Source organism: Ixodes scapularis, unplaced genomic scaffold, assembly GCF_016920785.2.
Source record: "Ixodes scapularis isolate PalLabHiFi unplaced genomic scaffold, ASM1692078v2 PGA_scaffold5__190_contigs__length_132052651, whole genome shotgun sequence".
Lineage (NCBI taxonomy): Eukaryota > Metazoa > Arthropoda > Arachnida > Ixodida > Ixodidae > Ixodes > Ixodes scapularis.
Genome location: NW_024609880.1, coordinates 75925635 through 76069813, shown reverse-complemented (window position 1 = coordinate 76069813; position 144179 = coordinate 75925635). Strand labels below are relative to the sequence as shown.

Genomic DNA, 144179 nt, shown 5'->3' with positions numbered 1-144179 from the left:
GTTGACAACGTGCGTTACACGACATCAAGACCGCGCTTTGACGTCATATTGCGTTTACAACGATGACGACGACAACGTCACGGGACGTCAAGATGACCGGGCGTCCTTGCCAATGCAACGTCATAAAGACGCTTCGTGTCAGTTCGTTGACATCGTTGTTGACATGACGCAACTCGACGGCTCGAAGACGTCCCGACAGCTTCACGACGTCGACGTCATCGTCGACGACGTTACACGACGTCAAGACTTCGTCGTGACTGCGCGTCGACCTTCATGCTGGCGAAGGCGACGACGTTACATGCCGTCAAGCCTTCGTCGTGACGTTGACCATGACGTCAGGACGACGTTAACGTGACGTCATAGCGATGTTTGACGTTTCTTGGGGCGTCGACGTCAACGTCGGTATTGACGACCCCGTCAACATCGTCCTCGATGTGGCGCGCGACGTCATGACCGCGTTACAAGGGCGACTTGATGTCGCGTAACGGCATCGTCCTCAACGCGACGCGATGTCACGACAGCCTTACGACAGCATCTTGGCGTCGCTTAACGTCGTAGACGATGACGTCGTGGCGTCGTCGTGTCGTGGTGCTTTGACGTTACCTCTGACGTCAAAATAAAAGAAAATACAACATAGCCCCTAAGGGGCTATATTGCCCATATGACCTTGACCTGTGTCGTTGCTTTATAGCAGCGAAGGTGGCGCTGCGATCAAAGTGGCTTGGTTCCACCTGATCGCTTTCCACATTTTGAGATGCAAATGCAAGCATGAGCGGAGCCTATAGCTCGTCCCACTTGTACCTTCTAGTACACTCTAGCACGGAGCTAGATTTCAGACGCCATGTTCTTCCCAGAATGGGGAAAACAGCTCAGAAAACACGGACTACAAAGAGGAACACACACGACAGGACAATGCTGTCCTGTCGTGTGTTCCTCTTCGTAGTCCGTGTTTTTCTGAGCTGTTTTCCCCATCATGTATAACGTCAACCAACTGGCCCAGTTCTTTACCTTATTACAGTTTTCTTCCCAGAAGTGGCGCGCGGCACGTGTCTCGAGCATTTCCGCAACAATGAATGGCGCCACTTTTCCCGGGATAGAGAGGCTTTGCGTGGTCCATGCCACGTTGGTCCATGTCATGATGAAAGGAAAGATTGGCCCATTCTGCTTTCACACACGGATATAAGAGTGGTGTCAGACTGTCGACTTCGACGTCGCTGGTTGAAGGACGCAATAACTCCCAGCTTACACCGCGCTTTTTACTCGCGTCATCAAACTCTCGTTCGCAACTGGCGGTAAGTATGCCAGGATTACAACTCGTGACGTCACGGCAAGGCCAATCCTGGTCATGACGTCACAGATAAGAACCATAAGAGGACGCCACCAAAACGGCTGGGCACTATTACACGCGCCCCCGAGAGAGAAAAATTCATGCCAAGAATTTTCGAGCGACACTTCGACTGACACTTCTAAGACGAAGTCTGTCGAACATCTGACAGGATACCGATTGATTGGTACTGACGAAACGCATTTGTGCTCTTAAAAAAAATAATATTAATTTTTGCACATAATTTTTTTAACAGATTACATACCGGACCAATCGCTATAACTTAAGTAGCGTATTGAGCGAACGACGAAATCCTAAAACACTTCAACTGGAACACGCAATCTTCGCAGGGACAATGAGCGTGGCGTTTCGGTGGCTCATTTTGCTCACTGCCCCTGAGCTAATCTGCGCTGCAAGTATACATCCGTTGTTTTGCGTACACATATTTGTTATTCGCTGTAAGTGTTTCCTAGACAGCGGTGATTGGCCTATCTCGTGTTTCCTGCGAAGGCGGACGCGCGGGCATTTCTGTTTGGAGTTTATACGGGCAGACACTGAGCGAGAGGAGGAAATGAGAGCGCGCGGAATTCGGAATTAGCCGACAAGAACGCTGAGGAACAAACCACAAAGCACGGAGTTCCTTAAAGAGTAACTCCGGCACATATTTTTCTGTTTTAGGGTTAGGACGGTGGCTGGTGAAGGAAGTGTCCCTAAATTACCAGATATCCAGTTGTTTTTTTTTTTTTTCTTTCTTTAGGTGTTTTGTGGTGTAGTTTTGTAGATATCCTGTCAGAAAGTTTTGTTTCCGGGGTCTAATGCGAAACCGAAACTACAGGCTCGCACATGATGGCAATCATCGTGACCAGCAGCATGACCAACGTGTCACGCAAAGTTGGGATTTCGGTACCGCAAAACGTACAGCTGGCCTAGTCGCAAGAGCAGTTCCGATCAGTCGGGTAGATGCTAACGGCTGCTTTACTCATTGCTTTGCAGATATCAAACATCTGGAGCAAAAATTAATACACATTCGTAAAGCTGCCGGCCGAAAAGCGACTTTTCCACGACGAACGAAGGTTCAGAACGAGCCCCCATTTCTGAGAAGAACTACAATCCTGACGGTGAGCAACGCACGTTGCAGAAGCGTTGTGGAAGCTAATCATAAGCTCCCGCTAAGCAAGAACGGACTAAACTACGGCCGCCAGTGACCTTCGGCACTACCACGCGCTTGAGCGAGCAGGCTGTCAATAGGGACCACGGTGGAAGAAATACATCTAGGTGATGACTCTCTGTCTCGCGCGGCGGCCACATTATGTTCGGTGCACCGAGCGCGCCTCGCTCGCACGGGGATAGATGGCGCCCTCGTATAGAGGGGCTTAGGGTGCCTACATGTCTGTCTGTCTCAGGGTGAAGACATCCATTGTTGCCCTGAATCTGACAGCGCGTGACGCTCTCGCGCACTCGGTGCGCAACTTGGGTGGTAAAATGGCGCCTTTGTAATAGCGAAAGCTACGCGCTCGAGCTGAGTGACACCGGATTCCGCGCACTTCAAAATGCATAAAAAAACAAATGGGCGGAAAAATGGCTGAGATGTCACCACTCAAGCAAAAGCGCGCGTGTGTATGAAGGCACTCTAGAGGGGCTTGTGAAGGCTTGTTTATAGGGCTTGTGAAGGAAATTATGCATTCTTTTCTCGGTTTCTGTGTGCTGTGTAGTGAAATGATGGATTTATGTTGGCGCACTGGCACTGATTGCCTTTTTCCCCGTGCGGTTCCTGCTTTTTGTTTTTTTTTTAAACGAGAACATTTCGATGATGACTTAACGTGACAAAAATACTCGTATAAATATAAAACTTCTCCGGCATAATCTACTGGGCCTTCAATATTTTGAGCAGTGGTTCTCAACCACCGATGTTTCGCAGACCCCTTGTAGATTGGCGGAGATGATGGAAGACCCCGTTCGTGGTGAGAGGAGAGGAAAGTTATAGGTTACATATAAGAATAATTTAATAAATGGATATAACTAAGGGCTAGTGTGCAGTAGACATCACTTATTGACATATACACCAGGAAACTAACCGCAAAATTAAAACGTATATTCTCAATCTTTAAAAAAGACAACTTTTATTGCCGGGAGGCAGGTCTTCGCGGACCCTTAGGATGCCTTCGTGGACTTCAAAAGGTTCGCTCACTTCAATTTGAGAACCACTGATTTAGAGTAAACAGCTGGGTCGTGCTCACATGTTTTGTCAAACATCTTGTTTGGTAACAGTTCCGTAAATTGTTTAGACACATTGCGTGGCTTTATATGAGGTAGGGTGATTTTTCCACCCTGCTCCTGCCTTATTGAAAAAAAATTCTAATAATGTTACAAAGTGGGGCCTAGATAATTGTTTACATGCAAATAAAGGTTTTAGTATTACAAATGGTTTATACATACAATGTCAACTTGTACTGTGGAACATACAAACCTTGTGAGCAGAAAAAAATCCTATTTATGATGACATAGTGACTAACACGATCACACTGTATGATGACATACTGACTGACATGATGACACAGTGACTGAAAGTCAAAAAATAGCAGCGGTTATAAGACATAAATCACTTTTCATCTATACTCGCACAATATGGTGTCACCCCGTCTTACAGGTAAAAAAAATACCTGACAAATATTTTTGCTTTAAAATGTACATAAAAGCTGAATTCACTGCATACTACCAAAGAACGCCATCTCCTGCATCCTGTGTTTCTCGCCCAAGCCCTTAAACTAAGACGAGTGCTACTTTGCTGATTTCTTTATCCCTTGAGCTTGTTTGTTCCTACTCATCGTAATATGCTTACAGTGTTGTCGCATTCGCATGCTAAAGTAGTAGTGGAGCAACTGGACGATTGTTTCTTCTTTATGTTCAGCGCATGGAAACGTTCTTGTGCATGTGTCAAAAGCACTGTCGATTGTGTCCAAATAGAGTCTTGTGGCTTTTATTTTGCACGAAGAACTGTTCCGCTTTCTTCAGTAGCTGAAAAAGGTTCTTGTTGGGGTGTATAGAGCCTCCTCTGTTCTTCACGTTTGTCAGTGCTGCTTCAGTAGAAGTGTTCTTTTCGATGCTGAAAGCGGATCGGCATGCAAAGCGGTGTGGAGCTTTTTTTTTTTTTTTTTTCATGCTCAAAATCTAAGTTACATAATATAGCATGCAGTCCACAGCCTTGGTTTCATGAGCCTTTTCTGTCCAGACATCTTCGCATTCCCAGTCTTCGACAGAAATTAGACTGTCAAGCACGGTCTTCACTTGGTCAACGAGATGAGGAGACTAGGGGGGCTATGTTGCGCTTTTTGCACTCCCAGGAGACTAGGGAGAGGGAAGTGACGTCAACGACACAGCAAATGCAGATTGGATGTTGACAGAAGCAAACGAAATCAACACCCAATCTGCGTTTGCTGTGTCGTTGACGTCACTTCCCTCTCCCTAGTCTCCTGGGAGTGCAAAAAGCGCAACATAGCCCCCTAGGTAGTAACTTGCGATAGGCCCTCGGGATTGCACGACGCCACTGCTCCAGGCGAGCGTCACTCGATGGAGCTTTAAACAAGGACACTCGCTCTGCGCAGTTCCAGTACCCCGAATTGCAGTTGGGAACAGTAAAGATTCTTCCTTCCAGGAGTGATGGTGGTTTTCCCGGCACTCCGTCGTCTCCCTCGGGTTTCGATGGAGCCGGGTGACCGTGGAGTGTCGTGCGGCGGTGCGGGAATCTGCCGTTCTCGCCAGTCAGGAGCCGGAGAACTCGATGGAGGTTTCTCGACAAATATATTTACAAAGAAGAACGAATATAGTACAAGGCTGTCACGCTGCTGCTGCCGCTCACGGCAGCCCGACGTCGACAAAAGCGCCTCAGCGCCAAATCCGTTGCCGCGCACGGCAACTTCTCTACCCCGCAGGATAAAGTACGCGGAGCCCTCGGGACCGCGGGAGAATAACGTCTTGCTCCGCGCACGGGCTTGTTCAGACTCAATTTCTTCAAAAAGGCGCGCCGACATCCCGAAGGAAGGCCGGACCTCCCACTCTCCTCGGAGTCGCCGACATGGCCCTGACAAGGTCGCTTCCCCAATTACCACGGCGGCAAGGGCGACCACCCACTCCCGCCTGGAAGGTTTCGTTTACTTCCCACGCGGGGAAATCTGCTTCCACTTTCGGGAGCTGGCCGCCGCTTGCCGCCAAAGGGAAAACGTGAGACATCGGGCGCCTCCGAAGGACGCTTCGGGTGACCGCGCCGCCAATTCCCCGAGCTCTTTCGGCTAAGCCCCTTCGGCCATCCCTACACGTCCCCCCGAAAACTGTGCTAGGACTTCTGGACTAGCCAGCAGTTACAAAAACAGGATGGCCGAAAACCCAACAAGAACACAAAAACGACCCGCTTAAACTGAAGCGAAAAATAAAAACAACAAAACACATGGCTGGAAATAACCAAGCCAGGCACCTTTAGCACCAATTGCTATTTAAAACTGAGGAAAAAAAAAAAAAGGACAACACTTCTTAGTACACTCCGTTTCTCAGCAGGCCTCTCGAGGACCTGGACCGCTCGCAACAACGACACCGTTGGTGCCGCAAGAGCTTCCGCAACCAAAAGACAAAAACATTAATAAATCCCGGCAAACCAACAGCAAACGAAAGACTGAAAACGCTTGGTGAACACTGAACAACGCAGGAACGCTCGATTGCACAGAACCGCGGCAGTGATTGCCTCCCGAGCTGACAGCATTCCCGTATAGAGAGAGCGAAAAATAAAACACAGCCACGCTCCTCTAGCACGACCTGCTAAATGAAAATTAAAAAGAGGAACAACACTTCTTTCTGCTCGTGGAGACAGAAACCGTGATCACTCACTTAGCTATAGACTCTGCGGACCTGTCTTGGTCGCACCAACGACATCGAGGGCGTCGCAAGAGTTGCCGTAAACAAAAACACATCAAGACCAACAAAGCGCGTCAAACGCTACACAACAGGCGCGAGCTCAATGGCACCTCGCAAGGGCCACGGCAGTGATCGCCTCCCCACATGCACACCCGCTGACACCACGTGCATAAGAGAGGCAAAGCGCTCCCCTGCCACCGTACAGTCACCCCTTACTCGGTCACCTGTGTCGAGTGTCGCGAGGACAGTGTCGCTCGCCAGAGCTTCATTAGGCCCCCGAATTCGTGCTCGGCTTGGTCTCCTCCGGGAACCGTGTTCGGTACTCGCTTCGCAGTCGGTTTGGTCAGAGGAAGGACCAACTCTGCGCCCGGGACCAACTCTGCGCCCATGGCGCACCATCGCCGTCCCCGCTCCACCATTGTCGCCACACGGCGATTCGTGCTCCTGCACGTGTACCTCCCCGCGCCGCCCACTTGGTGGCACCCACGGTGTCACACCCTCACCAGAAGGCCCGTCGTGGGGACACCGAAGTCCAATCTGAACAACTGCAGTAGCCCGCCTCGCGACGTCAGCCTCTACCAGCTTCTCCAGTGTCGGGCCCGACCCCTGGTTCTCCGGGAGCTCCTCCCCTCCACCTGCCCGGACGCAGGAAGACCCTGGTTCGCAAGCGGCCCGATCGCCCTCAGACCCCACGGCAGTCTCCAGACCCTGTATGGCGCGATGGGCCTCGGAGCCCACGGCGGTATCCGGTTCCTGGACAGCGCGATTGGCCTCGGACCCCACGGCGGCCCCCGGTTTCTGTATGGCGCGATCGGCCTCGAACCCGACAGTGTCCGCTTCCTGGAGAGCGCGATCGGCGTCAGCCCCCCGGCAGTCTCCGGTCCCAGCACGGCATGACCGGCCTCGGACCCCAAGGTGGTCTGCGGTACCGGTACGGCTGGATCGGCCTCGGACCCGACAGTGTCCGGTTCCTGGACAGCGCGATCGGCGTCAGACCCCCCGGCAGTCTGCGGTCCCAGTACGGCGCGATCGGCCTCGGACCCGACAGTGTCCGGTTCCTGGACAGCGCGATCGGCGTCGGAGCCCCCGGCAGTCTGCGGTCCCAGTACGGCACGATCGGCCTCCTGGTCGCTTCGCGCGTCCGGTTCTGTCTCCCTCACATAGCGAGCCTCGGGCGCCGTGTCTTCCGCTGCCCGAGGCTGCGTCTCTTTACGGCGCTGCCCGAGGAGCCGCGCTCTAGCTCTCCGCTCCTCCGCCCGGAGCTCTGCCTCTCGAACCTGCCGCTCCAAGTCCTTCGTTTTTTCCCTCGCAAGGGCTAACCGAACGCTCATCGGAACCGCTTCCTTATGCGACCCCTCGTCGCCTCCGTCCCTAGGGTTCACCCTCCTGCGCAAGCTACACTTCGTCATGCAGCTAAGCGCGCGGGTGTCAGCCGGCGACGAAAGGGAAAGCGACCACGTACCTGGCGATGCTACGGAGTCTACGATAGCGCTGATGTCGCCGGCCCGCAGGTCCTCGGCGTCGATCACACCCCGGGGAGTCCGTTGTCTTGAGGCTCCCTCTCCGCCGTAGCAGGCGCCGACCTTGTCTCGTTGACAAGTCTCGCTGAGTTGGTCACCCTTGGTCGGCTGAAGTTCGTCTTCCCGAATTGTCGAGTTGCTGCCTCTCAGTGCCGCCGCGCACCGCACCAACACAGGCGTCGTCGTTTCCGCCCTTGAAGTCGTTGAAAGTGGCCGACGACGTCCACCATCCCCGTCGACTGCGCCAGTAAAGATTCTTCCTTCCAGGAGTGATGGTGGTTTTCCCGGCACTCCGTCGTCTCCCTCGGGTTTCGATGGAGCCGGGTGACCGTGGAGTGTCGTGCGGCGGTGCGGGAATCTGCCGTTCTCGCCAGTCAGGAGCCGGAGAACTCGATGGAGGTTTCTCGACAAATATATTTACAAAGAAGAACGAATATAGTACAAGGCACTTTTGATCAAACCAGCTCAGAGATTAATTGTCAAGGTTTATCAATTTTTTTTCCTTTTTTTTTTTTTTTTTACTGAAAACGTTTAACCCTAAAGCCGCTGTCACACCGCTAATGCATCGTACAGAAGACACTCTATACAACTGCCTGAGGCATGTTTCTTCCTAACGGTCTTGCCACTTGCTCGTACAAATACCGTCCGCAGACGCGTTCCAATCGTACACACAAATGTACAAAGCAAACATGCTTCAACATGCACAAGGCGTGCCCGCAACTACACGCTTCTGTCATAGCAACGCAGATGCATCGTCACGAAAGCCTTGGAGCCGGCGGGGTTCGCCGCGCCTGCGCAGTAGGGGAGCATGACGTCACCGCCGCAGCGCCGTGTGCAAAAAGAAGACGTGGCGCGTTGCTTGTAGACACGCGCTTTGAGTAGGAATGCTTTCGCATTCCTACACGCGTAAGCAGTCTAAAGTGTCTCTGCCGAATCTATTTGGGACAGCCTTATCTCGGGGTTTTCGGGTTCCTCCCGCTTTTGATTAAACCAGCCTGGAGGTTAATTGTCGGGGTTTATCGGTATTTACCAAAACCGCTAATACATCGTACAGAAGACACTCTATACAACTGCCTGAGGCATGTTTCTTCCTGACGGTCTCGCCCCATTGGTCGGACAAACACTGTCCGCAGACGTGCTTCAACCTGCACGAGGCGTGTACGCGGATCTCTTCTGTCATCGTGTCTGTTTTGTAGGAAGTGTGGGCAGCGTGACACGCGGCTTAATAATATGCCGCCCTCTGCGGTTCAGTGATTACGATCTTCACAACCATTCGACTCAGTTAACCTCCTACGCACAAATTATTTTCGGGGTTCCCACGTGTGCACGCGCCGCGGGGTGTACGCGCTGCTTTCTGACACACGTGTTCCCTGTGTTATGCGGACCGACTGGAACTAGAGGAGGTCTGTTTGTCGGAGCGCTCGTTCCACGAAACTCCGCGTCACCGGGATTGTCGCTAGAGCAGGAAAAAAGAAAAAAAAAGAAAAAAAAAGAAACATTTTTTTTTTTTTTTGCCTTGTTAACACGTGCTCGCGTCGCTCGATCGCTACCCAAACACAAACAGGAAATGACAGGAACGAAGCACGTCTTTCCCATCCTTATAGCATAACTTCTTCTTCGGATTAATGCTCATCTTCGTGCACGATAGTAACACCGGTGATTGACACAGCACCAAAGCAAAACATGAGGCCAACCATTGACCGTTCACCACCACCACACCGTGAAAAAGGCAAGCAAGCTACGCCCCCGACTCCGTTGCCACCGAGGGGAGACCTCATACCTACGGTGCTTAAAGCCCCTTGATAAAAGCGTTTTTTACAAGTACCGCCAACCATTGTTGTGGAAGCGCGCGAGACACGTGCCATGAGCGGGTGCTCCGCCGCCATTCGCTTCCAAGGCCCGCTCAGTTCAGTGCTGCGCCGCCATTTGCTTCCAAGGGCCGCTCGAGACATAGGCCTCGTGCACTCGCGCATTTGACGCTACTTGCAAGACAAACGCAAACACATCGAGGGGCTTTAACGGTGCTCACACCTCAGCGCCCTCTGCGGCGGCACGGAACAACTACACTTCATTATGTTGTACCGCAGCGAATGCTAATAATAATAATAATAATATTTATTTTGGTTCAGGAAAACCGCGGTGCCGCAGAAAGGCAAGTAGCCCATACCAGGAAGGCCTGCGGCGCCGCATCTAAGGACGATGGGATGAGATTGTGTACAGATGACGGGGAGGTGCTGACGATGTTGAAATGGAGCTTGTCGGCGGGGGTGGCGGGATGATGTTACGGGTGATGTGGGTCGTACCTAGGGTGCCTCAATGTCCTTCTGTTAAGGGTGATGCCACCCTTTGTAGTACCCGATGCCGACAGCACGCGCTCACGGGTAAAATACAAAGAAATTGACGAAAACAAAATGTCGCCATAGCACAGTCAGCGCCACAAACGCGTGCAGGGACACGCTCTTCCACGCGCTTTTGAACAAAAAAGTAAAATAAATGTGTGGGACAAAATGGCGAGATGTCTCCACCCTAAGCAAAGCGCACATGAAGGCACCCTAGTCGTACCCTCTCATCGAATTTCTGCGGCTCTGGTCCTCCTGCCTAGAAGCGCGAGCTCATAGCGTTGGCAGCTGCGCTTAAGTCACGAGAGCTTGTGCCGCCGGGATGTGCCCCAGAGCAAGGAGCTCGCGCTTGTAGCCTTTCCTGCGGTACATCATAAGGTGAAACAGAGTATACTCCTTGTTCAAGGCTAGCTCCGAACACGATCTGGTCGCTCGCTCCACGCGGGAAGAGCGGCCAGAGTCACCACCTAAATGCATTTCTTCCACCGTGATAGGGACCTTTAGCAAACCGTTGCCGTGCTCCGCGTGCCGCACTACCGGAGCCTTTGAAGCATGCTTCTAAGCGCGTGCCCCGCGGTCACGGTACCACCCTGGCGCGCGCTTAAAAGCATGCTTCAAAGGCTCCGGTATAGTGCGGTACGCGGAGCACGGCAACGGTTAGCTAAAGGCCCCTAGTAATAATCGTGCGCGATCGTCGAAGAGCACTCACAAACTACGGCCGCTAAAACATAGCGTCGACAAGCAGAAATCGTCAGCTGAAACGGCAAAGTCACCAGAAGAAACACACGGCGAAAAAAGTGGCAGACGAACAAAAAACCTCCTTGAAGACGAAAATACATCGCGGCTCAAGGCTGCTTGACAAACAATCAACCCGCGAATGCCCGCTGAGAGGCTGGTGATAGCATGCTTAATGCCGCTTTTATACCCAATTCACACGGCAGCGTAAAGGTACCTTTAGCACACTGTAGTAAAGGGAGCTCGAGATCGTACTCACACGGCGCATAAAGGTCCCTTTCGCTAAGGGAGGTCCTGTGTTAAACGGAGCTCGCCAGGCTCCCTTTACAGCTACAGGGAGTATCCTCGGACCCAAGAACTCGAAATAAAAAGCACATATATATAAATATATCTTATTTAATGCATTATAACAAATTGAATATATGTACGAAAAGCAAATTATGGAATGATCGTGAACACAAATGTGATGGAATAATACATAATCGATGAAGGATTTTGTTTCGGGAAGGGGGGGGGGGGGGGGGGAGGGGCACCGTCGACAAAATGCTGTATGAGGGGGAGAGGAGGCCCCAGTAAAATGGAAGATTTCGGGGAAGAGGGGGAGGGGCCCATGCCCCCCCCCCCCCCCCCCCCCCCTCTAGGCTACGTGCCTGCGAGGAACGCATACTCCAGCAAGCAGGTAGCAGCAGCGGCACGTGGAAAACAATGTCTGCTACAAACCCGAACGCGATGGACCACTGCGAGCTCTTTTTCGAGGTTGTAGTCGAGTCGTCCGATTCTCCCGCTCAGGACCTTCTATCCTCGTCGCCGTCCATCCCTTTCGATGGCGTGACTGGCGTAACCGTGAGACTCCGACGTCGTTCGTTTCTGCCGGGCACTATTTAGCTACTTCAGTAAGAACTTTGCGGAAAAATGGAATCCAGAAAAAGGTCGCACACCTCGTAATGCAAACTCGTAAACGCAGATGATTTAGGGCCAGTGTGGCCAGACGGGTCGGACGTTTTAAAGCAAGACTAATTTAGGTGAGCCCTTGGACTTAGAGAAGAAAAAATAAAAAGCAAACACAAGTAATAGTTAGGTTTTAAATGTGATATTTCACACACAATAATCAAAAACTGCGCGTCAAACCGATTTCGAGGAATAATTGTTTATCACGTGCTCCTCTCGCGGTTTAGCAGGAATGAAATCAACAGCAACTTAAAATGTCCCGTTTATTTATCGTGTGATCAAGAACGCCGTTTACTACAGGTACCTTCAGCTAAGGGACCTAAGCTAAAGGTACCTTTACGCTGCCGAGTGAGTTGGGTATTAGAATGTTTGCGCTTGACTACGACCGACAAGACCGTTAACGGTCTTGTCCATGTCGGTCGTAGTCAAGCGCAAGTGTGTGAACGGGCCTTCAGTGTAATGCATTGGCAGTGCTCATATTTAGTCTACGCAAATCGATATCAGTCATTTACTTTGGTTCGACTTTTGAACGGAGTTAACCTGTTCACACATGCAGCGGAGCGCTACAAGCATAGCGCTGACCTCGCACTAAGCGCGTGCTGACGGGAGCCTTCACCGGCTTTGTATCGCACCGTCAAAACTGTTGCTCATGGCAGACGATAAATAGCTGACGACACGTGAGCAGCTCTACATCAGCGCTTCGCTGCGTGTGAGAACCGACCTTTATGCTGTCAGGACTGTGAGCGTTTGACAGCCTTCCTTAACGAAGAGTGAGATTTTGACAGCCTTCCTTAACTGTGGGAGTTTGACAGCCTTCCTTAACGAAGAGTTCGATCTTGACAGCCTTCCTTAACGAAGAGTTCGATCTTGACAGCCTTTTTGTACGCACTAAACTGTGAGCGTTTGACAACGTTCCTTAACGAAGAGATAGATATTGAACTGTGGGCGTTTGACAGCCTTTTGTAATAGGAGGCTATGGTTTGGAACTTGGAACTTTGTAAACCAGAAGGTGACCTGCATTGCGAGCATACTAGTTCGTAATATCTAAAATATTTAAACGTGCGTTTTGTTTTCTTTTTAGTTTGAATTAGTTTTAAAACGTATGTTTGAGGAAACCTTTCAATTCGTCAACACCCCTGGCACATAAATACGTGTTGTTGTTGTTTTTTGTACTTCTGTTTCGTTGTGAGCTGAAGACTGTATTATAGCTGAAGACTCTGTATTCTGAAGCACGGAGTTTGAAGACTCTGTGCTTCAGAAGATAACTCTACGCGTCAGACAAGCCTCCAATAATCCTATAGATTGACCTTCGTTATTTTACAGCGCAGCTCTTGTACCCCTGTCAGACGGGCTAGTTTAGTGTCACTACAAGCGAGTGCACTTCAACCCGTCGAAACACACTCCAAGTGTGTTTCGACGGGAAAACTTAGTGTCACTCCAAAATGATGGCAATGACGATGGGTAAGTAATGGACACGTGAAATATTAAAGTGCATAGGAAGTTTTTTTCATAAATAACTTCGTCGTCTTATTAGAAACACGTTAACACATTGTTGCGCTAAGTCACAAGCTTTAATCCAAATTTAAATCAAACTTGATAATTACGATCAGCCATTACAACCCAGTGATACACGTCCGCACGCCGGTACGATGCTAGACCAAATCGAAACAAACAGGGGTAGGTATTGAACCCAGGATCCCTGGGCTCTGCAGCGCGAGCTTTCGCTCCGCGTGCTCCGAGCTGGTGTGCGCGAGCCCACTCGGCCACTCGCCACAGCGAAACATCATGGAGTGTGTGGAAGACGAGCTGGAGGGCGATATCCGCGATGCTGGACAGTGGAAGCGCGTGGTTGGGTCACTTCTCTCCGCGAGAGCCCAACGCATTTCAGATGAGAAGCAGCTGGACCTGGATACCGACGCACAGGCAAGAATTTCAAGTGACATCGATCAGCAGCTGCAGGCCAATGCCTTCACCGTACCCACTCTCATGACCGACAACCTACCCGTGATCAGTCGAGAACGGTGGACTTTCCAGAGGAACGAACGGTGGTTCGAAGACACCTTGCCCCATTTGGGCGAGTTCCTTTTCAAGCAAGCCTTTCGCGTCTCTCCTGCCACCTTCAGATTCCTGGTGGAGTCTTGCAGGTGCCTCCTGGCCGTCGCTGGCCGTCGCACAGGGGCCAAAGCTGTAAACTAGTTTAGCCGCTTGTTTTCCTACAATGCACTACTTTCCTGCCAACAGCAAACAAGTGCGCATCTAATATTACTCCTATAAAAATAATACTAATTTTACCCAGCGTTAATTTCTTCTATTATTTTTACTCCTTGAACACTGCTATCGAGATTACACACTTGGTCTACCGGAGCAAGCGTAGTGTGCTCCCCGAACTCACTTCATTGGAAGTTTGTTCTTCGGGCAGTGCTGGGGATTGAGCTCAGGATCACTGGGTTCTCCAGCGCGAGCTTTCTCTCCACGTACTCCGATATTGGGGGCGCTGGCCCACTCCGCCACCGATACCCCTTAATAAAGACACGTTAAAAAGAAATTGTCGTTTACAATTCTTTGTAATGCCGAATCGGAGCGCAGCTCTCGAGGAGGAGGGGGAAGGGTACGAAGGGGAGGGTACGCCAGCTGCTCCCCCTCCGTACCCTCTCATCCTCCTCTCCTGTTCCGATCCCACTTAGCGTAAAACTTTCGCGAAGTTTCCCGCTAAATAGACCCTTTCCGAAATTCAGTCTGGCCACTTTGATCACTATCATCATCAGTGGAACGGCATCCGTGCCATACCAATGGCGGCCTTCTAGTGAGTGATAAAAGAAGACGCTGAAGATGCTCCTAAGCGGATCTTGCGAGGCCTGTACATTCGGGGGGTCAGTACGACGCGACGTAGGAATGGAACGCAAGAGCTACGTAAGCGTTTATTTCTAATAACTCAGATTCAGTCAATCTGTGTGCGGCACACAATCGGCTTTAAAGCATTTTGGTGTATAGAATTTTCTCGAGGCATCTGAGTGGGTTGGAGCTTTGTTCTGAATGCAGGTTCTTGGTCACCGTCGAACTGAAAGTGATCGAGAAAGAACTGACTGGAACAATTCCTCGCGTGTTGTTGACTTGCGAAAGTGACGGTGCCGATACAAGTTCATTTCCGCCATTGATATGGCAAAACCGTAATTGCTTTACAAACCACCAGATGGCACTCAATTTCGGAAAGGGTCTATTAAGCCGGGAAATTTTCCCGCTGAATTGACGTGTGACGCCACATGACACGTCACCTGAAATTTTAAGTGGGACTTCACGTGACGTCACATGAATAAAATGTTCCCTCTAAATTTAGCAGAAAACGTTTCCTCCAAACTTAGCAAAAACTTTTACCGCAAATTTTAGCGGGAAAATTTTACCCTCGTGACATCACACGTGATGACACACGTGACGCCGCGTGTGACGTCATTTTGGGAAACAGCCCTTAAAGGGGTACTCCGGCGATTTTTTGAGCTACCTCAACTAACTATATTTTCTGACTCCCCGGCCTTTACCCTTTCCGGTATGCTATTTTGTATCGCGAAATTCATAATAGTTATTGCGAAATCGGCAAATGAAAATTATGCAAAAACCAGCATTCAAATATACCCGCACTTTTCAGCGCCGTGACGTCTGTGGAAGGCAAGCTTGCCAGTCGAGCGAGCAGTCGCAAAAATAGAATATGCCAATCATTTGTTTCGTGCTGAAGCGCGGGGACTGGAGCGAGCTTCCAAGGCATTCATTTGACACCATGAAACTGCTTCGAATCAGTTGGGAACAAATTCTACAGTCCAAAGAGTGAACCCCGGCACTTCCACTGACGTCACTTTTTCGTTGTCGCCAGTAGAGACTTTCTGTTTGAAAAACACGGTGAGGACCAAAACTGTAAATTCAATAACTTCGCGAAAAAAAATTATTTTGACCTAATATTTGGGATACAATTTTGGCGATGTTGTTTGGCGAGTTTAGCAAAATTTCAAGCAAATCGGGGACCATGAAGAAATCGCCGGAGTACCCCTTTAACGCAACGCGCGGTTACGCCGACGCCGCTCAACTCAGAAACGGGTTCCTAGGAGCTATGCTCTAAAACAACGTTACATTAATGAACGATTTTTACGCCAATTGGATGATTCTGATCGATCATCGCAATTCTAGATAAAGAACGAGGCATATCCAACTTTGGCGTTCCGCTTCGTTCCGTGGAAGTCTACGAGGAGGTCCTGAAACTTCCTAATTAGATCATAATTATCCTGTTGTCTCGAATAGTTACATGCTGAAACAAAAGTACGCTCCATCATCCTCTGCTAACCAAGATAGCCGCTGAATGACTGACTTTGTCGTCGTCTTTTATCAATTCGCGCTGCGCTAATCTTGGTTCCAGATCAGCCTAAACTCCAAGTTCACCCTACTATTTTTTTCGCAATTCCTCTCTTCTACATGTCCCCTCTTTCACGAATTTCTTTTTCTTTATAAAATAACACTTACGCCACCCTTTTGGTTTCTGTGTTGTTATGTTTTACTGTTGAAACACTCCTATTGATGCCACGCACTCGATCGAGCGAAGTGAGTTCGTCAAACTCACTTGAAGCCAAGTGTGTTCCTCAGGAAGGAGCCGTGTGGCACACTACAGAAATGACACTAAGGGCGAAGAGCACTCGCTTGTAGTGACACTAAACTTGCCCGTCTGACAGGGGTATTAGGCGCCCGTTCCGTGTTTCGCGGCCAAGGGGGTTATAAGTACTAGGAGGGGCATGTTGCAATATTGGAGAAGCCTAGTCATAAAATGTTTAAACGATATTGTGCCCAGCGTGACCGCAGATCTCTCTGGCGATTGGTCCGCGTGACATGTCGCGTGCGAGATGGATGGTTGATTGAAGGAGGATTCCTTGCAGGCTTGGGCGCGCTCCGTCCGGTAGGTTTTATCAGATTGAAGGCTAGACGAAGGCTAGATACGGTTAGTGCCACTAAATAAGCTACGCTTCAGAGTAACGACACTTGGCCATGTTGTGGCTTAAAATCATGGTTGCGAGTTATCTGAAGCTTTATCTGAAATCACAGGAAATGCTTTTCCGCCCTCCACAAATGTTTAAACCGTTCGCGACAGAGCAAAGCAATATTACATTACCTTCCTAACACCGAATCTAATGCTGAGGAAATCGCACTTTTGAATCATGACGATCGGCTGTTGCGTCTGTTCTGCATACGAGCCAAAATGGCGCCGCCCATAACAATGTCGGGGAACGGAGTGCCGATACTCTAAGAGCAGCTTATTTAGTGGCTCTAGATACCGTCACGTGATGTGGTTATGTTGGACTGATAAGTGAGGAGGATAAGGAGGAAAATGAGAAAGAGGCGAGGCGTCAAGGGAGCATGGCTTGTGGAGGCTACGCGGCTGACGTCATGCCCTCTCCTACCCTTCTATCCTCCGTGTTCGCGGCATCGGCGTCGGCATCGGCGGAGCAGCGCTAGATTTAGCGGGAAATTTATATCACGAGACCTCAACACCAATTCAATTCACCGCTAAATTTAGCGGGGAATGGAATTGGTGTTGAGGTCACGTGACGTAAAATTTCCCGCTAAATCTAGCGCAAAAACTGACTTTGTTCATAGGTGACATGTGACCAAGTCATATGACGTCATTTTCCCCACTAAATTTAGCGGGGAAACTGAATTGGAGGAGAAGGCGAGAGGAGCAGATGATGGAGAAGGATGAGGAGGAGGAGAGACACACCCTCCTTTCCTCCTCCCCAAGAGCTGCGCTCTAATTTCGCATTACAGATTTGTAAACGTCTTTCATTCTTTTATTATTATTTCAAGCTGTCTTAAAGGGGTATTTCATCTAAAAAAGCAAATGACATGTTCGTTCAAATTTTTGACGTAAATCTTTGACGGGGAAGAGTCGTTTTGACATATAGCTGAGATGCAAAACCGCTCGATGCCGTTCCGGCGCAGAGGTGGACAGAAATTGTTGGGGAAAGTATTTACAAACACATATACTGCAATACAAAAGTACGGTGGCTAAAACCCTGATATAGGAGTATCACGGTACTTGTTAGAAATTAATTAAATATATAGAAAATGATCAGTGATAGGTAAAAATACAGGAATGTTTACGAAGTCGCAGAAATACCGACATAAAACCACACAGGTCCCAAAATACTTGAAGCGTAAACTTTATTTTTATCTGTAGCACTTTTGTTTTAACAATTCCAATGCAAATAAGCTTTACTGGTTATCTCATTCTGTCATATAAAAAAAATTGACATTCATACTAAACAAAAAATTTCAACACATAGTGAAAAAAAAAAGGAAAAATGAAAGACGTTTACAACTTCTTGCAATACCGAATTAGAGAGCAGCTCTTGAGGAGGGGGAGGGGAGGGTACGGAGAGGAGGGTATTCCCCTTCTGCTCCTCCTCCTCCAAGGCGCGTGTCACGAGTGACCCGCCCGTTGCATCATGGGACGTTTCCCATAATGCAACGCGCGGGGCCCTCGTGACGTCATGTGTGACGTCATTATGCAATGCGCGGGTCACGAGTGAGACCCGCGCGATCCATTATGGGGCGTTTACCATGATGCAATTACGCCGACAGCAACGGCGACGCCGCTCAAGCTGGAAACGGGCGCCTAAGAGCTGGACTCTAAAAAGAAAAGGTGCGTGTTGGGCATAAAAGCAGCAGATAAAATAAACAGCTGTTTCTGCATTACACTCCCGTCCACTTGCCTTCAAATCTATTTCCGAATTTTGTCCCTAGGTGTCGCCAGCATTCAGCCCCTTCCACGCGGCGCTATACAGGCTGTAAACCGCGAAAGAGATCTGCAGAAAGCTCAATTCTACTTATGTTCCCGTTGCCTCTAATCAGTCAGCCATAAAGCGCAACACCAGAAAAATCGTAAAGACGAATTAAGCCGGCAGGATTAACGATGGACAACACTTAGAAATGAAGTGGTGCCAATAAAATAAAGATAGAAATCCCAATTCAAATACAAATAAAAAAAACAAGAAAAAATAGAACACCGAAGGTCGGGAGGAGACCGGAAACAGGGGCAGAGTTTCCGACAACGCGCGCTGCGTGTTTGCTTTGGATGCGTGCATGGTTGCACGCGAGCACACACGTGTGATGAGACACGGAAGGTAGAAAACGTTCAATTTGCACTTGAATGCGGCACCGCTTATGTGGAACAAAGAAAACACTTTTTTCCCCTCCGGTCGCCCGCTCATCCTGCCCTCTCCCACTTCCTCCTCTCACACTGCAACCTGGAGCGCGCCGTACGCCGCGAGTCAGCTCAACCAGTCCAATACCGCAAACGTATCAGGTGACCTCGCGCCCCGCGCACTGCTGGGCCGACACCACCTGTTCTCGTATTCGAAGAAAAAATTCACTTTTTCGCTGAACGTAACTAATTTACGTTTAATTAAGATACACGTAGGTGCATCATATACTTTATGTTATTTTATCGGTACGTATTCGTTTCAAACGCCAAAAGCATCGCTTCTTCCTTCGACAACCAAACCTTTGAAGAACTACTTCGTCCAACGAGTAATGCGCAGAACTTCCTTTTTTGTTGTTGTTGTTGTTGATGTGCGACATCGAGTATAGAATACTCAAGACGTGGCGAACATCCCCCTCTTCTTACATAGAACGTCGTCACAGAGCTTCCTTCGAAGCGTTGATTGGACGCGAGGTTTCGCCAAACGCTGCTCTCGCGCCCAATCGGCGTCTCTGCTTCATCTCACTCTGGTGACGTCAAAATTCAAGTGCACGAACCTTTACTCTTGTAGGTGCTGTTGTCTGGGCCCCACGGGAGGGGCACGTGACACTCTCTTTCTGCTTCTGGTTGGCTAGGATGGATTGTAGCACCGTCTGCGGTCCATCGCAAGGTGAGGGTATGACGCACACTCTAGTTTTCGAGTCGGCGCCCAAAACGAGCACACTCAGAAGAAAAAAAAAAAAAAGTAGACTGAAATGCGTACCCGTGCGGACTCCCTAAACCGCAAAAACTTGTGGACGACAATACAAAAAAGAAAAAAAGACACACCTTTTGAGTTGTTTTGTTATTGTCAAGTTTCCAAAGACCTGTTTGTTTGTTTTTGTTGTCGAGTATAAAACGTTACACGCGCCGTAAGCGATATTGTGAAGAGACGTGGGCACCGTTATGACAAACACAAAAACAAAACAAAGATAATAAAAAAACGAGCGAATGAAAATTAAAAAAAAAAACGAGTGACACAGAGCAAAAGAAAGAGAAATCTCGCACGCGCGTGTGAGTGTGTCGAGTGGCTCGCGCAGTTGTCTCCGACACACAGAGAAAAAAACGTTAAATAAAAAGAAAAGCATGGGGGGGGGGGGGGGGGGCTTATAATGCAACAGCCGGCCACAAAAGCATCCTCCTCTTCCGCGCCGAAAGCGAGGAATGACTCAAAAGCGAGAAGAGAGTACCGCGCGCGTATGTGTGTGCTCGGTTCCTCTGAATGGCTGATTTGCATGTCTATCGAAACGGCTTTTCAAGAACGCCACTATGGGCACGGATTCCAGGACAGTTGAAAAGAAGGGGGCACAAAGCGCGAACGACGACGACCAAATAAAAGTAAAGACAAACATAACCTAAAAAAAAAAATGCCAAACCACAACTTACAAACGACATAAAAAAAAATAGAAATGAAATGGGAGAACGAGGAAAGCGTTCAGCATTCGCTAAATAATTCGGTCGGCGGCTTTCGAACCCCCGAACTCTCTCTTCTTTTCTCCCGTTACCACTCCAACAACGAGAGAATCTTTCCGGCACAGCCATTGTGTTTTGCCAGTCCGTTTATTAGTAGCGAGGGGAAAGGAGGGGGCGCTCATTGTTGCCTTAGCGAGGAGACAATTAATTTAATTCAGTTCATTGTGCGACGTCTCCACCCCCGCTACGAGACGCTCTCTGCGATCGTCACGTGTGTATATCAAAAGAATTTCCCAACAAAACAAAACAAAACGTATAGCAGAAACTTGGGCGTTCGCTTTTGTCGGTGACCGGCCAGTTGGATTCGATGCCGCATGGTGATAAACGCGACGCCCGCTTCAAATTGAATAGGAAAGGAGCGGTAGACGAAGGGCGGGCCAGCTTTAAGAGCAGCCAAGTTGTCGTTTCCGTTCGTTGGTTCTGTAATTCGTGCGATATGTCAGAAGCCACAAAAAGAAAGAAAAAAAATTAAATTGCTGAAGAAACAAAAAATGCCGGTGCGCGCGGCGTTTCCGCCTGACCGGTGCGTTTCCCCGCGGAGCGCGTTTTGACGCGGTGAAGCGGAAGCGCAGGAGCGGCCGTCTCACGTCGCGGGCTGCGCGTTATGCCGCCCGTCGGGGTTATGACACTTTTGATAGCGGTGGATCCACGTGCTTTAGCTTGACGCCGAAACACGCTCACTTATTCGTACGTTTTCTTCCATTTCTGATGGTCGGAAACTTTGTCCGGCAATGGGGAGACTGGAACGCCAGACGAATATTGGTGAAGCTTGGTTACGTGCTTGCCAATCGGCGCGAGGTCGTGGAACGTTGGCCCTTCATGAGTGACCGTGTACGTGGAGAAATTACGGGCTCTCCTTTAGTTCCGACTTGGGAAGCCGATTTTCTTTTTTTGCTTTTGTCGGCGTTGTACCCGTGTCAGAAAAAAAAAAAAAAAAAAAAAAAAAACAATTACCGTCTTAACAAATCGATCTCACCAAGCGATCGGCGCATGCGTGACGCCGCCACAACTTTAGCTCACAGGAGGCAAACGGCAGTGCACGAGCGGGCTCGTGCTGTCTCGTGCTCTACACGCGCGGAACTCCAGAGAGGTTGTCGCGCGTGCAGAAAGACTAAACTTCCCTCGATGCATTGCTAAGCGGTGGCGTAGCCAAACTGGCTGGGGAGATCGGTCTATTCTTGTTTTCGCGTCAGGCTAAAACGCTGGACGAAATCTATTGGTGAAGAACTGCTTATTAACACTTAAGAGAGATTATGATTGTGAAAAACGCAGCCCCATGTTAATGTTTTTTTACGAAAGTTTTCCTTGTGTATTTTGTAATCATGTTCATCACGTGCCAAAGCACGTGTGTATATTTTCTTTTCCTTTTGATCGTGTGGTTTTTCGCTTTGGCACGTGGCGTTCGATCCTCGTTTTTGTCTTGAGAGCACCGATAAACTTCGGAGTCGTTCAGCCACCACCGGACGCTTGTCTTACTCGCGACGGGCTCTGCCACGTCGCAACAGTGGCGACGAATTTCAAGCACATGAACCAAGAGGCGGGTGATAAACACACAACGGCAGGGACGGTATCTGGTGACGCAGGGCTTCCAAGGATAACCGGCAACGCTCCAAGCATGGCCCACCATCTGCCGCAATTTGACGACGAACAAGATAAGTGGAACGCTTACCTCGTGAAGATAGAGTCATATTTTGAAGGCAACGATGTGGTGCATGATGCTAAGAGAGGGGCTCTGCTGGTGTCAGCGCTGGTAACAAGTACGATACAAGTGCTTTGCGGAAGGGTGGCGCCCAGGAAGCCAAATTCGCTAACGTACAACGAAGCGGTCCGTGCTCTGAGCGACTGCTACGACCAGAAACCAAATGAGATTTCGGAGAGTTATAAGTTCTTCAATCGATGCCAATAGGAAGGAGAATCAGTGCACGCATTCATCGTGGAAATAAGAAGAATTGCTAATAACTGCAACTTCGGGACGACATTGGACAGGATGTTACGAGACCGAATCGTTTGCGGCGTCAGATCAAAGAATCTGCAGAAACAGTTGCTGGCCAAACGAGAGCTGAGCTTGCAGGACGCCGAAGCACTAGCCGTGGCAGCAGAAACTGCAGAAGCCGACGCACAAAAAATGTCGCGGGAAAGTGGGCCATCCGAAGTACACACACTGAAGGGTCAGCAGAGGATGCCTCCCTCTGCCAGGACATCGCTGCGTTCACCAGTAGGCTGCGAACGCTGCGGTAATGCCAATCACAGCAGTAGCAACTGTAAATGGCAGAAAGCAAAATGTTTCCAGTGTGGCAAGCAAGGGCATTTGACTCGCAAGTGTCGTAACCCTAAGAGTGCCGAGGGACAAAACAACCAACTACGAGCAGTAGAGTCCCTGGACGAAGATGACGACAGCCTGACCACACAGATTTGGAATCTGGCAACCCTAAAAGAAAGGAAGCTTGTGCCGCCAGTGCGACGCACGTTCACGTGGGGTGGAATTGATCTGGTCATGGAAATTGACACGGGGTCACCTGTCTACGTCATAACGAGAGAAATGTACGAAAGGCATCGCAAAACTTTGCCAAGACTTTAAAAGCCTCAAGTGAAGTTGGGTTGCTACATGGGATCAATTCCGGTTATCGGAGAGTTAACCATGAAAATTGTATACCAGCCGACGACCATACAGGGTACATTGACCGTCGGGGATTGCCGAGGTCTATGTTTGTGCGGACGAGACTTGATTCAGAAATTGAATCAACGTGACGTACCGGTTTTGAGCCTGACAGCAATCCCGAAATCTCCCTGTGATCAGCAGCAAGGCCTCTAGAGTCTACTGGACGAGTACGAAGACCTCTTCTCTCCAGAGCTTGGAGTCATTCAGGGACCACCTGCGCATCTGTACCTCAAGGATGGAGCAACTCCAAAGTTTTGCAAGGCAAGATCTATTCCGTTTGCCTTACGAGAAAAAGTATCCCTGGAGTTGGATAGGCTCGAACAGGCCGGCATTATTTCACCAGTTGCATACTCTGAATGGGCTACGCCCATTGTGCCGGTTCTAAAAAAAGATGGGTCCGTACGTATTTGTGGGGATTTTAAGGTGACACTGAATCCTGTTTGTGCGTTAGAACAGTACCCGCTCCCGGTTATCGAGAACACGTTTGCTTGTCTGAATGGCGGTGACCGTTTCAGCACACTGGACTTGCGGGACGCGTATAACCAAGTGCCTCTCGATGAGGAATCGCGGAAGCTTGCGGTTATCAACACGCATCGTGGCCTCTTTTGCTATAACCAATTACCATTTGGAATAGCCTCAGCGCCCGCTATCTTTCAACGCAAGATAGAATGTGTCCTCCGAGGTCTTCCAGATGTGCAGGCCTACTTGGATGACGTCATACTTTCGGAACAAAGCCCTAACGATGGAACAAAACTGAAATGTCTTTTGCAGCGATTCCGAGAGCACGGGGTGAAGTTGCGCAAGGAAAAGTGCAGATTCAGGCAGGAATCGGTCACCTACCTTGGCCATCAGATTGACGGAGAGGGACTGCCCCCAACAGAAAAGAACCTTGAGGCCATCGCTGGGGCTCCGTGTCCGAAAAACGTGAGCGAACTGCGCTCAATTATCGGCATGTTGACCTTATACAGCAGATTTCTACCACAAATGTCTACACTGCTATCACCGCTGTATCAACTTTTAGAGAAGGGTTGTCGTTGGGTGTAGGGCCCGGCACAGGACGAGGCATTTATGAAAGCAAGGAAAGCTTCAACAACAGGAAACGTGTTGACCCATTTCGACCCAGCGAAAGAACTGCGCTTGGAGTGTGACGCGTCACCATACGCTGTTGGGGCCGTGTTGTTTCACCGTGTAGGAAACGAGGACAGGCCGATCGGTTTCCGCTCACGTACCTTAACTGCTGCGGAAAAAAATTACTCCCTGTTGGAGCCCGAGGCACTCGCTCTCATTTTTGGTGTAACCAAGTTCCGCGATTACCTTTTGGGCAGAGAGTTTACCTTGGTCACCGACCACCAGCCACTCCTGGGATTGCTGAATCCGGGCCGGCCGACCCCTGCCATGGCTGCTGCAAGGATCCAGCGTTGGGCAGTGCTGCTTGGGGGCTACCAGTACAAGCTGGACTACCAGCCTGGTAAACTGACGTTCAACGCAGACGCTTTAAGCCGGTTACCGCTACCGACGTCTAAGGAATCATGCGGCTCAATTAAGCTTCCGGAGTATGTCTTAGCACTACATAATTTTGACGAAGGGACCATAACCACCAGAGAGCTGAAAGACCTGACTGCCGGTGACGACGTGCTCCTAAAAGTTAAAAGACACATCCTAGATGGATGGCGAACGAGCCGAAAGCACCCCTAGAAGTCGAATTACAACCATTCTATGACAAGAAGCTCGAGCTCTCAGTAGCACAGGACCTCGTGTACTGGGGTCACCGGGTCGTGATTCCAGCAAAGACGAGGGAACGATTGTTAAGTCTGCTTCATTAAACCCACCACGGAGCATCCTCAATGAAAGCGGTCGCGCGGTCAAAGTTTTGGTGGCCTGGTCTTGACAGGGCAATTGAAAGCCAGGCGGCAGTTTGCAGGGAATGTGTTCAAGCTATGCCTATGCCAAGTGCGAAAGAGCCAGTTAATTGGCCCGAGACCAGGGAAAATTGGTCAAGAATACACATTGATTATGCTTGGCCAATAAAGGGAAAAATGGTACTAATTGTTATCGATTCACACAGCAAATGGATCGAAGCCGTACCATTGTCCCACGCGACCACTCAATCAACGATAGCAACGTTACGTATGTTGTTCAGTCGCTTTGGTATTCCGCGCACGTTGGTGTCAGATAACGGAACTCAGTTCACAAGTCAGCAGTTTAAGACGTTTGTCACGATGAACAACATTTCGCATCTTCGAACCGCTCCCTTCCACCCGCAATCCAACAGTCTGGCAGAAACGGCCGTGCGCACCGTCAAAGACGGGATTAAAAAGATGCGAGGCGAGAACTTGGAAACTAACCTTGTTCGGATACTGTTCAATTACAGAAGAGCGCCACAAGCCTCCGGAAGATCCCCGTCGGAAGTCCTGCTAGGCTATCAAATTCGATCGAGGATCGACACCTGCTTTCCATCGGTTGCACGGGACGCTAGGAATGATGACCCTGGATGGAATTTTGCAGCAGGGGATCCTGTGTATTTTCGCAGCTACAAGGATGGAGACAACTGGACGCCTGGTCAAGTCAAGTCCACCTCCGGGTCGCGAATTCTGACTGTCTCAACGCCATCAAAGGTGGTACATCGCCACGCTGACCAACTACGGAGAAGGATACCGGAAGAGGATCACCTGCTAGACCAGCAGGCCGGTACGCGGCCTCCGACAACATCATCATCTTCGGCGATCACAAACGATGAAAGCCACCATCCAGACGCGCCGACGGCAATCCCAGTGGAACTCCAGGAAGAAGCGACGTTACGGCGTTCCAGCAGGACCCGAAAGCCCGTCAATAGGTTTCACTTCTGAAGAGAGATTTGTAGAAAACGCAGCCCCATGTTAATGTTTTTTACGAAAGTTTTCCTTGTGTATCTTGTAATTATGTTCATCACGTGCCAAAGCACGTGTGTATATTTTCTTTTTCTTTTGATCGTGTGGTTTTTCGCTTTGGCACGTGGCGTTCGATCCTCGATTTTGTCTTGAGAGCACCGATAAACCTCGGAGTCGTTCAGCCACCACCGGACGCTTGTCTTACTCGCGACGGGCTCTGCCACGTCGTAACAATGATGGAATGCGCTTGAGCCGGGGGCGGAAAACGGCGGAGCGTCGTCATAAATCCGGTACGTCGCCGGCAGCCAAGGCAGGCCGATAGGAGAGTGAGCGTTCACCCAAAGGGTGCATCTCGGATGCCTCACAAGACAAAAATGGGCACGCGTCCCGCGAGAACAACTGAACTGTCCGTGCGAGCGGCACGATTCAAGAGGGGCGGTATTCGGGTTAGTCTGAATATCCGGCGGTTTACGTCAGACGACCAGACAGCGCCCCGTCTTGCCCTCAAAAGGCGCCATTTCGAACACGAATAAAATGCGGGATGTTACAGTGAAAACGGCGGCGACCTATGGAAGATTTGCGGAACTAAGCCGGGGCTTATTGGCAGTGTGCGACGACGCGACTTTGCACTACCCTGCGATCCACCACCGATGGAGGCCGCACCACACCCGCGCGAGAAATCGTTAAGTTCGATCCCGTACATCGCTGGCCCTGGTCTTTCAGGTTGCGTCATTTCTTCATCGAGCAAACGCTTTCATTGCTAGTCCATTCAAAAGAGGGATGCCCTCAACCCCCCCCCCCCCCCCCCCCCCGCGACTAGAAATCGGTTTCATTGGTAATTTCTAGGTTTAGTAATTCTGTAAAGGGGTTTGTCGTGTCGGTTTTCCTCACCGAATAATCTTGGTAAAACAATAAAAAAAAAATGTTGTAAGAAACAGTTTATATTTTACGTTTTAGCAACTTGGGTGCTTGCCCTCTCTTACTTCGGTACACCTGCCTATACAGCGCTAGGTCTACTTGTGGTCCCTTGCCTCCCAACTGTCAGTCTATAAATCTCTTTTTACGCTACCGCAGGACCAGATTTACGCTTTCAAGTGTTTTATCACTATCTCACTTTTGAATTCCATTGATCGCGTTCCCACCTTTTCGCTCTGCATTCGTGTACCTCAATTGCGGATTATGTGAGCGTTTGCTCAGGTTTGTCGCCTTCCGCCATTTTTTCCGCTGGTGTTAACCCACCCGGGTATTTATTCTTGCTCTCCCTAAAATGATGCTCTTTCTTCGTGGGATAAAAGACAGAACCACACACACACACATACAAATCCACGTAGAAAACGGCGCTGAAAGGAGAACTTAATCAAGGAGGACAAACAGCGGCACTCTTTGACGTCCAACTCAATCGCTACCCTGCCCAACCCGTAGAAACCCAATATAACTTTTCGCTATTTGGATTATGGAAAAAGAAATCTAACTGGAAATGTTATTGGAAACCTAAAATCCAGTCTGAAAACTTGAAATCCAGATAGAATCCAATAAGATTGCTTGTTCCATAATCCAGATAGCGAAAAGTTATATTGGGTTTCTGGGTAGGGTATCCAGAGCCAGTACAACCCTTTCGGAAAAAAAAAATAATAGTAAAGCACGCTCATTAATCGCGTAGTGTCGGCTACACTGTGAAAACCACCGATCGACCGAAAGTCACTCCTTGAAAGATTCTCGTGGACGTCCACTTCCACAGAAACGCGGAAATTACAAAGGAACCGTCGGCGCCGCATTAATCGCAGGTTTGCTCGGCGAAGTGCGAAGAAAACAACACAAAAACAGTAATAATTGAAAGCGAGCGTGTTGTTGAATTGATACGAATACTTGAACAAAGGAAGCATCGACGACCACCCTACCTAAAAAAGCAGTAGCAACAGAACATAGAACGGCACAAACCATAAAGCTGCCTTACAAAAGTTTCAACATTCTCGAAGAAGGAAAGGAGAAAAGTGTTAAAAGGAAAGGGAATTTACTATAAATATAAAAGTATAAAGAGTGCTGGCGTCACGACGAGGTATCAACAGTCTACATATCTCTGGTGCAAGGAATTCGATCTTTGTCATTGTCAGTGATCATGCAGAAAGTTTGAAAGAAGTCCTGTTTACGTCCCCGTGCTCGATGTTTTATTCTTTTAAGTATTCGTAGCACAAAAAACAAATGGGGATCGAAACATGCATCCAACTGGCGATCTGAAAACTCGTTCGCGATCGCACAGCGCCAAAAAAACTTGAGCTTTTTGGGTTCGAGGCTGGAAAACAGTTACAAAACGAGGCTTCACGCCGCATTGAATGAAGACTGCTCAGAAGTGTGTGTCGTCCTTATTGCTCGTGCTTACACCGGCTGGCACCGCATTAGTAGCACCTCTCTCACCTTACTTACTTACTATTAAGCACGCTATCAATAGAGGTTTGATTCAAAAAGCGTCTCTCTCTCTCTCTCTATCCGAAACGATATGCCAAAACAATATGGACATATTCCAAGCGCGCCAAACGCCGACGGACACACACACACACACAGAGTGCGGCGCAACGCCAGCCCCATCCACTCGGAATAAAGCCCGCCATTACGTCATTTGCATATTATCCGTTTAACCTGACGCTGACACTACCAACCATCTCTAAGCCAATCCAATCCCGCGCGAGTGTCACGTGAACTTCGGGAAAAGGGCGCAGCGGTACGCTGGACCGACGCGCAGTCGTGATACGCACACAGCGTTGGATGGAATGAGGCGGCTTGTAGCGTCCGCCGGGTTCCAGAGTAGGTAAAAAAAAAAAGGGGGGGGGGGGGGGGAGGGGGCATGGTCAAAACAAACATCATTGCTTTCCTTCCTCTTTTACACCGTACGTCGTATCTCGCTTTCCCTGTGACCATCTTCGTTCCTTTTCATTTTTTTAATATTTCTTTTTAAAGCAGCAAGCACAGGTTTTTTCATGTAACCAATACAGTAGCAATGAGGAAAGGTGCTAAGCGAGAATACTAACCCGAGAAAGGTTCCATCCCTTTTGTGGCGACGCGAATCCTGCTTTTGTCAAGATTTTTGATTTTTTATAAAGCGAGAAATAATAACACCTCCCCCCCCCCCCCCCCCCCCCCCTTTTTAGAACGGACAAAGGGCGGGTGTGCTGATGTAAAACCAAGGGAGGCATGAACGCTGAACACCCATATATACATATATATGAAAAAAATACTAAATAGAGGTACAGTTTCGGAAACACTGAACAAAGAATAACAAAAACAAAAGATTTGTCTCTCTCTCTCACACACACATACACACACACACACGCACACACACACACACACACACACACACACACACACACACACGCAAACGCACATACACACAGAAAACAAAATAGAGAAACACCCGGGGCAGCTTTACTATACTTGCCGGTTTTGAGTGAATGCGTTTCAATTTTACGTCGAACAATGGGTAAATCAACGCTCAATAGGCGGACGCTCGCGCGAGGGGAGAATTACAAAAGACGCCAAAGAATGAGGCACACAGAGGGACAAGAAAGGAACGGGGGGAAAAAATAAGCGAATTCGGGGTAATAAAAAAATAATATGGAGGGGGGTGTTAGAAGGTGACGCCGCTGAATTCCAGCCAAAGAAAGGAGGAAACAAAACACAAAGGGGGAAAAGAAAGCTGGATACAAAAAGTTTTAAGGATAAGGGTGAAAGAAAAGAGCTCCGATCTAGTTACATCCCACCGAATTCAGCGCTCAAGAGCGTGCGGCGAGCAACGGTATTAACAGTTACAATGGCCAGAGCGCGCGGTTAGAAATAATAACGGTAACAAAATTGCGAGTGGTACAGCAAAGACGAAAAAGCGTAAATACACATTGGAACCGAGAGAGAAAGAAAGAGGGAAAAGGGAGAGGAGGAATTTCGGCGCGACAAAAGAATGACACAACCGAGAGCCTCCGATTTTGTCGCGCGACGCCCTCTCTCGTCGAATCCTGCGAATATCCGGTCGCTTGTCGTAGCGGTTCCGTCCTTGCGTTGTGTACACACACACACAGAGAGGCCGGCACAATGGGCGCCTTCCCGACACATGGTGTTGTGTACAGTGCTCCGGCATCGAGAGCGTATCGTAAAAGTCAAAGAAAAACAACAACACCAAAAAAAAAAAAAAGAGGAAGAGGGAATGAGAGAGACGTGTTGTCCCCTTTGTCTTCCTCGAGCTGTCCGCTTTTGAGTTCGCTTCCATTGGACGCAAACCTTCCGGTCCGTGTCAGTCAATCGGCTAACACTTCCGGTACATTTATTCTCGCTCACTCTAAGCGGGAGGGTGAAAGTGAGGGCGAGAGAGCGCAACAAAAACGTGAAAAGTATACCCGTAAAAGCGACGAAGGCCAAACTTCAGCCCTGGCCGCGCGTGCTGAACTGTGCTTATCCGGACCACCAATTTAGTGAACTCTGCTTTGCGTACAACTAGTCGCCACGAGGAGGCGGATCCCGCCCCGCATAAGTCAACTGCGAAGTGGACATTTGGACAAGGAGGTTTCTCTGAACCCATCTTACTTCTTAATAAGGCACCGCAGTTTACCACATCTTCAGCTTCTCGAGTACCGCATTATCATGTCGCGAAGTGATCTGCTGACATTTTTTCTTAGTTGTTTGCCGCTTGGGGCGGGTCGGGAATCCACTAACGATGACGTCAAACGCAAGCTTTGTCTGCTAGGTGGTATGAGGAGCGCAAGTTCGTCTGCTTGTTTTGCAGGGGTTGTGGTGACGCCAGAACGCCGAGTTACGATCGTTTCTGATTGAAGAATGGTGGGTAGACATGCGAGGTATACCCACTATCCTTTAATCAGAAACGATCAGAGCTCGGAGCTCTGACGTCACAACCCATGCAAAACAAGCAGACGAACTTACGTGGGTCCAGCTCTCCGCACTGGGTCCACCTATACACCCCTCTAATATTTACAATTCCTCATCCCAGCGTGCGATCTCCTCAGCCCAGCACACCGCATGTTCGTCGCTTCGGAAAGCGAGCAAATCATGCGAAATACACACGAACACCGAATATGGAACCAGCCAGGAGCCCCTTTTTGGAAACGTCTATGGCGACGTGAAAGCGTCGCTGTGGTCGGCCCTCCACGACGGGCCGAATGCTGACTATGACGTCAGCAAATGATTTATGATCGATAGAAATAACTTTAATGTAAAAACTTCATTTCTGACGGTGTTGGCATGTGTTGCTTTCAGAGTGCTATGATTTCACGCTTCCATTATGCTAATTACAAACACCAACAAACGTGTTGTTCACTGCAGGAGGGCGCCACTAAAACAAACTCGCCGCTAATAGAAACCTTTCGAAAGACTGCTCTCTTTAGGTATCTGTGGAGTCCCTGTACAATGGCGGACTAAAGCCGCAAGTTCACGGCACACTTTATGCATTTGGTTGGATGAGAAAACAAAAACATCCACAGAAAAATGTGGCAAGTGCAGTGACGTCGCACTTATGACGCTGTTTGATTGGATTGTCGGCTCCTATAGCGTTGGCCGAGCTCCCACGTTCGCTATCTTATGGAATGACTTGCACGTTACACAGTATCTGTTGTCCCGCCAGTGTGCATTGGTTCTGACCTTCTATACTTCGTTTCAGCTTCGGTCCGAGCGCGGCCGATGTATACGAGCAGAAGGGCCAATCAAACAGCGCAGAAAGCAAAACGTCATGGCGTGCTCTCTGCAGTTGATAGGACCAGCCGGTATTCGCCGTGTCTCTGTGCGCGCTCCTCCGCCGGCTAGTTCTAACAAGAGCAGAGCACGCCATGACGCTGCGCTTTTTCCGCTCTCTGATTGGCTCTTTGGCTCATAACATCGGCCGCGCTCGGACCGAAGCTGAAACGAAGTATAATAACCGGCACGTGACTTCCGAAAGTGGTCTATTGGCCTCGAGATCGACCTAGAGGTGGCGCTACGGTCGCGCTATCATCATCATCAAAGCGGGGATAGGAGAACGGCCGCCCCATAGGCTCTCCACTTTCGCGCGCGAGACGGCGTATATTCTTGCGTTTATTTTGTAGCATACAATGGATGGGAAAACAATTCTTGCGGAAAAGGATGCGGTACTGTTCGCTGCTTCAGCGAACATCAAATCGTGTTGCCAGCGTGCGGCCTAAATTTATATAATCACTTCTGTGGGTGCGTCGTCTGCTCTAGGCAGACGTTGGAAAGCATGGATCACCACGACTGATACCTGTCTCCGGCTGAACTGGAATATCTATGTTAAATATTTGTTTCTTTCAAATGAATGTATCGGTTCATCAACGTGGCAATTAAAAAAAAGATAAGTTCCAACACAGATAACATAATACTGGTACTGTGGGCTGCGAAATCGCAGCTTCTATGTTTTTTTTTTTTTAACTTCTAGCTTTTGCAGTAATAAAGATATTTGGAATAAAGATAAGTTAGCGCTGTATTAGAAATTACCATGCAATTGCGTTCCTCTGCCCTTTTACTGTGCCATAGTGTGGGTAAGGTTTTTGGTGTCTGAAAAAATCTACTGCGTTGCGATGAGGACAGGGTGACTCATAGTTAAGATCTGCAAACTGCGCGGTTGGCAGGACAACTGAAACAAGTGAAACAAACTGTTCTAATATCCATGACTGTAATAAACGGGTGTAACCGAGCAATGCAGCAATGTTCCTTTTATTAAATGCTTTTCTCGGTAGTGTGGGTTCACCCGCTTCAATTTTCTTGGTGAGGGCCGCGGATGTCAAGAGGCTAATACTACAAATTTCTAGCTAAATAATCTTATAATCAAACACTGTCGACTCTGCAACCCCAACAAACGACGCGCACCACGACACAGACAGCATCGGCCGCAGTGATACTCTTTTATTGATGAGGGCTAGCGACCTTCACGATAATTTCCGATCACCCTCCGCCCTCACCTAACGTATATCAAAACTGGGCAGTTCATCGATTAACCTTCAGATTATTCAAGTAATGCTTTAACTGCGTTTTTTTTTGCCGGTTAATAGTAGTCTTGTGCTGGAGAAAGTCTACAAAAAGTAAAAAATGCCTACTTTAATATTTTTGACGTCTTTATTTCTTTTGTGACACTGGCTTGCACGGTAAACTACTTCAGCGTGCTTGTCATTTCACCGGGGGTGATTATACTCTTTAAATAATAACTTAAAAAATACTCCATTTTAAAAGGCCTCCCGTGTTCATATTTATGTAGGACTCACAACGTGAAGTTTAGAATGGGAACGCAATATGGCCATTTATGACATAGTAAAACCAGTAAAAAAATGTGTAGTTTTAATGTCTTTCACGCAATATGACCGGCAAAAAATCAACATTCGAATTTATTGATTGATTAGTCTATTAAAGGATAGCGATCAGTCGGGTTAATTTTCTAATCAGACCACAGACCCACTCAACATTCAATACTTTATGAAAGCCACGGTTTGTCCGAGATAACAAAAATACGTAGGACCAGCGATTGTATCCAAACCGGCACACTAAGATTGTGGAAACTTCCGCTTAATAATAATCGCTTTGCTGAATTTTTACGCATGGGAAACGATACAACGCAACCTTTAGTAAGAAGAAACGGCAACAATAACATAAAACATTTAATAAGGAATGTCAAACTCAGCCTGAAACGGGCTTGCCTCGTCGAGATCCATGCTTCTGAGCGTGCGCCCGTAGCAGACGACGCACGGCGGTATCCCCGCTTTCGCGCGTTTCCAATTTCGGCCGCACGGTGGCGACACGGTTCGATCTCGAGGCGAATAGTAATAGACGATGGAGCAGCTCACCTCAAAGTCCCCAGAATGCTTCACACACACCGCACGAGGGCGCGCGCTACTTTGCGTCGAAGTAGTCGAAGTAGAAAGAGTGCTGAAGGTCACCCACATGACAATACGGCATCTCGAGCGCTTCTCCAACTGGTGTGATTAGTGCCGTAGACCAACTACCCATCGAACTGATCCTAAAGTGCAACACAACGCGTGCCAGGAGCCGGCGTTTCGAGCTATCGATTCCCGCCATCATGCGGACGGTTATTATAATTGATTGGTTGCTTCGATTATTATTTTTTAAAGAGAAGATGGGGCGGTTCTGCATTTGGATAAAAAAAAAACACTTGGATTGGGTTCACTTTGCCGTTAGAATAACAGGTATCACAATTATGTTTCAATGAGACGCGCCGGAGAGCCATACGAGCAATTTCCAAATAGGGCTGAAGCCCCGCCTCCCTAGCCTTGGCAGCCAAAAGATTCGTCGATGACGTCACGTACAGCAAGTGTCTTTCGCGTTTTCTCGCGGTTCACAATACTTACGCAGCAAATGGTTTGGGTATTCGGGTGCGCGGGGTAAAAATACACTCGAATTCACTTCTAACTCATTTTTTTTCAAGAACTTCCGTAGCTTCCCTTTAATCAGGCACCCAATGTAGGCTGACATCGCCTCTGGATACTTCCCCAAAGTAGTGCATAATTATATTGGTTTCACTGCAAAATCGGAAGTCGAAGTTGCATACAAACAATGCTTTCAATGAAAATTTAAAACAAAAGTCACTGATATTGAATGATTCGGACACCAAAGTGAGGGAAATTAAAAGCAGAGAGTAGGCCACCCTACTGAGAGGATGCGTGTCCGTGCTGAACAACTCAGTAACCACAGCACTGAGTGCATCAACAGTGGTCATGATTTGGCAGTTAGTCCTTCTTGGTGACAGCTCCCTGGAACAAAGCAAACAAAAGCTATATTACGTACATAGTATAGAACTAAATGTAGTCGCTCTTGCAGCATCGACACACACAAAGCACGAAACCAACCTTATGTTTTAGAATAAACCTTACAAGCACACCGGGAATAAAACGAGGTGGTGGACAGTTTCCATCACAGTTAACTGCACCGCTATTAAAATGTTCACTACCCAAGAAGACATATAGACCGACACGCGGAGCGGCTCTGTTTACCAACACGGCCGGAAGGCCGCGCATGCGCGGTAGCTATGTGGGCAAAAGCGACCCGGCTGTCCGTGTTTTCGCCATTGCGTTGTGTGGCGTGCGCTCGTTGTTGACGTTGTAGGGACGCTTCTAGCTTTATATGTGGGTCGTGTTTCCTGGCAACGTATGTCGCATGCTGTGCCCGACTATTTGAGCTCGCTCCGAGCCTGAACGGCGGCGGTATCGAGACAAACAGTGCGTGGACGGCGTTGCCTACGAGGATCCGTACGCCGTAAAAAAGGCCTGCTGGACTTCCGACGTGAACTTGCTGTTACCGAAGTCGACGGCTCACGTCGTCGTTTACTTAGTTTTTTCGCCCAGCCAGTTGACGGCCGACACGAAGCAGGCGTACAAGTCTCTCGAGGCCTACGATTACTTCGATTCGGTTTCCGCACTGCCGGCGGGATCAGCAGACTCTGGGTCTGCGGAAGTGCTTTATTAATGAAATAAGTACACACAGCGTCTTCAAGCAAAAGTATGGTATTCTTCTTACTCTCATGACCACAAGGCATGACAAGCATTAACGCTTTGTCCGTTCTGCAGTCTTGGCGGTAATACGTTACAAGTAACGGTGTTACCAGGAACGCGTTACTTTTCAGTAACGTAGTAAACTACTCGCTCCTTGTTCGACGGAGTAACAGGTAACGTACTTACGTTACTATTTCAAGTAGCGTAGTTTCGTTACCTCGTTACTACAATTACACTTCAATTTTTTCCGTGTTTTTAGGCGTCAAGCTCTGTTTTTCTTTCCGTTTTTTCTCATGACTATTTAGCTGAAACCGTAAAAAGAGGTAAAGTAATTATGTTCAGTTTCTGCATGAACATAATGTTTCTTGATATATGAGCTTATGCACACCTTTATCGTCAAAACCGTAAAACGTGTTAAATCATAATTTAAAAAGTAACGCAGAAGTAACGTGCGTTACTTTTTATCGGTAGCGGTAACGCGTTCCTTTTATTTTTAGGCAACTTAGCTCAGTAACGCGTACCTTTGATTTGCAAGTAACGAGTAACGCATTTCGTTACTTTTTTTCGGTAACGCCTACAACATTGCCGTTCTGCCGCCGATCCCCTTCTGCTTGGTAGCACGGGCGTAGCGAGCCTCCGACGGGCGCTTGGCCGGTGCTTTGTGCGCGAACACTGTGGCAACAAAATCCGAGTGGTCTCGATCAGACGACGGTTTCCCTGCACATAAGCAAGCCTCGGGACGGAGATTGAAATGGAAGCCGCACTTGCCTCCAAGAAACTGCTTGCCGCACAAACGGTCGTTCGCGCGAGGAGACCATAATTTTCGATCCACGGATATTATCCACCTTCTATGCCTTTCAGAGTCTGCCGGGAACTTCTGGAAACTCATTCCGCGACTTTTCTTGCACATTTGGGTGCAATTAACGGCAGCACAGCTTTGCGGCATGCTGAAATGCCATGACGCCCATGCGAAACGTGCGCTCTTTTGCCCACACCCCCCCGACTCCGGCGCGATCGCAGCGCCGCCGCAGCGCCGTGACGTCAAGCCCGCGTGTCGGTCTATAAGTAACTCGAAGCCCGAAAATTAAATGCTTAAATTTAAGATTGTAAATAATTAAGATAAAAAGCCCCCCTCCCCCCCCCCCCCCCCCCCCAAAAAAAAAAAAAAAGTAACCAACTAACGCGTACGCAACACATAATTCAGTCTCCAAACGCTCCAATAGCCCAAGTCTTAGTTCTGATGAACTTACCACAAATGGACAATGCGCATGCAAACTAAGTTCCATCGGCATCCATGAGCGCTAACCTTGCACGATACATTCAAGAATGGTTCAGTCGGAATGCTCCCGTAATCGGTTTTGGAATAAACAAATAACCCATCGTAAAGCTGAACTGCACCCTTTAAATTTAAAGCTGTCACCTCAATGTACTACCGTCACATAACGCTGTCATACGTGCCCTCACAGCATCATTCAAGAACAGCATATTCTTACGTATTACAAAGAAGTTCTCATAGACCGTTTTTTTTTCCCTGTCCCTATCCTTTTAGCCACAAAGACACCATTATAGGCACCTGCAAATCTAATACCCGTGCCACACGGGCAACTCGAATGCCATTTACGACGAATGACATTTGAGCGGACGGCCAATCAGCGCGCGACACTCCGGGCGTGGCGCATTCCACGCGCGACAGATTGCGAGCTGATTCGCCGATCACACAAATGTCACCCGTTGTAAATGGCATTCGAGTTGCCCGTCTGGCACGGGTATTAGTCTGTGCTGATACGAGCGTACCCATCGGGAAGCGACCTCGGCACTCGCAGCTCGACTGCGGTGGTGCCCGGTGGGTATTGCAAGCTCGGCCGGATTAAAGTACGGGCTAAGGGGGCTGTAGCCCAGGAGCCCCGGCCCTCGGGGACCCCAAAATCTAAATCATAAAAAAAAAAGAAAATATATATATATATATATATATATATATATATATATATATATATATATATATATATATATATTTGTTTGTTTGTTTTTTTATTAAAAAACGTGAAAGTTACACTTATGCCGCTTGGGGAGGTGAGTTAAACGGCCAGGGGGACATATTATAGGGGGCTAATCGTAACGATCAGTCGACTAATTAATTAAAATTCGTTAATTAACTTTTTAATTAATGAAAATAGGCATATAGTTTCAATTAGAAAATTGCTCAGCGTCATCGAAAACTTCTAAATCAGTCATTTTCAGAAAGACTTTCGGCCCGTGAGAAGCGTATAGTGCACGAAAATTTCCACTCGTGGAGCAGGTACAAAGCTAGCGGTTGAGATAAGGCGCCCGAGCGATTTTTCCGTCTCTTATCTAGCCCCAGCCTTGTACCTGCTCCACGAGTGGTAACTTTAGTACAATACTACGTTTCTCACGCGTCGACAGTCTTTCTGAAAATGACTGATTTAGTGGTTTTCGATGACGCTGAGCAAGTTCCTAATTGGAACCATATGTCTATTTTTATTAATTAAAAAGTTAATTAACGAATTTTAATTAATTAGACGAGAGATTGTTACAATTAGCCCCCTATAACATGTCCCCCTGGCCGTATAACTCATCTCCACAAGCGGCATAAGTGTAACTTTCACGGCTTTTCTTAAAGAAATCTGTTAAGCTTAAAAAAAACTGTATATATATATATATATAAACGAATATGTGCAGATGAATGAACCGTACTTAATCCAATGAATCAAAGAATCAAAGTTTTCAGGAACCCGCCAAAAGCCAAACAACGCCGTTTTTTGGCTTTCGGCGGGTCCATTTTTAATTCGAACAAATTTATTTAAAAAAAGCCGTGAAAGTTACACTTATGCTGCTTGTGGAGGTGAGTTATACGGTCAGGGGGACATGTTATAGGGGAATAATCGTAACGATCAGTCACTAATTAATTAAAATTCGAAAATTAACTTTTTAATGAATGAAAATAGACATATGGTTCCAATTAGAAACTTGCTCAGCGTCATTCAAAACCCCTAAATCAGTCATTTTTAGAAAGACTTTGAGCGCGGGAGAAGCGTAGTAGTGCACTAAAGTTACCACTCGTGGAGCAGGTCCAAAGCTAGCGGTTGCGGTACAGGCGCCCGCGCGATTTTTCCGTCTCTTATCTAGCCCCAGCCCGGCACCGCGCCCCGTGGAGAGATAGTGCAACCAACTGCGCTGTCATCGCGCGACGCAGCAGGGGCTGGTTGCAGTATCTCTCCACGGGGCGCCGTGCCGCCGGAGCCCAGATGCGCTCCGATAACAAACCAAAACTTAGAAACCCGTCGATTTTATGCGGTTTTTCAGAAAGCCATAAAATGCTTCGCGTGCCTTCTATCGTTCTGCAATTTGTTGATTTAGTGTTTTTCGACGATGCGGAGCAATTTTCTAATTGAAACCATGCCCTTAAACACAATATTAAAAAAAGTTAATTACGCAAAAATAATTAACAACTTAATTATCTCGGACTTCAACAATTTTCCTAAATGGGCCGCTGGCCCAGGAGCCAGGACCACAACGCCACAAGCAGGGTTGTAAAAGTTACTTTAAAAATGTACCTAAGACACAGTTACAGTTACTCATACGAAAATTTACCTAGGTGCGTACAAGCTAATCGCTTAAAAATGTACCTATGGTACAGGTACAGTTACTTCAAAGGTACTTTTTTTTTTATTTTCACGTCACGTATTTTTTTCAGATTTGTCACATTATTATTGGAAGTAAATCCTTTGTATACTGGGATGTACACAAAAACAAGTTTGATAAACGTGCTTTATTGGTGTCAATGTTTTTAGGAAGGAAGATAATATTTTAACGCGAGCGCGTTTAGGAGCTCGTGTCACAGAAAATCCGTCGGATGTCGGTGGCGTCGGTGGCGTGACGGGAAATTCCTGAATGGTCGATAGGGTCGTGACGTCACAGCCACATGACTTCGTGCGGGAATTTCAAACAACCCATAACGCTCATGTGAAACGTGACGTCACGCGTGGAACGAAGGTGGTTAAAGACATACAAGAAAATGGTCGCCGCATGTTTCAAATGATCCCACTTGATAAACTACTTCATTTGCCTTAAAGAAAGATTTGAAGAATTTACGCAGGATCGCACCCACGACCCTTCGGTTGCGAGCTAGACATGCTACCGACTAGGCAACGGAGGGTTTGGGAATGGCACTGCGATCCTGCCGTCATTGGAGTGCCTCGATGTCTGTCTGTGTGAGGGTAAAGGCATTATCGCATCGAGTGTTGTCTGCGCGTGCCGAGCAAACACATAAAACATTGCGGAGTAAAATGGCATCAAAGCACTGGCAAAAGCTCCTCGATCGCGCCGGGAGTGTTGTATCATAAGAACTAGGTCGTTGTGTGACTCGAGAGCATGAGAAGCGATTGAGAAGGCCACGCGAACGGGGCCTGATAACTCTTAATCTTAATCGTCCTCCCAGTTTTTTTTCTTCACAAACATTTTCAGTTTTGTAAAGTGCAAAATTTGAGTTCGATTTATTGCATGGAAACACTACGTGACGTTAAATTGCTTTACGACTGTAATTATAATTTATTTTCAGTTATATGTTATATTGTATTTTCTACGATTTTGACGAAGTGAATAGAAAAGTACCTGTAAAAAGTAACTTCACTTAGTTACAAGTTACTGGAAAATGTACCTAAGATACAGATACAGATACTGAGAAATTAAAGTACCTAGGTTTGTACCTCAGGTACAGCAAAAGTACCTAGAGATCGATTTACAGTTACTTGTACCTAGGTACTTTACAACCCTGGCCACAAGCCTTTTTTCGTTGCGATGAGTAGTTTTCGCAGGAGCGATTTGGCCTGAGTTTTCTGAAACACCCTGTATATCTATATATATATATATATATATATATATATATATATATATATATTTTGGTCAAAAAAATGACACATAACAAAGTAGTTTCTATAATACTAAACAAAATATTTTGGACAATACTTCCACAACCTTCAAGAAAGAGAGCCTTGAAAAAGATAATGGCACAGCAAACGAAACCAAACAACACTTTGCGCGGCGAGCTTCTTTGGTTGGTATACAGAAAAGCCCGATAAATCTGACGTGTCCGGACCCTCACGCTACTTCGCATTCTGTCCAAAACGGCTTTGAACAAAAGAAGGCGCCGAGGAGCCCCCAGACTTCTGGGATTTCCCATCCCTGTTTATAGAAAGAAAAGGGAAACATCGTAAACGCCTTCACCCACTGTCCCACTCGAGCTCGTGCTTACTGTTATACTGTCTATACCAGTAAGCTCGCGCTTACTGTTATACTGTTATAGCTGTCGTCTCCGCAGCGACCTCAGTAAAGTTTTTCCCAGTTGAAGCCAGAAAGAAAACCTAAGCCATCTGTTGTTTTTATGGGGCCCCTTTTTCACATCCGTTTTAGGAACAACAATGGGCTTTTAGTAAAGTCCGTGTTGACGCCGAAAGCTGGAAACATGGTTTTACTTCTCAATGTGTTTAGTGCCTCCACATTGAACCTTTTAGCAAAGCGAGGACCTTTGAGCAACGTGGGAAACGCTCTCTCTATAACAATGAGTTTAAAATGTTCCTGTCCATTACGAGCCAGAAGAAATGACTTCGTCAGTCTTCCTAGATATAAAAACATGCCTTTGAACTCGCAAAGAACAAAAAAAAAAAAGCAGATTTTCTGACAAACAACAAAATGGACGGCATTCTTAGAGAACGAAATCGCAAAAAGATATATGATTGTGCTTGTTATGTCTGCGAGGCAATGAGTGGCAGCACTGGCAGGACAAGGAAGGACTGCGAACAGCTTTATTCCGCAGAGGCCGGCAGCGATCTGGCTGCGCGTATGACGGTACGCGCGATGACGTCATTACTGCGCATGCTGCTAATAGCAACGGCGGCGGCCTCTAGCAGTGCTACACTAAAATAGGTTCGGCACTTCTATCCCAGAGCGCTTACTGGAACGCGAGTCGTGGCAGTCATTAGATTGCCGCGTTCTGTCGGGGTCATTCCACGTGAAACGTCCCAGACGTTGCGCTCGACCACCTCCGATTTCTAAAAAAAAAATTCATGGGCTTCGGCCACAATGTCCGTAGCCATACCCTAAAATAGTTTTGACGAAAAAAAAGTTGTGATGACGTGAGCGCGATTTTAAGTTTTGAAAACAGCGTGAAACTAGGCATCACTCAATAATTTACGAAAAATCAGCTTTTTTTTATGAAATACCCAACAATATTTTTTTTCTTAATTTTGCACGGTTGTCGGCTTACAATGTGGTTGAGTTTGTGCAGTTTTGTTTAATTTAAATATTTTTAAAAAATGCATAATTTTATTCAAAAATAAACATTTTTGTTATTTTATTAAAAAATATATAATTGATCCCGGGACCTAATATAACTGTTTACTGGTTGCCCTCTAGGTATATAACCTATAAAAAAAAATATTTTAAACCGCTGAAACACCTTGCAGTAAAACAAAAATCCTGAAGTTGCCAAAAAGTGCGTTTTGACGCATAAACAGCCGTTTATTCCACCCTGAGGTGGTCCAAGTAAAAATACAAAATATGGTGGGTTCGGAAGAACGATTGATCGTCTTTTGATTCTGAAAGTTTAATCGGAGTAATTTTTGTTTAAAGCGAGAAAACAGTTTTTGAAGTTGAACTCTCGCACCACTACCCGGCGTCGCTTCTTAACGCCTCTTTGCCGCACAGCACGCCACCTGCGACGATAGCATTCGCGACTCCAGCGACCTATAGGGGGCGCCACCACCAAACAAACATGGCGGCTGAGTCCAGGTCGCTTCGGCTCGGCCGGGCCGCCTGAACAGCTAGGTGGCGCGTTCAATTTAACAGGTTTTCTTTTGTTTAATGCCCAGTTTTATAGGTATTTGAACTGAGACGGTGAAGTGTAGCCGGTGCAGATAAACTTGCAAAGCACAGTTTTGTTCTGCCGGTGTTTTTTTGTTCTTTTCGTGTCAAACTTTTGTTTCTGAGATTTCGTTCAATACCGAAACTATGGGCTCCGGAGAAACGGTAATATACTAATCAGTTTTGATCGTCTAAGGAAAGCTGCGATGACTATAGAATTGTTCTACAGAGAGTAACTTTTCAGCTAACTCGCATGCCTCGACCATGCGACTTATCTGTCCGCGGAATCGAGCTTTTGTGCGTATCCGCGTTTACGAAACAGCTCCAGTCGTCTGCTCGGCCATCAACACAGGCTGCAGGAAAATTACGAAAATTAAGCAACCACTTCTTGAGCCAAGGACCATGTTAACCCGCCGGCGCCCCACTAAGCAGCTGATACTCGTATTTCAATTCAGGTTTTAGTAGCAATCGAGAAGTCAATTTGACGAGCGGGTTATGTATTATATTACGTACTATGGTCACTCTAAAGCGATATTAGTATATCCTTCGGGTTGAAATATGAGCTTAGTTGACTAGCTATTAGGTGAGCTGCTGAAAAAAAGTATATTTGACAGACGAAGACATACTACTTAAATTTAGCCAAATAATTCTATAGCCGGCAGCACGGAGACAAACTGAAGAGAGTCTTCATTGAAGATCCACGCAGAACCTCTCTGCATTGAACTTAGCTTCAAATCCTGAACGGAGAAAATTAGTATTTTTTTGTGGCCGGTCAACCTGATCAATGTAGACGTATATTGCTGCTGGCTTCGACGTCGTGGTAATATAAATATTGGAGGCGCGATAGGTCAAAATGCCGTGGCAGCATCTAACGTTGAGAGACTTGTCTCCCACCTTTTGAAAACAGATAATTTCCCTCATTCATCATTTGCAGCGAGCAAGTTTTCCTGAATCAAGTAATTGCGAAATCAGCCCAACTCCTTCAGTGTGGTCCAGAGGCTTTTTCGGCGAAAAGCAGCCAAGATGAATAGCCAACGCACCGACCGGCGTGGGTGGCTCAAGCTTGAAGCTAACCGAACACTACCAAACTCAAGAAAAGCAGCTATCGAACCTTCCCATTCAATTGACTGAAACATTGATGTTCCCTCTAGTATCGGTTACCAAGCAGTCGTCACTTTGAATGTGATTCGAGACAGACAAGAAATCAAAAAGTTTTTCCGTGATTCCTCCCCATCCAAGAAATCGAAAGCACGCGACCGTGTGCTGTGGAGTAAACGGGCTTTCAAACACGTAATAAAAGAAAACAATTTACTGAGGCTTCACCACCACTAATGATTACTCAGGCAAACTTAAGAGATATTCGGACCTTCGTCAAATTACATTGTTCGCCACCGCGCCGACAACACGTCTCCGCGAAAGCCACCAGAGACGCGGAGGGGCGCGGAGCGACCTGGACCGGCTGGTTCCCGGTTTTCCCGCTTGGCGGCGTCCGTTTTGCTGGAGTCGCGAATAGCCGAAGCGATTAGGTCCAAAGATACAACGGAGATTGCTGCCCGATCCCCCCCCCCCCCCCTCCTTCTTTTCTGGCTGTAAGGGAAGAAACGGCGGGTATCGTGTACTAATCTGAGGTGCCACCAGTGCGTCGCCATAGCAGGCACGTTGTGCCCTTTGTACCTGAGGGCGGCTCCTCACACTCCGAAACGCGATGTCTAATCGACGGGCGGCATCAGCTGACGTGGACGTCTGAAACACCATAATATCACCGCGAAATCTAGCCGCCACGCATGCTGCGGTGAAAAGCGGATCTATGATCCGGTTCGCGCTTAGTTGGAGCGAAATGAAGGCGACAGGCGAGTGATCAAAGCTCTGAAACGCGCTGATTCAGTATGTTAACTCGGACGCTGAAAGCATCGTCACAAGCCAAGATTGCGCTTCTGGCATTATTTTCGGTCCATATTGTCAGTGCGGGAATCTTTACATGACCCATTGGAAATAATGAATAAACAAAGGCACGTGTCCGTGCTGTGCAGAGAAGAGGCACGTACAAGAAACGACACCAGGTTGCGACGTAAGAGCTCAACTTTAAAATGTTTCTTTTGTTCGTATTTAGAACAAAATTAGTTTAATTAAACATTCAAGGACAAAAGGCAATAAACTCTTCTGTAAAAGTCATCATGTCTCGCTTTTTGCTTTCGGCCACCTCAAGGCAGAATTGACGGCTCTTTAAACGGCAGAACGACATTTTGCACAAATTAAGTTGTTTTTTCTGCAAAATATTTAGTTGTACGGCCCGAAACATTTTTTTGTGCATAATATTCATAGGGTTGCCAATAAGTTGTTTAATCATCTGCAGCAACGAGATAGTTTGTAACCAAACTCAAAAAGGCTAAAATTCTCATATATTAACTTTTTTTTTAATTCCTTTAAGCGAATATCCATGATCCTTATTACACAACAATCAAAATACCATGTGTTTTTTAGGAATAAAAATAGTCCACTGTTCTATAAAAATATCTTAATTTTCATCAATTAATAAATGACTCCTAGTTTCACTCCTTTTTTACGAGTTCAAACCGCCATCACCCCATGAAATTTGTTTCTCGTCAAAAATATTTTAGAGAAGCACCACAAACATTATGGTGAAGAACCATTAATTTTATTTTAGGAATCAGAGGTCGCCGTGGGACCTTTGGCATGGCATAAGGAAGTCCACGTCAGCTGATGCGGCCCGTCGATTAGGCATCGCGTTTCGGAGTGTGAGGAGCCGCCCTCAGGTACAAAGGGCACAACGTGCCTGCTATGGCGACGCACTGGCGGCACCTCCGATTAGTACACGATACCCGCCGTTTCTTCCCTTACAGCCAGAAAAGAGGGACCAGGGGAAGCGGGCAGCAAACTCCGTTGTTTCTTTGGACCTAATCGCTTCGGCTATCGTCGCAGGTGGCGTGCTGTGCGGGGAAGAGGCGTTAAGAAGCGACGCCGGGTAGTGGTGCGAGAGTTCAACTTCAAAAACTGTTTTCTCGCTTTAAACAAAAATTACTCCGATTAAACTTTCAGAATCAAAAGACGATCAATCGTTCTTCCAAACCCACCATATTTTGTATTTTTACTTGGACCACCTCAGGGTGGAATAAACGGCTGTTTATGCGTCAAAACGCACTTTTTGGCAACTTCAGGATTTTTGTTTTACTGCAAGGTGTTTAATTCAGCGGTTTAAAATATTTTTTTATAGGTTATATACCTAGAGGGCAACCAGTAAACAGTTATATTAGGTCCCGGGAGCAATTATATATTTTTTAATAAAATAACAAAAATGTTTATTTTTGAATAAAATTATGCATTTTTTAAAAATATTTAAATTAAACAAAACTGCACAAACTCAACCACATTGTAAGCCGACAACCGTGCAAATTTAAGAAAAAAATATTGTTGGGTATTTCATAAAAAAGCAGATTTTTCGTAAATTATTGAGTGATGCCTAGTTTCACGCTGTTTTCAAAAATTAAAATCGCGCTCACGTCATCACAAATTTTTTTTCGTCAAAACTATTTTAGGGTATGGCTACGGACATTGTGGCCGAAGCCCATGAATTTTTTTTTAGAAATCGGAAGTGGTCGAGCGCAACGTCTGGGACGTTTCACATGGAATGACCCTCCGGCTATACGTAGTAATTTACTTGAAGTCATCACAGAATGTTCCCCACGTTTTGAGTGATAACGTTACTCAAGGAGATACCAATGTATAACTAAAAATAGCTTAGGCTTTCCAAAAAAGTACTGCGTGAAGCAGTCATATCATCATCATCATCATGAGGGCCTTAGAATCCACCTTAGCCCAGGGCCCGAAATCTTTTAATCCGGCTCGGATTGCAATCTCGACATGCCTGCATGTGCTGCCACATTGGCGGAAGTAAGGGAGCAGCGTAAGCGCGGCGGAGCTCTACCCCACTCCCTACGGGAAAAGTGGCCGCGCGTGGCGCTGTTCGCTGGGAGATCGGTAGCGGCTCCTAGCGGACGCAGGGTGCCCCTGTCCGCCATTGCTTTCTCACATACTTTGAGCATTTATTGGACACGAGGCTTGCGTCAGCGTTCGGTGCAGACTCGGATCCAATCGCGCGCTTCGTGAGCGAGCAATGGTGACCGCCAATGTTGGTCTACGAACTTCTGAAAAGGGTCCATCGGGCACGCGCTCCGCTAGCCTTGTCTGCAGAGTTCCGGACCTCGTAGCAAGTTGCGGAAACGATCTACGAAAACTCCCTATCAAGAGTCACAGCGACGCGGAAACGCCACCGGCAAGAACGAGAACCCCAAAGAGCGAATCGGAGAGCGGGGAACTGTCGCTTTGGGAAAGCTCTCGCCAAGCGTGAAAAGCCAAATGCCACCCGCTTATTCAACCCGCGGCATCGGAACCCCCCAACCCCTGCGGGTTTATTTATTCATAACGCCCGTACACAGGCGCACGCGGGCATGCGAAAGTGGTCGTCGTTCACGAGGGCTTTTCAATGTTCAAGTGAATGTCTACAATTTGGCCAGCTCCACTACTCTCGCCTTATATACGAGGGGCGGCCATCCAGCCCTCACTCCCTCCGAACTGCGTGTCTTTTCTTTCTTTTAGTGATGGGGGCAAGGAGTTCTTTTTGTTGCTCTTACGGCGCGGGGTGGATACGAGACTCACCCCACCATTTCGGGGCAATAGTCAGCCTCCCCCCTCTCCTTTGCTCGTTCTTCCCCTCAACAGCACGCCGGCTCCCGCCGCAAAATGTGGCGCCCGTTCAGATTTTTCCAACGTATTTAAGCGCCGACAGAAGGTTCGCTCGACCGTGGAAGGAGGGGAGGGGGGGTCTGTAGTTTTCAATAGAATCCGCACACAGGCACCAGCGAAGGCGCTGCACTGTGTAGTCCGATCACGTGGCGAAAGAAACGATTGAGGTGACGTCACTGCGGGGAATCATCCACGACGCGCTCCGAGCAAGTTCTAAAAAGTCCGCGAGTTGTGAGATAAAGGCTCGTTCACACACTCGTTTTGAGTACGGCCGACTGAGAAAAGATCAGCATTTAAAGGCCCGTTGACACACTTGAAACCGAGTGGGACCGGTTGAGACGAGACCGGTTTCAAGCCTCTTGCGACGGCTTAGGACGAGATGCGCTGCTGCGGAGCTGGCTCTAAGCCGTCGCAATAGGCTTAAAAACTGGTTTCATCCCGGTTGGTCCTACTCGGTTGCAAGTGTGTGAACGGGCCCTAGACTCTTGTGAAGGCTTCGTAAGCCGCCCCAAGAGGGTAAAAAACCGGTTTCGTCCCAGTCGGTCGTGGTCAAATGCAAGTGTGTAAAACGGGCCTTGAAGGCGCGTTCACACCGGCGATTTGAAGCAGTCGCGATGCGACTAGATCGCATCGCAAAAGAATGAGATGGTCACACTGGCGTGCGCGATGAGCGCGTTACTCATGGCTGCTTTTCGAACTCTCTCTCTGCAAACGCCGCTGATTGACTCAGCCACTCCGCGACTAGATCGGATCGTAAAAAGTCGGGTCAACTAGCGACAGCTCGAATCACGTCGCTTTCTTTCCGCGATGGTCGCTTTTGCGATGAAAATTGTTGCGCGACTACGCCTGAGACGTTCCTCGACCGACAAAAGCTCGCGCCTTGGAGGCACCAATGCAACAACTACAGGGCTCTAAGTTGGGCACTGGGCGGTCAGAGTCGCACTGGGAGTGGCCAGGGCCGCACTACGACTGGCCAGTGCCAAGGACAATCGCGGCGGGCGGCGATCTCGCCTATTTTCTACAAGGTCTCGCGCAGCAGCCAATGACGGCTTCGCTGGCTACAAAACGAAGGATAGACACAAAAGCGCGTTAAATTCGCTCAGAAATGCTATAAAAGAAAAAAAAAGTGGTCGGTAGGGAAAGCGCTTAATTTTTATATAATACCCTCTAACAAACATATCAACTTACAAAAGAACCCAAGTATACACACTTCCGACGTGATAAACGTCACATAAAACTGACAACTAACCAGTGCATGTCAACTCGAGCGTAAACCGAAGCCTTTAGGTGCATAAAAAACCTTTCTTTCTCTTTTTTTTTTTTTTTTTTACATCCAACTGCAATTTAAAAAATAAATAAAAAATATCCGGTTTATATGTTTGGGTTTTCTTAAACACTTTTTCCCGCTGCCATCGTCGCTTCATTCCCGGTGTGTTTCCGCCAATTTTCACCTCTAGCCCCGCAGCTACAGAAACAAACCAGTCGCGCAGAAGTAAGAACATATATGCTCCACAGGCTTCACACACGCTTCAATGCGGAGCACTTCCGCCGCATAAGCGTTCCGTTTTCTCTGCCAAGGTTTCTCAAACACCGATTACAACCACCGAAAAACAAGCAGAAAAAAAACAAACAAAAAAAACAAGAGCAGAGTTCGGAAAGAAGAACGCCAAGAGGGGTATATACGGCTCACTGAGCAGCAAATCTTCCGCGACTGTTCATCCGAAACAAATCACCCCATTCCCAAACGAAACAAACGAATCAATAAATGAATAATAAAAAGAAACGAACCAGGAGGGCGTCACCGAACCAACGCCATTGGTCACACAAGTTTCACGTGAGTACAATGACGTCACGATCGCAGAAGCCAATCTACGCTCCGTTTCATCGTATGGTGGACTGCAGCGGACGCCACGAACCACACCAGCCAATCCGGTGCTGAGAACGTATCACGTGACTACACGTGCCTTGCGCATCGCTGCTTCCCTCCCGAATGTCATGTGACGCTAACGAAGCAATGGATTGGCTATAGGGTGACTCGTAGCGTCCGCCGCGGTCCATCATAATGTGAAACCGAGTATAAACACACGCGACCTAAAACGAAAATAAATAAATGAATAAAGAGTTTGCGTTCGCAAGCGCATCAAGAAGAAAAAACAGGTACCCCGCAAAGGCGGGTAGGAGGACAAATCTAATTTGGCCGGAGGCCCGCTGATTATTCGTCACTGTCGACTGCTCTCAACGGCGACAAAAGCCCAAAGGGCACGACAGATAACGCCGCGAACAACCCGAATAAAACCCGTCGGTCGGTCGGCGACACGTAAGAAGAAACGATTCCTCTTCTTCCCGTAGGGGCAAAAGGAAAAACGCGAGGTGTGGGGGAAGCATACCGGCGCACGATCATTACCGGCCCAGATTTGCTCGGGGTGCCCGAAGCGAGAAAGCGACCGCAAATCGAATGAACTCGCGCCTGGTCGACCGCAATGCACGTCCTGATTCGCTGGCCCCACAAGCGGGAGGTTCCGCGGGGCTCGCCCGCCTGCCTCGCGGTGCCTAAAGGCAGCGGCAAAGCCACGCTTACTACGCTTTTTCACGCTCTGGCAATCAGACAATATATTCTTCTGGCTAACGAGGAGTCGTTAAGCTGGTCGCGGCGCAACTTTTGATGTCGTCCTCTGCGCCATATAACTACTTTTCGAGGGACCGCGTTCCCCGAGAGTACAACGCGTTGTTGTTATTGTTGCGTTCGTCTGGATGCAGGTCAAACAGACACTGCCACGGTTGTAGAATTCACGATGGTATTCCCTGTGGCAACGTGATTATAAGCGGAGTGACTGTACTCGCTACGCCAATGCCACCCTAAAGGTTTATACATCCTGCATATGGTACGAGCATTATACACTTTGGAGGCTGTAAATGCTTGTTCCCAATTACTGATCTCCGTTTCAACGGCGCAGTCACTGGGAAGTCTTGTAGCATTCTAATGTACTCCGTTTCAGTATTACAATGCAAAAACTTTGGCTTTGGGGAACTGAAGGGCGCCACAGTCTGACCGCGCTCAACTTAACTAAAATAGAAAAATTGTTTCTTCTTTTTTTTTCATTTTTGTTTAAGGGGGGGGGGGGGGGGTGAAGCTGTGAAAAAATGTAAGGGACTACAACGAATCCGCTAAGTAAATATGTAAAAGAATTACTTTACAATTACTCTAGCAAACATGTAATTATGCCGTTAATAAATTACTGATGGATGTAAGGACTTACAAGTAATTCCGTTACTTGTAACGGATTACGTACAAGTCTGGTTGGCGATCGCAGCCGTGTAACCCCCCGACCGCTTCCGCTCAAAATAACGTCCTGGCCACAGATTCGCGGCTAAATTGAGCGCATGGTCGTCTCATGAACTGTTCCCGAAGTGCTCACTACCCCAGTGGACGACAATGTCGCGGCAGGGGACGTTCATCCGAAGTTGGTTGGTTTCGCAGCAGACCACTCTTAGCCAGCTTACAGACGACAGCCGGTTCCTTGGAGCAGTGGCGCCCACGCTCCCGTCACGTGGTGTCACGCGCCTCGCTCCGACTATCTTATTGGGTCGCGGGGACCGTATACTCTCCACAGGTCGCCGAAGACCTCTTCCACGAGGGCGCCGCCATCTTGAATGTCTTCACTTCCAGTATGGGCTAAAACATTGTTCTGCCGTTGCCACGTCAATGCGTCCAGGAAGTGAGGGAGAGGAGAGACGAGACAGCGCGGGGACGACAGAACTCCGAGTTCTGATTCGGGCCAACGGAACACGAGGAAACAAAAACTGAAGGTCGGTTATGGCGGCGCCCATGCACAGCTGCTCGAAAGCGTCTCTAAACCGCACCTCAGGATGGCAGTGCGCGGTTCGTGCCCTAACGGTGGAAAGCGAGCAGAGAGCGGGGGAGACGGGTTTCTAAAGTAAACCGGGTGGAATGAAACTCACCTTCTACACAGTGAAACGACGTGAATAAGGCCACAAGGCACGCTGTGCGACAGTAATCTCAAGCTAGAGTGACGCGTTGTCCTCCCGACAGACGCAGTTCGGTAAGCGATGTGCCGGACCGGAACAAAGCATATCTGAAAAAAAAAAAAAAAAAGAATTGACGCGAATATAAAAACGAAAACAATAAACACGGCAGCAACACTAGACACAACGAAAATAGACGTGCCGATGCTCTTTGACATCGTCTTGTTTCAGTATAGTAGTTTGATATTCCAAGAATAGAGACGTAACTTCCGTAAGAAAAAAAAAAAGCAACAATGCCAGCTTTTGAATTGAAGAGAGTGAAGCTTGGCGCATGCGCAGGAGCTGCTCGGATACGTTACCGCTGACCCTCACCATACATTATTTGCGAGAACAAATCTACGCAATATCTATAAGTGACTGTCGCTTTACAACTTTGTCAGAATTAGTTCGAGCCTTTGTTAAAAAAAAAAAATATATATATATATATATATGTCTTAACTATAAGCGTCAATTAGAGCTGCGCAAGCGCACTGTTCCCTACTTCGTGAACAATTGCTGTCACGGAAAGTCAGCGTCGTGCGCTCACATGGCGTCGAACTTGGCCCTCTCGGAGGCGGAGACCGAAGCCTGCGTCTTGGTCAGGGCTCCTTCCAGGTGCCGCTGGTAGATGGTTAGCGCCAGGGCCGTGCTGTCGCGCCTCGAGCGCCGACGCTGTTGCCGGCGGCCGCCGTGACCCAGCAGGTTCTCCGTCAGCGCCTCTACCTGTCGGATCCATTCGTTGTACATGGATTCGAATTTCTTGTATAAGTATCATACAATATACCTGATATGGAGACAAATTCCTTGTAGTTTCGTTGCTTGTATTAATGTTTGTTGTATGGAAACAAATTCGTTGTCTCATTTACTGTGTCAATATTCCTTACATATGAAGACAAATTTCTTGTAGAGCCTCATTCGTTTATCAATATTCGTTGTATGGAGACAAATTCGTTCTATCGGTATTTATTGAATGTAGTGAAATTCGTTCAATATTGGTTGTAACAAGTAAAATTCGTTGTCTATAGACCGTTCTACTAGGAAGAGCGGAGAGAGAAAAAAATGCCCTCCCCCTCTCACCCCACAAGTCGTCTGCTCTGCCGAGTTGGCTGTACCTAACATCCGGCCGGCGTTCAAACTCCGTTTAAAATCGCATCATTTTGGAAATTTCAAGCGCAAACGCGCGGATTTTAATATGCAAGTTATCGTGTAATGCTATGCTCGATAAAAAAAAAAAAACTAACCGGGTCTAATTGCGCTGTTACCTGCGTGTGAAAAAAAAAAAAAAAAAAAGAAATGAGAAGATTGTGTCACAGTGGCCGGTCCTCCGGCGAAAAGTAAATTCGGTTGCAGTAACGTTGTATATACGGAGTTCGTGCTGCTGTAGGCCTTTAGCGACAATGAGTGGAAGTTTGGAGTAATGAATAAAAAAGTGCTTTCCTGACGCAATAGACACAGTGGTTGAGGTATAGTACTGCCGGCTGACTCCACGGCTAATGAAGTAACGGAACAAAGATACGCTATAGTTGATCCTGATATAAAAGAACAGAGCGCTATAGACTGATTTTGGAATGGCTATAAATATTGTAAGAACGCGAACCACTTCACAACGGCAGCCACGAGCGAGAGTTGGATGTTTGGTACAGCCAGCCGGTACAGCCCAAAGATAGAGAAAGGCATCCTCCAGGATTGTCGTCTGTTAGCGAAATCGGGCGCGTGCCCTCTCTCGTTTTACCCCGCCGAACCTGCTAAACTTCTCGGATGTGTGGAGAGGGCGCTGCGGTCGAACAAAATGGCTCCGCCCTGAGAGAGCTAAATGAAATGGTCTATATTCGCTTATGGACTCAAAATCGTTCTATTCATATTCGATTTTTTTAGTCAAATTCGTTGTACGCAGACGAATTTATTACATAGACGGTGAGTGAGAAGTTAATCTGCCCCAAAGTGAAGTGATTTGTGTCTCCGACTTAGCGGGACAGTTTGGCCAGTGCAGTAACGGCTGCTATAATAACCTTTGAAAACTGCCCCACGCAGTAGCGATTAGTGAAACCACGCTGCCGTTCAATGAACGCCAATACGGAAGCCGGAAGGGACAAGATGTGAACTCATTTGATGGCTGAGTTTGCCGTGCGAATTTTCGCTCCAGGTATACTGTCAGCTGCGGCGCGTGAACGGATGAGTGGGACGCAGTGTCCACCGGGGAGAAAAATCGTGAAAGCACAAATACCCACGGTAAAATGAAACACACTAAGCGCATACTAATTTTACACTTTTATGAACACTTAGCAAGGTATACTTAAGTTTACTAGTATAACAAACATATCCTTGTAGTATGCATGCAGAAATTGCGAGACGGGGTCGACGCGCGGGCCAGACAGATAAAAAGAAGTTCTCTAAAAGTAAATTAGAGTATATTTAAGATATTGAAAGAACGCTAAACATTGCGCGTACTGTCTTGTTTAATAAAAGTTCAAAAGTAGTATAGTTTTTCGTGTTCCGTTTTATCAAGAGTACAATAATAGAGTAAATATCCTCCCAGGCCACGGACCTCGAGCACCAGTTGCCGATTCTGTTCCGGACCCAGGGTTGGGGACAGGTCCCCAGCTGCCGGGGCGCAGAAGAAGTCCGTGTCGGAGGCGCTGCCGGGCTCCTCCGAAGACGAAGAGCCGTCCAACCGACGGCCCTTACCGCTCCTTTCTGAAAGCCGACGCGACAACGAGAATTCGAGTGATCCAGCGAAATCGCCGTGTGAATGTGCGCGGATTGTAACCCCTTCGCGTGTAGTTTAGAGGTCGCCGCATACGTGTTGATACTCCAAAATGTAACTCATACATGCTGTTTGCAGACGTCATATCAGGTGAGAAACATGACGTCTCTATTTTCTTAAAACTCTTCAGTCGATGTTCAATGCACATATAGCACAAAAACTTGAATGAAGAATAATAAATAAAAAATGAACTGTTAAGGGTGGTCATCCGAAGTTGTCAAAACAAAACGCCGATTCTCCTTCGCCACGACGACGACGACCCCCCCCCCCCCCCCCCCCCCGTTCACACGGAGAAGACACTGCGCGCGACTGCGTTGGTGGCGCCATCTGTCGAACTCGTCTGGAAGCCGGTCATTGCTCGTCCACCGTCGGTACTTTTACGGCCTTTAACAGAAACAGCATCGCTGTGAAATCTCACTACCATGTTGCAACCACTAGTCACAGCTTGCCGCAGAGTTAATTTGAACTTTATTTACTCGTACGAAACTAGCGCCGGCGGGCAATATTTCTCATACACGTTTGTGCCCCACGCAAAGACATTATCGTTTAAAAAACATCTCTTTAACCGTTTAAAAAAAAATGCAAAATTGCTTAACTACCATGCAACCCATGCACTAAAAAAAGAAAAAAAACTTTTAACATAACACAAGGAGCGTCCTTCGCTTGGGAATGCAGTACAACACACCTATCATGCCTCCATCATGGCACTTGTCCCATAAAACATACGGCTAAAAAAAAGCTATACGAACCAACGTAACACACATGGGATTCCCTCAATGCACATTCGTATCCAAAAGAAACTGGACCATGCCATCGCGGTAGAAGGATGAATGGATGCACAGCCGACGTCAAACTGACGTCACTTCCTGCGCGCGGGCGCGCGTTTCGCGGGAGCGTTCTTTTCTAGCCGACCCAGAACAAGACGCGCGCGCCGAGGCGTCGAAGCGGCTCTCGCCCAATGATGGTCGGTCGAACTATCACGTGATCCTGCACAGTACGCTGTTTCGTATTCAGCACATTTCAGAGTGTTCAAAAGCATTTTTATTTTCCATGTAAAATTGAAAAGGTGTTTCTTTTGACACACAAACCCGTTTTATTTACTTGTTTGTTCATCTAATTCTCATTTTGTAGTATTTGCGTCAACATTTACATCGCGTGTTGAGAATTCTGTTATCTGGCAACGCTGATAACGCGCGGCCAGCGGTGCTTGGCTTTGTCTGCATGCGGTGCCCCCGCGTCAGCTTCCGCGCGAACGTTCCTAGCCAACCGGCAACGGGCAGGCGGCGCCAGCAGCGTGAGAGCGCACGGTTATACCCTGTCTCGTTGTAACTTGGAAAAGGATGAACGATAAGCCCCACATTGCGTGCCGAATGCTTTGTAATGCGCGACGTATACGAGCGCAACGCACATATATTGGAGCATGACGCAGCGAAAAGCCTGATACTTCTCCGGAGTTGAGGCGCGCTCCGATGATACGCAGTCACGTTCCAATTGGCCCGCCAGGGCCGTAGCTTCCGCTCTACTGGTACCTTACGCGATCACGGCTTCCTGGGATACCCAGTATTTCTTGATTCAGACACTAGGCTCAGCGGCGCCACCAGAGTAATAGCTCCCGTTTGAACAATGAAGCCGCCACTCCCAGGGGTATCCAATATTTCTTGCTTCAGTCGCTGGATGGCGCCAAACCAAACAGCATTGCAGGTTGCCTATAGCGCGTCGCGTTTTCACGTGTAGAAAAACGCGCCATGCGGTCGAAACCAACGCCGCGTAGCGGCAACGCCGAAAAGCTCAGGAGAAGAGGTCGTTTCGACTCTGTCGTCTGCTATCGCTGCTTGGTTTCCGTAGGCAGCATAGAAACAAACATCGTTTCCAGTAAGTATTTTTACGCTTCCGCCGTGTCATTCCTACGCACTGACAAGATGGAGGTTTCTAGCGTCGAAAAATCACTTTGCTTTCATATGTAACACCGATTTTACGCTGCGATGAAAGAAATGTATGGTGGTCCGCGTGCTGAACGAGGAAAACGATTTCCTTTCGTCCGCCATTTTGTCTCAACAGACATCTTCTGAAGAACGCCGCCTCTTGAGGCGATCCAGGCGCCGCTACCGTCGACGCGCGAGTGCAGAAGAGCAAAATAATAATAATTATAAGAAGGAGGAGAATGTTTATTTCTCCATCAAACATATATGAGAGTTTTCGTAGACCGCGTTTCCCCTTCCGCTAAGCCCTCCGCAACGAAGCAGCCGCTACTGCGCCTGCGCGCCGATGGCCTTGACTGTAGAGTCCGGTTATCGTAGAGGGATAAGGCCCGTTCACACTCTTGCCACCGAGTACGAACGAGAGAGACCAGACCGGTTTTTAATCTTCTTGCGACGTCTTAGGACCGGATGCGCTGCAGCGTCGCAAGAGGCTTAAAAACCGGTCTGGTCTCTCTCGGTCGGTTGCAAGAGTGTGAACGAGCCTTTACAGAGAGAGCTGCGGGACGCCGAAAACAATCTACGAAAACTCTCTTTAAAGATAAAAGGGTCGGCAAGGGGAAGTGCGAGGAGGGAGGAATGCCGATGCTGTCAGGGCTCAGTGGACGCTAGAAGTCCATGTCGCCAATTGAATAACGCCAAACCGTAACGTCACGGCTTTCGTAGTCTTTCTTTGAGCACATTCTTTGCGGCTCGTCCAATTGAACGCAGAACGTACAACGTGACAACGGGCTTTTCGTCGGTGTGTACAAGTCTTGCAGCCTTTGACTGTAGCAGGCGGCGCTACGTTAATGCGCGAGTACGAAAGTGCGAAACACAATTAACGATTAAAGAAGTGTGCGCGCCAGAGAAGAAGGGAGACGATGTCGCTACCTTTCTCATGCAGGGGCCCTAAGAAACGGTCACCTGGCTTGAAGTTGTTGGTACCACCTGGCGACGTTCGAAAACCTGCCCGAGGCATCTCTCACTTTTGCGCAGGCACCGTTTCACAAACAGCCAGCCAGGTGAGAAACCTCAAGTTGCGTTTGAGTGCCACCGAGTGCTTCGCAACCCTTTATATTCCCGCTTACAAGAACAAAAAAAATGCTGGCGTTAGTTAACGGCTAACCCTGGAACTGCATATATTTCCTCTTTATTTGCGCGCCATTCTTTCGCCGTGGACTTGAAAATGATTCCGGCAATGTGACAAGACAGTGCGTACATTCGATCTCGCAAATACTGCAAAACCTCGAAGTCTATTCGCCACTCCAGCGACCTGTAGGGGGCGCCACCACCAAACAAACATGGCGGCTGAGTCCAGGTCGCGTTGGCTCGGCCGGGCCGCCTGAACAGGTGGCGCGTTCAATTTAACATATTTTATTTTGTTTAATGCCAAATTTTATTGGTATTTGAACTGATACGGTTAAGTGTAGCCGGTGCACATAAACTTGCAAAACATAGTTTTGTTTTCCCGGTGTTTTTTGTTTTGTTTTTTCATATCAAACTTTCGTTTCAGAGATTTCGTTCAAAACCAAAACTATGGGCTCCGGAGAGACGGTAATATACTAATCAGTTTTGACCATCTAAGGAAGGCGGCGATGACTACAGAGTTGTTCCACAGAGAGTAATTTGCAGCTAACTCGCATGCCTCGACCATGCGACTTATCTGTCCGCGAAAACGAGCTTTTGTGCGTATCCGCGTTTAAGAAACAGCTCCAGTCGTCTGCTCGGTCAACAACACAGTCTGCAGTAAAATCACGAAAATTAAGTAAGCGCTTCTTGAGCCAAGGACCATGTTAACCCGCCGGCGCCCCACTAAGTAGCGTATTTCAATTCAGGTTTTAGTAGCAATCGAGAAGTCACTTTGACGAGCGGGTTATGTATTATATTCTGTACTATGTCCCACTAAAGCGATATTGGTATATTCTTCGGGTTGAAATATGAGCTTAGTTCACTAGCTATTCGGCGAACTTCTGAACAAGAGTATATTTGACAGAGAGAGACATGTCCTAGCTGGCAGCCCGGAGACAAACTGAACAGAGTCTTCATTAGAGATTCACGCAGAACCTCTCTGCATTGAACTTTGCTTCGAATCCTGAACGGAGAGAATGAGTATTTTTTGTGGCCGGTCACCCTGAGGAATGTAGACGTATATTGCTGCTGGCTTCGACGGGGGTATAATATAAATATTGGAGGCGCGATAGATCGAAATGCCGTGACAGCTTCTAACGTTGCGGGACTCGTTCCCTACTTTTTGAAAACCGATAATTTCCCTCATTCATCATTTGCAGAGAGCAGGTTTTCCTGAATCAAGTAATTGCGATATCAGCCAAACTCTTTCAGTGTGGTCCAGAGGCTTTTTTGGCGAAAAACAGCCAAGATTAATAGCCAACGCACCGACCGGCGTGTGTGGCTCAAACTTGAAGCTAACCGAATACAACCAAACTCAAGAAAAGCAGCTATCGAACCTTCCCATTCACTTGACTGCAACATTGGTGTTCCCTCCAGTGAAATGCCTCGTCTGTCGTCCTGAGTCCACTGTTCTACATCCTTATAAAGAAACCACTTATCAGTTAATCAGTAGTCGTCACTTTGAATCTGATTCGAGACAGACAAGAAATCGAAACGTTTTTCCGTGATTCCTCCCCATCCAAGAAGTCGAAAGCACGCGACCGTGTGTTATGAAGTAAACGGGCTTTCAAACACGTAATAGAAGACAATCTACTGAGGCTTCACCACACTAATGATCGCTCGGGCAAACTTAAGAAATTTTCGGACCTTCGTCAATTTACATTGTTCGCCACCGCGCCGACAACACGTGTCCGCGAAAGCCACCGGAGACGCGGAGGGGCGCGGAGTGACCTGGACCGGCTGGTTCCCGGTTTTCCCGCTTGGTGGCGTCCGTTTTGCTGGAGTCGCGAATAGACCTTTCCAGCGGCAGTCTCGAACGAAGCGAGCGGGCAAAAAATGCTGAGTCACTGAGCTGTGGACGCCTGCGCAGCGTCCGATATAGCGCGCAGCAGATAAACAGCGCATACTCAGAAGGCGTTCCACAGCCCAGCAGACAAAGATGGCAGCGCGCAGGAGGCGATTTCTGCAAAGGCCTATAGTTATACGCAAATCGGGAGAGTTCCAGGGCTACACCATAGGTGGCGCCAATACGCCGTCTGTTCTCTCAGAGAACCTTGACTGGAGAGAGGGCCCATCTCAAAACATGGAAAGCGTTTGCAATTTAACGGCGGACGCCTTCCATGCGGAGATTGGTCACAGGTGCGCATGCGCGGCGTTTTCGCGTGGCGAGGAGGAAAGCGGGCGGAAAGGCAGAAACGTTATACAGGCGATCAACGCTTTCGGCTCCTCCACTCAGCTCGTATTGCAAACGCGGCCCACAAACCACGTGACCACGATCGATCAGTTTGAAACACTCCCTAATATAGGCTCCCTACATTCTTTCGTCGTAAGCGGTTACGAGCGAGCGCAACACTCCGTATAGCAACTGTGCGAACTTGAACGACGAAGTGCCTTAAGTCTTCTAGTTCGTTTTGGACCACGACTGTAGACACCTATACGTCAGGGAACTTGACCGCCATTCGGCCTCACCTTTCTCCGGAAAGACCTCGTGGACGACCTCGAGCTGGGACGTGTACAGCAGGGCCTGCAGGTCGGCGCCCGAGAAGTGGTCCGTCCTCCGGGCCACCGACGCCAGGTCCACGTCGTCGGCAAGGAGCAACTTGCGGCTCAGCGCTTGCAGGATGCACAGACGTTCCTCCTGGTTCGCCAGAGTGCAACAGTCGTGGCTATTCGGCATGCAAGTTCGTACGCTCCTTACGGATCTCGTGCGTTCGTTTACCCCCCCAAGGTGCCCACGTGCTCTTGTTTCCTTCTGACCTCGACCAACGACGGCTAAATCCAGCAGGCAGAGTAAATGCGCCATAGTCCTGCAAATTTTTTTTTTTTTTTGTGCGTGGATGGTTTAGTTGGTGGTGGCAACGACGATTAGCACCATGAAGATTCACTTTAGGTGCTGCTTTGGCGAAAAACCGGGTTCCCTTTTCTCTCACGCACCAAGTCCCTCAATGCTTCTTTTTACAAGGAACGACAACTAAACGTATGACGAAGCACAATCCGTAGGAACAAAATGACGTCGTTTAGTTTACTCTTCTGCTGTGCGCTGCCATTCGCTTCTTAAAAGCTGTACCGTCACGCAGTCGGCGCTTCAGAGAATGTCGCTACCTGTAGGAACCTCCTATCTAGGAACTTAAGGACCGAGTAGTATACGGACAAAGCGGGTTTAGCTTACCGCAGTGTCTACAAGCCACATGGGAAAGACGCTTAACAAAAACTTTGTCTAAATCTCGCAAAAAAAAAACTCGTTTTGACTGGTGTGATTCGGAGCAAAGGCCGGCAACAGGATTGTAAATAGAATAAATCAAATCACATACATAAATTCGCGGGTCAGATCGAATACTAGGTTGCTCGAATTTCGAATCAATTAGCTCGAAAGCTTCCAGTTGTCAACCGTGCCAACCGTACCTACACTCTCAGAAAAAAAAAAGGGTGTATCTTACACCTTTTGTCTCATTTAAGACACCCCAAAACTTTAGTTCGACTTACAGCGCACTGACATCAAACTGACGGTTCCAACTTTCACGAGAGGCTTGATAGCCGTGTGGTACGAATTATTAAAATAACTAATTTACGTGTTACTGACAACAAAAAATAAATAATAATAATAATCGGGGTTTTCTTAGTCCTACTACAAAACGTCAGTGTTTTCTTTCTGTGGACTTTGATACGTACTTTAGCTATTTGATAAGTTATATGCACCGTTATCAAGCCCCTCGTAAACTTCGGGGCCGAGTTTGAAAGCGCAGCGGAAATAATTGTCACTACCTGTAAGAAATGTGAAGCCGCTGCGGATGGCAACAACGTACTAAAAAAAAAACAACCTAAGTTTCAGTTTCTAATACGTAATTTCAGATAATTCATGTTCAGAATCACAAATGCACGCACCCCGCGTTATGATAGACCGGAAAGTGCTCATTTAATTCTATAATGTAAGTGAAAATATTTCGTGTTCGCTAATACCATTTAGAAGTAAAATACAAAAATGCGCCGATGTCGTGTTCGCGCTAACAGTGTTGCGATGTGTATGCGCACACAAATACGCACACATACAAACACACACCCACACACACACGCACATAAATACGCAAACACACACGGACACATGCATGTATGCACATACAGCCACACCCACAGATACAAACAACAATGAAGCGCAAATGCTCGGCAATCGCATGTAGTTATAGCCGTTCCAGGACATTCAGGGACAGTGTTCCTTGGAGCTTCATTTAGATTTACTCGTACCTACGACAAGTGAAAACTGTGACGAAACGGGTGATGGTCACTCGATATTATAAGGTATATATATATATATATATACCTTCGATCGTTAAAAAAAAGGTGGATTAAAAAAAAAAATACGAAAGGGAAGTGTGCGCATGAAATGCAAACGTGTTCGAGCTCGATAAGGGTATTATGGTCGCCCCCAACGTATTCTTTTTCTTCCCCCCGAATTCACTTTAAACAACAATCAAAAAAAGAGCCGACATTCGCACACGGATACGGATAAAAGCGTAGAAATAAAACGATCAATTCCACGCTGAATACACTCTCGCGAAGAGAGAAAAGAAAGCAGTGGTTCGATTCTACCGTAAACAAGGACTTGCGGTGCGTGGATATCGCGAAGGAGACGGAGAACACAAAGCAGCGCAAGAAAGTGCGGTGCAAGGCTTTATTTTTTTTTATGTTTGGGCAGGTAACAAAAGAAGCAGGGGAGAGGAAACAGAGACAACCCCAGCTTTCTCTCCCTAGCCTTCCAGACGTCTGTCAAAATAAAATGCCAGAAAAGCGGAGAAAAAACCGCTTGGAGATAAACCGCGCAACGCGCGGTAAAAGCGAACACAAAAGTACGCTACCAAACACACGCCGATACAATGCCCCCAAATGAAATGACAAAGATAACCACCTTCGGCGCGGCACGGCTGCAGAGCCAAAGGCGCTCGAATAAATGATCTCCGAAAAGGTAAAAAGAAAAGGAAAGAGCAGGATTTCAATTCTGAGGTTTTATAGTTTTTTATTATTATATTCTTTCCGCAACGACTTTTATTTGGTGCAGTTTTGTATACTTTTTTTTCCCTTCGATTTTCGTGCGCATGTACATGTTGGCACGTGCCACGAGCCGTACGTGTGCGAATGTGCGAAGGCCCTCGTCACGCAGCGGCGAAAGCTCGAACCAAAGTTGGCGTCCGGAAGGAGAGTCATTGCGCTACCTTCCTCCTCGACTCCCAGAGGGCCCCGGAGAAGGCAGAAGACGTCGCGCGACTCGCCTTGCGGAAGCCGACCGTAGTTCGAGCTTTGGTTGCTTGGTGTTGTCTTTATGTGATAAAACTGTATTTGCTTGTGTTTGAAATTGATCGCACGTGTAGCCTCTAACGAAATAGGCGACACGCGCAAAACGCGTACGAAGGCTTGGCGATCGCGTCCGTCATATTGTCAGACTGCACCTGCAGCGCACGCGCTTCCATCTGTACACTTGGAACGTGCGCACGCTTGCTTGCGCGCCTGCCAGTCTGGTGCGCGCGTGCACGTTCAAGTAGTGCACGCGCAACCATTTGTACATAGAGAAGTGCGTCTGCCCACAGAAGCTGTGGACTCCGTGTATTATTTATTTGAAAATACTGCATGCCCGACCCAAGAGGGACACAAGGTACAAGAAAATTGCACGCATCATTTTTGGCACTTCAAGGCCAAAGTACGCGCATCATCAGTGGCACTTCAGGGTCAAGGTATGCGCAGAAACACCCAGGGGTGACGTCAGAAACGTCAACGATCACGTCGAAACGCCGCGGCCGTGCGCTACCAACAGCACTTGCAATAATCAAAGCCCATGCCCTATAGCCTTTTGACGTCTACACAGGTCGACCGATCCAGCGAAGCAACCGATTGGACACGAGCGCTGCGTCAGTGCTCGGCTGCTCCTCGTGTCAAATCAATACGTCGAAGGTCCCTCGGCGTCGAGGTCGGGCCCAATAAACTCTTTGCAAAAATCCCAAAAGCCCGCGGGCGCCGCGCGACGAATTATGGGAGTCCCCAATACGCCACTCCCATCGTCTTTCCTCCGCTACCACGTGACATACGCGAGCAGGAGCTTGTTACCGAGGCAACAACGCTCGAGCAACCGAGTCGGACGAGAGCACGGAAATGGGGGAGAATGTATCGCGTTGGGCTAGCTTGCGAGGCTGCCCTTTTCTCATCCCTCTCCTTTGCACCGGCTCCGTCGTCTACTACACCGACGGTTTGTCGAACTATAATAGAACCCTGCCACGGTTGCGGTGCAAAATAAGTGGATCCAGAGACACCGCGGGACGTGAAAGAAAGTGACGACGTATTGCGTATTCAAATAAGTGAATAGCACAACGCAGACAAGAGTCGACCCGCATCGGTATCCAAGCGTGCGAAGGCACAGAGGCGCAGGACTTCGGCGTGCCAAGGAAGCTTTGATCACGCCGCGAGACCGGCGAAACTTGACTTCGACAAGTGGTGCCTTATTCCTGCGGCACTGCGCTTTTGTAAAACATTCCACGTGTTCTCAAAGGCAAGTCTCACCGCTTACAGAAGTTTAGGAAAACTTCTTCGGCGAATGACGACGAACGAGTAGAAAACGTGTCTTCAACACGCTGCCGCCAGCCTCTGCAACGCTAGCAAAAACGCGACTTCGCCGCAGGCAAGATGGCCGCCCGGTGGCCGCACTCGCGGAGCGGGTAAGCGCGATCCGCGAAGGCTGCTGCTGGCAGTAGCTGCCTTGACTTACACGCAGTCACGGAGACGCAACGAGAAAGCACGTGATCTGTACCGAGGGTTCCCAAAATCCCCTGCTGTCGTGGCGCTGTACGTATTGCAACAGGTCTATTGCTCGAGTTGTCGCCTCCTATCGTGCCACGACGTTACGTGCCGGCAGGGTAGGCTGTTCGCGGGTTTTGTTTCTTCCATATTCGTGGACAACCTTCTGTGCAATTCCGACGAGAAGAAGAACGCGGGTGCACAGCTGCAATCGGCGCTCAAGCACGCGCTTCCGTACCTCTGACTGCAAAGTCACAGAAACTTGTTCAGGACAGGAGGTGGAGCTAACGCTTAACTAAATGAAAAACCGCATCTTACACCTGTTACAAGTGCTACCGTTGCGATAACTTTCAGTACCTTTGATCGTCAAGGTCGCTGTCGTGGGCTCGGAGTCACGACCACGCGGGCAAAACGAACAAACATGAACGAAAGCGACAACAAGTGTCAAGGCCCGATCGATGTATCCCGCGTAGGCAGACGCACTGTGTGCAATAAATGCGTGCACGAACGAGAAATATAAAATAAATGCCGCGCTCTCCTTCTTGTCAATTTCTTTGCATTCCCAAGAAACCCCGTTTTCCAAACGCCGTAGCGTGCACAGTAAGACGCGCAGCACAATACGAAAGCCCGGATGCGCGGGCACACCCTCGCTGAAACCGACAGCAGTGGCAGGTATTGGAGAGATTAAAAATAACATAACAGTGCGGCGGGAGAAGTGGGGGGGGGACGGGGACGTCGAGCTCCTGATAGAATTCCATCCCCGAGCCTCTACCCCCCCGCGTTCTTGAAGCGGGTGCCCACCATCACCACAATCACCCGTCCAGCAGCGCGTCTTCAATTCTTATTTATATAGCCCCGTATAATATTTTTTTCTCTCTCTCTCTAAGATATATACATCAAGAAAGGAGTTCCAGGTTTCCTTTGCACGTGTCGTGCATAGTTTATGTATTCGAACTGCGTGCTCTACTTTATCTTTTTACATTTCTCAACGTGAAACGGATTTTCCGTGAGCCCCCCTTATTCTGCGACTAAACGCGAAACGAAGGAAGAAAGAAAGATAAAGAGGTAAGGGGGGAGAAAAAGAAACGGGAAGAAGGGATTTCCCCCAAAATCTGAGTGCCGCAGTTTGGCAGAATAAATAGTTCGAATGGCGAAATGTCGGCTCTCGAAGAAGAGAGATTAGGAAACCCTCCATCCTTTCCATTTTATTTTCACCTCACCAAAAGGTATATACGAACGAGGAGGCTCTGTCTATTAAAGCGTACGCGGTCGCGTATGCAGAGCGCTTTTTTGTGTGCCTGTGTAAAATAAAGAAGAAAAAAAATGCCTAACAAAAGACGGTGGTCCGTCTTTCCGACCGACAGCGGTGCCCGCGTCCAATTCGCGGGCTTTTCGGGGACTGTGTATGCAAAGCTGCTTTCGCCTTCGACGTCGCTCTCTGAGGAGAAGCTTAGAAGTCGCTCATAATAACCCCTACCCTATGCCTGGCAAGTGAATGCTCGAGAATAAGCCGCCCGCGGTAGCACCGGAAAGCCAGTGTGTTCTTTTATTACGATCAGACGTTGCTAATACTGTTATTGCTGCGACGCGGTTCTCTCGTTGTTGATGCTGTTGTTGTCAAAGTTTGACTTCCGTTCCAAGTTTTGGGCACGCCGCGGTTGTTATGTATTTTGGTGTCACGCTCTCAAGATATTTTTTTTTTTTTCTTTTTACGGCGAAGGATTTTTAGGGCGTTTTAATAGATCGTTTTTGGGCTCCGATAACGGTACCTGACAACGATACAATGCACCTGCCAAGCTGCCGGCGGAGTTACCCTTATCGGAGTTACCGGAATTACTACTGTCTACTCGCGGATCCCGGGGTGTGCTTCGAGAAAAGCGTGATACGACGTCACTGTTACGTGATCACGGCATGTGAAGTAGCAATGTCATGTGACGCCATGATGTCACGCGACACCGTAACGTCATATGACGTGACGGGTTATAGTGTGCAGTGTGATTGTGTGCTGTCTCGCGGGCACTCTGGTGGCACAAGGCCTTGGACCAGGAACTCTAATCTGGACTATAGGTGCCTACATGTTTCCGCCGCTCATGTAGGCACCCTAATCAGGACACTTGGCGAAAAAGTCGGCGAGGAATTCGGCGGCCGTGATTGGCCGGCGCCAATTAGGTCAAGCGCGGCACTGGCCAATCACAGTCGCCAAATTCTTCGCCGACTTGTTTTCGACAAGGGTCCAGATTAGAGCCCCGTGATTGTCCGCATGTCACATCTTCAGTGGCCACCTCCACCGCGAGGCGGTGAAGTGTAATCGGCCACACTAGAGTAACTAATCGAAGCTTCGCGATCGACTAAAGGATGACAGTCAACTAAATGACTACCCACAACGAGGGAAAAAAAGATTACCACTACAAAGGAGGTTAAAAAATTTGAGGGAAAAGTATAGGGAAGAGTTAAGGTACAGATACAACTGACCAGTTAACGGGAGAAACAATTCATCGTCACGAAAGGCTCAATCGCTAACTAAAAGTATGATAATTAACTAAAATCTGTTGATTAACTTTTCAACTGGTGAAATTAAACACATGGTTCCAATAAGAAGCATGCTGAGCATCATCGAAAATCACTAAATCAGTAAGGTTTAGTAAGACTTTTAGAGTGCGTGAGGAGCACAGCAGTCCCTAATGTGACCACTTGTGCAAATCAGGTGCAAGTGGTGCAGAAAAAACAAAACGGATGATCCCCACCGTGCGCTCCTATATCCTAAAATTTACAGAAACAGTGGTTTTCGATGATGCTATGAAAGCTCATAATTAAAACCATATGTTTATTTTTACTAATTAAAGATATAATTAACAGATTTCATTTATCAGACTTATCGTGACAAAAAAGTATATTAAACAGCTCTGCCCGCAGGATTCGCGAGCCGTCAGTAACTAATCAGCAAGACGAAAAAAAAACAAAAAACGGACACAACATAGCGTGATTTGGCGAGTTTCATGAAAACAAAGGCCGCGTGCAGTGCGCTGTAGTTCGTACACCGAACAAAGGAGAACAAAAGATAAAAGTATATCTTGACCTCTCCGCTCTTTTGTAGTGCTCAATATATCGAAGTTTTCTTTTTTATTTTTTTTCCCTTCTTTTTTGCGACGTGTTCACAAAAAAAAACAAATCACGCGTCCGCCACCTTTTTGTGCTCCACAACAGCTCCAAAATTAAAAGGCAACAATGATTAGGGTGAAAATAGTCACCCTAACCATTGTTGTCTTTCCAGAGTCACAAACCCTGCCTGCCTGCCCCCCCCCCCATATTTTTGGTTTTTGTTGTTGATGTAAACGACTAGAAATTATCCCTAGGCATCACCCTCAAAATCTGAAGTCCGAGAACTCTTCAAAGAAAAATATAACTTCAAAAAGCCAGATCTGAAGCTCCCACGTGTTAACTCCGTAGACGTTTTGGGTAAAATAACTGGCTTTATTGTTAATATAACGGCATGTTGCACGTCCGACCACCTTCGCCGCTGCCCGAGCGAGCGCGTTCCTTTCTTCCGCTGGGTTTTCGCTGCGAGTGAGCTTCCGCTGATACCGGCACAAGTACCGCCATCTCATGTCGAAGTGGCGAACCGCGGGTTACACACGTGACTCAATGACACAGATGGCGAAATGGTGCGCTCCTTCTTTCCTGGGGCACTTCGAACCGGGAACAAGCCCTTTACTAGGAGAATACATTCTACTCAGCTCAATAGACCACATGTGCATCTCGCCGTCCACGCTATCGCGCTTTCGTGCTGGGCCAAGGGAGAGGGCTACCGCCGAGTCGCCGACGCACCGAGACACCAAGTGTCATTTAACTTTTAGCGAGTTCGTTTCACGGCACTCGTGCCCACGTGGGCCCACTCGCAGCGTGGAGCAGGTTCCAGCCGGCACTCCACGAGTGGTTGCACTTTCCGAGTTCGTTTCAGCGCTGGCACCCCACGCGTGCATGCACTCGCTGCACCGAGAAAAAAAATGCAATCCCGTCATGCCTCGCTCCGGCGAGGAGCGAGAGCAGACGACGAGGGTTCGTCTGCTACTGTGTGTCGCGGAACCGAAAGGAAAAAAAAAGTAGATTTTCTGATAGAAATTGCGTCCCGCGAGCAACGGAATCAAACGTGAGCTTGAATTGTGAGCGTCTCCTATTTCATGAAGGAAGCAATCGACAAACCATGCTTTATTTGTGGGTTTTAAGTCGCTCTACTGCCGTACAGCTACGCTGAAATATACCAGTGTGTAAAGAAATGCTCAGAACAAACGCATCAGCGGCCCCCGAGGTGTTTATCACCATCCGTGTGCGGGTGAAAAATTGAACATTTGTCGACAAAACTCCCCCAGCAGAAACAGCTGTGACTGCCCGATAAACACCAGTGAAAGCTAAACACAACGACTTTACCCGAGGCTTTGGCAACATCATTATGTTTGACATTTATCTACGTCAGCTAACATGCCCCGTCGTATTTTGTTCGAGAAAGCTTTCGGTCTCGACGCCCTCACCAAGGCTAATATCTGATCCGCCTGTAATGACGATCGAAATCAAAAGTCCCACGAAGTTTTGCTGGATATTCCAACAGACTGATTTTAAGTCGTACCCCTTCCAGGAGCGGATTTAGAGGGGGGGTCCGGATGTCCTGACCCCCCTCTTGATTTCTGCATGTGTAAAATTTCGGGCGTAAAACGAAGGAGAGGGGGAGGGGTTCCTAAGCAAATGGTACGCTGACCAACACCTGACCCCTCCCTCAGGAAATTCCTGTATCCGCCCCTGCCTTCAGTGGTTCACGCATAATACCATGCTCAAACGGATCCAGCTTCTGCTCGGACAGCATCATCAGCTTTCTTCAGTGTAAGCGGTTATAAAGAGATCGCAACCAGCTGCTTTGGACACAGCTGGATGCGGAACTTTACGCCGTCTGTAACTATCTGTACGACAGCCGAGCTGCTTGAAGTCATCGCAAATATAAACTACAGATTGCAGCGACCAACGTTTGTAGATAAACGTTAGTAGCGACTGCAATCTTGCATTCCCGCCCATCACTCCAGAGTCCAAACCAGACGGCGCTAGTTTCGGTTTGAGATTAGTACCTTTTCTAGAACATAGATGGCGGCAGCATCAGTCTTATGCACTCGGTGCATTTGGCGTGTTCGCTTGAGTCCAGTTCTCCGTGCAACACTCTGCGAGTGCGACGTATTCTGGGAGAGAACTCGAACGGTGCCAGCGCGTCTGAAACGAACTCGCTATTTCTCTCTTTCCTTCTCATTGACTGAAAAAAAAAAAAAGTAAAGAAGCATCAGTTTTTGCCTACTTGTTGCAACTCTGCAGTGAAAAATATTTGTGAGTAGTGCTTCATACAAAAATATCTATATAACTTTTTTTTTTTTTTGCAAGGGTGGGGGGGATTGGCACAAACCCTGTTACGCTTGCAATAAAGTTGTAAAGATGGCATGATATTAGCCGGTAGTGAACTATGGTCACTATGGTCGGCTATTCTGTTGGCTTGGCTATCATTGACAGACACATTTGTATGAAGGGATGCTGGACTTGGATAGCTGCCTCGGTGACGCCAGGGCAAACTGCCTGCCTACGAATCTCCACGTGGCACGTTCAAATCCTGGCAGAGGTGCCCGCAACCTGACAGAGGCTTATTGCGTAGAAGACGCACAACCGTGATGAATCCTCGGCCCTCCGCTGGGGTGTGGAAATGCCCAATACCCCCAAATCTGACTTTGAACTTTGGATGTTTGCAGTCCAAAGGATTACCGGGCTAGGCAGGGGACAGTGAAGGCACTTGTCCAGGCGTCCCGGACGGAGCAGGGCCGGGTCGATCAGGTCTGGCCGACTGGTCGCCGCAAGGACATACACGCCTGGGAAGGCAAATAGAAAAAATCCTACCCTCGGAGCTGGAATTTTCTCTGGTGAAAGTGGAACACGCCAGACCAAAGAAACCGATGAAATGAAGTGGTAATTTGGGCCAGTAGGTTCGTAGTTAAGAAAGACAGTGCCAAAACAACGCAAGCACCAAGTCAAGAGGGACAGAAAAGGCCATCACTTAACTGAAGTTTAACTGAAAACTGAAATTTGTGTTTTCAAATAGGTACATTTTCAAACAAACAGGAGGCTGGACTACACAGATCTATTTAAGTGGTTTCATGCTGCAGTTTTGCAATTCCTTTCTCAGTTACCATTTAAATTAGAAGCGAGATGTCCTTTGTGTTAGACACGACAAATAGACAAAGAAAACTGTTTCATGTTAAACTCATTCCTAAAAAATAAAAACATATTTTAGTATAGCTTCTGTAGTAAGTTATGTACTATATCTTCAATGCCTAATTAGAATGTAATTCCCTGAGAAATCAATGTGTGTGTTATACCAAAAGAACTAAAAGATTTCTATGGGCCGTCCAGTGAAAATATCACCACACTCTACTTCTGAGCAATTGACGAGCTTGCGATAGCCTAGGACTCCATCTAGAAGGTGACTGAAAAGAGGCAACAATGTTATACAGGGTGTTTCATGGAACTTGAACCAAATTCTTCCCACGAGACCTTCCTTCATTGCACAGAAAAAAGGTCAACAATATAATGGTCGCTGCTGAAAAACTTAATTAGAGATGTATATAGCATTTGGGATAATTAGATGGTTAGTGTAATATGTTTTCAATCATTATATTTTAGCTAGTAAGAATAGAGATTGATTTCAATGAGACACTTGCTGAGCATCATCAAAAACTACTAAATAAGTAACTTTAATAAACATTTGAGGCACGTGTAGCATTTTACCAGTTCCCAAGAGAAACCTCCAATTTGAATGCACCGCCGAAGGTTTAATTTCCTACTGGGTGCTCCTTGGGGCCAACATCCTATAGTAAACCTAAGCCTCCAAAGCACGTTCTAATGGCTGCATCTTTTTGAAAACGGCCAATGCGGAGAGCAAGTCATCTGCTTGTTGTGCATTGGTTGCGGTGACATTAGAACAACGCCGGGCTTTCATTGAAACGATAGTGGGTAGACCTAAATGCTAGATGCCTTGAGGTCTACCCAATATTTTTTTCAATCAGCCAATAAGAGCTCGGCATTCTGACATCACGCAACCCCTGAGCAAAAAGCAGACAAACTTGTGCAACACATAGGGTACAGTAACCACGGCGGCACATTTAAATTTCGCGCCTTGGAGCAATGCTAAGTTGCATGTACCTCAAATATTTTTCAAATCGAGATATTTAGCGGTTCTTAATGATACCCAGCAAAGGTTTAAAGAATCATCTTTTAAATTAGTAAAAATAAAAGAATGGTTTTAAATATAGGCTTAGTGGGAGCAAGCCTACATATTTAAAACCATATTTCTATCATTCCTAATTAAAACATACATTATTAAAAAGTTTTACTTAAGGGAAGCACTACCCAGAAAAAACGATTTCTACAAAAAAAGTTGACTTTGTAAAATGTCAGTTTTACATCCGCCAACATCTGGAGAGTATTCCCAGAAAGTTTCATTAGTTTACACAGCATAGTTAATTTTTTATAACTTATTTTCGGTCAACCGATGCGAAAGAAAAGGTAGAGGTTGGAGCACTTTGAACGCATTTTTCTCTGTTCCACTTTATGGCATAGATTTCACTATAGGAAAACTATTGTTTTGATATTATGCAACTTGGATTCATTTTTATAACTTTTTCTGGGGTGAAATTTAAAGGGGAAGATAGCTATGAGCTCGTATTTTTAATTTTTGTCATTTTTCATGCTCAAGGACTAAAATTTTGGACAAAGGATGGAAGTCTAAAAAACAGTATTTGTTTTTATGTGGCTTTTTGTCATGAAAGATGGTATAATATAGATATATAGCTCCATAGCTATCTGCTCTGAACTGTCCTAAGGCAATATAACACATGAAAACCACAAATTTATAAGTAATATCAAAACGATAGTTTTCCTACGCAGGCACACCCACTTTTATCTTTGAACATTTTACTTTTTTTTTTGTACTTCACCCAGGTTAACAAAATTTAGCAGAAATGTTCTCAAGATTAACAGAAACAAGCCCTGTAAATCTCATTTAAATCAGACAAGTGGTTCAAAGAGTCACTTTTTTGGGTAGTGTCCCCCTTAACTAACTCAAGTGCTATGCACAATTACTGAATAGGTGCCTACACAATGACCATTACAGTACCAATCCTTCTCTGTGCAAGAAGTTCTTTTCGCAGGAAAATAATGGCTCGTGTTTCTTGAAACACACTATACACCTAATGTTTTGGCACACCAACAATAAAATTTGATGAACTGAACACACTGTAACGCACCTGTGCTTGTTTCCACACCATCGAGAAGCGTTAGCAACTGGTTTACAACCCGGTCTGTGACTCCTGTGCTGTCGTGTCCTCTCCTGTGACGGAAGTCACAAAACCCACAAGGGTTAGTCGGGCTCTCGATAATTTTTTAATGTTCCCTGCTAGCACCCAACTGGCTCATGCAAGTAGAGCTGCGCAAATATAAAACTTTTGACCGTGAACTGAATACAAAAATTAAAATTTAACTGTTAATCTAATTTGAGTACTATTTTTTAACATGAATATGTTATGTTTAGTGTGAATTGAGCACAAAAACTCTAGTATATCACAGGTGGAACTTTTTTGCCAAGAAAACATACCTATGGAAAGGAACAGTTTTATTACATGAGAAACATTTCACATCCTCCCATTAAATTTAAAAAAAAAAGCCCCAATAAGAACACTTCTGTAAAACATAATGTATCATGACAACCAAAAGAATGAATACCTTATTCGTTTTAATATATCTTGATGTCTTCTTTTTTAGCAATGTCCTTCAAAATTAGGGATTGAATTATAATAATAACCAAAAAAGGTTACTTGCAATAGTGAGCAAACTTTGCAAGCCCATAGAGCCAACCGAGATGCTCCGACATGTCAGCCTTACCCCGACAAGTCAGCACGCCGGTGTAAGTGGTGAAGCTTGACACGAGATATCAGGGTCAGGGAATTCCAAAGACATCATTCTTAATTTCCGATTATTACAAAAACTCGAATACTTGGAACAGTAAAAATGTGCAATAAATTTAATTGGATTGCAAACAGTCCTCACGAGTTATCCAAAGTTACTAATATTCTCACACCTCTACATGTAAGCTGCCTGGTAACTGAACTTGCCTGGGTGCAATGGAGTCAAATTCGTCGAAGAAGATGATGCAGGGTTTGGCACTCTGTGCTCTAAAAGAAAAGCAGCGAAAGTCGATTCAGGATGCAACCCAGCAGTCAAACTTTCAATGTCAATAGTATGTCCCCCGAATCGGAAATATGTGTGACTAGACTAATTTGCAATTCTACAACAGATTAATTAGAGAGGAAAAGAGATATGTCCATTACTGCAGAAACTGTGGTCATTCCAAAGATTATCCAGGTGCAACATCACAACAGGTTAAATTGGCACCACTAAAAAACACTTGTGCCAGAAAGTAACTATATTACATTTCTCTTTGAGTGTGAGCGTAACAGGAGCTGCAAGAAGAGGCTTTGAGCTTGTGCCGTCCCGCCGAGAAAGCACGCTTGTGCAGCATTGTTCAGAGAAATATGCTCGTGCTTGTGGCTTAGGCTTCAATCAAATATGAAAGGAAACAAACTATAGCTGTTCTTGTCTTGTCAGCTTACATAAAAGCTGCACCCTAATGTCCACCGTCTTTGCATCACTCTAATCTGATCTTATTCTAAAAAAATCTCGGTTTAAAGGGCAACTCCCCTCAGTTGCGAAAATTTTAGGATAATGAGTGATTTTACATTAAAAGCACTATTAAAGGACACTAGACATTTTCTTCACGAAAAATGGGATATATATTGTTAAATCTCACTTTAAATAGGAGCAGAAATAGAAACCGAAACTTCGGCTCCGTCTGGCAAGATTGGCCTCGGGCCGCCAAAAACATGGCTATCACGTGGTACAAGATGTCGCGTGATCCTCTACACAACGACGGGCAGGTGCTACTGCTTTGGGACAAGCGGGCGGGCGTGGGCCAGGTGCAAGTGCCGTCTGCACCGCACTCTTCACCACATTTTGGTGTTTACGACATTTGACGTCTGCACAACCGCGGCATCAGTCAGCGCACGTAGTGTGACCGAGACTGTGAGAGACAATAATCACAAATGGTGAAACGACGACGGCGGATGTTACGCAGGAGACAGTGGTAACAGCGGGACAGCCGGACGGTTCCCAAGAAGTGCGCTGTGTAGGCACGTTATGCCGATCATGTGGACACCGCTGAGCGCCGAGAGGAAACGCTGCTGACGTCAGCAGTTACGCTTGCCCGGAGAAGTAAAAACAAACAAAAAGGGACAATGACGACGACGTTGAGCTCAATTTTGGCTACGCCGACACTTTAGCTTTGACTGCGCTGTTGGCTGCACCTCAATTTGCCCGCTAGTTAGCCGAGTTTGGCAACTTGGCGCATTCCAAAGTTTGCCGTTCCCTTTATGAAACATTTCGACAGAACTAGGTCATAATATTTGATGTGTGGTCTTCCTAAGTGGTACGAAGAGGACTGCATTGTTTTTTCAGAAACAAATATAAAGAGGACTTGCCCTTTAATTTTGAATGTGCATTACAATCGTAATCCAGCTTCCAAACTTGATCAAATAAAAAGGAAAAAAATTTCTGCGTAAGTGCAGCAGCTCCACTGTCACAAACAACTAACTTCCATCAACCTCAGCTTTCGTTTCTTCAGCTTACGGTGACAAGGACTCCCTGTGCAAGCAACCCTTCGGCTTTCTCTTTGTGCTCATATTTTTCAACTGTGGCCTTGGTATAAAGTTACGTAAGCATGTTACAAAACTTCTATACCAAGTAGTCCCCCCCTTGCATGCATCAAATGACAGGACGAGCCCGTTGCTTCAGCTGCTTCCCGTTCCGCCGCCTTCGATAATGTTCCTGTCCTAGTCAACAAATCTCCAGAGATCTCATGCGCTGCCGGCGGTATAAGCCCGGTTACATGGCTCGACAACAGATACGTTGAGTTTCATTGCACTTGTTTGGAAGAGCAGAACAGTGTCAACAAAGCACATTGCAACATGTCAGAATATCTGGAATGTGGCACTCTAGGGCAGGAGTGGTGCTTGCCCAGGCTGAGGGCTGCAAGTGCAGCTGATGAATAGATTTCTTTTGTTTTCATTCACATTTTCTGGAAAATCATGAATTTGAAAATTTTCCACAAGGTAGAATCAGCACCAAATTATTGTTTAAATATCTAAGACTTAAATTTACCTGAGCATTAGAACCAGGGCGTTGTTAGTCATGCGAATATTACAATACAGACTAACCCATGCTCAGCATGCCTCCCGCCCTGTTTGGTTTTTTTTTACATGGATCATAATGGGAGATGCTTTGAAGAAGTGTTGTCACTTAAATGTGCAAGCTATATCCATTCCATCCATGCATCAAACTAAAGTCTTACCCCCAAAAATACGAAAAGTTTTAGAAATGCTTACCTTTGGAAGACATTTCTCACAGCCTGCTCACTTGCACCAATGTACTTTGACAGCAACTCTGGCCCCTGCAGGACAATAGGCAAAAGTGTTAACTGGTAACTGGGGGGTCTTTGTGAACTGTTGATGCTTTGTGAGGACACCATACAGGTTAAGAAAGTAGCTGAGAAAAAACAAGTTGACCGTACAAATGGTTTCTTTGTGGAACCCACCAGAGCGTAAATACCAAGGGACACCTGTCCAGCGCTTGGGAAAGTAAGGGGTTTATAAAAAGTGCTATAGTCGACCAAAAAACATTGTTTTACAATCCCTTTTGCTTGTTCAATACGAAGTTCTTATACTTCTACCGTAAAATACCGAGCATGCTTTTGTGTCGCAATAAGCGCTCACCACCCATTTTTTTTTTTTTTTTTCAGTTTTAAATATACACAAATGACATGTAGCGCCTATTAAAAAGAAAATTTGCGAGCCTATCATGCTGATTGAAGCGCTCCTCCACGTGAGGTGCTTGTCCAGATCAGCTACTTCACCTAGAAAATGGTAAAAGTGATTAAGCTTTACGTACACGTGTCGGTGCAAAGCAGTAAAGCTTGACACGACAGCGCAGGCGCAAAGCAGGCTTACTGAGAGCAGTGCAGCTTGTCAGATATGCCCCTTTTGCTTTCCTGCTCTCATACCTCACAAATGCCCATCTTAATTTTTTTTTTTTTTTGCGATTATCGCCAGCTTTTGCATGGGCGCTTGCTCGGAATTTTACGGTAACACTAGGGGTAAAATTTTATCAATTCACCCAGTGCATCAGCTCACAAATTCTATAGACCCATTTGGTACAACCTTTTGCCAACAAATCTGGTAACCTGCAAACACTAGCCAAATCCCCCCTGCTGCTCGTGTTCATGAAAGAGTTCCTTTCATTGACAGGGGTTGTCTATTGCTCACGTAATCTGAAACTTACTGACCTTTATGCTGATGAAATTCACACCACATTCTGACGCCACAATACCAGCCAGAAGTGTCTTGCCAGTTCCGGGGGCACCGTAAAGCAATAATCCGGACAATGGCCGAATGGGACTGTTTGCAAACAGTTCAGGATACTAGATGAGGAACAAAAAGAGAGGTCATATGCCATAAGTGTATGAAAAAAAGTTTACAACTTTTGATAACTGGGATAGATCTTTCGCATTTGATCATAATCGCTGGGGCTACCTTTCCTTGAAGGTTTGGCTTCAATTATGGTTCAGATTTGCACTGCAGACATGCCCTCAACAATTCTGATAGCAGACCCTCTGCATCTGACCAAATAGCCTAATTGCACAAAAATAACGCGAGTATTTTTTTTTTTCGAAATTGCATGTTCCAAAACACAGATCGCATTATATTCCAATTGAGCTCGGCCACAAGACGTGCGAGTCGGGAAAAAGCCATCCCTCCAACTGATTGCAGAAGATTTAATGCAAAAAGAAACCAGGGTGTGGAAAGGAAAGTTATTACCGTAGTTCCTGCGCCAGGTAAAGGGAGAAGTAGGGAATGTTGAAAGCATTCTCTGTCGTTCTTATGTTTGTGCAACGCACGCGGCCACAAAAATGGCAAAAACACAATGCACCACACGGGAGTGCGGGACACTGGCCAATTCAAGCCGAGCCAAGACAAAGTGGTTTGTTTATGCAGACCGACCGTAGCAAGGATGAGAATGATTGTGTAATGGTTCCAGCAATCTTTGTTCTGCCTGTGTAATTTTTAGTTTCTGCTCGAGAGTGTTCGGGTGCTTGTGCATTGGTGCTTCTGATTCATGCACCTTGCAAACCAACCGACTTGACGCAGTGTGCCGTGGATCAAGAAGAATAGCTTGCAGACAAAGAGCTCACCCCGAAGAAGAAGAAACTATGAGGAGAGCATACCTCCGAAGTTGTGACAGTGAGAAGGAGCTCAGAGGCGACGTTGAGTGCAGTCAAAACGTATACCCCTCGACTCTCGTCCCCTTTTCACTTCTGCTACACCCTTGTGAGAGTGGTAACTTTACGTTTGCATTATAAACTTTTATTTTTTAGGGGTTTCAATACCTCCCTTTGTACAGGGTGGACAGAAGTCCCTAGCAGATTTAAAATGACCATACTTTTGTTAAGCACTGACCAATTTGTAGAACTCTCTTTTTCTTCTGATGGTGCCCGGCCTCCGAGAAAATTGTCTAGTACTCGCACAACATCTACCATGAGCAAGTGAGAAAATGACGGCCAGACAGCGTGTTGAATTTCCCCTACTGCTACCTGCCTCGGAAAATAACACAACACACTGCATCAACAACGCGCAGTCATTTACCAACTGTAATCGTCATCCACCACAATCAACACAACTTTCACATACTGTAAAACCCTTTATTTTCGCGGCCCCTATTTTTCGCAAGTCGGTCACAGATGACATAACCACGACCACTAAATTTCGCGAATTCCAGACGCCTGCATTGAAAATCTTCAGAACCGAAATTTTCGCGTGCCCTTAAATTTTGCGAATTCTTCAATTCGTGAAATTCGCGAAAATTGAGGGCTCGCGAACATTAAGGGTTTTACAGTATCCTTCTGCACCAGCTTATCGGCAGCAGAGTGCCGGTTGTGTGGCCGATCATACTTGGCCACCTCGTGGTGGAGATGGCCAGGACAATTTAACATGCACGCAACCTGGTCAAACGCGTTGTGCCGCTAGGGTTCCCACAAGCTTCACGTTTTAAGCGTGAAAATCTGTCATGCTTTTGCAGCGATGGTGGCGAGGTGTTCACAATCGGCCGATCAACATGCTTAACTTCGTCTGAACACAATTCGATATCGCCACACAAAATTAATGGCAACTGGGTCAGCTGTAAATGCTAGAGGAATGTATCATTGCTTTATTAGGAAACACTCCCTGGGGATTTATTTCACAAGACACTCGATAACACACTGCAAAGTTTGCGACAGCTGACTAACAACACGGGTACATAGGTAGGTGGACATTTAGTGTACCACCAATGTTCCCAGTACCTTGGTAACAAAACATTTCATACTCTGCATCAATCTATTAATTTGTAATAGAACTGTAACCGTTTAAGACCAGGTAGTGATGTCCTGCCCGCCCTGTATGATATGCAAGATGAATTGTACTTGGCTGCAAAATCTAACCCTGAATTGTTTAACCCAACCTCTAATACATGGGTTTTCAAACTGGTTCCTAGGAGCCCAGTAGTTCCCCAGAGTTTCCCCAAGCTTCCACGTTACCTCGACTGTCCCTGCTTCTGAGTGAAGCACTCTACCGGTATAAGCACTATTTTAAAAGATCTAAGCATTCCAGAGATGCATAACAATCTGGCAGACATTGCAGAGTATATCTGCATTATGGTTTACAAGGTGTGTAGGCTTCACACTTGCCAGTCGCAGTGGTCGAGCAACAGCTTCTTGCCGCAAAATCAACAGTGGCAGTTGCAAAAGCGACCGGTTTCGGGCAGTTGCTTCCAGACCAATTTTTCGGAGTAGTCGCCGAGTCACCCAGTGACTGAATCGATTGGCAGCACTTTGGAAGATACGTGTGTTGCGACTCGCATCGTTTACGTCCGGCATTCTTGTGGGGATGCAACCAACATGTCCGTTCAACGCCTCGGCTCAAGCTAGCAGACATAAATACAGAGCCATGGAGGTCTCTGCAATGGCCCTGATCAATGCAATCAAAAGAGTGCACATCTCTTTATAACAAACAGCACCCCTATTTGAATGAGTACCCAATAAAAAAGGACTCAACCCGTCAGCAAATAGTATGTGGCTTCTGGCTTGACAGGTACGTACTGTACCATGGAAACTCGAGCGAATGCACGCTAATATAGAGATTGTGCTTTCATTGTACAGTTTTGAAGGACCTAGGCCTATATCACGAGCGACACCAAAAATGGGAACGAAAGTGGCAAAACATAAACCCAAGCTGCACCAGGAAGGACAGAATTGACAGCGGCTCCCGAGAGCTTCTGAGAAGCGACTCGCTGAAAGCTCACAGTGTGAACATCAGTGGCCGCTTGTCGTGTGTTGCATGTCGCTAGTCAGTCACTTAGTGTGAACACGCCTTTACCGCATTAGTGCAGCAGTGGCCGGAAAGGGGTGAAGAAGGGGGGGGGGGGGGGGTTCTCAGCTGTCAATCAATGGAGAGAGGCATTCCACGAGAAAGAAAAGTTTGAGAACCCCCATCTTAGTAGATGGACTTGGCAACATACTGTTTCTACTGTCCCTCCTCTTCTCCCTTCTCTTACAGTCTAAATGGCACGTTATGTGGTGAACCAGCTGACCTTGGTGGGCCAGAAGAAGACCTCCTGAAGAGTCTTCTTGACCCCTTCCAGACCTCCCGCATCATCCCAGCTGAGCGTGTCCTCCGTCCTGAGGTTAAGGCCCCGCAAAGAAGATGGGCAGAACTCTTCCAGAGCCGACTCAAAGTCGTCGTCCGTCAGTTCAAGCTTGTTCAGGTCTTCGTTGTCTAGAGACACAGACAAAAAGAGTAAATACAAACACCGATTAATAAAAAAAATTGCAAGTACCAAAGCATTAAAAAATTTAGAGCCCTTCCATTTCACGTGAAGATAGAGGACCAGAGAGCCTGTTTTCTTTACGACATCTAGGTTGATGCCTAGAGGACGACTTCCAGGACGACCTCAAGGATGACTTCTAGGACGACCTCGAGGACAACCTTTCAGACGACCTCAAGGGCAACCTGAAGGACGACCTCAAGGACAACGTCTAGGACGACCTTGAGGACGATCTCGAAGACGATCTCGAGGCCGACGCCTAGAGAAATTCAGCCTTTCCACTCTGGTGAAAACCAAAGTGGAAAGGCCTATAGAGGTTGTCGCCATCTATGAGCGACGGCGGTAGCTGTCCAGAGTTTTTTGTCAACATTTGTTTGCCTGCAGACACGAGACTGAGGAAACTAGCCTTTAATAACTCCACGGTAGAAGAAAACAACTAAAATTTAGGGTGCCATCAATCCTCAGGATTCCTATAAAATGAGCTGCGAAAATTGGTGCCTGCGAGCAGAAGGCTCGAAATTTCGTTAGAACTATCTTAGCCAATGGCTACACCTTGTAAAATTTCAAGACATAAGGTAAAACGGTTACCGTATAAAACCTTAACATCTTTGAAAATTTTAATGTTGAACACTGACAGAGACAAAAAAGTTGGACAGAGTAGGGCTTGGTGTCTTTATCGAGAGGTGGCTTCACAGGTCATCGAAAGCAAATAAAGTAGCGTAGTGAAAATATTAGAATTTTTGAATAGTGGTTTGGAATAATACACTATTCGGTATTTGCTTTGAGGTGAACTGCGATATTTGTACTTTTTTCTAAGTGTTGAACGCAGCGGGTTATCCCCGTTGAGTGCGCTTCTAACCGAGCACCGGTGCACGGAGGGGAAACAATACCCGCGGAGCTCGCGGCTTTGCGGATATTGCTTCCTCGCACTGCGCAGGTGCTCGGAGAGAAGCGCGCTCAACGGGGCTAACTAACCGCGATTATGCGATAGTATATGCTAAGGCCAGTCCAAACAGGACACTTCAGAAATCGTGAGGCGACACGACTCTGACATAAATCGTGCAACAATCTGCTTCCGTCTGTTTTTGTTTTTTTGTTGTTCTTTTTTTTGTGGGGAAGACTTTTTTGTTAAAGTTTGCCCGTGTTTTTTTACGGGGGCCTTGAGCATGGTTATCACATGAGTCCGGACAGTCACTCACACACTCCGTTAACTGTCGGTCAATCGCTCAAAGTTTTCGAACGCAAAAGTACAAAACCCTTATCCCGAAGTTAGAGTAAATTTTGGAACACGGCCAAGGATACGAGGGCTTGGGAGAGCACATGGACAGGATTGGCAGGTGGCATGTGACATCAAGTCTGACGAGCACCGAGGTCACCAAAGAACAGAGGAAGTGAGGAGGCAAATCGTGATGTTTGCTTGATGGTGTTCAAACAAACATCGGACTGCCGGACTGCAAACTTCCACGATTTTTGTCAGAGTTGTGTTGCCTCACGATTTTTAAAGTGTCCTGTTTGGACAGGCCTTTAGACAGCGATGTCTTGACAGCCCATGTTGATCGTTTAAGCAGATTTATAAATCCCCTCCATTATGATAACTGCGACAAATATATCAATTATATCGCACAGTTCATATACCCTAGTAGTTCTATTAAAATAATCAAGCCTAGAAGTGGATGAGTGGAAGGTTAAAAGCAACCTTCATGAGTTTAGCTGAATTTTCATTTACTAAGCATGGTGCACAGTAGTAAAAGACTTAAAAGAAACTATTCAATATTCGATTTGAAAATATTCGGCCATAAACACTATTTGTTTCGAATTCCCCTTGAACTCAAAATCCATTATTCACACATTACCAAAATAAAGTAGAAAGCAGAAGACATAGGATGTACCAACTTGGTTGTATGCACCTACCATTCAAATTTTCAAGGATGTTGTTCTTGGGCTTTGCAAGAATGAAGCTACATCTTGCAATTTTTCAAGGCAGAAACAACCACTAAAACAGACTTTTCACAAAACTTCGAGCTCTTTAAAAGCAAGCATTGATATTTCCAGTCAACCTTATCATAGTCCGAAAGTTAACACTCTCCTATACCCAATGTCTGCGTATGACATGAAATTGCGAATAAAATCTACTCGAGTGTCTAAAAAAGAAGAGCCCGGATGATCAATCGCAATCATTAAACAAAACAGAAAAGTTGTGGAAGTGTATTAAAAAGTGTAGTCATATATGGGATTTTACATAGGAACTTAGCTTGTTCGTGGCTAAGCCTCTTGGCGAAATTTCAAATGCAACTCTCCGAGGCTCCTCGGAAAATAATGAGTTACTACTATTCCTTTCTGGAGAGCCTCAACATGGAAAAGGATGAGTCATTTAAGGGTAAACATCACCTTAAAATTGCAAAAAAAAAGAAAAAAAAAAGACCTCTCCTTTTTATGCACTGTGGTTCCATAGCTAATAGTGCACATTCCTGCAAATTTTTATTGCAGTATCTGAAGCATTTAAGGATGAATAGAACATTTTCGGTAAGTCAACGATGCAAAATCAGACGTTTTCGAAATGTGACTTCTATGTTTCCTACTTTCAAACTGCTGTAGCTCGGCACCGGTATGCCCTAGAATGATGATCATACTCACATTGGAAAGAGCATTTCTTCACAGTTTCAGTACATTAAACATTTTTGTTCGAGACTAAACAGTATTCGGGAGAACACCATAGAGCTCCAGCTTTCACATGGAAGAGGCTATGCACATGGTCAAGAATCAAAAAGCCCGGTCTGATTGAAGAGAAAACTAACTAAAACCAACTTTTTTTTATAGAAAGTCACGTGGTTTCGTCTGCTTCGTGTTTCAACGATGCTTGCCCGGTCCATAATTGCTGACGTTGGTTCGTGTATTGCAAGCCTACCCGATTCCTCACTCGTTTCACAATCAATGTTCACATGCCAACAACAAAATGGCACTCGAAGAAAGCGTTTTGAGCGTGGACTCACTCAGCAAAGACATGCAGGAGATTAGATGTAAGCAGAAGGCACTGCCCGGTGCCTTCTGCTTATACCCAATCTCTTTGGGTGCCTTTTAGTTGCCACCACCACCAGAAAAATCAAATGCAGGGGTGTGGAAACTTTAAATAGGTTTTTCCCAGTTTCACTTTTTGCAGCAACTTTCGTTTAGGAAATCTATTGTTTCAATGAATCACCGAATTTATTCTTCGCTGTGGATGTTTCTAAACTGAAATTTAATGAGGAATGTTGCTAGATATTTATTTTTCTATTTAAATAAAGTTTCTGTCGCCAAAAAATAGAGTTTTGATGAGGAAAAAATGCTCCATTATGTGGAATGCTTATCAAATTTACGTTTTGCATTAAAAAAAACATGGATTTTAAGGTAAAAAATAGATAGCCACACTCCCTATATGTTCTAGTTAAGGCTGAAGCTTAGAGATGCTCAATGTTCTCAGCAATTTTATATGATTGATTTCCTTGCCAAGTGAGGCGACTTATATCAATAGCTGTATACTTCCTCCTGTAGCTTACCGGAAAATTGTCCTACGGAGATGAAACGTCATACAGTGTGTTTAGGCAATGAGATGATAGATTCTCCAATTTTCATCAATGTTGAGCAACTGGTTTGAAATGCGACACTTGAAGGTGGTGTCACCCCATAAAGGGAAGCTGAAGCGGTTGTAAATACAAGAAAAAACACCCAATCCTAGTTAATTAGACCCCAGTCACCACAAATATTATATTCGTTTGATCATTTTATGCGCGGACTAACTGGAAAAGCTCCTTCAAAGTAGCGCTGAAGCCACGCCCCTCCAAAGCAGAGGGAAAGGAGACAGAGGAGAAAGCTCGTCAGCCGACGTCACGAAAGGTCCGGCTGGGGGACCCCGCCACAGCTGGCCGTGCTTCCCTCATAGACTGCTCTACTGACTTTTTGGGTCGTCATCGTTCTGCCGCTGTATAATAGCTCTTGCTTTTATCCGTTGACTGGTCGTGGTATCGCTTGATGTGTTGATTGTTCTCTTGTTTATTCACGGGTTTGCGGAATTCTCGTGGCACCGAAGCAACCGACTTAGACTTTTGCACAATGCCTTACTCGTGTGTAGCCATCGGCTTGCACGAGCAGCGCTTGTCGCAGTCGTTCTTCCAGCTTACCACCCTTTTCACTCCGACACCGAGATTTCAAAGGAATGGGTTCCCGCTAAGTAAACGGACGAGTTTGAGCAAGTGCATTGTTTTATGTTCGGAACGCGTTCTGGACGGCGCGTATGAAAGCAATGTATGTATGAGTTTGAGTCTGAACAATGCTTGCCTGAACTCGACACTTTGCCGACCATCTTTAAAGGTAAGAAGGCAATTCAGCACATTAAAAGGCACACGCGAAGAGGAGACAAAACAAGGTAGGAATTATAGGCAGGCTGATTTAGAAAGAAGCAGTTACGTGATTAGTTGTGTGCAGCGTACTGGAAAAGCTGCAATCATGTAGTCAAATAATGGGCTTCCACTGTCTCTTTTGTGTTAACCACCTTATATTAGTGTTCTATATTTGGTTTCCTGTTATATCGTTGAAGTGACCATATTTTCCAAACCGACTCCACTATCCAAGATAATTTTCTTTTGTGTTTTAATCTACTCCACTACCCAGCCGCTTGGGAGGGGAGGGCTTTTTGTAATAACTGGTCATGCAATTCATCAAGCGACTTTCACGTTACAACTTTGTTTTGTTACAGTTGTTGATATTATTTGAGGTCACACATTTTTTAAACGTAAACATAAATTTTGTTAAGTTACTCTTCCGTAGGTACATAGTCTAGTTCTTGTTGTACAAGTTACGCAGTGTTTTCCGTATAAATTTTGTGTGTCATGCAATGGTTCTTTGTGCTGTAGAAGTGCGATCGGACGATGGTAATACTTGGTGGTAGTCTAACGCAGTCAACAAATTTTGGGAGAAGTATGTGAAGCAGGGTGTCTAGCAAATCATTATTTTGAAATTCCCTGACTTTTCCAGGTTTTCCCTAACAATTTCAGGTGAAATTCCCTGACCACTCAGATGCGTTTAGTAAATATGAAAGATCATTACAACAGAAGGCACTGAGCATTGAGCACTGTGAGTATAATTTTGCACGTGCTTAATCACACTTGCATATTCCGACGGGTTCGTCCAGTCTGAATTAAACGAGCACTTTCTTGCCGCCGACACTCTCAGTGAAGAAACCACTTCCGGAAACAGAATGAAAATGCGACGCTCAACCACACACACGACAATAACCGAATAGCAGCACGGCTGCCGGATGCACACTTTTGGATTTGGATTGTATTGGTGTCTCCGTCTTTCCCATTTGTTACTAAATCGAGTGGCTCTAACTGGATCTAGCCTAGTGACACGCCCTCAATCCAATCCTATTCAATCCGAGGCTTAGACTGGATGTGTCGGCTGTTCTCTTTGCACCGGGTAGCACACTCTACATCGGTTGAGCAGAGCCTGCGCTCCGCTCTAAGCAGAATGTATTGCCTATTTTTCTTCTCCCAAGTACTCACGTCTTTGCTCAGGGCACTCGATGGCGTTTCCGGCTCATTTTCCCTGGCTGGACTCGTTTTTTGACCATATCCCTGACAATTCCCTGATTTTTCCCGGTAATTAAAATTTCCCTGATAATTCCCGGTTTAACCGGTCGCTAGACACCCTGGTGGAGGTAGAGGCCCCAACCCAGAAGCTTTTACAAATTCGACTTCAAATTGAGGGCTGCCGGGCACACATCTCCACTTTTTCTAAAGCAATAAATGTGTAATAATTGACGACAAACATAAAATGCAGCAGAGGGTACCAGAGGGTATCAGAAGGAAATTGAGGGCTGCAGCAGAGGGTATCAGAAGGATGGACCTTCTACGCAGTTATGCGCATAGTACGCAAGTACATCGCAGTGGCAGAACAGCGACCCTGTCTCATTACTCATGTCATCTCAGTAAAAGCTCTCCCATCGCCCAAAGCTGATTATACTATCACTTCAAACCTCACGTGTCCAGCAGCTGCCAAGCATGAAGGACGATGTGTGCCGAATTCTTGTCCTCTGACAACCGTTTTGGGGAGGGTCACACTAATCCGGCCTGACGCATCCCGTCAAAAGCACTTAGTTTATTGTCAACGTTTTACGTTACTATAAGCAGCAGTCAGTATGTTCTTGAACGTATAAACCCGGCCATGTTGCTTGGCACAAGCAGTTCCTCGTGGCTGCCCATATTATTGTGGGGGACATTTTTCTGCTTTGCGAACGACTGGAACGCACACTTTGTCACGTCGAGGGTCCTCTGAACACATACCCCTTTCAAATACTCCAAAAAATTTAGAAAAATTCGAAGCCGAACCAGATCTACAAGAGCAGAAGCCTCAGCATCCGACTGCTTCCGCAAGCGACGGAGCAAGCGAGAATCAAGACGGTTCTTTTACGACTTAGTGACGCGTCACGCATGACTAGCCAATGGCGTGCCACGGTGGCGATCGCTTCTGTTTTCTTCACTTTTTTTCGCTTTTAGTGATTAGTTTGGGTCAAACGGTTGTGATATTTGGACTTAGCAGGCACAAACACGTCAAAATCAACCATAAGCTCACTTTTTTAAAAGCTCTTAAGCTTCCCTTTAAAGGGACCCTCTAATCATATTTAAGCATCTACTTTTTTTGCGGTGCCCACGTCTCTTGGGGTTCGGGCAAGCCAACGGGCACAGAGAGAGTATTTAAATATCAGTGCGTCATATTTTAACCGAATGACGCGGAAACCTCCTCCTCCTCCACCTACGGGGGCGACCCGCGGTATCAAAAGCACGCGACATGCGACGTCTTAGGTCCTGGGCTTACTATTGGTAAGAGCCGCTAAAAACTTCTTTTTAGTCGAAATACAAAATATAAGTGGTGCAAACCGGTATTTATAAAAGTAGTTTTTGTTCAGTATTAAACAAATGCAGTCTATAAAGTACGGAAACAAAAAATGACCCGTCGACATACCCGCCACCAAGCGGTGGAAAAGGCGGCGCATACTAGAAAGGTGTAGCGGGATCAGGCGTCGACGACCGGCGAGCATAGAAAGGTCCCGGATGTATGTGGTGGCGCTGCGGTCGAGGAGCCGACCGGTTCCGAGTGTTCCGAAGGCCTTCGCAAGCAGGTTTGTCATGCAATTTCGCCGTTTGGCGGTATGGCAGCGCGAAGTGGCTCCCGTTCTGAATTGATCTTTACCCCATGTTTGCTGTTGTTTGTGGCTAATGAAGTGTCATGCCGAATTAGTGTTTAATCGCGGAGCAAATGCAATGCGAGTCGCCCTGGCTGCCCGCTTCATACAGCCTATCCAGAACATGCTCTAGTGGTGCCCTCTCGCGCCGTCGACACAAAGTGCGGCTGCCGTGAGCGCTCGCTGAGCTTACTACCCCTCCTTTAGTTCCCGGCCACTCAAGCAACCAAGGATGTCATGAAGGAGGTTATTTTTTGCTTGTTTTTGTAATCTTAATCTAAAGCGAGATTCGAGAAAAGAAGAGTTTCTTTAAGTTACTACGTTCAGTGCACTCAGGTTCGGTGCAAATTAAAAACCAGTAAAAAAACCCTTGCAGGGCCCCTTTAAAGGTACTTTACAAGAAAGTTAACCATTTCTTTGAACATGTTACAGGAAACAATGACGATCTAAGAACACTATTATTGTAGGGAGTTTCCCTCATCTTTAAAAAGTATTTTTCTTCAAGATGAGATCTAATTGGTGGTAGCATACATCTAAAGCCAAGTGCTTTTGGTCCTTACCAAAAGAGTGTAAAAAAATGTCAAATTATATAAGACGTCAAATACATGCAAACCTTCAAATTACCAATTTTTCTACAACTATTTCCTTGCACCGGGCACTAAAAATGCACTTCTGAATAAACAAAAAAAAGTCTATAATAAAGTATAATATCAAGTAAACGGTGCTGAATTCACAGGCAGACTGAAAAGAACATCTCACTTCCAACCAAAGTATGTTGCACAATTCCCATTCACGTTGGTAAACTGTGTGCAGAACACAGGGCCACCAATACAACACGAAATGCATTTTGTGCCAATTAGTTACAAGTCCTACCATCTAACTTCCAAAGAGGAAAAAGAACCAGCGAATGTCACCTGCAGAAGCAAGGCAAGCTGAATGCGTAGCCCGGTCGAGGATAGCGACGAGGTCTCGAGCAAGGCAGCCTTCCGTCTTGGATGCCACATCACGGATGGAAAATTTTCCCTCCAGGTGGGGCCTCATCTGCACCAGGCTCCTTAACATGTCCTCTCGCTCCACCTGATAAAGACAGAAGTGTTATTCACAATGATACTTAGAAAGCGAGGAGTGATTATGCACCAAAAATGGCAATTTGTTTCATCAGTGCAGAAAGTGGGGAGTGATTATGCACCAAAAATGACAATTTGTTTCTTCAATGCAGAAAGCGGGGAGTAATTATGCACCAAAAATGGCAACCTTTTTCTCCGATGCTGAAAGCGGGGAGTGATTATGCACCAAAAATGGCAATTTGTTTCTTCAATGCAGAAAGCGGGGAATGATTATGCACCAAAAATGGCAATTTGTTTCTTCAATACAGAAAGTGGAGAGTGATTATGCACCGAAAATGGCAATTTGTTTCTCCAATGCAGAGGGGAAGCTTTGCCAGTGCAGTACTGTCTACTATGTTCACTGCTAAGCTCACAGGGAAGTGCAACTATGCATTCCTTGGAACCCCCAACTGCCGCTTTTGGACCATGTGATTACACCCCCCCAAATATGCCTGCGGAGGGCGGCATCGGGCAAATAAATTCCAGCGACTGATTGGTCATGCGGGCATGCAGCTTCCATCGTCCAGTCAGCACGGGGTACACGACTGCTAATCTGGTGTCTTTAATCCAAAGCATGCTGTAGTGGTATGAATTGAAGAATTGTTCCATTCCCGTAATCGCAAGAAATTGAGTCTTTTGTAATACCGATACTCAATTGAACATTATAAACCGAATGCAAAGCGTGCATAGACTACTCTTTACAGGGCTCAAATTCCTAGACCTTGTAGCATAGGTGTTCTCCTCAAAAGCACTACTCGGCATAACCACGCAACCTATTCTGATGACATTTGCAGAGATTAAGTACAATTAAAAAAAGCTGGTGAGAATCACCAAGTCAGAAAAAAAAGGAAGGCATCAAAGCACCTGCCTTGTTTGGGGGCTGGATGTTGAGAGCAGTGTAGAAAATGTGATTTCCATGGCTTGCTGTGAGCCTGGAGTGGAAAGATTCCCACGAACGACCAGTGACAATCACAGCCGTTCTGGAGCAAGACTTGCGCAGAAGGGCCAAGGTGCGAAGAAACACTGCATAGGAAACGAAAGTCAGTGTAAACAGCACTGGTCCTTATGTTTCACTGCCATAAATCTGTTAAAATTAGTGTTTCTAAAGTTTTGGCAATCTGCCCTAAACATTTCAAGGATTACATCTCTACCTCATATGCTCCCTCTTTACTCCAATGTATATTTAAAGACATTAACGGACCATTGTAAGCTCCTTGATGCTATTAATTTCATGAGGTTGTGCCATCCTATGAATAGCACACGTTGAATGAAGGTTTTCTAATTGACCGTATTTTTCGTTTTTGACGTAGAACTACGTCTTCCTCCGCACATGGAAGGCGATGCAAAGTGGCGAGTCCATATCACAAAAACTTGGCACGGAAGTGGCATCTCTCGTGTCTCAAGGTGTACACCAATGATGTGGCAAACATTCTGTCGCATCAGTCACGGTGGCGCCTTCAGCTCCTTTCATCCGTGTGTGTGCTTCTTTCCCAAAAAGAAAAAACTTTGTATCGTGAGTTTGAAATGCCCAAAAATGCGCCCAGGTTTCCTTCATCGACTCCGCTTGCAATAACGCATATGAGCCTCAGAGATGGCGATGCGGGGGCTGCAAAATTGCCTCTACTGGATTCCGAGCAGTGTTGTACAGAACGGCGTTCCAAGGAACGACATTCCTGAAACGCGTTCCTTTTAGGAGGAACGAAAGAATGCCGCCGTTCCATTTTGCGTCGGTGGAACTGGAATGGGAACTCGTTCCGTTGTTACGGAAACGGAAGAAGGAACGGTGTTCCTTTTATTTCTTCCAAAGGGGTAATTTTTATTTTAATTCTAAGAAGTGAATTTTAAAAAGAGTATAAAAACAATACATTTGTAAAGAGCAGGGTCTTTAACTTCTTTATTACTTATGGGGTCCTCGCTTGGTAACAGTCGGCTGCAGAAGAGGTAGTGGACATTGAATCTCTTTTCAGTGCCCAAGACTGCCATACAGAAATGAAAACATTAAGTCGAAGGAAAAGACAGAAAACGGGACATGTCAAACTCAGCTACTTTTTTTGCTTCCACGAATCCCCATACACTCAGAAATCTAAGACCGACTACAGCCATCACTGAACTTCCACAAAAGAGACCTACATTTACACTTAAAGAAAAAGGTTACCAGGCATCGAACATACCCTTGTATCCCGAACATTAGCTGGATGCAAAAAAAATTAACCTTCATTCCCTTTTCTTTTTTACCACCTTCAAACTGAACAATGAATCCAACCTTCATGAAGAAGAACTGGTAGTTTTCAAGACCGACCTTCCAAATTCAAAAGTCCTACCCTCTTTTCCACTTGCTCATATAACGGACAGCAACATCGAGAAGCAACTGTTGTTAAGTTTGAACAAGGAACTTTGGTAAATTAAAACAAGTGAGGTTCTTGTAAAACGCTCATACAATGTGGGGTAACAGTACACTTGGCTAGTCTGAATCGCCCATCATACACATAAATATGACAACACGCTGAGATTTTTAAAAGTGAATGTATCAACAAATGAAACCTTGCTTCTGCTTGTTTTCTTCTCCGGTGTCCTTCCATCACGGCATTCAAATTCGTATGTTGCCATTTGATGGGATAGACAAAAAAAAAAAGCTTTGTTTGATCTAATTAATTATGGTAATTACCAAAAGACAAATGTAACGTATATGTAACGATACATTTCATTTTTAAAATTGTAACGGGAACAAGTTCCTTTCTCACAGATGGAACTTGTAATGAAAACGCGTCCCAAAAATCAAAAGGAACGAGGAACGAGCTTCCGTTCCTTTTTTTGAGGAACGTATACAACACTGATTCCGAGCCACGGGCATTCACTTCTTGCGCACCTACCATCGTCATGCAACACGAGCCAGTGGACGTATCTCCAGCTGCCACAAACAACACATCTGGGACGGGTGGACAAGGCACGGCGGCCTCTCATATATCAATCCCCTCTCCCTTCTTGTGCCACCCACACATAGTTCTATGCAAATTTATGCAGCACGGAATACCTATGCACTGACCAATTTTTAATTATGCAGTTCAGTACTATAATGTTAGAATAAATCGATAACCCCCTCCTTTGAGTGGAGCGTAACTTGCAACCTCTGATTAACTGATGGGATCAGTTAACCACAGAAATTATTGAAAGTAAAGCAACTGCACAGCAGAAAAAAATTGTGTCAGCGCTTCTTTATTGGTATTTTCCGAGAGAGTTGATGTATCTAGAAATGTAGAGGTGACGTCCGCAGGTGCTGCAAGAGGCTTTTATGTATATGTGTTTTTATATATCTTGTTTTGCTGGTACATATTCCACAGACCTGACAATACATACTTCAGCTGCAAGTTAGCACTGTGTGTGTTCTATTGCCTTCCATGTTGTCTTTTCTGCGCGTTATACTAAACTAATAATAATAATGCTGCGTGTATGTTTATACAGCCGGAAGTTAGTCAGCCTCAGTCAGCTGGGATCCTTAACATGCATCACGCAGTAGTGATACATGACCGCATGCCGGTAAGATGCTCATCCAGATCAAAACGGGCGAGGTGGGGATTGAACTGATTATCATTTTGGACATTTTATAACACTACGTTACTTGCCCTTCTACACGATGCACAATGTCGCTAAACATTATCTATCGTTACAATGAAAGAGCACCATGCAACAACGGCTTCGGCATTGGCAGGGAACAGCAGTGCGTTGTGCAAATTTTAGGAATTTATATCAGTATTGAGATCTCACCTTTAGAAATTGTAATTGATCACTCAGTACAGCCCCCATTTTGGCTTTGCTTGCATCTGTTCTACAGCGTATTTTAATATATTTTGGATGTACTGTCGTGTCACTGTAGATGAAGGGGCAACATGACCTCATCAGGCATATATAGCCTTTATTCGTGTCCCCGAATAAAGTGTACTACTTGTCTCAAATAAATTGTCTCGTGCATCTTGTATGTATCTCACCGTCAGCCATCTTGTCAAAGTAGCTGGCAGTGGGGCTGTTCTCCTGCTCGGGTCCGGCCAGGCTGCCCACAACGGCGTCCAGGTCGTCGAACAAAAGGACAGAGGGCTCCCTGAAGACACACTCTGCCACGAGTCGCTCCCAGTCCTTAGAAACCTTTTCAGCTCGTTTACCTTCAAAAAAAGAAGCAAACACCACTGGCAAGACCGCCTTACCAGAAAGTTTGAAGCTTTGTGTTGTCCGTCTCGGTTTTATTTATGCTCCCGGGTTACCGTGTCACTAATGAACCAGCTTGCCAGCGCACTTTCTTTATCCTCAGTGACACTCAAGGCTGGTTCACGAGCTTGCGCTTGAGTGCAACACTTGTGCAATCTATGAGGTGGCCCGGGAACATTTTCGACCAGCGTATAACTAGAGTGAAGGTTTTGTGGCATTTGTGAGATCATATCTGCACACGGTGTATGAGAAATGGTTGCTCATGCCATTGTCAGGATTATTTTGAGCACCTAGTAAATGAGCTATGCGTGAAAGATTAGGAAATATATATAGTTAGAAATGTTCCAGGACTACCCAATAGATGACGTAAGTGTGCTATCTCGTCTTAAGCAGCTGCAATGCACTCGTTCACACTGAAATACAAATGAGTGAACCAGCCTTGAGTTGCAATCTGTTTACGTCCTGGAATGCAGGGAATCCACAAGCCAGGAAAGTTAAAGATGAGGCATGGCATTTTTTTCTCGAACGGTAGAGAGCACTGCAAATACGGTCACCCCAACAGGTGAAGCTCGAGCTTTGACCTTGGAGCTGCAAAGGCCACACATTGACTGGGATTTGGTACTGACATGCTTACATACATCTCAGTGATTGGCATTGAGAACACTCCACATTCAAGGGCCGGGTGCGTGAAAGAAAACCGTGATTTGCTCACTGTGAAAATAAACTATACATCCGCGAACGCTCTGTCTCCATCCAAATGATGCGCTAGCGGTCGCGACCAGGCGCCACAGTTTCAGAACTTAACTTAACGTTATCCGATCCATAAGTTGTAAGCAATTCTCAGGAATTTTCAACGAGGACATGGCAAACAACACAGCCTGTGTATACATGAAGGTGAATGGCATCTGCTACCAGGGACGCATCACCTTTCCTCATTTGCAATTTCCAGAAAGTGCTAACAACTTTTCAATTAGATGATCATAAGTTCTGAAACTCCGGTCAAATCCACTAGTGCTACATTTTAGGCAGAGTCTGGGCATCATCTGACACATAGCTTATTGTTGTGTCAAGAAAAACATGGTTCTCTTCTCTCCCGAACATCCGATACATACCTATCAGCTGGGAAAATGTAAAAAAAAGGCAAGCTGTTGCATAACTTCCGTAATTTGTTTGAGGCCTTTTAAAAGTCTCAGGTGAAATAGAGAGCACCCATCACGCATCTTCAAGCGCTATTCCTTCACAGACATACAATATTCGGAAACATTCATTCACAAGATCCAAGTATTTTACAACAAATGCGGCCCATAAAGACACCTTTGCAGTGAGTAACATATTTCCACATGCATGACCGAGAAGGAACCCTTCTTTGTAATCTACAAAATTTGTGTTTATTCTTACCCCCAGTGTAAAAGATAAGGAAGAACAAACATCGAGAAAGCAGCAGCGAGCGACAGTGCGTCAGCGTGACAGCTTGCTAGCGCGAGAGTGAATGAGTCGGAAAGACTGCGGTGGGCTTTTTATCTGCTACACTCAGCATCTCAAACATTCGACTTAAGGGGGGACACTGGCTAGAGGCTGAACTTTTGAACTATTCAAGTGATTGGAATGAAATTAGCAGGGGAGATTTAACTTCAAATGTAGGTGTACTGTGCAAACTTTCAGCTCTCTAGGGCAACTTTGCATACCTGCATAAGAAGATGTGTCACTCTTCGTTAAGAAATCTATGATATGCAAAGGAAGCTATTACGCACCATTTTAAGTGCTTGAGTATAAAGTGGGGGATATGGGACTTCGGGGTATCTAGTTTTTATAACTTAAATGTAAATATTTCAGGAACAGTAATTACCTCAAAATATGAGATGCATATCTGTCCTATGTCAATTTTTGAAAATATAGTTTCTTCTCAATGAGGACTTTAATGTAAAACAAAATAAAGTAGATAGCCCGATTCCCCAGTAAATTTCAGTTCAGAAACATCTTGATTGTGGTATCAGAATAATTTTACCTTCGAACAAAAGATTCCTTCGTATGAAATTTGCAGCAAAAAGTGGAACTGAGAAAAAAGCATTCAAACATTGAACTCCTTTACTTTGTTACTGGGTGATTTCAGATAAGATCGACCAAATGATGGCTAGTCGACATTTTCAAATCGACTGATGTTTTTATATGTTATTGTCTAGTGTCTGGTATGAACGAATCCAAACTTAGTTTTGACTAGAAAAAATACTTGGGGACAGGAAAAATCGTAAGGCATGAGGTGGTGGACAGTTGCATTAACGCGCACTGATGGAGGGGGCCCGTTTGAGAGTGAATAACTAAAGCGATAACATTAGGAGAACTCTAATACGTTTTAGGCGCAAACTATGGGTATAGCTTGCTTGTAATATAAAGTAATCATATTTATTTAAAATTTATTTATTTTTCTAAAAATTGACAAACATGCCTGCTCGAACGACAAATGGCAAACTTTGGAGGTCTGTATCTCATAAAATAATTTAATCATTACGATATAATTTGCAGATATTATTCTACCAATATATAGCTAATATTTAAAAAATAACTAAGGTATCCGTGTGATACAATAGTTGGGATATATTTAGTCAAACATGGAAAAAAAATCAAACAAAGAAAAATTCCGATGCAAATAAAAAAAAAACACCACCCTCGATTTTTTTTAAATTTAGGTAACCTGTTATACTCTATTTCGGCATTCATTTCCATTAAAAACATGTTGCATCATTTTATTGAGAAAGAAGATACAACTCCCCAAATTAGGGTCCTTTTTCAAAGCCTACACTTAGCAGTGTTTTATACAAGAACTGACTCTGAGTTCCAGTTTCATGAAACCAACACACATCTTTTATATATTTTTATTCAGATGAGGCCAATGATAACTAAAGAAATCGTTCACACACTTAAATTAAGGAGAAACTACTGTGTACAAAGAGGTATCACATTACGGACTAGTGATCCGAGAAAAGATCATGCAGCCATCGGCCACTAGGAACTTTGTTTACTTTATTCTCCTGCGACACTATATGCTATTCCCTCTTCCGCTCTACCTTCATCTCTCTCTCTCTCTCTCTCATATATATCCCTGATATATATCCAGAACAAAAACATGTTCAAGCATTCCCTTTCTGCGTTGTAGTGTTCTGTGGCTAGCAAAAATCATTTCCTCGCTAAGCTCACGATTATGGCAAAATAGTTGCCGGAAACCGCAGACGACACTCGTCGCTAGTTCTGGCAAAACGGCCGATACAATCTTTTTTTCGCATTTCCCCGCTCGCTGTCAAGGACAAGGGGGTTCGCTTCAACCAGCAAAACATGGCCACTGACGCCTGTTTACTGAGCAGTCATGCCTGTCGCCATCTCACTCGCTGGCGTCACGGGCGATAATATCGGGCACAAAGGGGCACACCAACCGGCAGCATTATCCCCAAATACTCGAGCCTCGCGTAAATACATAGAGTGTAAACGCTGTCGCCATGTTATCATAGTAAGACCACCCCCCCCCTCCCCCAACGGGGGACTGCAGTACGCGACGGCGTACTAACACAACGGCGACGATATCGACATCGCGGGCTCCGAATTTTCCCATAGTTCTACTCCACGGGCATTTCTCGAAACGCTTGATATTGTGTACGCCCGCCTGGAAGGATTTCAGGCGCGTAGTTAAGATAAGGCGGTTCTCCGCGGCAAAAGAAAGCAATTTCACAAAAGCTTAAAAGCGGCGGCGACGCGTGTGCGGTGTAGACCGTTTTGGTGTAGACAGGGTGTGTGTGTTCTCGTTGTTGAAACCAGCCGGCGATAAGGCACTGCAGGCGGTAGCTCAGTACAGCAGGGGCTAATCCGAGTGACCATCAACGTAACCCCACCGCCAACCCCTCGCGAACCGGTCGCCGACATGGCTCAGGCTGTGTCATGAACCACGTGGTAGAAGCTCGGGTGCTTTCATATCAGCGCGTGGAGGGACGACAGTGCGATTCCGGAAAGTCTTTTTCGAAGGCCGCTGACCACAATTTTTTGTCTGGAGACTTTCCCTCTTTCTTCCTTTGACGTGGATCAAGCTTTGCCGACAGCCTCAGTTGTGACCTCTCTTTTCAAATGTATGTTTGCAGTGAGTGAGCTCCTCAGCCTCGGACTTGTCACTTGTGCACCGAGTAGTTCTTTCACTTGGCAATTATATGCCATCAGTTGGGGTTTAATTTCTATTATTTATGTATACATTATGAAGACGTCCTGGAGCTCCGAACGAGTGTTTTGTGCAGATTACTTTTGCAAACACAAAAAGACTATACCAAAGCAGCGGAATTTTCGAAGTGTTGGCGAGTTGGACCTAAACTCGTTGAAGCAAATTCTTCCGCCTGACTGTTCCACCAAAGTGAGTGCGACGGACTACCTGTGCTACCATTGCTTCATGCACATCACTAACGAGATCTCGATGCAAAGCTCAGAGCAGTGCCCTGACATATTTGTGCCAGCTGAAGAAGCAATTGAAGATCTAAATCGCAGCATACTACCTACAGATGTGTCGCCGCTGAGACAACCAAGCGTAGTAAGAAGTCGGGACAGGCCTGCCTATGTCAAGAGAAAGCAGACAGAACTGGAGCAGGTTGCTGTCGAGAATATACGCTCAAGGCTACGTATTGCGTACGACAGGGACGCACCATCGGGGTCGTCCGAACCAACATGCTCCACATGCACTGAGTGGGTGGACAACTTTCGGCAGGCCTTTGAAACCGCCACCTCTCTCCGGGAACGTTGTCAACTGCTTACACTCCTGCCGTCAACACTGACGAAGAATGAGGTTCAAAAGATGATTCCACAGGCCTCAATGTACCTCATCAGTAAATCCCGAAAACTCAAGGAAAAGCATGGCGTGTGGTATGAGCCGGATCCTTACACGAGGTGCAAGGTGAGCCCTGAGAACCTGTCTGCTGCCCTAGAGTACTTCACGAAAGACGAGCTACAATGTTCGCGCCAAAGTCCCAACCAGAAGGACGTCATCTCTGTCATGCTCAACGGAGAGAAAACGTTTGTGCCAAAGTGCTTCATGACACGCTCAATACGAGAGGCCTTCCGTATATACAAAGACAAGCATCCCGATTCCGGCGTTGGGCTAACGAAATTTTATTCGTTGCGCCCTAGATCGGTCCAATGTATTCCACACCAGAAAGTGTGCGTTTGTGTGCGCTGCGCCAATTATGATCTTTGTATTGCCGCTCTAGAGAATGTTACAGGCTCAACATTCAACACTGGTGAAATGAACTCGGCATTTCTGTGCGACCCAGCAACAGAACTGTGCCTTCAAGGAGACTGTGATCACTGCCCAAAAGGCCAGTTTCTTACACTCCAGGAACTTGATATCCCGGAGGATGAAGAGATTGTGCTTGCAACATGGGAGTCCGGCGACCTTGTGAAAAAAACTTTGGAACTTGAGACTTTCCTAAAAGTCATCCAAGTGACGGTTGGAAGTTGGGTACTTCACAACCATATCCGGCAAACGCAAGGTAAAGCAATCTACGATGAAAAACAGTGCATGCAACGCGGGAGCATTGTCTTTTATTTTGACTTCGCTGAACACTGGACCATCGTGCTTCCTGACGAAGTGCAAGCATATCACTGGAAAAAAAAAACAAGTTTCGATATTTACATGTGTAGTGACGACAAGAAAATCTACAAACAGCTTTGCCATCATCAGTGAGGACCTGTGTCACGACGCCGCTCACGCTTGCTTGGCTCTAGAAAAAGTGAAGGAGTGGGTTGAAGACAACGTTGCGGTATACTCGTACGTGACGTAAGTAAGTGACGGCGCCGCCAGTCATTTCAAGAATCGCTACCAGCTTCACCAATTTGCAAAGGACGATTGCCCACAAACCCAGTGGTTATTTTCTGCATCTGGACATGGGAAAAATGCATGTGACGGAGTTGGCAGACTCGTGAAGCACCAGGCCACGCTAAACAACCTGAGAGAACGTTCAGTAAGCGCAATTCAGACGGCCAGGACAATGGTGAGCATTCTATCAAAGAAACTGAAAGGCGTGCATCTTGTATATCTGGACGAAAATGAGGTTGTTCGGTATCGTGAACAAAAAAAAAAAAAGAAGAGTGGCTGACGGTGCGCGCCTTCCCTGGCATTCAGTCTTGGCACGCGTGGCGGCTCAGCAAGTCATCAACAGAAGGGACCTGTGACGTATATGTAGCACGGACAGTCGGATCTGCTTGGAAGCAACTTTATTCAATGGGTACAGCGAGGAAAACCTTAGCGTAAAGTGCCGAATTTGATTTCCCAATGACTGCTCATTTTGAATGCAGGGACATCTTATTTATCACATTTTTCTTCACGGGGTATTTAACCTACTGTTTTTGTTGGTGGTTACTAATAATTTTTATCTGATCACTATAAAAAAATCCCAAAATGTTATCCTCGAGCAGGATAAAATATATCGGCTTGCCACGATTCATTCATACACCGAGAGCATCGAAGCTGCTCCAGTTAGGCACTATGGCATCCGTCACCTGAAATTGTTTGTAATCGTAAATACACAGCCAACCTAAATATCTTACTATTATATCTTTGTTTTTGTGTGTGGAAGTAAAGTTATTTATTTTACTCTAGATGTAAAATATACCGGAAGGTACAACTTCACACTGCATCATCTTTTCTCAAATCATTAGTCTCTAATATGATACCACTTTGTACGCTTATGTAAAATGCTGTATATAGTTTCTCCTCCCTTTTACTGTGTGACCGATCGCTCTTTTTATCAATGACCTCATCTGAATAAATGTATATAAAAGATTTGTGCAAGTTTCATGAAACTGGAACTCAGAGTCACTTCTTGTATAGGACACTGCTAAGTGTAGGCTTTGAAAAAGGATCCTACTTTGGGGAGTTGTTTCTTCTTTCACAGTGCAATGATGCAACATGTTTTTAATAGAAATGAATGCCGAAATAGAGTATAACAGGGTACCCAAATTTTAAAAAAATCGAAGGTGGTGTTTTTTTTTTATTCGCATTGGAATTTTTCTTTGTTTGATTTTTTTCCCATGTTTGCCTAAATATATTGTAACTATTGTGTCACTCAGATACCTTATTTATTTTTTCAATAATAGCCATATATTAGTAAAATAATGTCTGCAAGTTATGTAATAATAATTAAATTATTTCATGAGATACAGATTTCCAAAGTTTGCCATTTGTCGTTCGAGCAGGCATGTTTGGCAATTTTTAGAAAACTAAATAAATTTTTAATAAATATTATTACTTTATATTACAAGCAAGTTGTACCCATAGTTTGTTTGTAAAAAGTTTTAAAATTCTCCTAATTTTATTGTTTTAATTATTCACTTTCAAACTTCCATCAGTGCGCGTTATTGCAACGGTCCACCTCTCCCTGCCTTACGATTTTTTCTTGTCTCCAAATTTTTTTTCTGGTCAAAACTAAGTGTGGATTCGTTTATACCAGACATTAGACAATGTCATATAAAAACATCAGTTGATTTAAAAATGTCGACCAGCCACCCTTTGGTCGATCTTATCTGAAATCACCCTACCGCCTCACAATATGTTGAAAATATTTTATATCAACGTAAATATTTGTTGCATGGTTATGAAATTTAGTGTAAGGGCGTATAATTAGTTTCTAAAACTGAAAACCTCAAAATTGAAAAATGAATTTTTTTTTAAAAATTTTGAAGCTCAGGCCCATGTCCCCCCTTAAAAAGTTTGGGCGTGAGCTATGGCGAGACTGATTATGAAAGGACATTCAGGCCTCCTTATCTTTTATACTCAGGGTAAGAATAAACACAAATCTTCTAGATGTACCAAGAAGCGTTTCTTCTCGGGCATGCACGCGGCAATATTAGTTTGTCCAGGCAAAAGCCCACAATGTTCAACTTACGAAGGAATAGCGTGCAAGTAAGTGCAATAATGTCGCATGTCCGATTGGAAGGATATGCCCATAGAAGAACAATAAAAATTAATGGATCAAATGAACACAGAGAGAGCTGCAGCTGGCTCCAAGTATAGTTACCGCTAAGCGACGCGCAGTCTACGGTCTGCACGTGGGCAAAGGCGGGGGAGTCTGCCATGCGCTGTGCGAGAGCTCGAGCCAGGGTAGATTTGCCGCTGCCTCGCTGACCGGTTACAAGGAGCACAGCCCCCGAGAGCTGCTGATCGCCTCGAAGCTGCTGGGCAAGGGGCGTTGCCTGAAGCAACAGCTCCAGAAAGGTCAGCGCTTGCTGGTGCAGGTGCCCCACACCGCTGAAAAAAGATGACTCGGATCTCTTCGTTTGTCCTAATACATAGTATCCACATTCACTGTATGTAACTCAATCGAGTTAAAAGATGCTGTTACAATAAATGCCTACAAAAAAGAAGATAATTGAATCTTGCTAAGAGGGTAACAGCATGTAAATCATTGTCCACTTTACTTTCTCTCACCTTAACGTAACCGCAAAGGCTAGAAGCACAAGCTATTTGCGTTCAATTGCGCCTTATTTGCAGGAACACTTGTGCAGCGGGAGTAACGGTCAAAGCTACCCGCTTGGGCTTGTAGCCGTTGCGGTTAGTCTCTGTTAAGCTGAGGTGAAGTATAGTGCTAGTCTGTTTCCTTTTAAAAAAACATTACGGGTGAGAGGTACACGATGCCCCAGCAGCTTGCACACTGGAAAGTATCTCTTTCTCTGCTCGCACGATCATGAGATATATGCTATCTGTTTTCAACTTTGATTTAGTAACCTACCAACTACCAAACCAACAACCATATCAAAATAAAAAACTTCATTTACCTCACCTGATGGATTTTCAGCAAAGCTTCTGTCTGCACCCCTTTCTGTCTTTAAAAGAACACTGACAGGGTATTTACGCTCGCCAAGGTTTTTATTTTTACGTGACATATGAGAGCTCAACTACCCAGAACACAATTTGCGGCTCAAAATTTGTTTTCTTTCTACCCGAAAACCGCCGATCAAGAACTGGCCCATTTCAGTCGCGCTCACTCTCTTCTCCGTGGTCATGTACCATTTTCTATGGCTTAGACACAGCCACCAAAAATAATAAAAGTCGTGGGTCATCGAAGGCACAAACTCGATACTAAAATGAGACAAAAGATATGATACCCATTTTCTGTGGCTTCTAAGAGACTGCAAATATGTTGATTGGAAAAAAAAAAGTTGTACAGCCACGTGACTTGTGGTAACTTTCTCCTCTGTAAGTATTTTGCTACAGAGTCATGTATATTCTTAATAAAGTAAAAAAACACAACTGCTCAAAACTGAAACAGAAACATGTGCACAGAGGCTCGGAGGAGTGCATTGCCAGAAGTCATGTGGCTATCACTGCCAACGAGGATGTTGCTTGAACCATCTGTCGTGCAATTGTTTCGCACTTATATCCCTTCCTCTCGCTATTCTGTGTTTGAAGATCGATTGGCCGGTACCACAAACCGCAGTTCCTGAGTAGCGGTCCCACGTCCGCCGCAATGTTGGTCTGTCATGCGCCGCTATTGCGTCCTCCAGGCCGCGGTGCGTTGCCATATCGAGAATCACGTGTACATCTACTTCCTGTGATCTGTGCAACAATTTTTCTTTATCAACATATTTGCAGCTTCTTTCTAGAAACAAAAAAAAGGGGGTTCATATTTTTTTGTATTTTTAATATTGAATGTGTGCCTCAGATGACCCACGAACTTGAATATATTTGGTACACATCAGTTTGAATGGCACGTGACGTGGAAAAGAGAGCGAGCGCACCTGAAACTGGTCAATTCTCGACCAGCGGTTTTTGGGAGGAAAAGACGCCAATTTCGTGCCGCAAATCGTGTTCTGGATAGTTTGGCTCTCATAGGTCATGTTCAAATAAAAAGATTACAGGAGGAAACTTAACACTGCTTACGTGTAGGAAGGCGAGAGCATTATAGTCTGCGGGAGAAACGTTTTCAAACAATATTTTTATGTGTATTAAAGTTTAAGACGTATAAGACAACGTCCTAGAGATCGACGCCAAGTATGGCGTCGATCTCTAGGACGTCGGATGACATTGAGGATGACAACCTCAATGTTGGATGACATTGAGGATGACAACAAGGACGGCATCGAGAACAATCTCTCCGACGACCTCGAGGACGACGTCGAGAACGAAACCTAGAGGAGGACACTTAGGGAGGCTGTGGAGTATTTGCAGGGGCAGCCACGTTTGCCTGCGGAAGCCATTGTAGAGGTAGACGCTACTGCCGATGCCGAGGCCGTAGATGTAGACGCAGTCGCCTCACAGTCTATTGCACGAAGCACACAACGAGCACAGATGAAGCTGGAAGTGCACCTTTTGTACATGATGTTCAGGTGGTGACATCATGCTCCCACACTTGAGCGTGAGCAGTGCGTGCTTGATGACATATTTTTATGGCCATCTTTAGGACACAATGACGCCACTCTTTTGTGTAATGTGACAAGTAAGGTCGTTCTAGAGGTCTAGGATGACCTCTAGGATGTCCTCAAGGATGTCACCAAGGACGGCGTCGTCCGTGAGCATACGAATAAGTGGTGCATGCTGCTTACTAGTATTTTTATGGCCATATATGTCGCTTTTTCGCTCAATGGTACAAGTAAGGCTTTAGCCTTAAAACACTGGCATGCATAAGTACCCTGTCAGCGTCCCTTTAATTTAGTATTTTATCATGATGCCATCGTTATTGTGGTGTTCTTTATGTTCAATATTTTTTCACCATGGTTTTCGTAAAGCTCTAGCTTTTCTTTAAATCATATCATCTTTTTTACTCTGCACGTGTGTACACATCACGCCTACTACGGAACAGAGCAAACAAATACGATCGTAGGAGTCACCTGAAAAAGGGTGACACCTAAGCTTTCTTTTTGTGAAAGGACTCTCCTCTTCTGCAACAAAACACCCAATTTCTTTACTGCAAAAAGTGTTGCTCAATGTTTTGTAAACCTCATTTTCATTCCTTAAACTTTGACCTCACGCATGCATGTTGCAATGGAGAATCAGTAATTTAGCTTAATGATTTGGTCATCACTTGACATAACAAAATTGTTCTCCTATGGCTCTATGGTTTTGTTAGAGTAATGAGCATCCGCTCGAAGGAAGGCATAAAATGATCAATTTTATTCAGCAATTTTGCTCTGTATTGAAAAAAGAAACTTGGAGAGCTTGGTTGTATCGCATAAAAACAGTAAAATTTTTACAGTCGAAGTTCACGTTTCTTTTATACCTTCTTTTCTATGTCAATCAGTCTGCTTCTAACTTAAGTTGAGGAGATGAACATGGCAAACTATACACCTTTCCAAAAAACACTCGACCCCAGGGGCAGCAAACCGTTTTCGAGACCAGTCACTGAGTTTGAGGCTAGACTCTCACCGGCGTCCCTCCTAACCCTAACCGAGTGGACTGTGATTTCAATAGACGCAGCCTGCGTAGGTGCAGTTTCAAACGCTGCTGGCAGCTAAAATCTCGTCTTTTCCCGCTATATTTTGTGTTTCATGGTACATGTATTTTCCCGGAGACATTGAGAAAGCGTTGTGCCACATTTGAAAAAAACACAAAAAGCAAAAAAAAACAAAAAAAACCTTAACTATTTTTGTTGAGTACGCGCGCGACAGAACGAATGCGACTGGAATGTAGAGTACTAGTCTTTTTTTTTTTTCTTACGATAAGTTTTGACGGCGTTGCGGGATTCGCCGCATGTGAAACGACAAAGCGCTTTGCTGTCAAAAATAAATTGCAACAGAAGAGGGCCGAAAGGCATGCATTTTTCACGCTCACAAATAACGTGTTTACCGATGGACAGGACACGGACATACAATTGAGGAAGTGTTAACATTCGAACAATACACGATGCAGCGTCACCCGAAAATAATTTATTTGAGAAATATCTCAAATAACACAGTCACAGTCGACGACAGTCACATCTTGACGATCGGACGGAATCCGAGATGACTTCGTTTTGGGGCACGTTTTGGGGAGAGCTTCTCTTTTTCACAACCGCACCAAGGCAAAGCAACGAACGCGACTGACCCGTTTCCCACCCCAACCCGAACAACTATTTTTGGAGATGACTGAGGATTCTCTGCGGATTATCTCTGGGAGGGGGGAGAACAATGTTCTCAAAATCGCGTCGAGGGTCGTTCGACGTCCTTCACCTCCTTCGTTTCCCGTGAATTTCGAGCAGAAAAGCTTGAATGACAGGCACGCCTTATTTTTCACAATGGAAGATAACACAAAAGGGGTACGCAGCACACATAAAAAAGTTAAATGGAAACTTTCAAAAGAGGCGAGAAAACGTCGAATGCAAAACCGCAAAAACGTAGGTAGAGAACCGCGCTGAGCGGGTATTCACAGTCCCAGAGAGTGGCAAAAAATGTCTAGCTAATAGAGGGCCCGAGAGTCGCGCCAGCCGCATCAGCATCAGCAACATGGCGGCGGCCTAGGAGCGTTTTTTGGAAAGGTGTATAGCCAAGCAACTCTAAGAGTGCTCTACTAACTTAAAAGCTGGAACACACACACACACACAAAAAAAAAGATTTTAAACTTCAGGTCAATGCAGACAAAATATATGGTATATTTTTTTTTAAATGCAGAGCTTTATAGTACTTTGTTTCACCTTACAACCAACTGCAGCAGATGCTATGAGCCATCAGAGCTCATCTAATGACGTGCAAGTGTCACGTGATGTGTGGAAGGTGTAGTCACACGCTGCCTCACAGGCCGGGTGGACTCGTAGCATTTGCCACAATAGGTCGTAAGGTGGAACAGAGTGTGGTTACGACACCCAGTGCCTTGGTGTAACTCAAAGACAGCAATGGGATCAGAAACGGAGACTCACCCGAGTTGCTCGAGCTTCATGCCGAGAGGCTCGGGATTAACTTCACTCAGCAGCTGGACAGGCAAGGTCATAGTGCAGACCTTAGAAAGCTGCGGTTTCACCGGGTCGCCCACTTGAACGTGCAGACTTTCGCCAAAGAAAGTGCACTCGACGACTGGACTCTCCCTCCGAGGGCTCTGGGGATCTCCCTCGGTTTCCTTTTTGTGACGACAGAGCCTTACGAGGTGATTGGTCCACTGATCTGGATCTGCAATGTAAGTGATCTCAATCGGTGCTCCCGAAAAAAACATTTACTGTAAATGACAAAATTTTTGCAAGGACCTTTCTTTCGCAAATTTAGCGACTTAAAAAATATTTCAAAAAAAAAGATCACGCAAATATATTACCCTATGGCAACTAACACACAGCGTACCACTCCCAATCACGAAAATTTTGAGCAGCAATCTTTTTCCGAAACTTGCTCTTCGCTAATTTTGTGAAATATTGAGCCTGCAAAAAATGAAGACGTTTACAGTATGTTAAAGTTCTAGCTCACTTTAATGGGACATATCCCTCGAGACACTTTCTCACTAAATAAACGACACGGGTTGGTGTAGAAGTCACATAATGATTAGAAACAAAAATTTGGGATTATGTATATCAGGTAAGTTTATGTACAGATTAGGAGGTTGTAATGCTGCAAAGAAATTCTTGAATACAGAGCTATATTCAGTGAAGTTCCTCATTTGCTTACTTCTTTCCTCACGATAATTCAGGACTTTGATGTAAAACTAGAGAACAGTAGCTCATATTTCATTACAGCTAGTCTAACCGAAATTATGGCAATGGTTTGATAATTGTTAACATGCTCTCAAATATTTCTCTTGTAAACTGCACAGAGTCCAAAAGTAGTCCACTTATAAAAGCTCCATTAAAAATAAGCTATGGTTACAGTGTTAACATTTTGTAAAACCTTTGAACAAGTGGGCTACATAGCTTATATTGGCTGCAGAATTGAGGTGCCTAAAATTAGGTATGTGAAGGCGCTTACCATTTCCAGTATTCAGCCGTACCAGTCCTCCCGATGAGAGTACCAGGGGGTACTCAGAACTGGACATTTCTCGACACCTATTAAGAAAAGATGTTGTCACAACCTGATGTGGCAGTCGGGTGTCCTGTAAGGACAAAGAAACAAACCCAGCACAATGAATAAAAAATTTTATAGGTACTTTAGTTCTTTCAGTTTTTTAAACAGCAGCTTATAAATGCACCTGTAAAGACTTTGGACTCTAAGTGTCATAAAATGAGAGTCTGCTTGAATAAAAACATAAAAAATCACGCTTTAGGGAAGCAGATTTAGAAGCATCAATGCCTAGATTCATAGGAAGCAGTGTTTGCTGCATTTCTTTTCCAGGTTAGAACTGCAAGCCTACATGAGTAAGTAGACTATGAAACTTGTTTAATTTTTCTGTCCCCAATTTCTCATTATTCAAGCACATCAGACATATTTTAAGTCCCTAAAATTATGAAGTTTGAGTAAATTTCGAATCTCAAGAGAAGGTCATCTATCAGGTCTTCACACGTTTAATACATAAAAAGAGAAGGTGGCCTTTGGTCCGGTTCTGAAAGAAATAAACCATCGGCTCAGATAGACCAAATCGTCCATCCCCTTGGCATTCATGAGATTTCCAAATAAGCAGGGCACACAAGAAAGAATGCATACTGCGCCACTCACAGTGTCTCCCACTTGATGAAGCACGACAGATTCAAATATGCCGGGTTGCTCCGACACCGACTGGAGCTTCACCCTGCTAGCGTAATCCAGCCCCAACTGGCGTCGTAGCACGTCCGAGATCAGCACCAAGCCGGTGCAGTGAAGGAATTCAAAGTCCATCCACGACAGCGGTACCACAAAAACTCTCACAACGCAATGTTCACAGTCAACAACTTTCGCCTTCACACTCTTGTCGAGAGAAGCGCCCTGCTTGCTCTTTGCGTCTGCGGTCATCTTTGCAAACTTCTCAAGCGGCGACGCGACCTTCGTTACGCTGGCCAGAAACGTCACGATGGAGTCTTCAGCTTCGCCGGGGAGTTGATGGGGTAACAACGTCCTGGACACGAAAACAGTCGTCGGATGGTTGAAAAGGGTTCGCACATAAGGGCGTCTGTTCACGACCGTCAGGTCTTGAAAGTAGGAATGAGGAACCACTCGCGCGACGAGGAGCGCATCTTTGAACCAAATGAGAGAGTTCTCGTGCCGAGGAGGGCCCTCTGCTACTGGAGACGACAACTGGCTTGCAGGAGAAGATGATGGCAGCACCGTTCGAGTCATGCTGGCAGACACGGATGAGACGAGAGACTTCAAGGCACTGAGCACGTTCGAGGGCTGCTCCTCTTCGAACGAAGGGCTCAGAAAAGGAGGGGGCACTGCACCTCCATCGTGGGGATCCAAGTTTGGCACCACCACGACCTCGGTATTGTTCACGAGGAGGACAGGCTGGAAGTTTGGTGAAACACTGGCTAGAAAAAAATGAAAGAAAGGATCTAAGCCACTGAAGAGGTGGAGCAGATATGTGACAACAGAGTCACGACTATAATAGAAGATGGCATCACTTGTCAGGGGCACAAAATGTATTTTAAGTTTCTGATAAAGTTGTTATCAATGGTCTCTATGAAGAAAAAGTCAGAAAAAAATTGTTTTACCAGATGTAACACTCTAAGGATGTTGCTGATGCACTTCTAGAATCACACTGCCAGAATGCAAATTCTAATTTGATTCATGCATTCCGTTTTTTCGAAGCAACCCAGCATGAAAGCTACCTTTCATTGAAGTACCTAGCCTGCAGAACTACTACGCTTGTTTTAGGCGAGAGTGACTGGGAAAGGTTTGATGTCACGAGTTATACCGAGTTCATGTAACTATCGAAGTGTCCCAGCTAGAAGCTTGCACAATACTGTATACAAACGTAACCCTGTTGTATAAATAAAAAATGCATGTGTTCCACTTACCAACAGTGACGGAAATGCAGGAGCTGGGAGGTATCCAGATAGGAAATGCCATGCCACACCACACCAGTCGGATTTGGTTCATTAAATTTCTTTCAACGAAGGCAGCATTATCATTCTGGAATAAGTAAAAATATTTGGAAGCGCAACAGAGAATGTTAAGAACTGTCTATTCAATTCAAAAAGAAAGAAACTGCTTACGAGCGTTTCCCAGTCATCGGCAGACACTGGCTTGATCACAATTTGCCGGCCTTGGTGCAATCCTCCGTTTCTTTTCTGTACAATCACCTATAGAAAGTTACTGCATTCAGTTTTGTGACAAAAAACTGGAGCAGTACAATGTCTTTAGAAGAGTGCACAGTCGTCACAATGTTGATGTCTTTTTGTTCAATTAGATCTTACAATTATCAGCAACATACATGCATTGCCTGCTTTTCACGCTAATTCTTCTAGTCCTTGTTTTACCTTTTACAATTGCTTCCTTTATTTCTTAACAATTTATGTATTATCCTTTTTATGAATTTATCTGTCAATTATTCCATTGCCACGGGTAAGAAATAATGAAAGCTTAAGTGAAACACTATTGTGCAGCCATTAAAGTGGATTCAGTCGCTTTCTTAGCAACGTAAGGTTTTTCGTTTTGTTAACCAGCATCAGCTCTCCAGCAATTTCCCTGCTTCTACGCTCTTCTGGCGACTTTTGAGTCCAATGAACACGAAGGGTTTGATATAGACGGATCGCATATAAAGTCGATGACAGGGTGTTAATTCAGCATGTGCTCATTAACTTCCGCATGGCTTTAACTGTGCATGCAACGAAGCGTCACCGAAAGCAAAATGCTCACACTGGAGGCGAAGCATCTACTGAATTCTTAGCCTGTTACCGACTATACTGCAATCATTTTAAGCTTTTCTTTGCTGTCGCAGTGCAGACTTTCCTCGTCGTGCTTGTGTGCAACGGGCTTTCATACCTTACGCTTCCTTTTTTTATTAGAGAGTTACCAAGAAGCAACGACTGCAAATAAAAAAGGGAATTCCTGCACCTACTCACCTCCTGTCCATCTGTGAAACCAAAGCTTTGTGCCAAGGCACCGTTAATTTCAATGCAGACATCAGAGTTCCACGGAGTCGGCAGGGTGACGTCGCCATTCCACGAGAGGTACACTTTCCTCTCCGAAAGCGAGCTGACTTCATAAACAACTAGACCGTCCTGAAACACAAAAAAAAGAAGAAAAAGGAGAATAAAAAAGGTCTTAGAGACATTCAAGCATCTGCAGTAACTGAGAGCTTAAGAAAAGCAGGGCGTGGTAAGTTTTGTGCATCTCATTATCGCTTTGCACCCAATCAGATTGCGGCACTCGCCGATAAGAACTTTAAAGAATCAGTCACGAAGCAAGCAATGTCAACAGAGTAAACCACGCTCTGCATTTCTTAATCTGTCAATGACTCTAGGGGTTAATCAGGAAGAATGTCACAAACGACACAAGCGTAGATTTAAAAACACAGAACACTTATTTGTTGTTTTCTTGTTTGAGGGGGGGGGGGGGGGGGGGTACTTTTGCGTGAGGATATGTGTTATGTAAATCTGTAAATGAACATTAAATAAAAATATTTTTATGGTCATGGGTCTTTTTTATTCGTTTGCTTTCATTTCTAATTCAATGATTGTCCCGAAATGTTTTGAGCGACGAATGCACCGCGAATATTAGACTTTGGTGTGGATAGCACTTTTCGACAAACGGTTAATACGTGTGTTGTGTAGTACAAAACGCCGCTTCCTAAGTCATACAGCAGACAAACAAGCACCAAAGTTAGGAAACATGTTTTCTGTTACTGGGTGACATTTCAGAAAAAGGCAGCTGACTTACGTGCAAAGAGTTTGGTCTGTCTGCCCATGCTCGAGGTATAGCGATGAAGCACGTCTGTTTTTGGGTAAACTTTAGAACTGCCACTTCCATGGAACTCATGACGGGTCTGGTTAAGAAGGTGCTGCGGTCAAATACTATGTTCCGGTACTCTGATCGACATTCACCGTCGCGTTTTGTCGCTAGCGTTTTCGGTCGTTATTTTAAGGGAAAAAGCGAGCAGAAAGTCAACTGCAGACGAAAACGGTATCAATACTTTGTTATGCGGACACCATACATGATTTAAAACAACCTTTCAAGGTTCGCTTAATTACCGTATACAATTTTGTCAATCAAAGACCTTATTTGTGACAGTTCGTCGTCAATCAGAGCGTCTTATCGATTCAAGGAAGTCCACATGTCTGACGTAAACAAAGGTTTGCGCCTCGTCGCCACCTGGCAACTACGTCGGCTATGCGCGGAGGTGGATGAATGGCTAAATTATTGCAACTTAAGAATACATACAAAAAAATATTTCAAGCGACAATTTTATAATAAATATTAACAAGTAAAATACCAAGCTTAAAATTTCATTTGAGTTTGAGAGAACTTTTGGATTAGTTGAGAACGCGGAGAGGCGCCATACCGAAACCAGAGCTGCTAATAGCTGCCGACATTCGATATTTCATAAGTTACAGAAAAACAAATTGTATTAGTTCGATTATAATAATAAGTAAAGGATTGTACTACTTATCTCTGCCTACAAGTTGCCAAATTTATCTTGCAAGGCAAGGCGTTCATTGAATGCTGACGCAGAAAAAAAAATGTTTTGGAAATTGACAACGCTTTTAAAATTACACCGTATATCAATTTAATTCGAACCCCTACTGTCAGAAATAAAATGATTATGGCATGGGGATATCGATAGCTGCAAACTGCCAAACTCTGTTAGCCGAAATTCAAGTTTCTCGAGCTTAGTGTTAATGATTTCGCGGAACTCCCTAAGGTGGGAGAAGGTAGGAATGAACAAACTTTAGGGTGACCACCCGTACCGCGACTCGCGGGACTGTCCCGCATTGAGGGCTCGTGTCCCGCGTGTCAATGCGAAAGGGTTGCTGTGGATTTTTGTTTTAGTGAAGACAGCCCCACAAGGCAAAAAACCTGCAACTCGCAACAGTCGAAAAAACACATAATGTTACAAATTTGTGTAGGACCATGTTGATAAAAGTAAGTATTGACAGGAAAAAATCCCTAAAAAAGATTTACTGTTTCTTATTTCCATTTGATGCATTGAATTCTGCTACAGTCGATTTCTGTTTCCAACTTCGACACATTAAATAATTAGCACATTTGTCATAAAAATATATCACTTGGTGCGAAAATTAACTGAGCTTAATTGCTGCAATACAATTAGCAGGTGTATAAACAGCGCAGGATATTAAATGTGTTAACAGAGCCCCGGTTTATGGTGAGCGTGTTAATAAATTTCCTCTACCCCCCCCCCCCCCCCCCCCCTTCTCGCCACTCGTGTCCCGCATTTCGCTAGCAGGAAGGTGGTCACCCTAACGAGCTTTCAGCAGAGAAGGCGACTGGTGGCTGCTGAAAAAAAATATTCCCACCTCTTTCCACTTTAGCACAGCGAACGCTGGAGAGTAGGTTGCCTCCTCTCCATCGTTTGCTCTGCTAAAATAGAAATTCCACTCTTTCCCACGTAGTACGAGAATGTTCTGAGAAAAACACTCCGGGGTTCAAAAGAACATAGGCAACATTCTTGGAATGTTGCAAATTTAAGAACATTCTATCAACGTTGTCAGAATGTGGCGCAGGCGCTTATCGCTACATTTGGGGAATGTTTTCTGAGGGGCATTACGTTCTGAGAACGACATATATTACCAAGGCATTCAATCAACCTTCAAATATCCTAACAAGGTTCTAAGGACCTTCTCAGGAGTCAGAACATCCAAAGAACTTCTGCAACTTTCATGAAATGTTAAAAATTTATGCAGGGACATCCTTCCAATCTCCTCGGAACGTGGCATGGGGACATCGCTACATTCAGGGAACATGCTCTGAGGACTATTTACAAAGATTCCACAATTACGGCTTGCCAAAGATACAGCCCCAATGATGTGATAAAGCTCTTCACAGGGCAATATGCATTAATGGAAACTAATTTTTAGAAGGCACAAGCTCGCCACTTTTTCAGCGCACCAGCCTGAGCACATATTAATGACACTTTACTCCTGCCTGTCACTTCTCAACTTCTTTTATTCAATATGTGCTGTATACATAATTGATTACTCATTCCGAGCTTAAGAATGAATACACATGGCATCCCACATTCAACTGCGAAATACCTTTTTCAAAGTTTCAAACCCCAGATACTAAAAATCTGGTCCATTCAAAACAGTCCCTTTACATATGTAGTGAGTGCCAAGTTCATTATCAAATTTTTAAAACCATTGCTTTTCTCCTACACCTTATATCAGACTCCTCGGTAGACTCATATAAGATAAAACTGATCCCTTATGCTAAGTTTCTAGAAACTCCACTTAATTTGCATATTTTTGGCACAAAGTGGCATATAGTGGATGGTGTTTCGAACAACAGGTTGCGTGAGAGCTCCGTAAAGTTGGCTTCACTTGCGAAAATTCTAGAAATGTTTGCAAGCGAACGTTCCAAGGATGTTGCGCATATGAATGTTCGAAAGGGGTTGTTCCGAGAACATTGTGCATACGAATGCTCACCAACGACCGTTCCTAGAATGTTGAGCAGCTTACCTTGTAGGGAATGTTCGCATATGAACGTTCCGAATGGTTCCTTCGACATTCAGAACATCCAGGGAATGTTCACACAACATTGGGTGCTACCTGGGTAGTGAAAAAAATCCGACTCCTTGCGGAGCATGACTAAATTGCCTCTTCACCTAGAGAATTAAAATATATGTAGGGGCATTTTAGATTGGATATATGTTAGCTTATCGAGACGCGCGTTTCAAACGCCAAAAGCATCGCTTCTTCCCCCGACAACCAAACCTTGTAAGAACCCCATCTAAATAGTTTGTACAACCCAACTACTTTGTGCGGCGCAGCGGCGTACCAACTTGTTTTTGAGTGAGGGGGCAAACCAAACCCCCCCCCCCCCCCCCCCCCGAGGCCAGGGGGTGGTGCCCTTGGTATCCCTTGGGCGCCGCCGGCCAGTGTTTGCCCTGCCCAGTGGCGGCTGTTTCAGGGAAAAGGGGGGGGGGGGGGGGGGGGGGGGCAAAACACATACCTTGCCCCCCCACTCTGAGAGCTGGGGGGGGGGGGGCAAGTGCTCCCCTTGCCCCCCCGGTTGGTACGCCCATGGCGCGGCAAAACTTCATTTGTTCTTGAGGTGGAAACGAGTATAGGGCATTTTCACATGACGTCAATCTGCCATTTTGTTGCTTTTCTTTTTAATACAAATGTATTAATTTGAAGGATTAAATCGTAACCTATTGAGGAGATGTTAGCGTGGTAAGACTCATAAGCTTCTGTGCTCTACGCATTTGAGGTGTCATGTAAATCCTTGGATTGTTCGCCTTCGGCACATGCCGGACAGGTCACAACAGCTAAATGGTGGACAAAATATGACCTTTTCATCATGGCGTAATTAGGGGCGTCGCAAACCGGTGGAGGTTCGAGTTCGACCAGGTTCGACTTTTTCAAACTTCTTGTGAAAAGTTCGACAAAGGTTCGGCTCAGGTTCGACTGCTATGCGCATGCGCGACAGGCTGGCCAGTTGGCTTCGGACTGGATGGTGATGGCTAAGGGATGAATTAAGGGCAGCACTCATTGGTTATTTCAGTTAATACAGTACAAAAAATGAAGTTATTATCTTCTTCAGTGATTAAAATTAGTTTATTTTAATTGCAACTGTTCATAAAAATAAAAATTACCCCTAGCATAAAAAAAATATTCTCCAAACCTAGACTTGCTTGTCTCAATGTCTGGCCAGACTGTCCACAAAGTCGAACTGGTCAAATCTGGTCAAAAGTTTGAAGCTACGTTATGCTCAAAGGTTCGTCGAACCGGTTCGAACCAGTTCAACCCCAAAAGTTCGTCCTAAAAATCCGGTTCGTCAAAAGTTCGCGACACCCCTATCAGTGATCATGGCCCTCGAGATCCGAAGCGTTTTCATAGCAGTAGGTACTTGACTGGCAGATAGAGGATGCTGGCGCGCTCCCCGCCATTGGGTGGCATAAATTTGGTTAGTTTCAGTTTCAGTGCACTTGCGGCTGTGTTTATGTTTTATGTCATTTTCACCTTATTTTCTGATACAAATGCGCCCGTTATACAGTCGAATCTTGTTAATTCAAACTTGAGGGGGACTGAAAATTTGTTTTAATAAAGCAAAGTTTGAATTAACGGGAGTTTCCTCCCACAGAGACGCATAGGATGGGACCGGCATGCTAGTTTGAATTATCCACAAGATTGAATTAAGAAAGTTTGAATTAACGAGATTCGACTGTATCATATAACCAATAAAACAGCGGTATTGAGCCACTTCGAGAACCACGAAGTTGCTTCGAGTCATGATCACGGAATTTTAACGAACACTTTATAATGCATACGATCATGTTCGTCGCTGGTTTCGGTCAGGTTCGGCGGCGAAACGACTATGATGCACAAGGAGGATTCCACTCGTCTACGGCCATACCTACTAACAGTAGTTTCCAGAAAAATTACCAAATAAAGAGACTCCTACGTAAGCGTCAGGGGCGGATTCAGAAAGGGGGTCCGGATGTCCTGATCCCCCTCTTGAATTCTACATCTGTAAAAATTTAGGGCGTGGAAACGGCAAGGGGAAGGGGGCCTTGAACATATGATACGCTGACCAACACCTGACCCCCCCCTCAAGAAATACCTGCGTCCGCCCCTGGTAGGTGTATAGTAAAAAATGCAGGTCCACAACCTGATTAACAACCTGCTGGATCGCAAAAAACACAGGAAGGCGCATGTTCACAGCTCAATGACGGATTTTCGCGGCCACCAGCTTTTTGTGAACTTTAGAGACTGGAGATGTCTCCTATAATAATGCAGATAATCTAAAAAAAGAAGTGATATTGTCTTGTGTTTTCTTGAAAGAAATTAAGCACTCAATAAATATTTCATGGTCCATCCTATGTCGGGTGCGAAATTTATTTAGCTATCAGCCCTGCTGAAGTATCTATTAACAGCATTTCCCAACATTGGCGTTAGAAAGTAAAACTTTGCCAAGTAAAATTAAAGGGCACCAGAGAAGTGACCTCCCGTAAGTTTGGCTGAAGGCGAGTACTACCGTAGACACCACTTCATGAACCTGTGTAGACAGATATTCATTGAAACTGATGCGATTTGGAATCAACAACATTGAACTTGGCTGGTATTCATGAAGATGGCTTCTTTTCGGCATCCCATTATGGGAGCCCTAGGCACTCTCAAGCTGCCTGCGACAGATTTTACCGAGGTAAAATAATGGGACGTTTGTGATGAAATAATTTTAAAGGGGCACTTCAACGAAATTTGAAATATACCCGCCATGTTCAGAAATGGGCTGAATATGATCAACAATATCCGTAAATGACTATTGCACGTTTGTACGTTGAGCCTGGATGGCTGTATTTTTCATTATAAATCGCCCACTCTGGCAAGCACTCGGAGAGCAGCCAGCAAAGAACATGTGACATCCGCCGCAATCGTGACGTGGTTCGTCTCGGGACGAGCTAAGCTGTGATGAGGCTGACATCAGGGGGATGTCCTAGCCGTTCCACCTGCCGAAGCGGCCAAAGCACACCAGCGATTGGGCCACCGCTATGAACCCAAAGCCACTTTTGTACGAATTGTGATTGACGGGTTAATCTTCAATAATCTTGTATAGGGACAATACCGACGTCTGCGACACAGAAAAAAGTGTCTTGGGGAGAGGGGAGTTCCTCCTTCAGCTCCTCTCTCGTCGTGGCCGGAGGCGAGACAGTTACCGTCACTACCTGTTAAGGTTCCTAGACGGGCATTACAAACGAGGCGTTTGCGACATCCACCAGGTGCTCTTTGCTCATCATTTAATTTGTTTTAAAATTTCTTTTCGTGTCTTTTTTAACAAGAGATTGGTGTGTCTGATGTGATACTGCTCCCTTGAACACGAATAGACAAGGGATAAGCACAGAAATTTCGTTGCAATATCCCTTTAAAACACTCGAATGACTGCAGATATGGGACGGAGCAAAGTGTAGTTTCTTTAGAATCACAAATCAACAAAATCTTTATTCCGCGAAAACATTTAAGAATGTCTAACACATTTAGGTGTATTATCGTGAACAAACGAATCGCCCGATATGGACGTTACCATTATCCCGAGTATCATATAAAATGTGTGAGACCTAATTGTTTGTTACCCATATTCAAAAACAGCTATTTTAAATTTGTTACAAAGGCAAAGTAGGAAATTTTCAGGAAACACAGATAGCTTTATATACTCAGTATTTTACACTGCGCTACTTATTTCGACTATTCCGCCACTTTCACTGAGCAAATTTTAGTTGTTGCAAATAATTCAGCTCAATGTGCGCCAGGACCAACGCCGATTCCTGTGCCTTCTCACATGTATCCGGTACGCCGACGTTGAAAATGGTCAAAATGTTTTACAAAATTAACTGCAGAAGTCGTTGTGCACATAATGATGGCATGCAATTAAGTTGTAAATGTAAGCGTCAAGCTGCACGTTACACGATAAGGCGAGAAATGTGACGAAAAACAAGAATGTAATGCTTCGCCAAGGCGCAGAGGGGAGAGTGGCACGACAAGTTGAAGCTACCTTATGGCGGCCGCATCACAATTTTAAGATGGCAGCGCCCATGCGACGAAGGCTGAAAAGGTCTATTGTCTTGGAGAGCTCTCGAGATTGATTTCCAGACCAAGTAGTGTTTTTAGCACACCATCTTAGGTGGAAGTCAATTTATTGTTGTTTTGTGAGTTATTCCATAACACAGCTGAAAATGCAGATGTTACAGATCAGAGAAGAGACAAATAGATTCAAGAAAAGAAAAGCTTTATTAAAAGGATATTTTTACAGGGATTTCTACTGGAAAATAAAAGCTGTAGATTTTGAGGGATCGGGTTCTCGTACTACCTTGTTTATAGTATTTTCACAAAAAAATGCACATGCCCACGCTGCCGTTCAACCCACAGCCCAATAACAACCGCATGCCGTGGTTTAAAAAAAAAAGCATAAATAAAAGAAAAAACATGCAATAGAAGGCTAAATTGCATAACCATGCTGATAAACCTGCTCATTGCTTTGGCCCATAGACATAAGACCGAGCAAAAAATAAATAAACAAATTTAGTTGACATACAAAAAGCTTTCAAAAGTTCTGATGCACTCTTAAACAATGTTGCAGATTGATGTCGCAGTTCCTTGAAGAAGCTCGTGGCAACTATACGAGATGCAGTGGCAATCACACAGACAGCCCTGTGGCTAACTTCGTGAGGCAGATACTGCAACACAAACGGAGAACAAACCCGAAACAAACATTGTTTTGCGTTTATTCCCCGTTGGTAGTGTACTTTCAAGTCATGACGTTAGTGACTACAAGAATTGACTCTTATCGAGAGCCCAATCATTATTTTAAGCATATCACAAAAGAACAAAGTCTAACGAAATTGAACCGGATTTTAATTTAGTAATTAGAACTGTTCCCAACTTCCGCGAGAAAGAAAGAAAGAAAAAAAAAGCAGGGTTGATGTGGCAGTTTTTTTGGCAAAGCACCGACGGTAACTACGAGACTTCTCCAACAAAAAGGTGTTTGTTTAGGCGCCGCTCAGAAACGAAGTGTGGGTGGCAGGATACGTTATCCGAGCCTATCTTGCACAAAGTCGGGTCCTCAACCGGAGCTGGAGACCGCCAGCTTCTTGAGGTGCTCCATAAAGACCTGGAGGCTGACGTCGTCAGTCAGTACCGGGGACCCACCGGTGTCCTGCTGACCCCAGTTGTAGGCATTGTTGTGGGTAACTGAAGGGTTGACCTTGGACAGCAAAAACCTCGCCTGCGAGCCACCCTGGTCGCAGACAATGTACCTGAAAGGGAGGACAGAAAGAAAAACAAAACTGAAGTTTCGATTATGATTTCAGAAGGGGACACTATCAGCTCAGAAGTCGCTGCCCCATAAAACAATGGCAAGCAGGAAAACTTTGAAACTTCGTCCCCAGAAAATTCGAATTTCCAAACATTGCCGGCTCCTGCTTCCCCGAATTCTCGTTCACACAAACGAAATAAGAAAGCTGGGCAAGATATTTTCGGATTGTCGGATTCCTCTCTGGAAAATTGATAGGCTTAACACTGGGAGCTGGTTCAGCCCAGCATCTACCGTAAAATAATGTGGAAGTGCCCACTTTGTTCAAGCGCCCACAAGTAACATTTCCCAAAACTTGAGAATTTTGAATACATTAAGCGTCCGATTTGACCAGACAAGCACCCATGTCTAGATTAACCCAGTTTTCAGTGAAAGTAGAATGGGTGCTCCCCCTCTATTTTACGGTAATATTTTTGTGAACTTTACACAAAAAGCCAAGTTTTGCAGCCAGTGTTTTGCACTCATTACAAGGGGCTAGACTATTATTATGCCCCCGTGTTTCACCAAGTATAGACCGACACGCGGGCTCGACGTCACGGAGCTGTGGTGGCGCTGTGATCGCGCCGGAGCCGGGGGGTGTGGGCAAAAGCGCGCACGTTTCGCATGGGCGTCATAGCATTTCAGCATGCCGCGAAGCTGCGTTGCCGTTAATTGCACCAAAATACAGAAAAAAAGTACCGGGGTGGGTTTCCACAAGTTCCCGGCAGACTTTGAAACGCATAGAAGGTGGATAATATCCGTGGATCGAAAAGAATGGTCGCCTCGCGCGAATGACCGTTTGTGCGGCAAGCACTTGAAGGCAAGTGCGGCTTCCATTTCAACCTCCTTCCCGAGGCTTGCTTATGTGCAGGGAGACCGTTGTCTGATCGAGACCACCCGGATTTTGTTCCCATGGTGTGTGCACACAAAGCATCGGCCAAGCGCTCGTTGGAGGCTCGCTAAGCAGGTGCTACCCAGCAGGAGGGGATCGGCAACAGAACGTCAGTGTTTAGGAGTTACTGAAAAAAAAGTAACGAAATACGTTACTCGTTACTTGCAAATAAAACGTACGCGTTACTGAGCTACATTAGCTAAAAATAAAAGGAATGCGTTACTACTACCGATAAAAAGTAACGCAAGTTACTTCTGCGTTACTTTTTAAATTATGATTTAACACATTTTACGGTTTTGACGATACAGGTATGCATAAGCTCAAATATCAAGAAACATTCTTCTCATGCAGAAACTGAACATAATTACTTTATCTCTTTTTACGGTTTCACCTAAATACTCACGAGAATAAACGCAAAGGAAAACATGGCTTGACGCCTAAAACACGGAGAAAATGCAAGTGTAATTTCTTTAAGACTTGGGAAGTAGTAAAGATTAACGTAACCACGTTACTTGAAATAGTAACGTAAGTATGTCACCCGTTACTGTGTCGAAGACGTAAAGTGTAGGTTACTACGTTACTGAAAAAAGTAACGCGTTACCGGCAACGCCGTTACTTGAAACGTGTTACCGCCAAGACTGCAGAGCGGACAAAGCGTTACTGCTTGTCATGCCTTGTGGTCATGAAGGTAAGAAAAATATCATATTTTGACTTCAAGACGCTGTGCGTATTTATTTAATTAATAAATACAGTTCCGCAGACCCACAGTCTGCTGATCCCGCCGGCAGTGCGGAAACCGACTCGAAGTAATCGTAGGCCTCGGGAGACTTGTACGCCTGCACCGTGTCGGCCGTGAACTGGCTTGGCGAAAAAAAACAAAAAAAACTAAATGAACGACGACGTAAGCCGTCGACTTCGGTGGCAGCAACTTCATGTCAGAACTCCAGCAGGCCTGTTTACGGCGTACGGATCCTCGTAGGCAACGCCGTACACGCACAGTTTGTTTCGATACCGGTGCCATTCATGCTCGGGTAGCGAGCTCAAATAGTCGGGCATAGCCTACGACATATGTTGTGAGAAAATACGACGCAGAAATAAAGCTAAAAGCGTCCCTAAAACATCAACAACGAGCGCACGCCACACAACGCAATGGCGAAAACACGGAACGCCGGGCCGCTTTTGCCCACATAGCTACCGCGCATGCGCGGCCTTCCGGCCGTGTTGGTAAACAGAGCCGCTCCGCGTGTCGGTCTATAGACATTTTCCACAGGGGCGCCGCCATCTTGAATTGTCGTCACTTCCAGTATGGGCGACGACAAAATAGTAAAACGTTTCAACCTGTAACCAATAAAAAAATAGAGGGGAGCCAAAACGAGAATGTGTAACGGTTAGGCTTATATCCCAAATGTCTTCTTTTGGCGTGGCGACGGCCAAGTAATGCTTTCGCCCATACTGGAAGTGACGACAATTCAAGATGACGGCGCCCTTGTGGAAAAGGTCTATATGACATTACCTAAAAAATAAATCCTAAGAAAACTTTTAAAAGTTTTACTAACAATATATGGGTAAAAACTCTACAATAAAAGCAATCTAGTCAAGTGTTTGGGAATAATAGAAGTCAAATATTTTCAATTAAGAATTACATGAGTGCAAGCAACTGGTATGCCTTCTTTAACATGAAAGGGGAGGCCCAATAGAAAAGCTAACGTGAAAGAGGAGGCATGACGTAGAAATAGAAAGATTACTAAAGACACGTGCAAACCTAGGTGCTTTCTACACAATATGCTGTCAGTAAGCTGTTCAGACTACTGGCCTTTTTGACTCGGGCAACACAGTACACTGAAAATGCCCTCAAACCGAAGTGAGCCACTCAACTGCTCCAACTCGGCAGTGATATGAATATAAGCAAATGCAGCAATTTTGAGTTGCAAGAATTATTGCATCCCAATGTGCGACGAATCGCAACAATTAAGAGGCACAACTTATAAGGGCTATAGAGGAGCTACAAAAACTTCCTTGATTTCATCAACGGACACCAGCTTTGCCAAAGGTAGGGCTGACCATTATCTGCAATGCAAAAATACTTACTGACGAAGAAGAAAAGTGTGCATCCAATATCTCTCACATGCAGTGAAATGCTGCACAAGTTTTGGTAACAGTCCGAATTACTAGTGTCTGACTGCCCGCAAAAAACTTCAAGTGCATATTATTTTTTTTTTTTCGTCATCAGGTATGTTTGGCAATGTTCGGGCATCGTCAACAATGCCCAAAGTCACTTCTGACAAATACGGAAGGTGGCGTTAGTTGATCTGATTGAGGAGGTCTTTGTCTGCACACGGTACCCATACAATGTGCCGACACCATAATATGGTACTACGTACTATCCCAAAAGATAGCCCACCTAAAATTATGAGAAAATAAGGAGTGGGCTAACTTTTGGTGTGCAATCAAGAAAAGTCTTAAAAAATGCAATTTTAAGATCATCTGTCTCTGCCAAACTTGTTATGGTGGTGGGGCAATATAAAGCAAAGATGACTGTACTTGCCAGTCAGCAATGTTCGCTTATATCCTGCCATAGCTAACTAGACGCATTTACGCCGAGGTCATCATTGATCCCAACACTGCGATTATTAGGAGTGAGCTATCGTTTGGTGTTAAAAAAGAAATAGCAAATCAAGCCAACAATAAGGGAGGGTTATCTCTCGGGGGTGGGACATCTCTCGGGATTTTACGGTAGATGCAAACCTTATGGCCTCCACATAGTACATACAGATGACAGTTCTAAATAAAGTACCGGGTGTTTGGAAGGAAAGAGAACCATGTTGTTCTCACCACAGAATTAGACTATGCATTGCCGAATTTCCAGTCTCTGCCTAAATGTAGTGCTAGCAGTTGGGAGATGATGACAAATTTCCAGAACTTGCCGTTATTCAATTAAAGAGTTGTAAACAGTTTTCAGAAATCTAAAATGAGGAAATGGGGCCCGTTACCTTTAGCAGATGCTATTTAAAGTTCATGTATTTGCAGTCTCCATTAGCTGCCATTTCCTCATTAAATATTTCCGAAAATCACTTCGACCTTCTGAACCTGTTCTCAGTCAGGCAACAGTAAGTTACCTGACGGAGACCATGCGTCTGCGATGCATAGTTAATTTTCGCAGCGAGAAAAATGCACTTCTCTTTTCTCACAAACACACAGTAGTAGTATGCTATTTGTTCCACCTCTTAAAGTCTTGGGGCGTTCCGCACGCCCCCCCATACCTTGGCATCGGGAACCGCGTCTGGAGAATCTCTTGGGCGTCGTCTTCAGGGGCCTGCAGCAGCTGCCTGAAGTTCTCGTGCTCGGGGTTGTTCTGGTAGCCAGCCTTCCTCCACTGGGCAATGGTCTCTCCGTGGAAGATGACAATGTGGAAAAACGTGTCCATGAGGAGAATGCGATCCGGCTGGATGCTGCTGGTGTCCAACAGGACAGGCTCCGGCGGACCGCTGAACGAGTAGGCGTACAGGATGGGCTGGATCATGATCAGCGACTGCGTCAGGTCCTCCCGGTTCAGCATGTGCCGGTAATAGGATGTTTCGTCGGGACTGTTGTTGAACACCTGTGCAGAAGAAGGCGAGAGTTTGAGAATTTAAGCTGACAAAGACGTCGACTATTTTTGCCATACAGTGATAGTATCGCTACTGTGGCTCTAGATCAAGTTTCCGGCTTCCGTGTTCGATGTCCTGTACTGCCCATGCATTGGAAACGGTTGTGAAGTGGCAATGAAGTACTATGTCACAAAAGTGGATGGCTAATGCTATCACAATTGTGGTAGTTGGTGGTAGAAGTGCCAGCAAAAAAGGCAAGTGGACCTGATTGTTACTGTTGTTGCTGCGTCTCAACTCGTGGCTGCTTTAGTTTGTCAAATGACAAGCGGCAGAGTAAGATGCAGCAGAAAAGGCATTTGTTGTGTTCACCTCTGTCGCAAAGCAGACATCAAGGGACCAAAAATTAAGGTATGAAAAACAGATCAGCGGTAGATGTGTTTCAGGTATTATAATTGTAATATCACCAAAAAAATTTTCAAAATTCCACAACAAAGAATTAATTCTGTGAGAAAAGGTAACAAATCAAATGAAAGGCTGGTGGGGATGTGAACCCCCGTCCACAGGGGTACTTTAAAGGCTCTTAGATTGGAGGCAATTAAAGAATTTGCAGATAAACTCACGTTCATAGTGCTTTATGTTGCACACACTGGTTCACCAGTTCTTATGTTACCTTTAACTGGAAGAGCTGATGACTGTGACAAAGGGGTTATCCTATGTCATCTTTCTCTTTGGCTACTACAATGAGTGAGTTGGTGTTTGACATACACATTGCTTGTTATAACTAGAGCAAGGGTCTGCAAACATTTTGGCTCAGGGGCTGGATTGCGGACCTGTCGAGGTCTCACGGGCCGGACAAAAAAATTAAGACAACAGAAATGAGGAAATACTAAGCAAGCCCTTATTAGGCATTGAAATACAAAATAAAAAAATAAACTAGAGCAAAAAGTCAAAAATGAATGTAAGGTGGGAATACATGCCTACACTTTATTTTTAAATGTAATTTGTAGCTAATAATGACACTGCAACATATTCCAAATAATAAATCAAAGAGCGTGGGAACTATGGCATATTCAGACAAGGCAGAGGATATGAGACCGGTACATCTAATGCTGACAATGAGCGTGAATTTTGACGCGGGAGACTAAGCCCGATATACATGAGAATGCAGAGGAATTTTGTCCTAGTTACACAAACATAAAGCGGGGAACTACAAATCGTGATGTTGGTGACGACAATGTACAAAAAATATAGCGAGAGACCCCTGTTTTGATGCACCTGTTTTTTTTCATTCTTTTCTATGTTTTCGTTAGCGCTTTTGGAGTGTGTTGCGACGTTGCTTTTGTTTCTTGTGTGCGCTTATTTTGGTGTTTGTAGCAGCGGGCCATGGGTCGAGCGTTCCTGGAAAGACCGCACCATTCACGAGCTGGGATTTGCAGACCCCTGGACTAGAGGATCTCATGCAGCTCAGGTAAGGGAACTAAAGTTGATTCTGAGATTGTCTTATTATGGCACAAACTCAAGAGTTCGACCAGTTTGCGCTATAAAAGGACAAATTCAAAATCCACTTTAGGGATTTCCCCAACCCAGATTCCTGGTCAGTGGCTGTGTGGCCATGAGACTACAGAAAAATTCCCATATATCCTCAATTGTAAGTTGGCCCACTATTCTCCCAAATGCAAGATCGGTTTCTATTTGCTGTACAAGTGCAGGCTTACTTGTGTCCGCTAAGCATCCCATGGTGTAAATGGGTCTACAATATTATTTAAACACTCCAGTGTAGATTTGTAATCCTGGTAATTTATCTCTAGGGTAAGTTGCTGCTGAACATTTAATTCTGTGCAACGGCTTGGTTAGTATGAGATTGTCTGAAATATTATAAAGTACCATTATATGCCAAGAGATAGCTCAGCTGTTTTTCTGTTACTTTCTCTTCTTAAAAGATACTAAAAGATAGCCCCTTCTGAGAAAATGACATTGTCCGAGTTCAGATAATTTGTGAAATGGGGTAAACAATACACACTTTGACAAAAAAAAATGTCTGTTTCCTTGAAGTTCAGAAGGCAAGTGAATGTACAAATTTCTTCCCTAGTCTCACAGAAACAAAAAAATACTCGTAGCATGGTTTCTGGTGGCTGATGTAGGCACGAGTGGACAGAGGAACCAGTTCAAGCATTTTTCTCCAGTTTTTTACCAGCCGTGCACCAAAAGTTAGCCCAACCATCAGTTGGTTGGGCTAATATTTGGTAGGGTTGGGCTTGGGACAGTATGGTATGTAGGGCTTTTGCCAAAATAGAGGCATAAAAACAATAATGAAGCGTTGTCCAGTACACTGCAAATAAGAGTGAATGTAATGAAGTTCGAAAATCGCTTTCTTGACAGCCGTTTGGAAGCAAAGAACCGAAATAGGGCGATTCCATGCCAGATACACTCCGACAAGAAGCTCGGACAGCTCACCTGGAGAAACTGGGACCTCCTTAAGTGGAACATGAATTGCGGGTAGAGGGAAAAGTTCTCAGCATAACGGAACGAGCTGGGGTCATCCTTGGCATACTCCCCAAACTTCTGGCACAACTTGATGAGGGTCCGGTCGATGAAGCGTAAGACGTCGGAGCCGTCGTCGTCGCCCTGAGCCTTGAAGCAGGCCAGCCGTGCCATCAGCACCGCTGCCGCTTCCTGGTCAAACCCGGCCGAGATGTGGTGCAGATTGGCCGAAGCGTCGGCCCAGTTCCGAGCCACCGTGGTGACGCGCACCCTCTTCTGGCCGCTGGGGTGCTGGTACTGCATGATGAACTGGAGGCAGCCCCGTCCACCCTGCGGAATCGGGGCGTTGTGCTGGTTGGCAACCTCCAGGAAGACTGCCACCGTCGTGCTCGGGCTCAGTGAGCACAGCTTCCATTGGCAAGTGCCGCCCATGCCGGTCTCCGTGTCCGAGACGCTGGAGCTCTTTACGTTAGTTGAGATGCACGGTCCGATGGCGCCAGCCACCTTGAGCTCGCGCGAGGCCTTGACTTCAAGCAACGCATTGAAGCCCATCCGGAACTCCCCACGCGCGTCCTTGGCGAAGACGCGCTGGAACGTCTGCTTAAAGAGGGACGAGTTGAAGGAGTCCCCCATGACAACATGACCGCCTGTCATGTTGGGGCAGTACTTCATCTCATGCAGACCGGTCTGGTCGAGCGCGCAAGAGTAGATGTCGACGGCATGTCCATTGACGGACGCCCGGTGGGCGAGGGCTTCGTAGTGCTTAATGGCGCGCCTCATGTTCTTGCAGTTGTCCTTGGAGATGTCATGGTGAGAGCGGATGGTGTACTTTAGCTCGTCTCCAACAATCATGCCGGGGCCTTGCGTGCACGGCCCGCCGGTGAACAACATGATGCGTGCGCCAGTATTTGGGTAGCTGCACTCCAGAAGCCCAACAGCAATGGAAAGTGCAACTCCCGTTGACCTGAGGGGACGCTTACCCTGCGAGACTGGCCAGGGGTCGCGTTGGAGGCTGTCGAGGAGGTCAGTGAGGCTCATGTCACACTTGTGGACCGGCTGGAGGAACCGGCTCGCCGGAGGCGCTGACTGCTGTTGCATTCGTGGTTGCTGCTGCTGGGGCTGAGGGCCCTGCGGCTGCTGGGAGAACTTGCCGACCCCCAGCATGTCCTGAATCTGCTTGGCGGCCAGGTCCTTGGTACCTCGGAACACGTAGCTCTTGGAGCAGCCGTCGCTGGCGAGCTCGTGCACTTGTACCATCTTACCGAAAGTGATGAGACCGATCAGAGCATTAGCCGGGAGGAGTGACAGCGACATTTGGAGAGACTCCTTCAGCGCCGTCAGCTCGTCGTCGTCGATGCAGGTGTCCACGACGAAGAGGAAGACGGGCGGCACGCAGGCCGCCCTCATGATCGTGTACTCGATGGTCGAGAACTGCGGGATCAGCTCGGCGGGCTGGTGCTGCTCCGAGATGGAGGCGTACTGGGGCGGGAACGGGTTACGCTGGAAACAGAAGTTGCACGCCCAGAGTTTGGCTCGGTAGTCTACCTGACAAAGCGGGTTCAGGATGGCCCGACAGGTCTGTCTGGTGCACAGCACCGGATCGTACTGGATCGGCGGCAGGTCGGGCCGCTCTTTGAGAGGGCTGAACAGGCAGCCGAGGGGAATAACCAGGCGAGTCGCCTCCAGCCGGCTTGACGGCCACACGTTCCAGCTGAACCGAATCCCGTCGCGGTCTTCATTTTTCTGTATAAAGTCCTGGTAGGTCTGGTATGTCGCCATGTCGGTGAATTCGCCGACACCGCGTTATGCCACGTAATTGCACACACAGAGCGAACCGCTTCTTCCCCGAGGAAAAGTGTCACGCAAAAATTCCAGTGCTGCCACCTGGAAGCGGTTCTTCTTGCTGTGGTGGCCAGGCGGTCGTACTTTTTCTACCTAAAGTGGCGAACACAAAGTCATTTCTCCCGTAACAGTCACATATTACAACAACAGTACCTTTATTGCCGTGTTTTCACACTGGCGCATAAATTAAATAGTTAAATTTATTATTATATACAAGTGACAACGCTAGAAAGTATTCTTGTGATTTAATGCGTTATCAGTTATGAGCTACTTTCACTAGATGGCACAAAAAATCTCCTAATCTAAAGTTTTGACTATTTTTATTTTTACTCTAGCATTTTCGTACGTCAGTGAGCCGTGCGCGTCATGCCAGTGCCAGTGCTACCCAGTCCTATAAAAGTTACGTCACGCGCGTCGTCGTTTGTTGTCTGCTTAAACTTTTGACCTCGTATTCACGTGCGTTCCTGCGGCGACTGCAGCGCGCATTATAATATACTCCAAGTAGAGCACGGTTCCAGCGAAATACACCAGTTCAGGTAATATCCCGAATTCTGCGAACTTTTTCTTCTCTTTGAAACTCGTTCGCCGTGCTGGTATAATCTCACGTGGTCTCGGCCTTGGTCGTCAAGTTGTTATCAAGGGCATCTTCGCCCGTCTCTGAAAACAATTAAATGGCCATCTTGGGTAGTCTCGTTCTCTCTCGTGAGCAAAAACTTGTTTGTAGGCGGGAAAACACGACTGACCCTACTCTTTTATTTCTCTCTTGTGTGTGTGTGTCTGCACTCCAGGGAAATGGATGTCACAACCCTCTCGACGGTATTTTTATTCGCCCTGGCTGGTCACTGCATGGCGAGTGACACCGACTTCACAGAAAAAGACGTAAGAGTGCAGGCGTCGTCCTGTCTATTTTCTCTCCCTTCTACGTTTTGATATTTCTTCTCTACCCCAGTCTCAGGTTAATGCAACATGGTTAACCGAATACACGGCGTGCCTAGATTCTACATATCACAAGCGAAAACCGGGACCGGAGTCGAGTCTTTACGGCCATGTAAGTTTGCATCCATCGCATTCTCAAAAAAACTATGTAAACTCTTTTTGTATGCTTATTATCATTTTTATTTTTTTGCTTAGTCTTTTTGTGTAAAATTTCATGAACTTAACCTTTCAGTCGTCGGCATATTCGCCGAACAGCAAAATAATAAGCGTAATCGTTGGAGTGGGGTGTAATTTCTTATTTTACTCCCTCTAATCTGATTCGATGCACTCTTTTTGAAAGTAGAGTTGGTGCGGGGCGGTAATCGCTCGCTTAATTCCCCCATCCAGTGCACACCGTGGAAAAACGAGGCATGCTGCACGGAAAACACCACTCGGGACGTTCATCACACCGCCATGTACGGATTTTCCTTAGACTTTTGCGAAGAACAAACCGGACAAAAAATGAGGGATGTTTGCAAGAAGCACTTTCACAGAGATCTCTGCTTCTACGAGTGCGAGCCTAACATTGGCCCATGGGTCGTTAAGGTATGTTCGTGGACCTTCACTGTTTCATATATTTGCTTAGGTGAAGTTGATGCCCAGTGGCATCAACTTAAAGTTTCGGCAGTTAGGCGCTAACCCCCAGCTTCACTAATTCATAGGCTGCGGTCTCTGTATTGTCCACGCTACCACGTGGGTATTATTAACCTTGAAGGTATAGGAAAGGCACCAGGCCACTAAGAAACGCTTACATTGGGGGCAATACCGTTACAGCCGATTTTTTTTCAGTGTGTTGTGACACCTCATTTGTATTACACCGGCTCTTAATTGTGTAAAAACTAGTTTTGACACAGGAAATAGTTTTGCCAAATGCAATGCTATTTTGATTGTTTGTCTTTTTTCGATTATCGTTCATTCCGTCCGACTCGCCTGCACCTTTGCATTAATTGTATTAACATCGTAAAGTGATATTTTTCATTTCATCTGCACTTTTTTCTTTTTCTTTTTTTTTTTTTTTTGGTGCTTTTTGGGTGTATGCCACGGCATCCAGAATGTTGCGCCAAGAATATTTTTGAGTAAATTGCAGTATAGGATAAATTTTGCACATGCATGAATTTCTGAATAAAATAAAATAATGGTGTTTTACCTTACCACTGGGGAACAAGAAACAAAAGTTTCGTCCGCTCAGCTAAACATGTATTTAAAATCGTTTTTGCAGGTGAAGCGGAAGCTTTCAAGGGAAAGATTTTTTGAAGCGCCGCTTTGTGAAAGCGATTGCAACACCTGGTGGCAAGACTGCAGGTTTGAATACGCTTGCACCCCGAACTGGCCCCGGGGATTTAAGTTTGGTGGCGGTAAGTCCCAAAACTGCACTCGGCATCAAGCTTGCTCTCTGACCTACTCCTTTTTGTTTGTTGTGCAGGTAAAAACAGCTGTCCAAAAGATTCCAAGTGTGTGCCGTTTCATGAAATGTACAAAAATGCATCCGACTTCTGTTCTCAGGTAGGGCCTCTTCGTGCGTTGATTGGCGGATACTGTACAGTAGCGGACGATATGCGAAAACTGCCCGACGAGCGCATAGCTCGGAAGACCTCCGATGCTATCTAACGTGTAAAACGGAAGAAAAAAAGGCTGAGTTGTCATCTAGGTTATTGTGTTAACGAGCTGCATTTCAGCTGTTGTTCCATTTTTCTAGTTACTCCCCCCTTGGTTGGTAAATATTTTTGGGGTCAACACTGATAGTGGTAGTGCTCGGTAAAATACAATTAAAACCGCGTATCGTCATCTATCTCGCGGACTTCTTATCAAATGCCCTGAAACTGATAAATCAACCTGATGACCCAGTTCGGCGCTGAAATCGGCATGAAGTCGGCGACAGCTAGTCGTGTGGGGTGGGATGGCAAAATTGTAACAGCCCTGAAACCTCGTTTATTGTTTAGGTTTCTACTGATACATAGCACTGCAGTGTTTTTCATGAGTAGGTGGCTGTGGTTTCATAAGCAAAAAGCAGTGACTATTTCGACGTAAAGCGCCAAAATGACTAAAATTATTGTGACGTTTGGGAAGTCACTTCCGTGGAGCGTAAATAGTTCCTAAATTTCTTTGTCCCATGTCAAAATGGTTGCTTTATGTTGACGTCGGGTGGATGGACAGCCACGTGTCATTGTGTTTCATGCCTAAGGAGCTTTGGTTATTCTATTGTGCCTTCATGTGCGCTTTGCTTAGGATGATGACATCTATATGATCTAACCATTTTGTTCCAATCGTTTTTTTGTTTTTTTTTCTTCTGAAGCGCGTGGAAGAGTGTATATGCACCCGTTCGTGGCACTAACTATGCTACGGCAACATGTTCGCGGCGATTTTTTTTTTTTTTTTTGTACTTGTGAGCGCGTGCTTTTAACATCGGGGGGCGGAATCACCCTAAACAGGGCATTGAGCCACCCTGGGTTATTCAGCATCTGTGTGCTCGACGTGGCTCGACAGTGTAACTATAGGGCCTCAACGTCCTTCTGTTTAGGGTGATGCCACCCTTTGTAGTACCCGATGCCGACAGCACGCGCTCACGGGTAAAATACAAAGGAGTCGACGAAAACAAAATGTCGCCATAGCACAGTCAGCGCCACAAACGCGTACAGGAACACGCGCTTAAGAACAAAAAAAAAAAAAGATAAATAAATAAACGTGTTGGACAAAATGGTTAGATGTCTCCAGCTTAAGCAAAGCGGCCATGAAGAAGTGTAACATCTCGTACGTGACACGGGCGGCGGCAACCTGTGCTCGCGCGTCTTTTAGGCACGCGCCAATCTACACCAAAGACAAGCCGGATATCTAGGGTGCCGTGTTTTCGGATAAATTCGAAAAACACTCGCCGGTAAGTTTCCTGTCAATTCGAATTTATCCGAAAAACTCCGAATTTCGAAGTCACAACGACAAAATAAACAAAAAAAAAACCGAGTGTTACGACTAAACTTTATAAGAGCACAAGTTCAGTGGTCCCGATGATATTCCACTTCAGTTTCCCTTTGACATCTAGAACTAGGTTTTGCTGTCGGTTTACCGGCCTCCATGTTTCAATGGGCGTTTATTTTTGGCTGAGCTTGATTCAGTGCTGACTTCACTCTCTTATGAAGATCTTGTCTGTATGATAGGGGATATTAATATTAACACACTTCGCCCGACTTTAGCAGTAGTCGGGGGCTATCTTGATGTTCTATCTAAATGGGGACTGCAAAATACTATTCGCGAGCCTACCCGTGAAGAGTTTTTATCGGGGCAGCTAACCGTATCTTGCATCGACCACGTAAATATTCGGGCCCTAAACTTAGCTACTCAGTCAGCGATTGTGGAAAAAAAACTTGCTGATCATTATTTTGTTTGTTGCTCGATAATGAAGCAATCTGATCTACCGGCCTCAGCCACGGATAAGAGGGAAGTTTCAATAGTTGACCCCCGAATTTTCGATAAACTTGTTGCGCAGCATGACTGGAACACTTTTTTGCTTACCGTCTCGCCTGCTGACAGTTATGAACAGCTTGTTACCCAACTAAACCGTTTTAGGCAAGCAGCTACGCGCATTGTAAAAATCAAGCAACGGAACTTAAACCACAAATGGATGTCTTCTGAAATTTTGGCTGCAATTAAGGAAAAGGACCTTCTATGGTCCCAGTTAAAGCGCTACAAGATGTGTAGAAATAGGGCCAATGCAATGATTCGTCGCGCTAAACGATTTTACCTTCGTAGCAAATTTAACGAGGCTCGTACCGACCCCAAAAAAACATGGTCGTTAATCAATGATGTTAGAGGAACAAACACAAAGGCTACAAGCCATAGCAATTATCGCTCCCTTTTATCATCAGGGGGACAGAGTATCGCCAATGATTTTAACCATCTTTTTTCTAAAGTATCGGGTACCGCGAGGCAACACACGAACTCGTGTACATTACGCAATAGCGTTTTGGAATCTGCTTATTTACCCTTCTTGGACGAAGATGAGCTTAAAACCGTTCTTTTCAGTTTAAAATCTAATAAGTCGCCGGGTATTGACGGAATTTCAATCAATGAATTACGTAGGTCGTTCGAAGTCCTCAAAACTGTTTTACTATCAATTTTAGACGGTATCATTTATAGTGGAGTCATTCCCTTAAAATTGAAAACGGCAATCGTTATCCCGCTTTTCAAAGCTGGAGCGCGAAATAATATTGAAAATTATCGTCCGATTTCAATTTTACCTTGTATTGCTCAGCTGTTAGAAAAACACTTGCGCTTGGTCATGACACGCTTTTTGGATAAGCATCGTATTATGTCGCCCTCTCAGTACGGTTTCGTGCAAGGTCGTGGCACTCAAATGTTACTTGAAGATTTTTCTGATCTGCTGAACTCGTCGTTTGAGCGGAATCAAGTCGCGTGCGCGTTATTTCTAGACGTCAGTAAGGCATTCGATAGTGTATGTCACCGTCTGTTGCTAAATAAGCTGTCAATGGTGGGATTTCGCGGTTCCTTTTTATTGCTGTTACAAAATTTTCTTCAGGATAGGCGCCAATGTGTTTCGATTGAACAATTTCGAAGTAACTTCTCGATAATTAAAATCTGGTGTTCCGCAGGGTTCAGTACTTAGTCCTTTATTATTTAATATTTATGTGAATGATCTTTCTAGTACCGTGCCCACTTCAATATCTCAGTATGCGGACGATACTGTAATTGTAGCCGGCGCTTCTAAGTATTTGCACGCAATTTCTTTGCTGCAAAGTGCGGCAAATAGGGCAATGGACTGGTTTGATGCAAATTTAATTTCTATTAATACGACAAAAACTCAACTAATTTGTTTTCATAGCCCATTAAAACGAGTCAGTCTCACTTCTCCGCTTTTTTTGCACACGTCTAATTGTCTTAATTGCGCGTGTACCCCTGTGAACTACACATCTACAGTTAAATACCTTGGTTTGATTTTTGATAGCGATCTTGCCTGGAATTCACAGCTCGCTCATATCTGTAAGAAGCTTCGCGCGGTGTCTTGTTTGATGTACAGTGTTAGATACGTTATGCCATTATCCGTTCGTAAGGTTATCATTCATGCCCTGGTCTATAGTGTGCTTCGTTATGGAATAACTGTGTACGGCCACTGTGCCCTTCGATGGAAAATAAGAATCAATTCAATTTTGCGTTCTTTGTTAAAAGTTATTTCTTATGATTTAAGTCTTGATAAAGATACTGACGTATTTAGAGCATTATGCTTTCCGGATTTCGGCTCTCTGTTGATAGAAACTGTAGTTTTCCGTCATTTCTGGAATAGTTCTTTTAAAGTACCTTATGCCCCAGCCCGTTGCCTAAGGCCAAAAAAACGTTACTGTATACCTCGGTGCAGCACAAGATATGGCGAACGCATGCGCCGTTACTATGTTCCCTCGTATTTTAACAAGCTTCCTATGAGTATTTTTTGTGCTAGTACAAAATACAAACTGAAAAAAGCGCTCAGGAATAGAATTGTATAAAGATTTCTTTTCTGTGTGTGTCATAGCTTGATTTATCTATGTGGGGTTTTTGTGTTTTACTGTCATTGCTTTATTTTGTCACTGTCTGCCAGGCACTACCTTTCAAGCCCGATGAGGCTTCGGTAGGCCTGAATCTGTACATGCTATTTTTTCATTCAATAAAAGTATTATTATTATTAAAAAAAAAACAAAAAAACTACTGACAAAAGGAGTTTGCCTTTTAGGTCGAGGTTCCTTCGGGTACCCGGACCTTATTTATTTTGAATTTCAAAGATTTAGAAATCTAAGAAAATAAACTCCGATAAGCCCCGAAAAACACCTTGCGAATAGACGGTAAGAATAAACACCCTCCGAATTTCTCGAGAAAAAAAACTTCGAAAACACGGAATCCTACGGATATCCCTTTGTTTTGCTTGCATGTGAAAAGTACGCGAAACACATGCGCGTCAAAACTGTCCGATCTGACGTGCGAACTGCCTGAACGACGTTCGGAGGCGAGGGTTTTCGTAGTACCGGACAGCGTCGAAAACCCTTGCCCCCGAACGGTCGTTCCGGTAGTTCGCACGTCGGATCGGACTACCGTGCGAGCTCGTCTTCGAGCGGTTGCTTGATCTCGCTTTGCATCTGCCCTTTCTTTCTTTTTTTTTTTTTTTTCCTCCCTTTTTAGGGTGTCTAGCGACCGGGATTGGTCAGGGAAATTTTAATTTTTTTGGAAAAATCGGGGAATTGTCAGCGATGTTTTCAAAAAGCGAGCCCAGTCAGGGAAAATAAGCCGGAAACATACTCGAGTGCCCCGAGCAAAGACTTGAGGGCTTGGGGGCAGAAAAATAAGCAATAAATTCAGCTTAGACCTGAGCGCGGGCTCTGCTCACTTCATGTAGAGTGTGCTATCCAATGCAAAGGGAACAGCGGACAAATCCAGTTCAAGCCTTGGATTGCATTGGATTGGATTGAGTGCGCGACACTGGGCTAGATCCAGTTAGAGCTACTAAATTTAGTAAGAAATGGGAAAGCCGCAGACCCCAATCCAAGCCTTAAGCCGAAAGTATCCGAAAGTGCGCATCTGGCCGGTGTGGTTGAGCTTCGTGTTTTCATCGTGTTTCCGGAAGTGGCCTCTTCACTGACAATGTAGGCGTCCAGAAAGCGCTCGTTTAATCCGGACTGGACGAACCCGAATATTTCGGAATATGCAAGTTAGATTAAGCCTGTGCAAAATGATCCTCACAGTGTTCAGTGCTCAATGCCTTGTGTTGTAATTGTCTTATGTATTTAACCGCCTCTACAGTGGTCAGAGAATTTCACCTGAAATTGTCAAAGAAAACCTAAAAAAGTCGGGGAATTTAAAAAAAAAAAAAATTTCCTAGACACCCAGATTTTTTTTTTCCCCCTTCTCTTTTTTTGGTTTAGACTAGCAAAAACGGTTCGGATGTACCAGATACACGCATTTTCCGTCAGCAAATGCACAATCGGCTACATTTTTATGACAATATTGTAAGATTCATTTGGCTCATCTTGTCTCTAGACGCTTTAAACACGGGCCAGATTGAGCCGCCATTGCCAACCTTCTCTTGACTCACCGAGATACCAAGCCACCGAAGCGGGCGTTGACGAGCCTCCACAAAGGCATGCTGAGGAGAAGGACACAGTATAGCACCTAAAGTGGCAATAACCTGTCCTGCTGTGGGGATGGTGAAATAAAGCGAGGGGATCAGGGGAAAACAAAAACTGAAGTTCGGTTGTGGCGGCGCCCATGCACAGCTGCCTGAAGGCGTCTACTCTATACCAATAAGGTGAAATGAAAAGGAACTATACTGGGCACTCTGGGATGCTTAGCGCAACAAAGCAGAGGTTGCGTGCGGCCTGATAACCAAATTATACTTTGACGAATTTGCCTGCTTTCCTCGTCGCCTAAAAAAAAAAAAAAGATGTAAGATTTTAGTTGTTTCCACATTCGTTGTTGGGAAAATGCGTGTTGAACCGCGACGCCGACTGAAAACAAGGCAATACATTTTCATCACGTTTTAACAAGATGTTCAATGTTTGGGGGCAAGAGAGCCAGGGAGGGCGTCGAACTAATTAAAATAACTTTTGACGGGAGACGTCAAAATAATTGGGACAAAGGTTGTTGAAGACGGCTCGATTTTAAGAATATCCCATCTTCTGGAAATGGCGTCCCTGACCTCAGAATAACGCTTAGGATTATTTTCGCGGTGGATAGTTCCTGTACATATCGTCCGCGGACCGTACAGACTCCGTCTAAAAATGCGCTGACCATGTCTTTTCGCTCCAGGTGTGGGACCACTCGTGGAGGGTGGTTCCCGACGACCGCCCGTGCATGCGCCTCTGGTTTGACGGTTCCATGGGAAACCCAAACAAGAGAGTTGCGCTACTTTACGGATCTCACAGCGTCGACAGGAACGGGTTCCCTAGTGGTGCCGAGGCAGTCGCATCTTCATCGCTGCAGCTCTTCATTTTTGGTGCTATGTTGACAACACTCCTTTCATAAAGATCAACTTCGTGCCTTATCGAGCAACTTTTTTTTAATGACAAATTGCTGCATGGTTGTTCATTTCGTTTCTTCAAAGATTTTGGTGGATGTTGAAGATTATGTTTATGGTCGTCCGAAATTTTATGCATGCTACTTACACTCCATGTTTTTACAATAAAGTCCATCTAAGAAAAGGTGTCCGCCTTTTCGTATTCTTTGTCACGCCAGCATTTGGTCAAACGTTCAATCTTCGCTAAATCTTTAAACAGCGACAACTTTTATAAAAACCTTAGCTTCAAATTGGGCAGATACCTGCTCAACCCGCAAACTCAACCACTATTGGCGCCAAGCCAGTAGTTCCTGTGGCCACCTTGCTGAACGTTTGGTCAAGCGCTCAATCTGCTGCATGTCCCTTCCATTCGAGAAGGAGCGAGACCTTCCTTTCTGCAGGGAGTAACTCAGAGACCCGCTCCCGTGGGGAGAGGAGTGCAGAAGGGAGTGGGGAAAAAGGAACTGGGAACCGGTTTTCTTTCCGGAATGGAATTAATTGCCGCCAAAAGTGCATCATCGCGGCGCTCACCGTCTTTGTGCGTTTGTAATCGCGGACTGCACCAATCGGGCAAAATGTATGCGCCGTCATGTTATTTTCTGTGCGTGAAAGGTTCAGCCGGGGACAGCGAACACACGAAGAAAACGAGCGCCGCGACGATGTTCTTTCGATGCGGCTTCGTCGACTCCATCGGATCAGCGTTACGCTGCGGTCGAACTTGGAAGTGAAACGGAGTAGGGAAACCAGAACGGCAGCCATTCTTCCTCCAAGACCTCTTCCGTTCTTGAGCATCAGCAAAACGTTGGCTTTTAAGGAGTTATTTTGCGAATTCGTATTACTATTCGCCTCGAGATCGAACCGTGTCGCCACCGTGCGGCTGAAATTGGAAACGCGCGAAAGCGGGGATACCGCCGTGCGTCGTCTGCTACGGGCGCACGCTCAGAAGCCTGGATCTCGGTGACGCAAGCCCGTTTCAGGCTGAGCTTGACATTTCTTATTAAGTGTCTTATGTTTTTTGTTGCCGTTTCTTTTTGCTAAAGGTTGTGTTGGATCGTTTCCCATGCGTAGAAATTCAGCAAAGCGATTACTATTAAGTCGGAAACTTTCATAACCTTAGTGCGTTGGTTTGTATACAATCGCTGGTCCCACGTATTTTTGTTATCTCGCACAAACCGTGGCTTTCATAAAGCATTGAATGTTGAGTGGGCCTGTGGTTTGATTAGAAAATTAACCCGACTGATCGCTATCCCTTAATAGACTAATCAATCGATAATCCGTACGTTGATTTTTCGCCGGTCATATTGCGTGAAAGACGTTAAAACTACACATTTTTTTACTGGTTCTACTATGTCATAAATGGCATTATGCATTCCCGTTCTAAACTTCACGTTGTGAGTCCTACATAAATATGAACACGGGAAGCCTTTTAAAATGAAGTATTTTTTTAAGTTATTATTTAAACAGTATAATCACCCTCGGTGAAATGACAAGCACGCTGAAGTGGTTTACCGTGCAAGCCTGTGTCACAAAAGAAACAAAGACGTCAAAACTATCAAAGTAGGCATTTTTTACTCCTTGTTGACTTTCTCCAGCTCAAGAATCCAATTAACCGGCAAAAAATTGCAATTAAAGCATTACTTGAATAATCTGAACGTTAGTCGATGAACTGCCCAGTTCTGATATACGTTAGGTGTCGGCGGAGGGTGATCGGAAAGTCTCGTGAAGGTCGCTAGCCCTCATCAGTAAAAGAGTATCACTGCGGCCGATGCTGTATGTGTCGTGGTGTGCGTCGTTTGTTGGGGTTGCAGAGTCTACTGCGTTGGAATACAAGATTATTTAGCCAGAAATTTGTAGTATTAGCCTATTGACATTCGCGGCCTTCGCCAAGAAAATGGAAGCGGGTGAACCCACACTACCGAGAAAAGCATTTAATAACAAAAACATTGCTGCGTTGCTCAGTTACACTTGTTTATTACAGTAACGGCAGATATATTAGAACAGTTTGTTTCCCTTGTTTCAGTTGTCCTGCCAATCGTGAAGTTTGCAGATCTTAACTAGAAAAGACACACTCTCCGCATCGCAACGCAGTAGATTTGTTCAGACTCCAAAAAAAACTTACCCACACTATGGCAGAGTAAAACGGCAGAGAAACTCAATAGCATGATAATTTCCAATACAGCGCTCACTTATCTTCATTCTACATATTTATATTACTGCAAAAACTAAAACTAAAAAAAAAAACAAAAAAAAAAACATAGAAGCTGCGATTTCACAGCTTACAGTACCAGTATTATGTTATCTGGGTTGGAATTTATTGTTTTTTTTTAATTCCCATGTTGATGAACCGATACACCCATTTTAAAAGAAAAAATATTGAACATAACTATTCCAGTTCAGCCGGAGACAGGCATCAGTCGTGGTGATCCATGCTTTCCAACGTCTGCCTAGAGCAGACGACGCACCCACAGAAGCGATTATATAAATTTGGGTCGCACGCTGGCAACACGATTCGATCTTCCTTGAAGCACCGAACAGTACCGCATCCTTTTCCGCTAGAATTGTTTTTCCACCGACAGTATGCGACAAAATAAACGCAAGAATCTACGTCGTCTCGCGCGCGAACGTGGAGAGCCTATGGGGCGGCCGTTCTCCTATCCCCGCTTTGATGATGATGATAGCGCGACCGTAGCGCCACCTCTAGGTCGATCTCGAGGCCAATAGCTCTCCAACTGCCTTGAGTGTTACATGGTAAGTGAGCGGCTCCTACAGAACCATTTTGCGTGCACATCGCAGCCGACTGACACCAAGCACATCGCGTCAGTCGTAGTTTCTATAATCCGCATTCCCGAGCATCGCGCTGCACAAAACGTTCCGGCGCTCACTTTTACATTTAAATTAAAAAATTTTGTTTTTGTGTTTGGGGGAAAAAAGTTGCGATCATTTGATTTTTAGTAGGCCCACTCATCCGCCAGCGGATTTGGTAAAATGAGAAGCGAGAAAAATTTAACATTTATGTTTTATAAATCACTGACAATTATGGATGTCGCCCCGCAGTAGTCGCCGGACCGTCGTCCAACACAAGCTCTTCGTAGGCACGGATACGGGGGGGGGGGGGGGGGGGGGGGGGGGGTCGCTGGGTGTAGGTTGTTTATCCCGTTATTTTATAGGTGATTTGTAGAAGGCATCAAACCCCGGCACGGGAAATCAAACCGACTGCGAAAATTGGTCGACGATCAATGGGACTCATCCGGTGGAAATCCGTTAGCATTGGTTCTTTCTCACCCCCTTTACATTCGTTTAGGACCCCTTGCCCTTCGTTTATCACCGCTTTCCTGACGTTTATTACCCCTTCCGTTCCTTTATGACTCCTTCCGAATCGTTTATGGGTTCTTTCGAATCGTTTATGACACGTTTTCGATCTTTCTTTTTTTTTTTTTTTTTCACCCCCTTTATCACGAGAAGAAAGAAGCACACCCATCGCCGGAGCGGCAACTGAGCTGGGCCGCATTCCAAAGCAGCGCTTAATCGTCTCTGGCTCCGCGCCAGCTGTGCGACGCTCGTATTAGTCGGAGCGCTGCATGATGTCAGCACGCGTCATGCATGGCGCTGACAAATGGACGCCATGCATGGCGCTGACAAACGGACGCACGAACTGACACCGGCGGGTTTTTGTGAAAACAAGAGTTCTAATGATAACGCATTACAACATGGCGGAAGTAACCGTCGTTGCGACTTCCAGTGCTATAGTATACGATCGAAACCGAGCTTCGAGCCAGTCCTAAGGCTAGATTCGCGTGATAACGAAAAGGGAGCAACGGACGCAGATTAGTGGTCCGCCGATTTCTACAATCGGCAACTAGACTATATGCTTGGCTAGCGTCGGAATAATTGGCAGCCGCACGGCGTGGAATGCTTTGTCAGCGACGCCGGTGTCTGAATAGGCACGCTGAAGGATTAGAATCGTTCATTGTTCCCGTCGTGGCAGTTCGAGGACTGTCTTGATAATGCCTCTTGGAATTCTTTAGAGCATGAATTAACAAATCAGCCGTTCCGAGGTCACGGCGGTACAAGTGCCCTTTATCGAGCCTGCGACTGCCTTTTTCCCTGGGCGGTGAGACGCAAAAGATGCAACGTTAGCCACAGTTATTACTCGTACTCTACTATCATCGAATTTTAAGCAAATATTTCAGCACTAAGCACTAGGTACAAACTTTTTAGATAAATATAGGCAAGCGTTCCGTGCCCTACTGGTGTCTATAATCTGATCATAACAGCGCGTTTGCGAGACATTTTTATAGGGCAGTTTTACTGTATAGGGTGCACACCCACTGCATGCCGTTTTACTTCATTTTTGACGGTTTATAATTCTTTTTATGTGTTCTACAGTCGTAAAGTTAGCGTTAAAAGAAATAAATGTTTTTAACATATACTCTGATGTCTCGATGTTACGCTTATTCTTAGTTGTTATTTTACTTTTTTGACTTTTAATAAATCACAGTTACGGCTATATAGTTACAGTTTTCTAATATAAAATACAGATGGCGGCACGTGTTCAAGAATAGCCTGATTTGCATTTGTCCTCATGTGCCGCTTGGAACGCCGCGTGAAAGACAGAACTGGCGCCACGTCTGTGGGTGTCAGGCTCCTGGATGCCCGCAATGAGCGAGCCCGAGATATAAAAACAACAAGCGCGATGCTGCGAGTGGACCACAGCTGCTTTTGCGCGCGTTTCACTGCGCATTGGTATACCCAAATAAAATTGACGCCGTGAAAGAGATTCCGGCGGTTGCAATTCCACTATGTTTGCAAATTCAATTCTTTTTCTATCAGTTGCATGAGTTATTTTTGCGAACACACTATGGCTTGTCGGAATGGTGCGACTACATTTGATTTCATAACCGCCTCGGTGGCGTGTAGTATATATATATATATATATATATAAAAAGTGGCCCTGGCAAAGCGCTGACCTGCGGGTCCCCATTTGGCGGGTTTTCATCCCGTCCGAGGTGCCAGCAGTCTGACGGAGGTCTATTATTTCTGAGAAGGCGCCCAGGGGCCCTAAACTCGCCAAACACAACGTTGGGGCCGAAGTTCACCGAGCGCACCGATTGGACTATCACGACCCGATGACTTCGCGCTTATGTCGCCAGCATCCAATCGGCGCACTCCGCGAACTTTCGGCTCTAACTTTGTGTTTGACGAGTTTAGGGCCCCTGCAATCGAGATTTCCGTTGCACGACAAAAGATCTCCAGTTGGTGGGGGAATCACCACGCTGTTCTTTTGCTGGGGCTTGCCTGATGCCCTTTGTTGGTTTGACCCTACGATATGAATTTTTTTACTTCGCTTTGCTTTAGATCAGTGCGCAGCCAAAACTACAGGCCAACGAAGCTAAATAAGCAGCGTCAAGTTTGCACGGTCATGCAGTTCGTTCTTTTCCTGCTTGTCATCAGCTAAACCAAATGTAGTGAATACTGTGGGGATTGTGATCCCTCAACATTCTGTCGCGTCAGCGTTTTGGCGCGCCGTGGCGGCCGCGCTGGCGTAGCGAGAGGTGGCGCTGCTTACCACTGTGAGTGGCTTCCTCCTCTCCCCCCTTGGGGCGATTTCCGTAACGGACCCCCGCACAAAGGAGATCGACGTGTCGCTCCTTGATTGGCCACTTCGCCCCCGCCGTTATCTTAAAACCCGCGGACAGCAGTCTCGCTTCTCTCTTCTTCCTGGGATTCGGCGGCGGCGACAACGGGGACCCTTCCGGCGCACCGGTGAGCGTTTACCCCGTACTTTGTACCTTTGTGAACGACCGTTCGGCCGTGGGCGATCTCCACACCGACGGCGTTCACCAGCTTATAGCCGCTGTGTTGTTGTTATTTGTTTCATTGTAAATAAACAGTTTATCACCGTTACCAACGTGACTGGTGTCTGTTTGCGCTCAACGAGCAGCATGCCACGCGAGTACGAACCGGCTTCGCGGTAGAGCGTCTCGCCGCGAACGTGGAACTCCCAAAGGCAGTGGCCCTAAGGAGAACCACAATACATCGTGACATTGCGTATTGAATGTGTGTACTCGAGGCTTTTTTTTTTTTCATATTTCTATTGCGTTTTTACTCATGATGAAACAGGCACAGTTGTGGAACTACTAGGAATATATTGTATATTTAAAAGAAAGTTGTTTATTAAGGGCTTTATGGCGCAAAGCTACTACGGCCACAATGGGTTAATTAAAAGAAAGTAACACGTTAATGCGAATAAGGAAAACAAAACACGAGAATTGGGGCGGTTGTAACCAGACTTGTACGTAATCCGTTACAAGTAACGAAATTACTTGTAATCCCTTACATTTATCAGTAATTTTGTAACGGAATAATTACATATTTTCAAGAGTAATTTTAAAGTAATTCCCTTCCATTTTTGACGTAACGAATTCCTTGTAATCCGTTACATTTTTTGTCAGAACCAACCCCCCGCCCCCATTCTAAATAAAGGTTTTTCTTTTTTTTTTTCATTTTTGTAAAGTCGAGCGCAGTGACACTGTCACGCGAATCGACCAGCGCATAGGGAGGCTTGGCACACATTAGTTCCGCAAAGCCTTTTTTTGCAACACCAAGCCCAGGAATCTATCATTTTTTTAGACCCTAACATCAATGTAAAAAAAAAAAAAAAAAAAAGGGCGGGGGGCAAGTTATATCCGATTTTTTTAGTCCCTTCGTTTTTTCTTAGCGATCGAAGACTGGGAGAGGTGGACGCCAAGTGATTGTGCGCCTCTTCGAGAAACTCGAGGCGGTAAGTGCACTGAAAAGAATTAACAACGTCCTTCTCGGATATAGTGACTACGACCATTCTCATAAGTTCACAACAGGAGACAACGCTCCGTCTACCCTACCCTTTTTGTGAGTCAGCTTTTTGCGAGCACATAGAAAATGGTAATAGTCTTCCTTTCTTCTTCCTGTTTTGCCCCAGCAGGACGCATCTTATCTCAAGCGGATATTTTTACAAATAGAACAAAATGGTGGCTGACGTAGACTTGATATTCTGGGCTTGAGGAGAGAGTGAAATTCGTGATTGGGGCCATAGCGCGGCTTAACTGTACACTTTGCTGCCCGTGGCATCAGTGGGCGTCTATCTGGAGAACACCGGAGTAAACTGCAGTCGGTTCGTGCTCCGTGCGTTTTTGAACGGCACCAAGAAAGGTACACACAGCAAACGTGCGTTTACATTTCCCTGTTTTAACCGACGTTTTAATTAATTGTTGTTATGAGTGCCCTTCTTTTTTTTTTATTTCTTATATTTATATACACCAACGTCTCAAGTGAGGCTCGAACTGTTCAAAACCAAAGGAAGAAGAATATCGAGCCAAACCTTATTTATTATTTAATTATCACCTTACTGTTACAACTATGTTTTGCTATTGATGACTTCTACAGCTTCGCGATTTAGAGAATGGAGAATTTTAGTAGATCGGTCCGATGACTCCCATAACAATATCCGATACTTCGCCGCCGTCTTTGCGTATGCATCATATCGTTATCGGCTACCGTTATCGCGGGTATCGGAGGTATCGGAAGGATCTACTAAATCTCTCGAATAGCAGGCAACGGCTGCAACGACGAAGCTTTGCTCTACATTCGAGGTAAATAGTACTTCCCTTGCTTCGCTGAAAAAGCTCAATGCAGAGCATGAAGCATTCATGAGGAACAATATGGCACTCCCATCCAGTGCCTCAGCTCAAATGGTGTTCAGCGTAGCAGTCGACACATTGAGTAAGAGATAATGCAAAATGTATGACGAGACATTCGAGAGCCAGCTGTTGCTCAAAATACTCAAGGTCATTAAATGGAACAGGTTGCAACAATAAGAACTTGAATAACCCTCTTCCCTTTGTTTCTTACTTCAGGACAATAATGTTAAAAGTAACGCCACGAAAGTAACGAATTACTTTTTGGGGTAACGGTCAGTTACTTTCACGGGAGGGTAATTGTAATTGTAATAAATTACAATTTTTCCTTAAGTAATTGTAAATGTAATTCCTTACTATTTTTCAGTAACGTGTACAAGTCTGGTTGTAACAATGACTTTTTATGTTTCTGATCGTCAAATACCTCATTACTTTTCAAGGGCGGATCCAGAACTCCGTTTTTTTTTTTGGCGGGGGGGGGGGGGGGGGCGGAAAATTTGTAAGGATACTATTCTCCCATTCTTTCGTGTGCACAAGGTGGTCCACCCATGTCAA

At 45.8% G+C, this 144179-nt stretch overlaps 3 protein-coding genes across 4 annotated transcripts; 1 reads left to right on the top strand and 2 right to left on the bottom strand.

Moving 5' to 3' along the window:
• Positions 1-34444: 34444 nt before the first annotated feature.
• On the bottom strand, positions 34445-110460 carry LOC8031705 (peroxisome biogenesis factor 1). Its single transcript, XM_040205722.2, has 22 exons — positions 110064-110460; positions 109247-109405; positions 108398-108484; positions 108200-108314; positions 106926-107710; positions 106242-106365; positions 105212-105458; positions 100403-100632; positions 92150-92320; positions 89035-89189; positions 87975-88137; positions 79611-79795; positions 76273-76407; positions 75317-75381; positions 72992-73051; positions 72128-72210; positions 69591-69694; positions 59499-59667; positions 53725-53873; positions 51727-51902; positions 51117-51250; positions 34445-34781 (listed from the first exon to the last, which is right to left on the bottom strand). The coding sequence occupies exons 1-21, from the start codon at positions 110160-110162 to the stop codon at positions 51175-51177; spliced, it is 3537 nt and encodes a 1178-aa protein (XP_040061656.1). The 5' UTR covers positions 110163-110460; the 3' UTR covers positions 34445-34781; positions 51117-51174.
• Positions 110461-117069: 6609 nt separating this feature from the next.
• LOC8027544 (protein transport protein Sec23A) lies at positions 117070-127034 on the bottom strand. The gene is made up of 3 exons (XM_029967849.4): positions 125082-127034; positions 122301-122638; positions 117070-118113 (listed from the first exon to the last, which is right to left on the bottom strand). Exons 1-3 carry the CDS (start codon positions 126885-126887, stop codon positions 117921-117923), a joined length of 2337 nt encoding a protein of 778 aa, XP_029823709.1. The 5' UTR covers positions 126888-127034; the 3' UTR covers positions 117070-117920.
• Positions 127035-127240: 206 nt separating this feature from the next.
• On the top strand, positions 127241-136098 carry LOC8030220 (folate receptor gamma). Of its 2 annotated transcripts, XM_029988101.4 has the most exons (7): positions 127241-127486; positions 127739-127829; positions 127900-127998; positions 128274-128471; positions 129145-129280; positions 129349-129428; positions 135705-136098. In XM_029988101.4, exons 2-7 carry the CDS (start codon positions 127743-127745, stop codon positions 135918-135920), a joined length of 816 nt encoding a protein of 271 aa, XP_029843961.2. In that variant the 5' UTR covers positions 127241-127486; positions 127739-127742; the 3' UTR covers positions 135921-136098. The 2 variants fall into 2 exon arrangements, with proteins under 2 accessions (XP_029843961.2, XP_040355150.1); XM_040499216.2 differs by having other exon boundaries at positions 127330-127486; positions 129145-129428.
• Positions 136099-144179: the final 8081 nt, after the last annotated feature.

Excerpts from the sequence above, each read along its gene's own strand:
- LOC8030220 (XM_040499216.2), top strand. The coding sequence starts at position 127,743 with ATGGATGTCACAACCCTCTCGACGGTATTTTTATTCGCCCTGGCTGGT. Across the intron at positions 128,472-129,144 it reads TTGGCCCATGGGTCGTTAAG|GTGAAGCGGAAGCTTTCAAG; the intron begins GTATGTTCGTGG and ends TCGTTTTTGCAG. Across the intron at positions 129,429-135,704 it reads CATCCGACTTCTGTTCTCAG|GTGTGGGACCACTCGTGGAG; the intron begins GTAGGGCCTCTT and ends TTTTCGCTCCAG.
- LOC8027544 (XM_029967849.4), bottom strand. The coding sequence starts at position 126,887 with ATGGCGACATACCAGACCTACCAGGACTTTATACAGAAAAATGAAGAC. Across the intron at positions 122,639-125,081 it reads GGAGGTCCCAGTTTCTCCAG|GTGTTCAACAACAGTCCCGA; the intron begins GTGAGCTGTCCG and ends TCTTCTGCACAG. Across the intron at positions 118,114-122,300 it reads ACGCGGTTCCCGATGCCAAG|GTACATTGTCTGCGACCAGG; the intron begins GTATGGGGGGGC and ends CCTCCCTTTCAG.
- LOC8031705 (XM_040205722.2), bottom strand. The coding sequence starts at position 110,162 with ATGAGTTCCATGGAAGTGGCAGTTCTAAAGTTTACCCAAAAACAGACG. Across the intron at positions 92,321-100,402 it reads AGACTGCGCGTCGCTTAGCG|GTAAACGAGCTGAAAAGGTT; the intron begins GTAACTATACTT and ends CTTTTTTTGAAG. Across the intron at positions 89,190-92,149 it reads CTTTGACAAGATGGCTGACG|TGTTTCTTCGCACCTTGGCC; the intron begins GTGAGATACATA and ends TTTCCTATGCAG.